The sequence below is a fragment of the Canis lupus genome, chromosome 34, assembly GCF_011100685.1.
Source record: "Canis lupus familiaris isolate Mischka breed German Shepherd chromosome 34, alternate assembly UU_Cfam_GSD_1.0, whole genome shotgun sequence".
Lineage (NCBI taxonomy): Eukaryota > Metazoa > Chordata > Mammalia > Carnivora > Canidae > Canis > Canis lupus.
This window is the reverse complement of record NC_049255.1, coordinates 8,704,860-8,849,038: the sequence shown is the minus strand read 5'-3', so window position 1 is coordinate 8,849,038 and position 144,179 is coordinate 8,704,860. Positions and strand designations below refer to the sequence as shown.

Here is a 144,179-nt window from a genome sequence, read left to right as displayed (position 1 = left end):
ATTTTAAACTATGGAAGGAAGCTGTTACTAGACTGAGACTTGGTAATGTCGATATTTTTTAAGAGAAGAGCCTAAGTGGTTCTGAAATCTGGTCTCAGCAGGCAGCAGCGAGCCTTTCATTTTCAGATTTCTTGAGCATCCTCTTGTGCCCGGGACACAATGGAGTTATGTGTAAATAAATAATAGTGGAAGCAGCACATTGGAACACTCACTTAACCTGTGAATCGCAAGGTTATTTTTGTAGCTGTGTCCTGTCTTCCTGTGTGGAGGGTGATTTATGGTTTTCCGCCGAGCTTCATCATCATTGTGCTCACCTTTGTTTCCATCATAGTTAATTAAAGGGAAGGTCATTGTCACCTTATGTTTTAAACCTTCTTAACATAATATATCACCCTTGGTACACTTTAATAAGGGGATTTGTGAAGGAATGGTGTAATAGGAAAAAAGTTTACGGCATAATCCATCCTGTTCACAATTACACTTTAGCTCTTGCACATAATGAAAGTTAATAAGTAGACAAAATGAAAGGTCTATCTTGGGATTCATTCAAGTGTTGATTAATTGGCTGGGTGATATAGTGGAAAAGAAGATACCTAGCTTTTCTAAACTGCACGCAAATGTGGCCAAAACAAACTCCATTAAAGGACAATCTCTCCTTCCCTTTTTTCCTTGCAAATTGTCACCCCTAAACAATACGAAATTAATTAAACAACTGTTTATTGAATGCCTTCCATGTGCCAGGCAGAGTATGAAACCTGGAACATAAAGGGTGAAGCAAGATACTGTCCCTTTCCCCGAGGGGGACGTAGACTAGTGTTGGTTGAGATACAAAGGAAGGACAAATTATTTATTCTAAATGGTTACTCCTGGGGATACCAGAATTAGTTAAGATTCATAAGAATGACTGAAATAATATTAAGTACGCCAAGCACATCTGCCAAGAAAATGTTAAACCCTTTCTCCAAAGCCATTTATTTTATTTAACAAACACTTATAAAGCACTTACTAAAAGACAGCCATTGTTCTAAGTGTTCTCTAAATATTAAGTCATTTAATACCAACAACGTCCCTAATGAAGAAGGTACCATTATCATTCCTCTTTTATAAATGAGAAGACGAGGCACAGAGTGATCAAGTAATTTACCCAAGGTGGTATAGTTCTTCAGACTCTGAGCTCGGATCCACTAAGCTACACTACCCATAAATAAGATTCTTTTGACAGTTTCAGAAAATAATGACTTTTTACAAAATGTTCAGTTAAAGGGGACGGTGTTGCATAAAGATCTTTTAGGATTCTATATCTCTAACAGTAATTCTATGTCTAACAGGAATTACTGGTCTTGTGAAATAATACAACTCACCTAATGTAAAGAAACGATTAGCCCAGTAAAAGTAAATTGCTGACCCAGTTAAAATTTAGGAGAACATGAGGCAAGATGAGAAAAATGTGTTTTGAAGCATATCCTCTTATGCACTTGCAAAAAAGAAAGGGGATATGTCAAATCTAGGATGAGGAATATGTGAAGTGAAGCTTCACACATCAAGAAAAGTGTCATGGTGATTAAGGTAGAAGGGGTTCATCAATGACACGATTCACTGTTTGAGTTATCAACAGGCCCATCTTTGATCTGTGTTCCCCTAGGATAAAGATGGATGCAGGTTTGCATAATGCAAAAGATGAATGCAAACTAAAATAAATCACAAATGGCCAAGTGAGAATTGAGAGGAACAGTGTGGTGGGCAGTTTCCAAGATGACGGCACTGATCCTGCCTCCTGGTGTTCACACCCTTGCATCAGTCCCCCACCTTTGCGTGCAGGCTGGACCTAGTTATGTTACAGAGAGAGCAGATTCTGTCCTGGCCACTGTTCCTCCCATGTATTCACTCTGACAGTGCTCTAGAAAGGCTCATGAGACAAGGAAGTGAGGGTGGCTTTGGACAAAATCCAGCAAGGAAATGAGGCCTCGGGCCAAGAGGTTGCAAGGAACCAAATCCTGCTACACCCACAGGCATGGGAGTGGAAGTGGATCCTTCCCCAGGCAAGATTTCAGATGAGACCACAGCCCTGCTGGACACCCTTACTGCAACTTCAAGACAGACCCTATGTCAGAGGTACCCCGAGAGGCTGCACCCACATTTTTGACTCGCAGAAACTCAGACATAATATGTATTTCTTGCTTGAAACCACTAAGGATTTATGTGATTTATTATGCAGCATACATAGTAAAAGCACTTTTCTTTCAATACGTGTTTATTTTCTGCTAACTGCCAAGAAACAGAAGGGAAACTGCAGAAAGGATGAGGTGCAGCCTCTGCCCTCGGGGAGGCTGCAGTCTAGTAGAGGAAAGGCGAGTCCATGCTCCCCAAAATTGTCCAATAAAATGTCATGCTCCTTGGGCAACAAGGAGCAAAGGGGCCTCTGTAATGATGTGTGTCAAACACCAGACACAAAGTCCTCAATGATGAAAGGTGGGGATTGGGTGGTTTTCAGTATATTTATGCTTTGTTTTGTGTCAATAGAACACAGAAGTTTAGGGGGACTGTTAGCAGATGATTTTCTTCATTTTGTAGGTGGAGATAGGCCCTAGGAGATCTGGGTGGGTTGCCTAGAAATGGGGAAACTCTGGCATATGGCTGCTCCTTTGTTTATCTCCACTCCTTGATTCTCCCTGTGGTTGTAGTAAAACAGCAAAAGAACTGGAATGAGAAAGGATAATACAGTGGGTGATGTGCCTGCTTTTCTTCCAATAAACACGTGTTCAGCAGCTCTATGTGCCAGGTCTGGTGTTTTGCTGAGAGATACACATACCCTATATGTCTCCATATGGTAATATGGAGATGAAAAGAAATAATTTTCAATTCAAAATATATTTTATACAAGATGCCTAACGTGGTCTACCTGTTGCTTGTGTAGATGTCCTTAAGAATACTAAGTGGACTTCACATGTGTAACTCAAGCTCTGACGTTCCTTCATGTAGTTAAACTGATACTTTGTCTTCCAACATGAGCATCTGTGTTTGAAAGAAAACCAATAATTCTATAATGTGTATCGCCAATACCTCCTCTTTATAACAATCCTAAAAAGGAATAAGATATTGGGTAGATGTCAGTTCATTTCATAGGGAAGCAGTTCTCTTTCCAATAATAGAAAATAAATATTTTCAGATATATTTTGAAATATCAGTTCAGTTCCATGGGAGTCTCTCTTACTGGTGTAAAGTGCAAGACATTCATGACAAAGGTGCATGGATTTCACCCACCAGAGACCACCAATTAGCTTTATTTGATCTTGTACAAGTCGCTTCCCTGCTGGCAGACCATTTCATGGCCTTTGGGGAGGGAGACAGAAAGACGGCCCACAGGGCCCCTTGAGGCAGTACCACCTCTCTGGAGTTTGTACTGAGATGTACCCTTCACTACTTATCAGTCACATGGGCACGGGTAAGTGACCATCATTTTGAACCTGTTTCATTATCTTGAAACTCACCTTACACTCATCTCATAAGATGAGGAAATCAAAAAGAGATAACCTTTACAAAGTACAAAGCCGAACAACTGTCACAGGGTAGGTATTTGATTTATAGTGATCATTAGTATTTCTGTTTCTTTAATTCCATGATTGTTATTTATATCGCTGTTATATAAGGTGGCAATTTCTGAGTCTCTACACCAAAGGGAAAACTCTCTACCTGAGACACTGGGAAATAAGAATATATGACTCAGCTTTGAAACCCTTTTTGCAATAAGCTTATGAAATCAAAATGGTGCCCATTAGCTCCACTTATCTATGGAAGGATTGAGAAACACTTCCAGGCTGAAGCTGTGTTCATTTATTATCCTCTCTGTCCCTTGGTGCCATGGCTGACACAAGTCAGCACTTAATACCTGCCAAATGACTGGATTCCTTAATGGCTTTTAAAATATTAGAAATTTCATCCCCTTTAATTACTTATGGGAATGTTTCAAGGTGATGGAATTCCCCTGAATTCCTGGATGGAATGATCATCTTCATCTGAGAAAGTCTCATCCCTTCCTCTTCCTTGGCTTATGTTGAGGAACACAGGACTTATTGTAGATGGGCTGGGTTTCAACACTATTCCTTTTTTTTTTTTTTATGGCAGATTCTTCTGAGCAACACTTCTTATTCAACAAGTATGACACATAGATTAGTATGACTTACTGTGGTCTCACTCCTTGAAAAATCCGGGCTTTAAGAGCCTGAGAATGCATGCTCATATCATGACTGGATTCATCCTTTCCTGGCAAGTCTAGAAGAATCACTGAATCGGAGCCCCAGGAAGTAGAAACGAGGCTTGCAGGTGATTGCCGTGTGTCCATGCCAATGGGCAGCCATCACACTCCTCTGGCCAACTCAGTACTTTGTCCAGAGCTTTATTTTAGCTCTGTGAGCATATTTAGGTCAGGTGATTTAACATCTGGTAGGACTTCTTCACTGATAGTTTCTGTTTATTTTTTTTTATCTTGTGATCTGGTCACACTGTCTTGTTTTTTTCTGTATGCTTCTTTTTTCTTTCCTGAAAACTGGACATTTGAATATTATAATGTAGCAACTCTGGGAAGCCGAGACCCCTTCCCCTCCCAGTGGCCCCAACTGCTATGGGCTCCTGTTTGCCTGTGTGGAGGCTTCTTTAGACCAAAGCCCTAGCTCTCATGACTGAAATGAAGGCAAATTAAATTCAGTCTTTTTCTAAATATCTTTCAGTCTTCCCCTAAAAGAGGCCATAATGGACTCTTCTTTCCCAGACTCCCAGCAAGAATAAGTCAAGTCTCAAGTGGACTCCACTGCTCACTGCAAACTATTTTCCTTTAAATCTGGTCACAAAACCAGCAGAATGTGCTGTGCAGCCCAAGCCTTCTTATCCCTTTGCCAAATGAGGCCTCAGTGACCAGGGCAAGCAGGCTAGTAGAGCAACTATCTTCTGGTGGACAAAGCGACAAACTGAATAGTCATGTTCTGTGGAATACGTATCCAACTGTTGCGACGGATCTATCTCTTCCTGCCAGACCTTCCTTTCCTGGCTAATGCTCCACTTCCTGGGCCCCTGACAGAGAACCACCTGGCCTGATCTGCTTCTTAGAGATGCTCCTCCAACTCAGCTCTGGGGACGCTACAGGAAGGTAGCTTTCTGAAGTGCATGTGAACTTCTCCATCCAGAGAGGTGCATTTGGTGAACGGCTTTTAGGATCCAAGTAAAGAGGTTAGGCACTTTTTGCCTATTTCTAAAAGAAGCAAACACACACGAGGCAGGGCCTCCCACAAACTCCCTTAGGAGGAGAATGTTGCTTTTAAATATACTTTAATGAGGACTTGTCCCCTTTATGTCTTGTGGAAGTTAAATAATTCTGCAAAAGGAAGGTTCTCCAAGGGTTCCAGACTGCTTCAGAGACATGCCCATATCTGCTGGCCCCTGGCCTCCAACTACTCACACTTGCCTTCTCTGAGCCACAGTCTTGCTGCCCAGGGTCTATTGGGGTCTCCAAAGTCTTCATGACTCCATTCCTCCAATTGTGTCATTCAGAAAAGGCAGGCATGATTTGACAACAATCCAAACCTTTCATGTAACCTTTTTCATACAACTTTCGGATAATTTAGTGACTTTTTCTAGATATCATAGTGCAAATTATTTAATAAAAATGTTTGTTCCAGGATTAGCAAACTACTTTAAGCAATGACTTACAGACTGCTCTCTCTTTTGCAATCTTTAGCTCATTCTAATGAGCCAAACTTCTCTCTGGTGTTGATCTTTGATTTAGAGCTTCAACTGGGACATGCTTTGCCAAGTTCACACTAATCAAAACAACTGGCACACTAGGTGATTCATCAGGACAAGCATCTACTTTGTGTTCTGTTAGAATACTGACCAGCAGAGCATAAGGTGCTACTTTCTGAGATTCCTGACCCTCCTGGGCTCTAGTGCTTGGCCTCTAGGCCTTTCCTGGTGCAGATAGACACATTTCAGGGTATTTTCACACAAATATGACACCTACGTCTTCATCTCCAATGACCAAATTGGTCCCTATACTACTATCCTTGTTTGAAATACATGATAAATTTTCTTCTTGGTTGAATAAATGACTTTACAAAATAAGGGTTTATGTCATGAAGTAGGATTATTCTATCAATCTAAGGGTTTCAGTGGTGTTGCCTGGTGTTAGTTCATATTTCCCACTTGGCAACACAGTTCCCATTTGATGACATAGAGTCTCTTTCCTTGTGTACATATTTGGTGATCGTGGCTTTGAGTGTCTTCATCCTTCTAAGAGTGTAGTATCAGGTTGAGTATCTGAAGTTTTCTGCTCCATTTCAAAGATTATGCAACATCACTGTAGCTACCGGGTTAGATTAAAAACACCATCATGTTTATCTGCTGCCTGTATATGTATCATCAGTTAACTAGTATTTAAATGATGTTTCCAAATGGTTTACATTTAGAAAACAAGCTACCACCTAAATTAATTATCTATCACTATGCACTAAATTTTTGTGATAAGGTTATGTCTTTATTAATGAGTAAAAATCATAACTTCTCATCTGTCAGAAATCCTATTGAAAAACATTTGGCTTGTTGGCTATTGTATAAAATACTTAAAGCTTTGAACATACAGCTTTCAGCCTAATTTTTAAACACAAATGAGCCAAAGAGCATTGGAAATGCAATGTCTCAAATGTCTGCAAATGTCTCATCCTGATTTTGAGGCCTGACATGGCTCTCATCGAACTAAAATCAAGATGCCTACAGGGCAGTATTTCTATCTGGAAATTCCCAGGGACAACCTTCCCCTGGCCCTTTCCAGCCTCCAGAGGCTGCCTGCATGCCTTGGCTCAGGAGCCCTTCCATCTTCAAAGCTGGGAATGGTGGGCTGAGTTTGTCTAATTCACACTCCCGCCTCCTCTTGCGCATACAATCCAGGACTCCTGGGATTACACTGGGTCACCTGGAGAGCAAGTCTCAGTCTTACAGTCCTTAACTCAAACATATCTGCAAAATCCCTTTTGTCATTTAATTCATAGTCCGGGACTCTTGTACTTAGGACATGGACACATTTGGGGTTTGTTATTCTGTCTACCATAATGTATTTAATTTGAGACTTCATTTCTTAATTCTTTCAAAGAGACAGGATATCACAAGCAAGAAGTCCAGGCAGGGGAAGGCCCTACAGCCACAGTGGAGACACATGGGAAAGTGGAGGCTATGTTTGGTTAGGTCACAGAGTCATCGGGCATCACTTCCCTGGAATGAAATTTCTGAATCATGACTAGTAAGTGCAAAAGTATGGCACTGCTCATGCTTGGATCTTGAGGGTAGCTGGCTGAGACACGGTAAAGGGGAGGATATGTCCAGGTAGGGAGAGTCCAGCTCACGAAGGAAACCATAGGATATCCTGGCCAAGCTAAATTTTATACAGACCAACGGGACACTTAAGAGGCCCTGAGGACATGAGAGTATGACCATATTTTCATTTTGAGTAGACAACTCAGGTACCTATTTGAGGCTGAGTTGGAGCAGTGTTCTGTGGGGCATCAGGAATCCAGGAGAGAGACAGAGGATCTTCGTCCTCTGGGGGAGACAGAGAGGACCCAGAGCAGACCTTAGGCTTTAGGCAAAGGTTAAAATCCAGAACTTAACAACAGTTGTGGGAGCTTTGAGGAGAGGAGGCAGGCCAGCCCATGCTCAGACAGTGGTCTTGGATGGCTGCAGGACAGGTACTGCGACCACAGATGGGCCAGAGTGGAGGGTCAGATTTAAGGGCACAGCCCAGAGTTGGTTTGTCATCTATATCTGAGGTCCCTAGTGCAATCGGGGTTATGTTGGGGGCCTAATGTAACTAGTGCATTGAATTAAGAACATGCGGATTATGGCCTCCTGAATGAAGAGGCACGGGCCACCCACACAGGGTGACAGCTAGCTCCCTCAGCATCCAGGCTCCTACTTTGGGGAAGTGAAACTCAGGATCATTCTGGTTGAAGGCGCAGTTTCAATACGCCCACACAAAGAAAGTAAAGCCATAGGTTTATTACTGACAAATCTCAGAGCAGGGGTGCAGAGCCCAGGGAAGGGCAGTCCTCCATCCCAGGTCACAAGCGAGAAGCAGACAGAGGGCAGGGCGGCAGCACCTATTACTTTAAAGAGGTCGAGGTGGAGGTCACCAACTTTTGCAGACTCAGCTCTAAGTGATTTTATTGAAAGGTTTCCTGGGCAAAACAAAGTGGGAACTTCTGTCAGGAATCCTATGCTCGGGTTCTGCTCTAAATGTGAAGATTCTGGGAGCACCTGGGTGGCTCAGTGGTTGTCTGCTTTTGGCTCAGTCGTGATCCCAGAGTCCTAGGATCGAGTTCCACATTGGGCTCCCCGCAGAAGCTTGCTTCTCCCTCTGCCTACATCTCTGCCTCTCTGTGTGTGTGTCTCTCATGAATAAATAAATAAAATCTTTCAAAATAAATAAATAAATGTGAAGACTCTGGGCTGAGAATCTTCTACCGTAAATGCCCAGGCAGTGCCTCAGAGTGGCTATCCTCTCATCACAAATTTGAAGCCGACCACAGGGCTGCCCCATGCAGGGTCTGATGGGGTAGTCAGGCAGAGAGGAGAATAGAGGCCCTGGACATCTAAGAGGCCCCGGACATCTAAGAGGCCCCGGACACTCAAGTGAGGCCTGTGCATGCTAACCCCAGGGGAAATGCACTGGAAACATTCCTCACCCTCTAAAAGCCTGAACAGGATGAGAATCCTCACATGGTAGCTACTTTGACTTGTCATCTGGACTGGCTCATAGGACACCCAGCAATTATGTTGAACATTATTCTGGTGTGGCTGTGAGGGTGTTTCTGGATCTGCAGACTGAGTCAGGCAGGTGGTCCTTGCCCAGGTGAGTGGGCCGCATCCAGTCTTTCCAAGGCCTGAGTAGAATAAAAAATTGAGTAAGAAATAAATCTCTCCCTACCAAATGTGGCCTTGGACTGGAGCTATACCACTGGCAGTCCTGAGTCTAGGTTTCTCAGCTTCCGTAACTGTGCGGACCAATTCCTTGTAATCCGCAAATCAATAAGCCAATAAGTCAATCAATCAATATCACACACACACACGCGCACACACACGCACACCTCGCTATGAGTTCTGTACCTCTGGAGAACCCTGACCTAAATATCCTGTTTAAAATTTGAAAACAATGGTGCCCGGGTGGCTCAGTCGGTGAGGCATCTGCCTTCGGCTCAGGTCATGATCCTGCAGTCCCAGGATCAAGCCTGGCATCAGGCTCCCTGCTCAGTAGGGAGTCTGCTTCTCCCTCTCCTTCTACCCCTCTCCCTGCTCATGCTCTCTCTCTCTCTCGCTCTCGCTCTCTCGCTCTCTTGCTCTCTCAAATAAATAAATAAAATTCTTAAAAAAAATAAAATTAGAAAAAATAAATAAAATAAAATAAAATAAAATAAAATAAAATAAAATTAGAAAATAATCAAATTCATGTGAAGCCTGATTTACTTGAGATGAATTGGCATAGCTCAAGCTGTGACGGGCTAGAACACATGAAGGCTGGTTGCTGGAGTGGGGAATGGCCCTGCACCCATATCACCCCCACCCCACATCTCGGGTCCCTGCTGTGTGTGTGGCTCCCATTGCCATGGGCAGAACAGGAAGAAAGACATCTCTCACCAGGTCTGCTCACTCCCACACTGCAGTCATGATCATTAACAAATGGACATTTAAATAAACAACGACATTCAGGAAAGCAAGGAATAAAACAGTTTGCCGAGTCTTATCTTCACCTGCTAGCCTTCTCACCTCTCTACATATCTCCATCTGACCATCACACTCGTTTCTGTCTTGTTTTCCTGTGTTGCACAGGTACTTCCTGTGTCTCACGACCAGTGAGGAATGACTGTGCGCTCCAGTCACACGTCTACCTGGCTGCACCCTCGCACGTCCTTCGCCAGTGACCGATCCATCACACCAGTCACACCAGGGCCCCGATGCAGCGGGCAAGCCCTCTATCCACTTGGCCGCCTCCGCTCCTTTTTCTTGGGCTACCCAAGGATTTCAAGACGACACCCTAAAGCTTGACCACCAGGGTATAGAACTCTCATCCGTAAAAAATGCTTTGAAGTTTTAAAAGTCATTGAGAGAAACTAACTTCCATTCTCTCTTAGCTGCAATAAGCCTCCCTCAGAGAAACACATTCTAGCACTGAAATGAGAAAAAAAATAATAAGGTGCTTACCCAATCCATTTTTAAATGTGGAATCAATAAAACCTACTAACTTATTGTTTCGAGGTTACCTTTAAAATGGTACTGAGGGAAGGGTCTGTGTACATTAATGCATGCAAATAATTCAGGATTTAACAAGAGCCTGAAGATTTTCTCAAAGGAAGAAACATACACACCTGCTTTCTCACATGCTCTCCAATTCATCATTGTGTTCTCTTAAACTCTGGGGTGTTGCATTTTAGGGTCCTATTAAATAAATCACAAGAGCATATTATCTGAAATTAGGAACCAGACAGGACAGCAGCTAAAATTAATTCACCATAGTAATCTCCTCCTAAGAAACTCCCCTGGGGGAAAACGTTATATGCCCATTTCCATGGGCAAAGATTTCAATATATCTCTCCTATTAGCTTTACATGCCTAAATCCCTATGCATTAAAATAAAATATATCTATCCTCTCAGAAGAGAAAACTGGAAATCTGTACCGCCCTCTAAATGAGTCCAATTAAATTTAATCAAGTTGCACATCTACATTTTAGAAACCACACCGAAAGGTGGCGGGAAAACGGGTCTAAAGATAGCTGTGCCCGTGTACATTTCCAAACATTTCAACCCCGGCCTCTGCCAAAGAAAAGAAAACCCAAACTGAGAGCTATCAACACAGACACATGCACGTGGAAATCCAATCATCCTAACCCCTTCATCTCGGAGCTACACATGCAAAAATAATAACTGTGTTCAGCGGAAGTGTTGTTAAACACCAGTACCCAAATTCCATTTCATTTCACCTCCAGTGTGTTTAGGGTGGGGGGCACGAAGCGCGCTTGGGTTCGTTGAAGATAATATGATACGGGGCTCGAAGCCCTCCTTGGATTTCAAACAGGTCAACTTGTCAAAGCTTTATGTGGGAGCCAATTACATTAATTTTCCACAGCAGCCAAATACATATTTCATTTCCATCTCCCACAAGAGATGGGGTCCAGGGATCCTGTTTCGAAAGGCTCTTATCACTAAGTAACATTCATACCCCCAAAGGAACCCTTGGCAGCCGGTGGCCCGTGGATGTGATTGAGCGAGGCCGGGCTGCCTGACGCTGCCGCCGAGCCTCTCACAGCCGCACGCGCGCGGGGACAATGGGCTTCCACGTCGGCCACATTGTCAATAAATTTCAATTACACTAATTGCCAAGAGTTCAATGAGTGCACTTTGAAAAGAGGGAGAAAGGAGTATAAAAAAAAAAAAAAGGAGCTTATGCCTCGTAGGGCTAAAGAAAAGGAAGTAATAAATAGTCTGTGTTTTCTAATGGGGGCATTCAAGTATTTTTCAACATGGCTTAACCAGATTTTACAAGCTGTTCCCAGCTTCGGGGGATCCTGTTTTACATTTCTTTGTTACTGTCTCCAAACAACATACACAGAAACTCAATTATGTGGTGTTATATTTCAAGGGAGATTTAATTTCTTAGTTTTTTTTTTTTTTTTTTTAAACTCATCAATCTGCTCTTGCTTGGATTTGGATGGATAATGTGCTGAGTGCATTTGGGGAGGCCGTTTTCTGTATGAATGGGGCGGTTTTAAACACTCACCCCCAGGATGGCACAGGATGCAGGGTGGGTGTCCCCATGACCTGCACCCAAGGAGTGTGCGACATGGAGAAAGGGAGCCCCGTGCCATTCTGGGGGTCACACACCCACGGAGTCGGGCACTCTGACCGGTCTCTGGAAGGTTGGTGGGACTCTGAGCAGTTCTTCACCATTGGACACATCCTCAGCACCATTCACCCTCTTCGGTCTTCATAAGCGAAGAGACAAGAGAAAGCAAGAATGGCCTCACAACCTGTAGGACGATCGGGGTGGCTCCCCGACGCCGGCCTGGGGCCACAGCACCCACTGCGTGCGGTGCCAGAGCACCAGGTGTGGAGGGATGCTCGCTCTGCAGGAGGCTGCTGGCTGGAGGATCCAAACACCGCTTGCGGGTATGTGGTCAGGCCCCCTCTCTGACACCCTCCCTGAGAACCTCGGCGTCCAGGGCACAATGAGGCCAGGAAAAGTAATGAGACAACACACCTGCCGGTTGCTCTTGCGACTGAGTACCAGGAGCTACGTTAGGCTCCCTCCCCGCCAGGTGTGGTCCATCACAGCCCCGTCCAGCAGGAGCCTGGGCGCGGAGGCTCCTTGGTTCGCACCAGGGCCGTCAACCTGCGCAGGCCCCTCTTCCTTTGTAAACTGGAGATAATAGCAACCCCGCGACTTGGCGGGTGCTCTGCAGCAGGCACTGTACTAAGCCCTTTATACGTATTAGCTCATTTCATCCTCAAATTGAATCCTCAGGGTCATCTTTTCTCATCTTCCAACACAAAACCTGAACACCAGAGAAATGTGGTGTTAGTAAATTACGCCTCGGTAATACTTTTAAGTCATTGTATTGCCTCTTGCAAGGATATTTTCATTTTAAACAGTATCTCTCCTTATTGAATGAAAAGCTTTGTGCTCTGTAAAGGGGTTTTCAGCATCAAGGAGCAGATGGGGGAAATTGTAATAGCTTGATCTTTGGAAACATGGTGCTAATTACACCCTGGGAGGATTAACAAGAACGAGGAAGGAGCATAACAGCACTTCTGAACACATCCAAAGGAAGCAGTCGTTGGGCTGCCCTCAATGGAGGCTTGTGTCCTGGTGAACAAAATATTCAACAGTGTGGTACGTGATTCTGTGAATGCCTCGTGCAAAGGAGCTGTCGCCGCCGAGGATGAAGCCAGGGCTATTTGTAATATGGCTTCCCGACTTGTCAGGCTCTGATGTGCCTTGAGTCTGTCATTTGGTTACATGACTCAACCTCCCGGGCATTTTGGATCTTTTAGGGCAGAAGGTTGACCCCTGAAGGTAAACAATTTAAAAAGAATAAACAAGAATAGAATGGGGAAGAAATAAAGAGGAGGTTTAGGGCCACTAGGCCGTTCCTCAGAGGGCATGGAACAAAGTTCAGAGGACGCATGCATGAGTGCATCTCAGGAACTCAAAATACTCTTATCTTGTACATGCCTATAAAATATTTATAAAAATTATGAGTTCAAAAAATGAGTCAATTTGTAAAAAAAAAAAAAAAATTCGAATGAGACGTGCACGGTCCCTCAAAAACCTGCTTATCTTAACCCTGGAGCTTCACTGCCCAGTACGGTGGAACAGAAGGAGGCTGTCTTTGCTCCCAGAGAGCATGCACTCTTTTGGGGGAGGGCTCTGGTCCCCAAAACACCATGGCTGCTGCTGGTATGGATGATCTTGGAAGGCCTTCCTTCCAGAGATCTCTGGCTACCTGTCCAGGTCTCAGGTATTGTGCAAATAAAACACCTTGTCATTTATTTATAGACTTGAGATTAGTTCCAAGGCAACACACCATAGAGTCTACCTTAGGAAGGAATCCAGACAGTCCTTTTGAGGAGACAGGGAGAAAAGAAGTCATGTTTGCATTTTAGCAGCAAATACAGACAAGTGGCAATGGGTCTCCAGGAGCCCGGAGTTGATTGCACACTTCCAGGTGACATGAAGTTCTCTCTCCAGAGATGGTTGGTTAGACAGGAGAGAGAGAACTCCCACATCAGGACACAGAAACTCAGGGATGGAAACAGAGAGAAAGGGTGTGTGAGCTGCTCTATGGCTTAGGAAGCAGGGGGGACACAATCCAGCTCGGCCTGGGGCAAAGTCATCCACGAAATTGATGAGGCCATAATCCCACGTGAGAAACAGAAAGTGGGGGAAATTCGGGCAAAGCAGGAGAGGGCCACTGCAGGGTGAAATGTAGCACGTTCATGTTTCAAGAGGTTAAAAATCATCTTATCTTGATAGAGAAATCATTTACTTCTGCAAGTTGACTTTTCTTAGGTATTTTCTCTTATAACAGGGCATACTTGGCACATAATTGTTTATTTGATGTAGCATATGCTGGTGTCTTTGGCTCCCGAGTGTGACGGCATTCTGATCGATGTCCTCAGGGAGATCCAGGAGGGTAGAATGAAAAACTCTTGTCGCAGCCCTTGACGGGTGTGCAGTATTAATTCCACTCAAAAGGCCCCACGCTTTACTCGGGATGCAAAATCCATCCTCTGGGAGCATTTACCCACAGGCATTAAGCAATGGCAGTTAAGAATATTGCTGCCTCGGCCTTCGGAAAGGTTAAATGCCCCGTGAGGACTGTTGTCTTGTGTTATTTTAGGACAAAGAGCAGGTATGAATTATTACTTCCCAATCTTGACCTTGCCTTGTTTTAGAGAAAGCCATCTCTCTGCTTCTCCCAGAGTGGCCACTGATAAGATTATCACGATGATATTTTAGTATTAACGATGAGGACGGTAATGACAGCGGCCTCACCCTGCGATGCTTACCGAGCTCTTTCTGTGCGCCAGGTTTGGGACTATGTATTTTTCACGAATGATCACATTCAATGCTCTGAAACAGGCTATGCTGTAGGTATTGCTGCAGACTTCACTTTGTAGGGAGGAGGGAGAAACTCAGATTGCCTACGTAACTTCCCCGTAGTAGCACAACGAGTGAAGAGCCATGCCACATGACCCATCCGTCCAAGCCTAAGTTCTTAACCACTCAACACTGAGCTTCTTCATGACTTATAAACGCATCACCCTCAGAGCAAGACAAAGCCATCCTGTGGCTGCTGCGAGGTGGAGAATACAAGCATGGAGGGCACATCTGTCAGCATGTTGAGGCTCATTCTGAACTCCCATGAATGTGGTGGACTAACACCACCATAGACGTTTAATGTGATGGCCCAGGATGCATGAGGGGGTCCGGGTCTCCCGTTACTAGGCACACCTGTGATTCCAAGGACACCTGCCCTCCTCCGCTCCATGAGCTCCTGGGCTCCTCTACCAGCCTTGTCTGCTCCTCAGTTTTGCTTGGTTTTTCTCCTGAAGAATCACAAGCATGTGGACCATGCACTGAGACATCATTTTGATGATGACAGGAAGGGAAAGCCAGAGTGAAAGCAGCGAGTGACTCACCTGGGATCTCATGCGATACAATTGACACTCAAAATCCCAATACGCACGTTTGAGGTCCCGTCACCCTGCCTCAAGCTCCAGAGACAGCCAGGCCTCCGAGCACTAGGATTAATGACTTTATACAGTGCAAATTCTATTACTTCCATTTAGAGGGAATAAAAAAAAAAAGAGCCTTAAGTGTCAGTCTTATCCTGTGATCTGATCTCTTGCCCTGTCCTAGACATTTTCTCATTAGAGCTTTTAAGATGTCTGTTCATCAGGCTGAAGGGGACAGAACATCCTCTCTGGCTTCAGTTCTCAGCACACACAGGCTTGTGAGCCCTGGCTTCTAGACCATCTCGCAACAGCATTGTGCTTCTTTTCTCTCAAATGGGAAATAACCATTCTCTACACCTATGACCTTTAAAATGAGGAATCTTGTAAAAATTGAAACCATGTTAATTGGGTTTTATTTCCTTTTCAGCTTTAGTTCCCCACCCACCCACCCACCCCCACCTTGAAACTTCCAGTAAATGCTCAAGGTGTTTTTAAACTCTGGGAAGCAGTGACTACAGCACACCAGCGACACAAACTCCAGAGTGTGATGTATTGAACCTGGCAGGAGCCGCTCATTCATCTTTGAGGTATAGCTGGAGCATCAGTAATTCCAAAAAGCATTACATTAAAATGAAAAGCCCTGATGGCAATTGAAGGTGGTTTTTTGTTTCTTGTCATCATCCATTTGTATCTGCCAATAGCCTCTAGTTAAATCAATGTTCCTGATAAATATTGCTTGACTGAGGAAATAGAGCCAATCATCATTTCTTAGTAATGGATATTTATCTCTTTTGTGATAACATTTATTTTTCAGAGATGCACATGCACAACCTGTCCCAATTTCATAATCAATTAACACAGTTTTGTGGGCAACTGAAAATTAAAGCTACTGAATGTGTAATTATTTGCTTTCTCATCTGTTCTTTTTTTTTTTTTTTCCAACAGAGTGAATATAACTGATTGATACTGGATGCATAAGGAAGAGCGAGGACAGAAGCTTCTGATGCCCTGCCATTTAACCCTGGGTGCCCTGATCCCTCTACTTTCAGCATCCTCTCCATGTGCATCCACTGAACGCCAATCCCTAGTCTGTGCCAGGCCTTGGGCCAGCTTGGGGATGGCCTTGGCCCTCACAATCATGGGAGAAGGCAGTAACTTAAAAGTCAGACCAATAAATGGAAATTTGAAGCATAAGGAGTGCTGCCCAGGGAGGCTGGAGCCGGAGCTCTTGCAGGGTGGGGGTGGAGGGGGAGATGGGAGCATCTGAGGCACCAGAGAAGGCATTCCCACACAAGCGGCTCTGTAGCTGCTGTTCAAATTACCCATACAGGTCACTAAACAGGTGTTGGAAGGAAGCACATTCCAGGAAGACAGAACAATTTGTGCCAAGGTTGCTGGGAGGTAGCAACTTTGCAGGGTGCAGGGACGAGCAGTGGTGGCAACATGTAGTGACAAGAGGATCCTGCTGCAGAGGAGGAAGTCCACCAGAGCCAGCTGTGTGGTGCCTGTGTCTCCATCTCAGGGCAATGGGAAGCTACAGATAACTACTGACAGCAAAGCTACTGACAGTAAAATGTGGGTACGAGGGAAAAGGGGTGTTTATGTCCATACCTGTCAATTGCAATGATTACTCCAGGTGGATCATGGACACTGGCTGGAGGAAAGATGAGGAAGGGTCAGAGACCATGCTGTAGCTCATTTACAGGTGACTGCAGCGCAGCAGAGAGGTGGTGGTGGGGGTGGTTATGAAGGTGGGTCACAGTGGATGATTGGAAGGGGGCTTGGGAGGTGAAACCAACAGGGTCTGATGTCGGTTGGGTATACAAAATGAGAGCAGGGTGTGAGGGATTGTGTCCCAGGCTTGCGGCCAGCTGCCCAAGGTGAACATTGCACCATGACCTAATGCAGCCATATGAGAGAGGGCCCTGCTTGTGAGGAGACCGAGTCTAATTCACACCAATATGAGGAATCTCATTTGTAAAGAGATTCTTTCTGTATGTAATACATTTGTTTGTGTAACCATGTGGTGCTCACTCTATTCTGAGCCCTGGTCTAAATTCCTCACTCTATGAGCATCATCACTGCTTGTCATAACCCTACAAGGGGGCTCCTGCAATTGTCACCACAGAGGTCAAGAGAGTTTACTGCATGTGCATGAGCACTCACAACCCACCTGTGGGTGTCTGGGCATCTGATCGGCCAGGGCCTTGGGCTCTCAGCAGGATACAAGGCTGCCTCCCTCGGTACACACAGCCCAGCTGGCTTGCTTGGGGTTTTCACAGTTAGGATTACTGCATTTCTGGGATTTAATGAAACTGACACCAGTCCTTTTCCTTCAAAACAGTAGTTCCTTGGCCAGGTTCCACAACTTCTCAACATGGCAAGCTAACAGCCCTGCGTCATTCAAACATTCAAGGTTGCAGTCCTTCTGTGCCTGGGGTCCCTGCTCAGCTCTGGCACAGCATGGCTGGTGCCCTCGAGCATCCGCTTTCCTGTCCAACACTGCTCAGGTCCCAGGGAAACCTTCCTCCCAGACCTTGCTAGCTTTATGCCCTTGCCCCAAAGGTCACTTGTATGTGAAGGCCATGGAGGTGATGGGGTAGGCACGACCAGTGTCAGAGACCGATGGTCTCCAGGATGCAAGCAGGTTTGAGTGGAAGAACCATCAGGTAAAAGGAAAGACAAATTAATGAACTCGCCCATCCCAGAGACAGCATAAAAACAACAAATTATTTCAGAATGAAATACTGTCTCTGAGTGCCTAACACCTACTTCTTCCTTCTTCTTGGGCCTCAATTCCCAATTCTAGAAGTATTCCCAAATTAGCATAGTTGTGCATGGTGGCTGCAGACAAGCTTGCAAAAAAAAATCATATTACTCTTAAATTTGTGCATATAAAAATCTACACCAAACATTTGTGAACTGTGACACCAATTCTTTAATCGACAACAATATTCTCCTCATGTCTATATAGACACGTTCCCAGGGGACATCTGGCAAAGTCTTATTTAAGAATATGACATGGAGTTGTTGTAACTTAATCTCAGAAGTGAATTCATTTTGTATTTTGAGTTTATTGTGGTCTCCTTGGGTCTTCCTGCCTAGTCCGGCCCCACCCCCACATGCTGGCACACACAATTTCTTCCAGGGAGTGTGCCATCGGTCATCATGCAGGGCCAAGAAAGCTCTTGCAGTCAGTATATGACCATAATCACAGGTTCCTAATCACTAAGGGGTTTCAAAAAGTCTTTAAGGAATGCAGAAGATCACATGTAAATGCAAGTGACAATGGGAAATTAAACAAAAGCAGAATTTTATCGTGTTTGAGATTTGCCTTATAAGTAATTCATGTAGATACTGGTAAACACCAAGTGTTCATCAATGGTTTGGACTTATGATCAATGTGAAGCCACACTGGCAACAGTGTGAAAGTTGACATTGGAAATCAAAATAGTTAATCTCACCATGTTCCAGTTTCAGACCTGTATACAATTTTTTGATATTTTACATCGGCAATGGTCAGTTGAGGCAAATTTTCTCCTTAGGGGACATTTGGCAAAGTCTGGAGATACTTTTGATTGTCACAATTGGGGAAAGGGAATGCTGTTGCCATTGAATGTGTAGAAACCAAAAATGCTCCTCAGCCTCTTACAAAGCAGAGGATAGCACCCACACACACAACAAAGCATCACCTGGCCCTAAATATCCGTAGTGCTGACATTGGACATAACACAGAAATAGTGAGACTATTGGAAAAATAGCTGAGAGTTACCTTGAAATATTTGGAGGAATGATAACCAGGGAAAATCAGGTACTAGTTCAAAGCTATGTGTAAAGCTCATGCTCATTGCCAGATATATAAAATGAACACGTGTCAGTTGTGTTAAGACAAAGTCTCTGAGATTTCTAGCAGTTGTCATGCTGAGTTGAGAGGAAGAGGTGGGTAAGATGGGGGGCAGATGGTGCAAGCTTTCACAACAAGGTGGGGCGGGGAGGGAGAGGAAGAGGAGGCAGGCGGGATGGTGCTGCCTTCCCTGAGGGTCTAAAGAAACTGGCAAAGAGTCTGGAATGAGGCCTGCCTCGTAAGCACAGCAGCTTAGAAAATGCAATTCCGTGATCTGTTCCTCATGTTGATTATTACTATGACTACGCTTTATCAGCGCTTAAAGATTTGTGAAAGAAAAAGCCATAGGTTATTTAAAAGCAATTGAAATAATTCAACAAGCACCTAGGAGTGATGCCATTCTCTTTCTGGGGCATGAAAGAAGTGCTTGACATTTAGAGAATAAGAAAAACAGGTTGTGATACTTGTCGACAGCAGCAACACAAAAATGCAGGCCCTGGAATTGCCTACATGCTAAATGTACAGTCACCAAATAAATACGACCTGTGGGGCACCTGAGTGGTGCAGGCAGTTAAGCAATCCACACTTGATTTCCGCTCAGGTCATGATCTCAGGGTCATGAGATAGAGCCCAGGTCGGGCTCTGCACTGAGCATGGAGTCTGCCTGAGATTTTCTCCCTCTCCCTTTACCCATCCCTCACTCCGGCTTGCACATGCACTTGCTCTCTCTTGCTCTCTCTCTGTCTCTATCAAATAGATAAATAAATAAATAAATAAATAAATAAATAAATACTACCCTTGCTGCCACCAAGAGGGACCTCTCCCTCAGAAGTCAAAAACAGTAGCTATGTATGGTTCCTGGATGGAGGCCTCTGTGCTGCATTGATCATTTCTCCGACGTTCACCAAGGATTTTTCACTCTGACCATCAGACGCACTGCCCCTGGGGCTCCCCCAGTATCTGCACCTGAAGTGGATGCATGACTCTGTCTGGCCACCACCTTTTATCAGAGTGCAGAGCTGGGCAGAGAGCTTCAGGCACACCCCAAAGGTGGCTGCAGCCTTACCACATCCTCCTTGCTCTCCTTCCCTAGAATCGAGACAGTGCTTTTACAGTCAACTTCACCAAAGTGCAACCCTCTTGGAGGTGACATGTCCCAGCCCATATACCTGACCTTTGACTTGGTCTGGGTCACAAAGCAAACCACCAGGGCCATTATGAACTGTGCACATCAGCAGAACGTCCTCAGCCTGAAACATTGGCACATTCTAGAACTTGGCCCATATAGTAACACGGTTAAGTCTAACTGGGCAATTAGTTTGGCTAAGTAGAGTGCATATAAAAAAATCAGAGTTTGTTTCTTCTTGCTTTTCAAGCTTTTCTGATTTTATCACTTGATGCAGGTTTAGATAAAAAGCATTAGTGAGTAAGAAAATTAAAAGTTGAGTTGATTTTAGTGATTCTAGAATTAATTAAGAATATCAAAAGGAGGTCATGAGAGAAGTATAAAGAAATGGCTGCGGTGAAGGAGAATGATGTTGGCCCAAAGTTGACATTCCTTGGGCTTAGAAGACACAGATTCCGGCTCCTCATCTTCCTTCTGAGAATGCCCTGCTCTTAATATGTTAACTCTACACAGAACTGGAAAACAAGGAGGGAAAATTGAGTAAATGTGCTAATACTTAATGACATAGTAAAATATGATAACAGTGAATTTCAATGATCAGATCCATAAAAACTCTAGGCTATGTGTTTCCAGGAGGGGAAGAGGCTGGTATGGGCAAAACTGAGTTCGCCTCATCATAAAATTTTGACATTAAAGAATCAGAGCTCAAACTATTGATTTGTTGATGTGCATGTTTATTCAACTGGCATACAACTAGTGTCTATTATCTACCAGGAGGAGGACTAGAGAAGAAATAGGGCCCCTGGCATAAGAGACACCTGGCCCACAGAGAGAGCACGTGAAGGTCAGGATCAACAACAAAATAGACAGAGTAGAAAGTTCTTTCTGGCATGTATTGGAGGGACCCTGTGCTGACCGCAGAGTTCAAAACCACTTTCCTCTGAGGGAAAAAGACATTTCTGAAAGTTGCCGATGCAAGAGGCGGCTTCTTTCCTGGTGTGATGGGCAGGCCCTGTTAGGAGGGCCGGCAGCAACTCCAGCGAGTAGCATCAGAGAGAACCTCAAGCAAGGCCAAGAGTTTGCCTGCATTTCCAGGGAAAGCTGCAGATCTGGGCAGGAGACCATGGGAGATGCACCTGGGTCCCACCCGCTGTCAGCCCTGGGCTTCATACTGACACTGCCTACAGCCCTGGACCTTGACCTCTACAGACCCAAAAGTCTTCTTCCACAGCCTGGGCATGATGGAAGCCAGGGTTTCTTAGGGCTTCCCAGGGGTTTCAGATCATGTTCGATGACCTTCATGTGCCAAAGCAGATGAGCTCCATAACCAGGAAAAGAAAGGCCTCAGCACAGACCCAGAGTCATCTGTCATGGTACTAAGACTATGCATATTGGCCCTAAGGCTCAGTTAAACATTGACTTCAACCTGAAGGCACAAACGCTGTCCTAGCCAATCCAGGCAGCATCATTTTGGCTCTCACATTGATTAGCATGACTGGGCAAGCATATCTTTACCAAAATCACTTCGCCATATGTTCATTAATGAAATGATATTAAGCTTTTGAATGTAAAGAGATTCACCTCTTACTTCGCTTATAAAACTGTACTGAAATCGGTGTGGGAGGGCAAAAAAGACAAAATCTATGATTAATTTCCTTTATGTCATATTGAAAAGGGATTCACATGCTAAATAAATTATTAGACTATTTTATCTCCTCATGCAAAGTCTTTAGAGAATTGTAGAGGAGAAGTATATTTTTCTCATAAATGGTTGGTCAGTATATGAATATGAAACTGCCTTATTTATATAGAACACAGTTGCAATTTTTACATATTGCTACAGACTACATGACTTTGTTATTCTGTGTCAACTAGGCAGTGAGACCTTTTTCTTCAGAGTTAAGAACTAGAATAAATTTGCTTTTCTTCATTGAATAGCATATTTCTTTAAGTAAATGATGAGATCCAAAATAGTGAACCGTCAGGCAGCCTGGGTGGCTCAATGGTTAAGCGCCGCCTTCAGCCCAGGTATGGTTCTGGGGTCCCGGGATCATAGGGCTCCCTGCATGGAGCCTGCTTCTCCCTCTGCCTGTGTCTCTGCCTCTCTCTCTCTGTGTCTCTCATGAATAAATAAATAAAAATCTTTTAAAAAATGGTGAACCGTGTAACTGTTTTTTTTTTCTCCATAATAGAAGAGTTTGGGCCTTACATCAATACTAATAACCCATGTTTGCCAATGCTGGTTTAATTGGAACCAGATCAAACTCTAGACCCGAAATCTGGTTTGCATGGTATAGAAGGATAGAAAAACAAGGTTCACAAATCCATAAAGAAATAACCACACAAACCCAAAATGTGTTATCAAGAGACAACTGACCCAGATGATCAAGGTCATGAAGGACAAAACGAAAGTTGCTTAGTTGAGAGAGAGAGAGAGAGATAACAACCATGTAATTCTAGTTTAAAACAAAGCAAAACCAACCAAACAAACAAACAAAAAACTTGTCACAACTGGAACATGTGGGCAAGTGGAAAAATTTAACAAGATTGGGATATCAGATAGATGGTGGATATTGGCTAATTACCCAAGACGGGACAATGCCATTTTGGTTATATGGCACACCTATGCTTGGGTGAAACCCGCTGACATTTTGACAAAATGACAAAGTGTCATTACTTTCTGAACATTTTCAGACTTGTTCCAACTGTTTCAGCAAAGACATGTCTGTGTGCATGCTTGCAGAGCTGTGTGGGTGTGTGAGTTTTCTGGAGAGAAATAAAGCAAAAACACAAATGTTAAACCATGAACTCTAGGAAAGGATTGAATGACTAGAATCATGTCCAAAGGAATGACAATTACTTCTTTCCAACAAGATTCTATCTCTTTATATCATTAGAATTACAGCCAGCCTAGCAGTGTTAAATATGATTACAGGATGACACAGTTGTGACTGATGCTAAATATTTGAAGCCACATAGCAGGCCAGGCCAGGCCAGTTCTCTACCAGGCCCCATACCCCAATCTCTGCTTCCTCAGCATAACATCTGAGACTAGACACTTAGATTGTGCAGAATCCTATTTTTTTTCTTTTTTTAAAGATTTTATTTATTTATTTGAGAAAGAGCACACAAGCGGGGGTGAGAAGGATCAGAGGGAGAGGGAGAAGCAGACTCCCTGCTGAGCAGGGAGCCCAACACTGGCTGGATCCCAGGACCCTGAGATCTCGACCTGAACTAAAGGCAGATGCCTGACCAACTGAGCCACCCAGGAGCCCCTTGCAGAGTCCTATTTAATGAAATGCAATGTCTTTGTCTCTCAGATGCTCTCCCTACTGCTGACCCTGCCAGGGCTTGACCTACGGGGTCATGACCCTGGAAAGCCACACCACTGATCGCAAGTCAAGAGGTCTGTAGAGGCAGGAGACCAACACTAGGAAGCCCTGCAGAGATGAGTGCCCATATCTGCTAAGCCTGAGCTCTGACAGTGGAAGGAACAGAAGCATGGCACATGAAGACAAAATGGGTTGGGGTCCTGTTGGCTAGGGCACAAACAGTGAAATAAAAGACCTTTCCTCTTAATGTTGTTCCATATAGGAATTCCCTTTGGGGGAGTTGGGCAGTAAAGTTCAGGAAGTCCACCTTGGCACTTAGGCTTTTAGCCTGAAGCCCCAAAGACTGCTCTGCACGAGAATGATGGAAACTGTTGTGGTTGTAAAGAGTCTCTGGGAAGCTCTGTCTCTGAGCAATGACACTGATGCTGAAAATGCTCTGGAGAGCCACCATGAACACGCATTGGCCCACTCATCCAGCTGCCACTGCCAGCAGAGAACACAGCCATTACCTTCTCCATGACCTGGCAAACCTCAGGGTGGTGCTTCTCACTTCAATGACATGCTGACAAACACTGTCCCTGTACTGCAGAAGAGCCCTCAGAAGGGGCAGGGATGATGCTTAACTGAAAACTGGTGTTCATGTATAATTTGCCATTTTGTCACATAAGTGTCCATATACCCACTCTGTTCCTATCTAATGTCCAAATAAAACAATAAGAACACATAACTCTTATATATACAATTGAAGACATACTCACCCCCTTTCCAAAACGGAGATACATGTGCTAAGTACTCCATTTCCATCTCCAAAGATTTTCCAATCTTGTTTTTCTTAATTTCCCTTTGAGATATATAACAAGTATTTAACTAGCATAAGATAAAAGTGGGGTGCAAGGGGGAAGCAGTTAATACAAGCACTGATATACACAGAAATACAAAGGAATACAGAGGGATTTCCCCTGGGATTATTGACCTATTGATTGGTTGATTCATTGATTTGTGTTTTTCTAAGAGACATTCTCCAAAATCCTGCCTGGAAAGTCATACCTGCATTTTAGGAGCCTGGTACATTTTTGCTTATTTCCCCTTTTCTTATCCATACTTTATCCTCACCATCCACTGGGTTAATCACTGACAAGCCTGGAGTTCAGGCATTTAATTGCTCTCTGGAATAAGCCCATAGGACCTGGAAGAGTAGGGTGAGATCAGTTGATGGGTGGAGGAGGCAGGCATGCAGTCTGAAGACTTCAGAATGTCCTCTCTTTCTTCCGTGCCCCTCCCCCCCACTACTGTTCATCATACGATCCTGTGCAATACTCACAGACGTGTCACTGGTTCATGTCCAGCAGTGTCTGATTTCCTTGGTTCTTATGGGACTTACACATTTGTATTCTTTCCTGTAGTTTAATTGAGTTTCATGAAAGAGAGAGAATAAATCATGCAATCAGTCTGTAGACACCTAAACACCACCAGGTATTTGAGGGAAACCTCTCACATGAGAGAGACCAAAATGAGACAAAAACAGAATGGGAAGAAAGCCACAGCAATATAAAAATACTGAGGCCACTCAAGAACAAAATGTAATTAATATCCAACAATGATAAGAAAAATACTGTGTCCACAAAACAAAAAGTGCCAGTCTTAAGAAAAGATATAATTCATGAAATTTAAAGATATTAAAGGCAAAATTTAAAATACAGAGCATTAAAAAAAATCAAGGAAAGCTGTAGAAAAGTGAAATGGAAAGAATGAAATAGGACACAAAAAACAGGTAAGAACATCATGAAATGAGGCCAAACAGTCTAAAATAAAACAAAGAGGGTATTTGGAAAAAAAAACTACCAACGTGGAAAGAAGCACTGGGTGTGTATGTAAGTGATGAGTTGCTGAATTCCACTCCAGAAGCCAATATTGCACTGTATGTTAACTAACAAATTTTAAATTATAAAAGAAAAAGTATCAAAAAACGAAAGAAGAAATGTCCTAAGGATTCACCAGATCAGAGGATATAAAAGGCCGAGCACAGTGAGGGAGCAGACACACACCAAAGCAGACCATCACAGCATCCTGGAATCTCAGAACTAGAGAGAAAATACCAAGAAATCCAGAAAAAAAAATAGGTCACATGCAAAGTAACAAATGAGAGGAGTCAAAAGTCTTAGAGGCATCAATGGGTGTCAGATTTTGCACAAATTAAGACTGCAAATCTCAAATAATTTAGTTTCAGAATCCTACACTCTTAAAACTTACTGAAAATAAAGGAGTTATTTATGTGAATTATTTATATTTATATTTGCTATATTGGAAATTAAAACTGATATGTTTAATTCTATTAATTTATTTAATCAGCACAATGCATGTTTATGTACATAATGTATTTTTGTAAAATAAATTAATAATTTTATGGGGTACCTGGTGGCACAGTCAGTTAAGTGCCTGACTCTTGGTTTTGGCTCAGGTCATGATCTCAGGGTCATGGGACTGAGCACCACATGGGGCTCCCCACTTAGCACTGAGTCTGCTAAAGTTTCTCTCTCCTTCTCTCTGCTCCTCTTTCCATAATCTCTCTCTTCTCTCTAAAATAAATAAATACTTTTTAAAAATAATAATAATTTTATTTTTAAAAAAGGCAGGGAGAAGAGTTGCATTGCTTTAAAATTTTTGCAAATCTATTGAATGCCAAACTTCTTATTAGATAACTGGGTCCTCATATCTGCTTCTTGATTTAATCCCTTGTGATGAGCTGTTTGAGTTTGAATGTATGAGGAAATTCTTGGCCTCACAGAAATAAGTGGTGGGGGAAAAAAAAGAGAAATACTTAAATGTGTAATTGTGGACATTCTTCCAGGATACTACTGAAACCAAGCAAGTAGTAGTTAGTTTCTTGCAATATAGGGTCAAAACAAACAAACAAACAAAATAATGGTCTTTTTATGTTCTTTTACATTGAAATCCTCTAGTCTATCTTGTATCTTGAATGGAGAATCTATCCGTGATGCTGTCACAGCCCTCATTGGTCATTTGGAAAGCACTGGTTCACTGAATTTTGTAGATCTTCTGATTAACACAGTTCATTTCAAAATATCAAAACTTTGTCTTTATTAATAATATCCCAATCTCATCAGAAAAAATCTAAGTATTGAGAAGCTGTCAAGCTCATGCTTAAAAACTCAAATTTTATCCGTAGCAACAAAGACTGTCAGTCATTTTCCTTGAAGTGTCAGGCTCACTTGATTTGTTTTCAAGGAAAGGTCTACAAAATGTCTACCAAAGTCTGAAAAATTATAGTTCATCTGTCAGATGTTGTTTCAATTAAACATGGTGTACATGTGGAACATAGCGAGTTGGGCTTCCAAGCCAGTCGCAGAAGGCCTCTTCCTGGAAACATTTGTCATACTTTTGTGTGCAGCAGAAATGCATCATGGGACTCGCCGTGTCATCGCTTGGGGTCCTGAAGAGCCAGGGTCTCCAGGTGCACTAAGCGAGGATAGTGCATGCTGGGATGTCTGCAGCACTGGTGTCCCCTGCCTGGGGAGGCAGCACTACGGAGCCCAAGGGACTACCATCCAACATCACTCTGGGCTTTCTCTTTAGAGATTCTTGTTTAAGAGCATCCAGCATGCATCTTTTAAAGATCTTAATATATTTGTAGTCAGTTTTTAGACAGTATTAAAATACTTTTAAGAACTCAGTTTATGAATTCATGAGTTTAATTTTTAAGATTTGCAAGATCTTATTGTTTTGGAGTATTTTACTCTTGGGGTTGTATGTTTGCCCTGGGAAGAGCCTGAGTACACAAAAACATAATCTAATACAGTAGTTTTGAGTAAGATAATTTACTCAAATAAGTAATTGAATGGCCTTTATTGTTGTAAAGGGAATCTTATCAGTCAGTTTAATACATATTGATCAATTAAATGTTAATTTTAAAATGACAAACAATTGCTAGATTAATAAACAACAATGATATTTATAAAGTTAATTTAAATACTTAAATGGAGCTATGGTTATGGAGTTTTGATATTCACACATTATACATTACTATAAAACCGAAATATCTAATTATTCCTTCCTGGTCTCCCCTTGGGCCTAAACACACAACACACAACACACACACACACACACACACACACACACACACACATGCATACATGCAACTCTCTCCCAATTTAGAATCACAAGCACTTGAAAGAACAGAATAATGAGGCAGAGGCTTTAAATAATTAAAAATTTAAGAAATCAAATAAAAGAAACAAAATATCAACAAAATAAAATATATTAAGACTGTAAAAATAATGTAATATTTGGAATAAGCAACCCAGACGATGGATAATATCATAGGTGAGTCAATAACCAATATTTTGCTTAAGGAAGAGATAATTAGTAAAGGGGAATACAGAATTAAGGAAATCACCAGTGCAGGGTGAAGAGATCACAGCAGGTAACAGGGATGAGGCAGCAGGAAAACGAGAGAAAATCACATGAAAAGGTGCAACTCAGATCTAAAACGAAGGAAACAACAGAAAAACACATTTAAAAAGTCAAAAAGAAACATTTTTGCAAAACTCTTGATGGACAATAAGCACAGTATGTCACAGGGTAGATGAGGTGAAATCCACACCCAGACATGAGTCAGTGGAACAGCAGGACTCTTTGCACAAGGGAAGATGGAATGTGTCCAAATAAAAAAAAGAGCTCATCTGTAAAGGGTCAATACTTAGAATTATAGTCTGAAAGCAACTATATCATCCAGAAAAAAAATAATAAACCCAATTCATATATTAAGACATAGATAACTAAAGAAGAAAAATTGAAGCAGATCAAAGAATCAATAAAACTCAGTTCTGGTTTTTAAAAGAAATTAAGTAAATAATAGCTGCCAAAATATATCAAGAAAATAGGGAAGGCAAAAATAAACCAATATTAGATCTGAAACTTATGACATATCAAATAATAGAAACAATATATAAAAATTATGGCATCATAAGATATGTTATGCTGACAAATTTGAAAACTTAGATAAATATACAATTCCTGTAAAAATATCGATTATGAAAATTAAGTCAAGAAAGCTCAGAATACCTGAGTAGACCTGGAACCATTAATAAATCAAATTATGAGTAAGCTCTTCTCTTCCTTTTCACAACAGAAAAGAGATACTGACTGTTTTACAAATGGGATTACAAAATATCAGAGAATATATTATCTCTGTGCTATATACTCTCTCAGAGAGCAAAATATGAAGCAGGGTTCCATAACTCATTCATAAGGTTAATATAATCTAGTGTATACTGGGGAAATATTGAAAAGAAAAAAATTCTAGAACAACCTCACTTGTCATGATAGATGAAAGGATTGTAAGTGAAATAGTAGCAAAGCAAATTCCTTGGGGTATGGAAAACACACATTGCTATTAAATCATGCCATATACATAGACAAGAATTAGTGGAATTTACTGAATGAAGATAAGAAAATATGTCTCAACTGACTCAGAAAAATGATTTCATAAATTTCAGCCAACTCTCAGTCCTCATCAAAAATTATATGATGACTCAAATTTGGAATAGAAAGGATTTTCCTTAACTTATCAGATATTTCTTTTATAATACTATAGTATAAGCCCATCCTTAGTGACAAAACGTCAAATGCTTTCCCCTTGATGTCAGGAAAAATGCAAGGATGCCAGTTATAACTCATCCTGTTTTGCTTTGTGTTGGTCCTAGCCAAGCAGAAAGTCAGGAAATAATTTATGAGAAATATAAAGAAAGAAACACAACTGTCTACATGTAAGACTATGTATAAAACATACACATATATGAGTGTATACACAACATACATTATGGTATATACAACATATATGATATTCTATTATATAATGCATTCTATTTAAATATTAATAGTATTGCTGAATAATAATGATTGTGAAATTTAATAGAAATAAAGTAAGATCTCGTTTATAGTAGAAATAAAAACCACTGAGCTACCTAGGAAAATGGCCAACAAAGCATGTTAATAAAAGACATAAAAAAGGCCCAAATAAAATGAGAACCCTGTCATGTTCATGTATAGGAAGAAAAACTGTTAATTCTTCCCTAATTAGTCAACAAATGCAATAGATTTTTAATGTACACATTTTATGCAATTCAATAAAATTATATGGAAATCAACAAGTTGATCATTACAGTCCCATATAAAAATGAAACAAGAAAGTCAGCCAGGAGAAGTGAAGAAGCATTCCCACCTAATCAGAATTAAAGGGTAAATTTTTAGTCTTCAAGAGCACGCATGTATGCATGGACACAGAAATAGAGCATGTAACCAAGTATAGATGCTCAACAGTCCATGTATATGTGAATATTTTGTGTGAAAGATGAAATAAAAATGAATGAGACTAGCAGAATATTTTTTTGAAAACAACTTTTCATATGTGAAAAAATATAAAATTAATACTCCGATTACATCAAAAAGTAAGTCCCGGGTGGATTAAAGATATGATTAAAATGCAAAGGTATCAACTTTCAGAAGATGACACACAAAAAAATATTCATTCAACATCAGTGTAGGGTGAGACTTCTTAAGGAGATCTTAAAAGACCAACATTATCCTCTCAAGTCATTGTTCATTTTGACTACATTAACATTAAAACGTCTTTGTTACAAAAGACATTTCCATTATCCATTAATAATAAGGATAACAAACATTTATATAGTGCTTATTATTTGTCTGTCCTTGCTCTCATTGCTGCATATATATATTAACCCACTTAATTGTCAAGATATCTATTAGGTAGATACTATTATCATCATAAATTTTCCAATGAGGATATTGAGCTATAGCATATTATGTAACTTCTTCAAGTTCAAATACTAGAAACATTAGAAGCATACCAAAGACTTGGAAGAGTTATTTAAACAAACAAAGAACAAACAGCACAAGAAGCAAACCAAGAAAATAGCTTCCAGAATATGCTGAAATCCAGACAGAGTAATAAGAAAAATTTTAAAATTGATACATTAGAGAAATAGGCAGAGGTATGTTTTTATCATCATATGATGGATATGAGCATGCATCAGAAACAGGATGTGATGTCTCATTGGGAAAGGACTAGAAACACCCACTCAGAGTGGAACAGAAGGAGGGAAGGCAGCACCAAGGCAGCTAGGCTTCCTCAAGGGACACACAACTAAGGTAGCTGGGACCAGCTGACAATCTGGCTGCTTTCAGAAAGCTGGACGTGCTGTTCTCACGGAGAACTGTGTGCTCTCCTGTTCATCAGCCTCTCCCCACATGCTCTGGAGACCCTGGCTCCATGTCTCATGGGTTTAAGCAATCAGAAAAACAAAAACAAAAACAAAAGAGAAGAAACAAGTGCAATATGTTCATATATGTTTCCCAAAGAAGAGATGAACGATAACTTGCCTCTGCCATCATCCCCTAGGACACACCGGAATCTAGGTTTGCTCCAGCCCCTTCCTGCACACAAGAGCAGGTCATTCATAAAAGAGTAAACTTGAGTCTTCAACAAACATAGAAACATGCTCAGCTCTGCCTTAAAAAAGGAACTGTAAATTGGCACTACAAGGAGATGGCATTGGTGAAAAATTAAGGAGTCTGATGAGGGCATATGTGGGATGGGGTTACGGAAATATGCATTGCTGTGGGGAGGCCATATGGACCCAGCCACTTTGGAAAACACCTGGGCAATATCCAGCAAGTGTGAAAATGCTCACACCTAAGTATGCAGCCTATTCTAAATACACATTCTACATCAGACAGAGAAAGATGCGCACCGTGTGTTCTCACCTGTGGAATCCAAACAGGCCAAACTCATAGAAACAGAGCGGAATGGCGGTTGCCAGGGGCTGGGAGGTGGGAGAAATGGGGAGATGTTGGTCAAAGTATACAGACTTCTGTTACAGGATGAATACCTTTTGAGGATCTAATGCACAGCATCGGAATTATAGACAATAACACTGTACTATAGAGTTGAAAGTGGCTGGGAGACTAGATCCTAGAGGTTCTTACCTCAAAGAGGAAATGATAATAGTGTGATCTGAGAGATGTGTTAGCAGACACTATGTTGGTAATCCTATTGCAGTATGTAAGTGTAGCAAATCAACAGGTCATACACTAGGCTCATGCAATATTATATATGTCAATTATACCTCAATAGATCTGGAGAGATTATCGAATATATATATATTATAGACTAGAGATATATGCTCACAAGGCCATAAGTATAAGAATACTTATTGCAGCATTTTTGTAATAATAAAAAAAGCAAAGTAAGATCTTGTGACTTTCATTTAGATAAGGATGTTTTAGATATGACACTAGAATCCCAGTCTATAAAGCAGAAAAACTTGAACTTGAACTTTAAAACAGCAAATCGGGATCCCTGGGTGGCCCAGCGGTTTGGCGCCTGCCTTTGGCCCAGGGCGCGATCCTGGAGACCCGGGATCGAATCCCGCGTCGGGCTCCCTGCATGGAGCCTGCTTCTCCCTCTGCCTGTGTCTCTGCCTCTCTCTCTCTCTCTCTCTCTGTGACTATCATAAATAAATAAAAATTTTAAAAAAATAAAAAATAAAACAGCAAATCATACTTCATAAAAATTGAAAACTTCTTCAAAATATACTTTTAAAGAGAATGAAAACACAATGATAGGCTGAGTAAAATGCTTGCCAATACCATATCAATAAGAATTTTAACCAATATATAAACCCAGAAACGCAATAAATAATAAGAAAACAAAAAGACAAGTTTTAAAATGAGCAAATGGAAAAAAATAATGAAATAAAAATGAGCAAATGATGTGAGCAAACACATCACCAAAGAAAACATACAGATGGCAAATAAGCACACTAAAAATACTCAACACCATTTATCATCAGGGAAATGCAAAATGAAACCATGGTGAGATAATACCCTATCCCTGATAGAATGATTAACATGTGAAAGAAAGAAAGAAAGAAAGAAAGAAAGAAAGAAAGAAAGAAAGAAAGAAAGAAAGAAAGAAAGAAAAGAAAGAGAGAGAGAGAAAGAAAGAAAGAAAGAAAGAAAGAAAGAAAGAAAGAAAGAAAGAAAGAAAGAAAGAAAGAAAAGAGAGAGAGACATGAAAAGAAAAAGACTAACCTTATAAATTTACAACGTGTTAGAGAAGATTTGGAGGAAGTAGACGTTCATGGACAGAGACGTTCATAGACTATGTGAGTAGGAATGTAAAATGTCATGATAACTTTGGAAAACAGTCTGGGTTTCTTCAAAAATTAAATCTACTCCTCCCATCTGCTCTAGCCACCCTGCTCCTAGATATTTACCCTGCAGAAATGAAGGTATATGTCCACAAAATACCCCCAAGGTATGTTTAAACAGCCTCATTAGTATTAGCCGACAACTAAAATAACCCAAATGTTTACCAAGAGGTGATGGATAAACTATGGTACATCCCTATGATGGAATATCACTCAGCAAGAAAATAAATGAATCATTTATATAGGCTTCCACACGGATGCATATCACGAGAAGCATCCTGAGTGGGAGGAGTCAGAAAAAAGTACATAGGGTATGATTCATATTTCGGTAAAATGTGAACTTCATTTCCAGCAAGAGAAAGTAGATGAGCAGTCGGCTCCGGAAGAGACTGGGAGTGGGGGGCGGGTTATGACAAAATTTGGGAGTGAATGATGCGTGCATTATCTCCACTGTGGTGATGGTTTCCTGGGGAAGAATTTATAGATCAAAGCTTATAAAATTGAACACTGTAGATATGCACAGTCAATTCTATGTCAAATATACCTCAACAGAGCTGATTTTCAAAAACATCCTACTAAGACTCTCACATCAGTGAGCTTACCCCCCCACCCCCAGCTGCTGTGTTACGTATATATGGAATGCAGGTTTTTCTTTTAATTCTCTCCAGCATGCAAGTCTGTGGGAGGCTACTGAATCCGTGGTTTTGACCTGGGTTCTTTCTTTTCAACTGGCACAGGGGGATCCCTGGGTGGCGCAGCGGTTTGGCGCCTGCCTTTGGCCCAGGGCGTGATCCTGGAGACCCGGGATCGAATCCCACATCGGGCTGCCGGTGCATGGGGCCTGCTTCTCCCTCTGCCTATGTCTCTGCCTCTCTCTCTCTGTGACTATCATAAATTAAAAAAAAAAAATCAACTGGCACAGGGAAGCCCACCACCGAGGAGTATTTCCCCGGGCCCGCGGAGCACTGTTGACAGCTTACCCTTGATGTGAAGGTGCAAGCAGATCTAGGGCACCTGCACACTCTATGTGGGTGTGCATTACTTACAATCCTGTATGTGTGGTCATTTGATTAACACAGGGAAAGAGGCTGGTGGTAGTCTAGCAGTGTCAATCTCCAAATGGAAGCTAGGCAGTATTTCTCAAGAGTGGACATGCAGTGATAAAGCAGGTTCACTTCCGAAATATGCAAAAGAATAAAAAATAAAAATACACAGAAAATACTCCTATGGGGGTATTTTTTTCCCCCAGTCATTTGAATGTCTCTTACACATCAACTCACCTTTATATTTTTTGCATGTTTCCAATGTGGGGAGCATCCGCATCCCTTGGCTGAGTTCAGCCGGGCCTCTCCTGCAGGACTCCCTCTTCCCGTCCGTGACCTTGGCCCACTTTGCAGCCCCGCTGATTGCACTTAGCCACAGCACTTAAACGCCTGGAACTTTCCCGCTGGTAAATGCTTGCCCCTCGCGCGTGAGGGTGAGATCCGAGGACTCGCATCCTGCTTGGCAGTACAGGGACCGGGATTAATTGGGTAAGTGTGTGTTTTCACCTCCCCTGCCTCCCCGCCCCCCCACCTACCCCGGGGTCAAGACCGCTTTGAGAGTTACAAGAGTAGCAAAGGGGGTTGCTGGGGGGTGCTGAGCTGCCGTGCCCACATCATTAAAATTGTGGGTGTCCGTGCCACAGTGTCGCTGCAATGCTTAGGTGGGATCTCCCTTGTGTGTGTGTGTGTGTGTGTGTGTGTGTGTGCGCGCGCGCGCGCGCGTGCAAATATTCCGTGCAGCGCTCGGGGAATTTCTGGCTCTCCAGAAGTGTTAGTCGCCGGCTCAATAATCAGCCTTACCATCTGACTGCTAGATCAGAAGGTATTCACTTAGCAGTAATTAAGAGGAAAAGCTGATTTTTATCGGTGGCAATTGTTAAGGAAGATTTGATTCGCACACAGGCAGCTGCCCAGCTCGCTGACGGTGCAAATGTTGTCTTATACCCCCACCCACTGGCTGGTCCTGGGAAGCAGAGGCTGCGCGTCTGCAGACCCACGCCCGCCGCCTGCCCCGGAGCCTCCTTCATCCCCTGATGGTGATTGTGGAATTCATGCAGCTCGCAGAGAAAATGATTCCTCTAAAAGATGGGATGCTTCTGAAAGTCTCTGGCCGAGAGCCAAGTCGGATTTATAAAGGCAACACAGGCGAGGGAAGAAAAGGAATGTTCCTCGTGCTTCTGTGTGCGTCATTATCAGATACATTTCAGAAGATACGTTTTAATTAAACCCCTGAGCAGGGAGGAGCGGACAGTTTTTTTGTTTTTAATTCTGTGCATTGATAAAAGTTAAGTGTAAATATGTTTCAAGGAACTAGTAAATCACAAGAATATCGGAGGGTTAGTTTCTCTTCAATTACAACGGCTAAAAAAAAAAGCAGTAAAAGAACTGCGTTGGAAATTTTCATTTTATCGTGTTAGTTCCACTTTCTCCATTGAAATACAGGAATATCATGCCACTCAAAGGAAAATTTAAAAAAAAGAAGAAGAAAAGATACACTAGGAAAAACCCTTCAAAATATTCTGAAACACCTAATAAAACCAAAGAAATTGCTCTTTAATAGGCCATGGAAAATGTTGCAATTATTACCCAGTGAACCACATAAATTCTTTCAAGTTACATTTTAACTGTAGAGTTTCATTTCCATCCCCTAGCAATAGGGAAGGCAAACAATCCAGCATAATGGTTAAATTGAAAGGGAAAAAATGTTTTCCTTGATTCAGCTGCCTCACATAACTGCACCGGCGAAAAGATTCTGAATTCAACATAACCCGTGTGTGCCTCATCCTGAAACAGGAGTTTGGAGAAAACCTCCACCTTCTGTGTTTCCTGCTGAAGAACACAGCGGCTCAGGAGCTCATGGTGCACCCAGGCACGTTATGCCGCTGGGTGGTGAAGAGACCCAGGCCCCGAGTCCAGTGGTCTTTCTCCTTTACCAAACTCCTCTCAAAGAAATACTAATATTTGTATGCTCATTTGCATGAGCATGTTATAATTTGTACAAAGTAAAACACACTCTTTGTAAGAATATTTGGAGAAAATCAATGCTCTGATGAAATCAAAGGCAAATAAAATAGTTGGCCCTTCGGTTTCCATCACTGTACAAATGCTATTTTTCTAAAATCTTTTGAAAATGCCAGGGACTTCTTGTCTCTGACTGATGGATTTCAAAGTCCTGGCACTCGGAGGTTTAGCACTATTGTTCGTGAAAGGAATTATGGGTAACCACAGGCTACTAGAAAAGTGCATTAACACAAATGATTAATTGATTCCTGTTCTCATGATGATAGCAATATCTGCTTACTGAATTTTTTTTAGTAGGTAAAAATACTAAAAAGAGTAAAAAAAAATAACAAAAGCAATCTATAATTCTGTTATTGAGCATATCCAAACGAACCATAATTCCATTTTTAGAGTACTTCCCTCTGTCTCTAGAGAGATGACACATGGATAGATAGATACACAGATGGATAGACACATAGATGATAAATAGAAAGCTCAATAGGTAGTTCGATCTCCATATCACTCATACTGCTTTTCTCATGGCAAAAATAATAATAATAATAAACTTATGGTGACAGCTCCTGAAAACCTTATTTCAGAGTTTCTCCGATCTTAACATAGGACCATTAAAAGCAAATGGACGCAATTTCCAAACAAAAGGTCGGGGATAGGGGACAGTTTCACACATTTCCTGGTCAGGCACAGACTGTGGATATGAAGGGAGTGGGATTCTCAGAGTCTCTTGGGGTCAATAATCTCAAGAGCAAGAGAGATGTTTACTGGAATGGTGTGTGTGTGTGTGTGTGTGTGTGTGTGTGTGTGTGTATGTGTGTATGCACTCATGTGCACAAGTGTGTGGTAGGGGGTATCAGATCCCAGGAGTCAGGATTTACTAAAGTCTTTAACAATAGATTCTTTGCATTTTACTTTTCAGTTTGCACAATAGCTTATATAATACTGACTTTCTTAGTCTCTGATTTATTCTTTTGTGCAAATATTGATGCTTTTTTTTCTATGATGTCTTTTTTGAGGTTCAGAAACTAAGAACTGCATAAACAAATCTAACAAAATATTTTCACCTTTTTTCCCTTTGGCTTTTGAATTAGCAAATTCCTCCTGACCCTCATGGTTGTTTACGTTCATGCATTTGTCTTTATGGCTCATTAATAGTTTTATTAAATATATATTCCCGCTGAAACTTATTTTTGTGTATTATAAAAAACAAATCATCTAAACTTATTTTTTCTAAGTAGTTAACCTGTGTTTTAGTGCAGATTGTTAGAAATCCATAAACAAACATAAAAATCAATTTGATAGTATTAAAATGGTAAGAAAATATATTTTTTATTTTGTTCTACTAATTTCTTCTGTTCCATCCACCGTTATTTCTTTTATCAGTAACATACTGTTTGATAACTACTATACTGCCAAGAGCTCTTGATGGTTATTTTTATTTTATTTTTAAGAATTTTTTTTTTAGTATAGTTGGCACACAATGGCACATTAGTTTCAGGCACACCACATGGTTGATTGTTATTTTTAAAATGTTGCTTTCTCACAGTCCATTTTACAGATGTCTTATATAGTCATATCTGAATGGACATCACTAAAAAAAGATTTTGATGGAAATTAAACTTTAAAAATTTAAAAATTATACCTGTATACACATCTATATAACATTGTGAGACATTTTTTTTTGTGAGACATATTTTTAATGTCTTAAATCATGTCATGCCTATCTATTTAAACCATATGTAGCCTTCAGGTAAGATTTGAAATTGTCTTCAGGCAGACCTTATGCATTTTTTGCTTAAATATATTTATGAGTTTTTTTTTAATTTATGGCTCTTTTCCACATTTGTGGTTATTGCCACTGTTATACTGGCATAAATTGTAATGTCTAGTATTAAAGAGTTCAAAATTCTGTCAAATTATTTTGCATAATAGATAATCTGATTGAATTTCACATTATTTTAAGTTTTGCTTATTCTTTTTTTTTTTTTTTTTGGTAGGTTTGTAGAATCTGAAGGTACCTGCATACACTGACATTCTCTTTTCATCTTTTTGGAAAGTTGTGCTTTATTTGCTTTTCTTATTTTATATGATTATCTAAAAAATCAGAAAAGTGATCAGTGCTAAACAGGACAGTTGACATTCTTTCTTGAAATTTTTTGCTTTAATAGAAATTAACTGAATTCTTCAGTTAGATGTTGGTTCTTTGCATAAATAGAGGTGATTTATAATTGTAAGTAACTTCTTGTTTCCTAAATGACTTCCATTTGGTTTTGTTTGCTTCTTTTAATCATGAAAGAATACTGGATATGATCAGCTGTCTTCCTGAACTCTATTGAGATCATCCTAGGCAAGTAAGCCATCATAGAAGAGGTTTTTCTGACTATTGACTCATCTCATTGCTAGTACTGTGTCTGCATGGCCAGAATGCCTTTCTTCTATTTTTATACATATGTTCTAATTTGTTGACTTTACAATATAACTGTTTTAGTTGAGCATTTTAAATAAATATTGTAAATCTGTTATTATTTATATTTTACTTTACTTTTTCCTGAAGTTGGCATCATTAAATTTATCTCAACTTCTTTAGATTTTCTTCTTCAATAGAGATCCTTAGTACATTTCATTTAATTATTTCTTGTTTAATCATGAAACTAATAGAAACTTTAATCTTGCCCCTAATACAACAACAAATTTGAGTTCGGTTTTTAAAGACATTGTGTATGAAAAAATTTTGCCTAAGTACTATATTAACCACATCTTAAAAAGATGTTTTGTAGATAGAATTTTTCCTGTTTTAAATGTAATTAGTAAATATTATATAAGTTTTAGAAAATGGATAATTCGGGTGATTCCAGCATTTGTTTTACCTAAGAGTCCCAGCAATAAAATTATTTGCATTTGGGTTGTCTGATGCTAATAAGAGAGTTAGTGACTTAATCACTACAATATGCTGTTCTCAGGGTTGAGAGCTTGGCTACATGGTTTTCTGCTCCATGTGATGTTGGCTGGAGTTAGAATCATCAAGAAAAGCACTTGGCACTGCCTTGTATATTTACACTCCCTACCACAATAGATTATCACTGCTTGTTTCTAGAGAAACATTTCACATAAGGACCAGGAAATATGCACAAAAATGTTTATATAGGAGCAATATCTGACTTACATGATCAATTACAGAGAATAGTAACAGTATGTTTTCACCATGAAAAATCAAAGAACAGCACAATGAATGAATTACAATTACATGCAAAAATATGCCTGGATCTTAGCAATGTAATTTGAGTGAAAAACAAGTCCCATGGCATAATATCTAAAATATATTTCCATTAAGCCCAAAAATGAGGCATAGAGTAATCTGTAATAGAACTTTTTCAAAGTAAGGGGATGATGAACACAAATAATCAGGCCAGAGGTTGATTTGACTAGTTGAGGAACTGGAGTGGGATAGATGGTAGATGGGGAACACCTCAAGAATTGCCATGTTATTGGTGATGGTCTAGTGTTGGAGGTGAGCAGTGGCCTCATGATATTATTAAATCAATTGATTACTTAATTAATTTCAAAGAGAGTCAGGAATCGTGAGCCAAGGATGACTGTGCCACCTTCTTGGATATTTGTCAAGCTCCTCACATACTCTCCATCTGACTTTTCACTGCAACTGTACCTGCAACAGCCAGGTGCACATACTCATACAACCCCTTCCAACAGGTGCATGTCTGCCCTTCCTCCATGGGACTCTGTCCACTCACTCAGCTACTCTGATGCATGCACAACCTGGAAGAGCAAGGGAGCTGGCACCTTAGAGAGAATTCCTGGACCAAAAGAGGATGGGAGCCAGTGGAAAAATGTGGAGTTCCCCATGTGTCCCTTGCACATGGTGCTCACATTGGAACTGAGCTCCTGTCTCTATTGTCTGGTCAGCTCCTTAACACATCCTTGATTTAACTTCCCTTGCCTCTCCCCTCCGTTTCTTGCTTTTTGGTATCCAGCATACAGGTTCTTCTTTGGAGAGAAAAATAGATAAACCAGTTAAAGATAAAATTATTAATTCCATCATGAACACATGAGGGACACTATTTTTTCTACACCTTCTCAGTTTATAGTATATATATATTTCCACATATTTGATGCACAATAAACTGCACACAAAGTACGTGGTCTAATGAGAGGTATGTAATCACAACCAAGAGTGTGAACCCCCAAATTTTCACCTTCCTTCACTTCTACCCAGAACACTGATCTTCTTTATGTTGTTATAAATTAGTTTACATTTTCTATAATTTTTATGTCAGTGAATTTGTACGATATATACTCTTTTGGGGGTTCTGGCTTCTTTCACTCAGTATAATTATTTAGAAATTGATCCAATTGATCTCTATTCTCTTTATCAATATCATACTGTGTTAATTACTGCAGTTTTGTAGTAGATCTTGAAACCAAGTTAAATGAGTCATCCAATTCTGTATTTCTTTTTCAAAATTGTTTGGCTTTTCTAATCTTTCACATTCCGAGACAAATTTTAGAATAAGCTTGGTCATTTCAACAAAAAGAAGTTTCCTAGAATTTCAGTTGGGATTTTATTGAACTTATATATCAATTTGATAAGAATGGAAATCCTAATATTAGTCAGTGCATGAATACAGCATATATCTCCATTTATGTCTTTTCTGATGTATTTCAACACTCTATTTTTACTTTCAACATAAAGCTCTTGCACATAATTTTTAAGGTTTATATCTACATATTTAAGATTTTTGTAAATAATGCAGATGTCACTTTTAAATTTAAATTTGGCTTTTTTTAGTATATTGATCTTATACTCTTTGACCTTATAAAACAAATTATTAATTTCATTAGTGTTTTATATTCTTTGTAATTGTCTACATAGATGATCATATCATCTGTGAATAGATATAGGTTAATTACTTATTTCACAATATTTGTACCTTTTTCTTCCTTACCTTACTTTGCTGGCTTGGACTGTAATTAGGATATTAAACAAGATGGTGAGAATAGACACCATTGTTTTGTCCAGTCTTAGGAGAAAATATTTCGTCTTGTACTTTAAATAAAAATTTAATTGTAGGTTTTAAATGAATGCTTGTTAATTGGTTTAAGGAAATTCCTTTATATCCCAGTTTTCTAAGAGACTTAGCATGAAGAGAATTTAATTTAGTCAGTTTGGGGTGGGGGGGGTTGCATTAATTGAGATGTTTATATTGTTTGAATTCTTTAGTTTGATAATATGCAGTCAGTGACTGATTTTCAAATGTTGAATAGGCTGTGTGTTCTTAGGGTAAAGCAACATGTATGTGCTATATTATCCTTCCTATATATTTCTAGCTTCAATTTGTCAATATTTTGTTGAAGATTTTTGCATCTATGTTCATGAGAGATACTGGTTTGTATCTTGTTCTTTTGCAATGTCTTTGATTTACATATTAGGATGATATTGTCATAAATCATTTTGGAAATGTTTCTTCTTCTTCTTCTTCTTCTTCTTCTTCTTCTTCTTCTTCTTCAGCATTGATATTATTTTTTTCATTAAATTGTAGAATTTTCCAATGAAGCCACTTGGCCCTAGAGTTCTCATGCTGGAGGTTTGTAAAATGCAAATTCCATTTCTTTAAAAAAATTGTGACTACCATTTATCTATTTCTTTTTTTTTTTTTTTTTTACTGAGCATGGTGATTTATTTCTTGAAGATAATTTATTTAATCTAAGCTTGCCAATTCTTAAGCATAAACTTGCCTGTGATGCTTCCTTGCTACCATCTTACTCCCCATAGTGTCTATGACAGCTTTTCATTTCCAATCTTGGTGGTTCGTGGTTCTTCTCTTATTTCCCTAATCAGTCCACCTGGAGAGTTCTCCAAGAACCAGACTTTTGCTTCACTGATTGCCTTTATGGCTTTTCTTTTTGCAATTTAGCTGACTTCTCTTCTTTATTATTTTTTTCCTTTAGCTGGTTTTGGCTTTAATTTCCACTACTTTGTCTGGTTCTTAGGGCAGAAGAGGCTCTTATGGTGAGACCAGCAAGGAGTGAATAGTGTCACATGTTCCCAGGTGGCTGACAAAAGATTCTCCTGCCATCCATTTAGCCAAGGCTTAGGATTTAATGAGCTCAAGTTTTTGGAAGAGTACTTTATTCTAAGAGAGAACTGCATTACCATTTCTCTTATTTTTCCTTTGTCTGTGGAATTTTTGTGTTCCCTTCTTTTTATGGTTGAAATAATACAAATCCTTTTACATTCTTGCTTTCTTTTTCCCCATCTGATTCCAAAATATGTATTTCATGAATTGAACAACTTACTTGATGTCTTTCCTGCCCATCTGAGTCAATTTCATGTTATCCTTGAAATTATAACATAAACTTCTGCTGCTAACAATATAACAATACATCCATATACATTGGCATTTATAAATCCTCCATCGTTCTGGGTATTTGGCAAGGGCTTTTCATCTGCAGGTTAGCTCTGTCTTCAAATGGAGAAACCAGTATGTGTAACTTTATATTTTTAACTTTATTTGAATATCATCTGTAAAGAAACCAATCTGTCATTCATGGATCTGCATCCCTACCTTCCCACTACAAACCTCTCCTCCATCATGGTTTCCTGCACTCTTCTACCTAACATATGTGTCACCAGTTAAAATGCTCTGCAACGTGGATTCTACTCTTCCCGACACCTGTTTTAATTCCATCACTTAATTTTAGTCTAGTCTCTTTTCATACTCACATGTTCTCTGTGCTTCTTGCCTTCTTTTCAGCTAGGTTACCTTACTCTTGGTCTTCTATTTTCTTATCCACTGAGCCAATATGTCCACATATTTGCTAGCTCTTGGTATTTCCAGTTGTGTTTTTTATTCTTAAAAAATTCTTCTTTTGAAATTGTTAAATTGAAGGAGTAATGCCTGTTTGTTGTACAGATGGGATAATATGAATATATATAAAGGAAAAACAAAACATTCTTTTTTTCTCCTTGTCTAAGGAAAATCAGGTTAACAAGCTGGTATGTTTGTGTGTGGCAGACTATATTTTCCCCTCAAGCAATCACAGCAACACATCTGGTCCTTTATGCCCTTCCAGAATCTTGTAGATCTCCATAGAGATGGCTTCTGCTTTAATATTTTTTTTAATTGACCAGTGTTTGTGATTGCTTCAATTACTAGAATGTGGTAGAAGGAATGAAACTTGACTTTCAGGTTTAGGTCATGGGGCAATATGATTTCCACATGGTATTCTCTCTCTCTCTCTCTCTCTCTCTCTCTCTCTCTCACCTTTGGAACCCACCCACATAAAGAAAAAGTGAAAAGTGAGCCCCTAGGCAATAGCCAGAAGCCATCATGAACCACCAGACATGTGAACAAATGACACTTTAGATGATTCTAGAATCTAGACTTCAAGTCTCCAGCTGAGACTCCAATCATTTTGTAACAGAGATGAGACATCCAGTTTTGTCATATCTTCATTCCCCAATCCATGCATCTGTGAGAGTAATAAATGGTTGTTATGTTACTATTTGGGGAGAATGGAGGGAGATTTGTGATTTTAGTTTAGTCTTTTTCTTTTAACTAAAGCCATACTAACTAGATTTCTCTAGGGTTTACCTTTTTTCCTGAACAGTCTCAAAGTTACCATATGTTAATATTATATAAACATTATATAAAATATTATTCTTTCGCCAGGAAAAATATTAGGTTTGGGAAAAGTCAAGCCAAGGGTTGACCACAGACACCTAGGTTTGTCCCTCTGGTGAGCCAAGATGCCTCATACCCTACAGCAAATCTCTGTCTGCTATATTCACACGTGTTGTTGACAAGGACTTGGCCAGAAATCTCCAACATGGTGCTTTCAATGTTGTATAAAAATAGTGAACTTCATCAAAGTGAGGACTTCAACCTGTCACTTTTTGAAGACACTTAGAGAATGGAACATCCTAGAGAACATTTTCAAGTGTTTGACTAAAATTCTAAGCAATAAAAAGAACAGGGGAAAAATTTTATTAACTATCGAATAGGCAAGAGGCCATCCACAAACTGAGATACTTGAAGTATTTCTGGAGGTATGAATAAGGCAAAAACTTAGATCCAAAGTCTTTTCAGGCTAATAATGTACACACTGGCTTAGATGACAATTTAGGAGAAGTCTGGAAGCAGATCACCATGTGAACTCTTTAGGCTTCAGGGCAATCCTGCTTGAAAAAGGAAAGATTTGATCATTTTTCTGGTGGTGGAAATCTTCAGCCTCTTTGAAACTATGAAGAATTATTTTCTAAATTTGTCTCCTTGTAGAAGAGTTTTGATTGAAATGTGAGTCTGCATGAAAGGAAAAATATCACTGAAGGTAAATGAATGAAGTTGAGGACAAAAGAAATGACATCACATGGCTTACTCCAGAGTCTTAGAAAATTCAAATATTGCTTGAATTAGCCTACCACATTCTGGCCAAGAAACTTGGATAATTTATAACTTCATAAAATATGACTTTAGGAATTTACCTATTTGTTAACCATCAAAAAGAAAACTTGAAATTTACTAGATGACAAAGAGAATGCTCAGAGATTTTTCTAAAAGGATTGCTACAATTTTAATTTCTTATTTAACCTAAACATTAACATTATTCTTATTTATTTGGATATAACTTTATGCAAAAGTAAATTTCATTTCTTTTTTGGGAGGACACAATCTGTAATTCTTTAATTCAGGAAGACCTCCTCACATTTTCTCATGAGAAAGCAACACCTCATTTATATAGTTACTTTTTTTTTTCACTTCAGGACTCAATACTGTTCAAGGGAGTTGAGAATAGAAACATTCTGTATTTTCCCACAGTTTCTATACATATGTACATATAATAAGTTTATCATAGCTTGTTGCAGAATCTGAGCTCAGTTCTGTTCAGGAATTTGTTTTATTATTCCTACAAAGAACAGAGTGTAAATGTCCTTTTTACATATTGTTGAAAAAAGGTATCTTACCCAGAGGAATTTAGTGAATGTTCAATTAGTGAAAAATCTCCATGCCAAATGTTGCATATGCTAGATACTGTGAAGCAAGCTTCAGTGAAAAATGCTATTCTAATTTATATGCACCATCCCATGTACAGTGAAGCTTGGGACTTCTGGTTAATGAGTCAGATGCACTCATTAGCAACTATGTTCCAAGCACTGCTTTAGATCAACTAAATTCTGTTTAAGAATCTAGGTCTAAAATTTTCACTGTGAGCTGAGCTTTCCCTTTGCATTTGCATCAGACCATCACCCAGCCACGTGCAAAACAGGTAGACAGTAACAGAGGAAGGTCATTGTGATTGTTTTTTCCCACTTAAGCATTTTCTCATCTGTTGGTTCTTTTGAGTTTGAAGTCCATGCTGAGGGAGGACTTAAGGCACAAGCAATCTCATGCCTTTGCACCATCAGACAACAGTCCTACTTCTGAGCCCTACGGAAAAGCAGTACTTAATGAAAAAAAAATACTGAAAAAAATATAAAGAACCCATTGGAAAATATAAAGAAAATACGTGCAAATACTGGTGATAAAAATGCGTTAAAGAACAGAAAGTAGATGTGTGTGTTTTTCGGTACCTGACTGAAAGTACAGATGAGTCAGAGGCTAGCAGGAAGCAGAGACTGGATGATATTCATCACAGAAAAAAATGAGTTTCTTTTAAGGCTGTGCTCAGCAGGGAAAACACAAATTACACATTTAGGTCAGTCTTAAGGGACTCCTGAGATTGTTTCAGGCTTAATATTTCTCCCTCTAACTCAACATTATACTCAATTAATCTGCCCTTGTCCAGAAGTAGAGAGAGATCTTAAACAGTCTCATTCTTTCTTGCTGTGAGGACCTTTCTCCTTGGAGAATACGGCACACAAATTGCAAGATTAAACCTTCTTTTTTGGCTTTGAAACCTAAGCTAATATAGTAAGACTTTGCAATGTGTTACAGTGGAAAATAGGTAGGGTGAGATCAGGGAACATAAATTATAGTGATTGAAAGGGCATTCGCAGCCGATCTACAGAGCTGGCTGAGATGTTTCTTACTTAAGAGAACTTACCAAAATGAATGATATCTGGCGAATTCAGTGCTAGCATGGTCTAGGAAAAGAATAGCAAGTGTGAGGATGGTTAAAATATTGACAATTCCAAACACCACCGGCCTTAGAAGTCATCATCAGAATTCCCCAGTGTCCCAGACAACTTCTCTTTCTTTGGACTTTGACCACTAAGGGCAAGGGCATTGGGCAAAAGACTCTAGGTAACAACAGTCATCAGGGTGAGCATTTTGAAAACCATACAGCTGTGGGAACACGCTGTTGTTCCCCTGAAACCAACACAGAATTGCATGTCAATTACACTTCCATAAAAATAAACAACTTTTTAAAAATTCAAATATGAAAAGGAAAGCAACAGAAAACACAGTATTGAAAAAAAATAGCCAATTAAAAAATACAGAGGTAAAAATTCCCCTGGGATGTGGATGCATGCTCAGAAGAGATGGATACAGGAGTCAATGCAGAAGGAAATATCAAGAATAAATAGCAACATTTAAAAAGAAAGTGCAAGCCTTCACCAGCAATCAAAAATGAAAATGTAAACAAGTTGGAAATGCTTTCATGTGCCCAGGAAACTGGCAGAAACAAATTTGAAATAAAGATACATGTGAGTCTGGGTACTGACCTTTGACAATAGCAAACTGCAAGGGAAATTTTTGCTGGGCTTAGTAGCCTTTATCTGCACCAGTACTTTCCACCAACGGTGACCTTCAATGTATCAAATGTGCGGTGCCACATAATGTCAGATGTTCGAGATTCTCAGGGTTTGTAGCAGCAGGAAACAAGAATTCTGCAGAGGCTCTTGACTGTTTGATTCAACATTAATAAAAGAAAAAGAAGTGAATTCTATTGTTCCATGCTCCTACTCATAAACAGTCTTGGATTTTGCAAATGCACCATGCCCTTCACTGGTCATTCACTGTTAATTTGCCATGGATTTCCCCCCATAGTCAATATTAGAGTTTAGATCACTGAAATGATCCACTTTCGTTCTGTGTTCCAGGATTCCAAACCCCTGCCCCTGATATCACTCAATAAAGGTGGGCTTGCTTTCTCATTACTGGCTGCTAGCAAGGTTTGTAAGTAGAGGGAGCCGGGAATTATGACCTAGTGCAGGTGGGAGACAGACACGTGCTCACAGAGTGATGTGCGGCGCTTGGGGTGGTTTCAGCTCCCACAGTGATGTCTGTGGCACACGACTCTGAGTTTTTAGTCAAAAATTCAAAAACTGAATAAAGCTTAAATGGTTGCCAAATTGCTAACACATTTCTCCAAATGTAACAAAAAATGTGAGTGTACTGAATAATAGAATATCTGTGTTTGAAATCCACATATTTCTCATGCAAAATAATCACATAGGAAACTCATATTTGTAGTTGCCATGCAGAAAAATACTAGCAAGCTTAAATAAATTATTATTTAAAAAGTTGGTAGGCTTGACAGCAAGAAAGGTCAGGGTTTTTCTTTATCCTTTTCTTCCTCAATGAAATTGAATAAAAACCAGATCCTCACCATTGCAATCACATTATTAGTGGTAATAGGAGCAATAAGCTTATAAGTTGATAATACTGATAAATCACATTTGGAGCAGATGGGGATAATTCTGATAGCTTAAAAGTTTTGTCTGAGAATTTTATTCAGTGTAAGCTTTTAAATAAAGATCTTGTTCGAGTAAATATTCATAGGGTCCTATCAGAAAGATACCTGGGAGTTCCAGGAGTTTAGATAGTTAAGTTCCGTTTACAAAAAAAAAAGGCAAGAAAAGAATACATGTGCGATCCTAATACATACCTGAGATCACACCCATCTTCAGAAGATTATAACTGGGGATGGGGATCCCTGGGTGGCTCAGCGGTTTAGCGCCTGCCTTTGGCCCAGGGCGCGATCCTGGAGTCCCGGGATCCAGTCCCACGTTGGGCTCTCAGCATGGAGCCTGCTTCTCCCTCTGCCTGTGTCTCTGCCTCTCTGTCTCTATCATAAATAAATAAATAAATCTTTAAAAAAAAAACAACTGGGGATATTTTGCTCCCCTAAATATTTTATTATTTATATTTATAACTTAATCTAGGAATGGCCACCCTTAATTACTCTTATGATGTTCTGAAATATGTATTTTGATCATATTTAAACTGGAGAGGGGGGCGGGTTACTTCTTTTTCAAGCCACTTCACCAACATACCCAAGCTTATCATGTGTGTGTATGTTTCTGTGCCTTTCTTATGTGTTTATTTATGCTGTTTTAATTTCCTGCTTAATTATCTCAAATTTCATCTCAAACCAGTAACTTGAAGAGTGTTTATCTTTTCCAATAGGTTGTTCTTACTGATTTTCAACAACCAAGTAAAGTGGTTTTTAAAAATTCTTTGATCATCCTCATGGAGTCCTCTTGGAGCTCATAATAATTTACCACTGTTGGTGAACTCAGGCATGGCTCTCTGGGGAGTTAAGGAGAGGAGACAGCATTCTCTTCTGACAAAACACAAAGCACCTGTCCTATGGATGTAGGAAGTCTTGTGGACACAGTGGGGCTGGGGCCCAGGTGAATGTTCCCCCTCCCAGCCCTCACCACTGTGCAGCAGGTACATCAAGCACAGTGACTTTATTTCTTCTGCGTTTTAAAGAGTCAATAAAATAAGCCAACATATTGGGAAGTATTAGAATTGGAGTACTGAAAAAAAGCCAATATATTAAATTTATAAAATATAAACTAAAATATTTAAACTATGACATTGAATACATTCCAGGCAACAGCAATAATTGTTGGGGTCAGTAGTCCATCCAATGGTAACATGAATGAGTTGATATAAAACACTGCTCAATATGAAATCATGTGCCCAGTGAATTCAAGCAAAAGAGGGCATTGTTTAAACAAAGAAAATATCCAGGCAACAAATTTTTTCTGTAAGAATTTCGAAGGATGAATTTTAAGGAAATCGAATAAAGATAGAAAAGTAAGAATATGAGAAAGGAAAATAAACAAAGACCTCTTTTTTACCCCCCATAAATCCAAGTAACCATGATCTTGGAAAAAAAAAACAACACAATAATAACATTAAACTTTTTCCCAATACTTTTTTAAAAGGTGAAAACAAAGTACTATACAGCAATGACACCAAAACTGGGGCGGTTATTCAGAATGACATCTACGTATCTCTCACCAATTATCAGTTAGAGGTAGATTTGCTATTTTTATTTATTGCATTGATTAATTTTAGACATAGTCACATTAGCATGATTTACGATTACTTAAAATATAGATAATTTATAGTTTCAAACTTATGTCTGGAAAAAACAAGTACATGGTAAATAGAAGACAGATAGCTAAATAGATGATAGATAAATGGATCCAACAGATATGAACAAATAGAGGGAAGAAAACAAAACACTAGGAAATAGAGTATACATAACACAGTGGAAGATCATATCATGTGCCTAAAAATGTGAGATGCATGCCCATAGTCTGACAGATTCTCTTAGGAATTGTAGCCCTGCCACCTGCAGCCCACACCCCATCTCTCCCACTGAGAGCTGCCCTTTTGCAGAGAAAAGGATGTGCTTCAGGTGACCTCGTTGTCCTGTCACTAAAAGGCAGCCCTTCACCAGTGAGGAACAGACTTGTAAAGATACAGAGCTCCAGCTCCAGCCTCCTGATCAGATGGGTCCGAGCTGCTATTCTGGGCTCTCCAGAAGTCTCTGGAAGAACTGTGCTAAACTGACCTTACAACCAGTTTATCCCCACCCACCACCCCTCCAGGGGCTGCTACTGATTATCCACCCTAAGACAATTAGTGAGAACAATACACTTAATGGGTCACATTTCCTGTTAAAACAAGAGGACTTCTCAATAAAAATTAAAACATTAAAAATAGATAAAATGAACAAAAACAGAATCCCTCCCAAAGCCCTGACCTCATATCAGGCAAGCCATGACCAAATGCAAGTTGGTAAATCTACACTAGACAAAGCAACAGAGCCCGACATCATTATATCACGATAAAAGATGTGATACAGGTAAAAGATAAAGGTAAAAGATACAGCTTTCCTGGATCTGCATTATACCTAACAAACTATAAAAAGCACGGTAGTAAAGAAAAGTTACAAGAAATGGATAAATTCACTATCACAGTGCAGATTTTAACACAACTTTCTCAGAAACTGATGCACTGAATGAACTCACAAAATAGCAGATATAGAAATTCTGAGTAACGAATTAACGCTTATATCATAATGGAATATAGAAAGTTCTGTGGTCAATCTTTAACCTTTGAAATAATTACAAATTGATACTGAAATAATAACCAAAACATCTTATATTTTGTTAATATGAAAAAAAGTTTCTAAATTTCTAAACATTTATCAAGGACAAACTGATGCTGTAATAGTGAAAATTCAAAAAAATGGGATTTCTACTACAATTTAGTCCATGTAAATATTATGATTCCGTTTCAAAGCCAAAACAGCTGACAATTAGAGACAATGCTTTGCCTATGGACTGATTGCTAAGGGAACACTCAAACCAGAGAATGAAGCCTGATCTTCTGATGTAAGAAACTATTCCTTTTAATGCCATTGTAAGTCATAAAATGACTTTATTTTATGTGATGAAGTTCAGTCTTGTGAACTGTGTATATGTGTGTGGAATATCCTGGGATTTGGTATAGCAAACATATGCCAGCCTAAAATAACGTAACTCTCACCTTTGGGTTCCTAAGAGCTTGTGCTCACGTTTGCTGTGTTGATTTATGTTTAAACATGTGAAACATAGCAATCATCATCCCAAATATACCATTTGCTTGGTAGATTCCTTATTACATACAAATACGACTGATGTTGTGGGAAATGTGGTTAGATTTGAGATTTCAAAGATACTTTGCAGTATTCACATACTTTTACACTTCTTTCCATGGAGACCTCACCCTTTCTGTTGGCGCTAAATGTGCCTCTACACTCAGGACACCCAACTGCTGCCTGCTGAAATCTGCCCCTGAACCCCAGACAGCCCAGTGCCCGCTCCTGTCCCGATGTCTGACAGACATCTCATTCAAGAAGCAAAAGACCAAGTCTGAGCTTCTGAGTCCCTGCCCTGGTCCCCATGCCCAGGCCTATTCTATGGCCCTTCTTTCAGCAAATGGCACTCCCAGCTTTGAGGCTGCTCTCACCAGAAAGCTTGATGGCATCCCCACCCCTCTTTCTTTGCACTCTACAACTGTAGATGAGGAAGCCTTTTTGACTTGAGTCATACCATATGGTATCCTCAGAATCTGATACATGGTCACCACCCGGAGCTCTCCCCCATGTGTGACTCAGGTGTGGGCCATGACCCCCTGCAGCAGCTCCCAAGTGGCCTCCCTGCTTCTATGCTTGACCTTCAGCAGCCAAAGCTCTGTGTTTCACTCCGTGGATGTTGGGAGTCCCTGAAGTGGCCTTCCATGTGGCTCCAAAATGCCCTCGGTGCAGCCTACCATTCTGACTCCTTTCCTACTGTTTTCCTTCTTGCAGTCAGCGCCCACACTGGTCCCCAGCAACCTTGACCTGACCTCACACGCTCCCACCCCAGGTCTTTGCCATGGTCATCTTTTCCTGAAACTCTCCCCCAGCCATCATCCCCGTTGCTGACATTTTACCTGCTTGAAGGTTTTGCTCAAATGTCTCCCTTCCTCCCACAGGTCTTCACCTGACCACACCAAATTATGTTGCCTCCTGCCTGCCACCACCCCAGGCTCTCCCCAGCACCCTGACTGGGTCTCAGGTATTCTTCAGCTTCCATTACTTACCATGCTTCAATAACCATTAAGGTCTATTCAGTCATCTCTGCCTGTATTTTACTTTCTGTCTCTCCTTTCTGAAAGGCGGAAGACAGTGTTTAGTCTTGAAAAAAAAAAACAAAACAAAACAGTACGTATCTACGTATCTAAGATTCTCAAACACAGGCCTAGACCCTACACAATTACTCCAGCTTTTGGCTACAACAAAGCGACTTTCCTCATATGAACTGCAATCTTTATAATCAATAATCAATGTTGTCTTGACGTCCTGAGCCTCTACCAGAGCCTGCCTCATCCTATGAAAAACACATCTGATGAAAAGATGTATAGGCATCATTCTTTCACTCAGTACTGTCATTCATGTATCAGTTACCATTTTCATTTTGTTCATAAAATATTTCACATTAGTATCCTTTTTAGACTAAATCAAAAACAACGTGTGTGTGTTTTTAAATCTATTTCCACTGTGAGGTTTTAATAGAACATACCCCACAAATATATTAATCTACACCTCTTTTGTTTAAGCAAAGGTCTATCCAGACAGGCATTTTCAGAAAGCAATTATTAAATGGAATAACTTAATTATTGCAGCCTCTTGGAAGAAACAGCCCTGCTGTACTAAGTGCTGTATCAGTAGCTACAATGTGGGCTGTGGTACACACAGATTGAATCACAATAGGAGGTCAGGAGGAAGCAGAAAGAGACAGCTATATATCTTCCATGCTTCTCTTTAAATATCTATTTTTCATTTCAGAGTTTCTCATTCCCTTAGGTGTAGTATGAACTTAAAAGCAACCTAGATTCTTCATAGGACTTTTAGAGTATATGATAGATCAATAATTTGTTGGTTTGTTTATGAAATATGCCAACTTACTAGGACAGAGTCATTTTTAAGAGGAAGCCAAGATCAATATATATGTGCATAGATTTATGGGTGTTTTTGTTACAATCAGAATAAGTCTGTTTAAAGAACTCGAAACGGCAAGCCTGGCTGTTTCAGTGTGATCTATTGGCTCATGGGTGCCACTTTAATTCCAGAGACTAAAACTATCACGTCTGAGACTTTTATTCTGATAAACTCTCCTTGAATGTAATTAATTTTAACAGCCAGGATTTAAAATTGCAGACAAATAACAATCCAGCTGTAGCTTAACGGCATAATCTCTAGGATTCGCTCTCTTTCTTGGGAATGTCAAATATTTGTTCATGCCAATGAATTTTAGAGCTACAGCCTTCTGAATTTTCATCCTGCATTTTTCCCTTCGGAGAATTAAGGAAAGGAAACAGAGTTATGACCTTAAGTCTGTGTGATTACTTAAATACCAAACCAAAAATTTGTTACCATCTGGCCCGGTGTGTCCACCTTTCTATCTCTAGCTGGTTGTATGGACTCAGCCATCCTACTCTGAGCAATGCATTTTGGACAGAGGCAGAACTCCTGAATGAATAATCTTAATTCTGTTGGTTAATTTTGGTGATACTTTCTGGTTGTGGATCTGCTGAACTCAACTAGGTGGTCTCCCCAATATTGTAGAGTTAGCCCAACAACACTAATGGACATCAGATAGTTGAAGCAATAGGATAAGAAACATTTCAATGGGGCAGGTGCATTTCTAGTAACCACAACCTGCTATTCCTGGGCATTTTCATAAGGCACTCCTAACTGTGACTCTCACCTGACACGTAAATATAATTTAGCTTCTCTCACATGTCCCCATCCTCAATGTCCCATAGATTGCTCAACAATAAGGTAAACAGAGCTTCATTTCACTTTTCAAGTGTTAATCACGAATCAAAGGAGAAATATTGTTGTCTTTAATGCCTAAAACCTATTATGACTAATTAAAATTGTGAACACATACAGGGAATATGGAATCAAGGTCATTTTAGCCATAATGATACTAAATAAGTGATTAAATTATTTCTTTCCTTTCTTTTTATTCCTGCTGTTGTGATAAAAGGCTGATTTGCCAATTAGACCAGCCCCTTTGGGTGCCAGCAAACAGATTGATGCCCTTTTTTATTTATGTGAGGGAAGATGTGCAGAGCCTCCTCACTCTGGCTGTTCGTCTGAGCCCCTGCCACGTCCCCTGGGTCAGAGATGCTTATGCACCTGCGTTTCTTCTTCCAAAAGCAAGCCAAGCTAAAGCAGGAACTTGCTCAGCTAATATCTATTAGACCGAGGTGTAAACATACAACTGTCATTAGGAAGCAGTCTCCACTGCGTAGAAAAATAAATACACAGCACATAGTTGGCTTCCTCCTCACCTGGTCCCTTCTTACTGACCCCTCCTCATCCTCTCCCACTTCCAATGGGATGTGACCTGTCATATCTCACCTGCTCCCGATTGCTTGCCTAAGTCCATCCTACCCTGCTGAATGCCTGTCTCCCTGACAGCTGCAGTCAACATCAATCCCAGCTTCACTGGGCACCCGTAACATGGATTTTAGTGCAAAATGTCATGAGATATATTCTTCCCTGCTTCATTCATTAAATGCTTCAAATTTTGAATCCCCCTCTGGATCGAAACTCCTTTAACAGAAGAGTTCTATTTTGAGAGTTTAAGTTCAAGAAGCAAAAACATAAAGCAATTCCATTATTTACTTATTCAGTCACTTAATTATATCAGTGTGGACTTATGGATATTTAACTTATACTTTGCATTATAACCCAATACTGACCATCTTTGTTTTGTTGGTAAATCTTTCCAGGTTAGGTCAGATGGCTCCTTTGTCCCTTTCACATAGTCTCATCGAGGCTGCTTTTTTCCACCGCTTTTTGAACATTTTCCTAATTTCTGGCACTTTGTGATGCTTCAGGCTCGTCAGGTATATGTATTGCTCCAGTTCTGGAACCAGCCAGGCATTTCTCCAAGAAGCCTTGATTCCTTTCAGTGGAGAATGGGAATTAGAAACAAAGATCTGAATGCTGGTGGGCTTGTGGCTGCTGGGGCAGGATTTGGCTTTTAGCCACCTGTTTACCTTTGAGTATATTCTACTTAACCTCTCTGAGCTCTGTTTTCTTTATTTTCAAAATGAGGGCTATACTGCAATGAAATAGCTCTCTTGCCCAGTTTTTTAAAGTTAGTCTGCATGCTCAACGTGGGGCTTGAACTCAGGACCCTGATATCAGGAGTCCCATGCTCTACTGGCTGAGCCAGCCAGATGCCACTCTCTTAACCAATTTTGACCTAACAAACTGACTAAATTAACCCTATTCTCCATTCCTCCTGTAAGCCATATGACTGATGACCATACAAATGGAAAATTTGATGAAAGCACATCACTTTTAAAAATCCTATAAAATGAGGGATTCAAGAAATGCACACTTACAAGGCAGATTAAACAAATGGAAGAATTCCAGATTCAAAGTACTTTACAAAGTGTAGGCAAGGTTTCACTCCTGTACAAAAAACACACCCAGGGAAATCCTACATTAAAGCGTTAAGTGTACATTCCAAGGAGAACTTGGAATTTCAACCCACAGATTATATTCAAAGAAATGACCTCCCTTTTCAAAAGACTGGAAAATAAATGGGCATTTATGGTTTTAATTTTTAAAAAAAAAATGTGGTCTGGTAGGTCATGGTAGGGAACGGCTATAACCACATAGGTGGGTTCTGCCCAGACTTGGACAGTGTGAAAGTGCTGTGTGGGCAGAAGAGGGTCTCAGGGCATGACACACAGTACAGCGCTGGGTCAGGCATTAATCCTGGAGTTGCTAGAGTTGGGGAACCTCCAGGGACCCACAGAGGAGCATTGTATAGAAGGGACTGAGGGAATATCAAGGAATATCCACATCTTTACTGGATGGTGGACATGGTAGGTAGGTAACAGGAACACAGAAATACACTGTAGTGAGTGTCTCAAACAGAGGGATGTGTACGGTGCTCTGGGACTAAATAACAGTGAAATTCATCCCTGTCCATGTGTCAGGAATCAGCCAGGATGGCTTTACTGGTGGTTCTCAGCACAACGTGGCAAAGCTGCCTCATTTGTGCTCAGAACTTGGGCAGAAAACGATGTCCCTTGCCTGGGCCATCCCTCCCCCATGTGGCAACTGAAATGAGAACTGAAGGACTGACCCCAGGCCTGTTTGCCCTGGAGAACTGAACATAGAAGCAGGGCTCCATGAAGCACAAGTAACAACTGTCTTTGTGGGAAGAGCAAGAACCTGTCAAAGGAAGGGGAAAGGACCACCAGGACAGAGTTACTGCTATGACACTGGTGTTCCACATGGTCAGAGCACTCTCCTGGGGGGTGGCTGTTTTGGAGGGCTCTTCCTGGGACTGATGTGCCTGGAGGAAATAAGCAGTGGCTAGGTATTACCATTAATGAATCTGTGTGCACTTCATCAAACATCTTCCTTGTGGCAAAAATAAATTCACCAGGTACTACAAATTGTGGTTCTTCTGAAGACTTTGAGGGGGGAGAAGGAAAGGTCCCATGGGTATATAATTGAGCATCTACTTGGTTTTTCTCTGAAAACCATGAAAAGATCCCAAAAGGTGAGTAGTATGGACACTCTATGAGGAGGTAAGAATGGACATTTGATAGAATTTGCTAACAGAGAACCCAGTTTGCTAGGGTTTCAGCAGGAAAATACCACATTTGAGGGGCGCTTAAGTAACAGAAAGTTATATTTCTCCCAGTTCTGGAGGCTGGAAGTGCAAGATCAAGGATCAACAGGGCTGGTTTCTTCTGAGGTCCTGAGCATGAATCTGATGCATCTCTCTACTCTGGCTTTTGGGGACTGTGGCAGTTCCTGAGACTCTTTGGCCTGTATACATGCACTGCCCCATCTCTGCCTTCATGTTCACAAGGCCATTCTCCTGGTATGCATCTCTGTCCACAAATTTCCCCTTTTGGTAAGGACACCAGTGAAATTGGATTAGGGCCCATTCAATCATTTCATTTGTAATTTGCTCACCTTTATAAAGATTCCCTTTCCATTATGGTCACATTCTGGGGCGCTGTTAGTTAGGACTTCAACATATGAATTTGGGGACATGATTCCACCCGGAACAGCAAGAATAGTTAAGATCACCTACCAACTATGAATTAGAACAGTGAAATAGTTCCTATTTTTTTTATTTAAAATATATGTGAAAGTCATATACAAAAAAATTCAGGTGAGTAGTTCAAACTTCAAACAGTTATATTCTTTTGAATGTTATTTCTCTCAATATAAAGATCATCTAAATATTTTTATATTAATCAAAGAATAACACCACTTAAACCTGTATTCGTCATTCAGAGTGTGACTATGATATATTAGAGTTGTTTTCTATGGTCTTTTCATTCATGGGGTAGTGAATATATTTTTAGTGTGACATTCTCAATGTACACAAGAAATAAAGTCATATCAGAAATGCATTTCACTTTAGTTGGAAGTTGAAGGAATAAGGTTTATTCTTATGTCAAAGTAATTTTGCACAGCTCTTCACTGTAAGGTTCTGAGTAAAATCATGTTTATTTTGAATAACCTAAGATCACCATTTTTATTTAACACATTCATGATAGGAAAAAGTCTATTTTACAGGGCAGAAGAACAAAGAAATATTGTAAAAATAAACTTTTAAAAATGGATATTTCCCCCAAAGAGAAACTATTCCAAATCCACCAATGGGTGTCATTTAGAGCAACTGTTCACAAATTGTTCTGGGATGTGCGTTGGTCCCTGAGGTCCCTCTGGGTGACCCCCAGGCTAATCTCATGTAGTATTGATGCTTATAATATGAAAATGTCTATATTTTAGTTTCCAGAATGGATGGTTTATGAATAATGTATAATATTTAATAAAACCAGACATTGCCTCATTAATGTCTCATCAAAAGTAAAATGGATCATTCCCTTAAATCTGGCATTTTTGGGTCATGTACGGCATAAGATTGGGTAGATAGATATCCATCCTTTTACCCTACTAAACATATTTATAATCCAGTGAATCTCAGGATTAGTTTCTGGAAGGTTTTAATCACTAATCAGATTAAACTCAACATAAGAAATCTATTGTGTTTATTAATCCCTTCACTTTGCAAAGAATGCTTTTGTTTGCTTGTTATGTGCAATGCTTACGAAGAAAAGAAAGCTAAGCCTGCAGGTAGGAAAGGACTTTTGCAAAAGGCACACCATAAATTAGGATGTTAAGGCTGCTGCTTAGCACATACTTGTTAAATCGCGTTGTTTGAGGCTCATCACAATATTTTGGGGGATAATGATCATTTGGTATGAGAAATAATTCCAGAAGAAAACCTCCACGGGCCTGTGAGACTGGGTGTCGATCTCATTCAGATCTGAAATCACCTAGTGAATGATTCCCAATAGTCATTATCTAGTAAATTATTTCTATTCTTAACAATTACAAAAGCTATGGTGAACTTGCAACCTCCCTAAGTGACCACAAGAAATTATTCGTTTTGTTTAATGTTGGCATTGTATTCCTGCAGAAATGACAGTGGTCTTAAAATTCTGTCACTGAATTTTAAAAACCACGATCACTTGGTCTTTTTCCAAGATGGCATATGTATCTTTTTAGACCTGAGTGTGACTTGCGTTTCCCATGCATGCATTATATGCACGCTCCTCCTCTTTCTGCATTTTCTGTGGGATATGGTGGGGCCCCATGGGGGAAGGAAGCAGACTGGTGAGAGATGGGCTCAGAGGGGGAGGGGCCTGAGTTGGGCCACGCTGGCATGAAGGGAAGTGGTTGGAGGGGTTTGTCCTTGGTATATAGGCTGGTGTGGGGAGAGGCTGACAAAACACCCCTTACGAACAATTTCTCCTGGAAATGGGGCCAATATGTTGTCTGAGTCAAGTAGCTGACACCCTGAATTATATTAGCTGCAGTCTGAGTGATCTGAAAAGTCAGCTTCCAGAGGCTGCCAGCAGCCCCCAATGATCCCCACAACCTCTAACCAATTGCAATCTCCACCTGAAACAATTTGCTGAAATAAGTTGAATCATCTGAGAGAAGCTATGCCTGCTCCCTGTCCCCCAGCGGGATCCTAAAAATGACCTTCCATGAAGTGACTCCACCTATCTCTATCCATCTTCATCCCCAGCTCACAGGTCAGCCTTCCCCTTGAGGATGCCCATGTGTCTTGGACCTCAGGCCCACCCCTACCTCTGTTCTCTGCACTGAGGCCAGCACATTGTCTGCGGGGGCTCTCCAGGGTGCTCTAGGTGAGCCCCTCCACCACCATTTCCTGGAGCTTGGGGGATTGATGACAAATTTCATCTGGATTAGAAAGATACACCATCCACAGCAGATGCTCCAGAAAGGTTGGATGACTGGCTGAATGAAGCTATCAGGGAGGCAGAAGGTAGGGCAGTTGGAGTAGATTAGACACAGGTGGTGAAGGGGCTTGGGAGGCAAGTCACTCAGCAAATAGATATTTTCTGGGCATAGTGCTGCAAAGGGAGAAAAGCCACATTGCTTGCCTCCAGGGAAATTACCAGACTATAAAGGAGATTATGGACTTCATCCTCAATCACAGAATTCTTGCTGATGTTAATATTTAAATTTACTTAGTTTTTAAAACCCAGGGCAATGACATAATTCAATCTTTTATGAAGGAAATTACTCTGATAATGAGGTGGGGAGAGAAGTGGGCCTGTGGTGGCAGGGAGGACAACTCTGAAAGAGAGTGAGGAAAGTTAGAGATGGGTTTTGGCAGTTCTTGCACGTGGGCTCGAGCAAGATGGGGTAGGATGGAGAGGAAACTATATTGGCCAATGAAAGAGGTTAGCGTTTTCATGAAAAATTCCTAACTAAGCCCCTTGTTACATATTACAGGGACCCCATTTTTCCAAATGCATCTTTGTTTTATAATCCAAATCGCAAAGCACTGTAGAATACCTACCGAGGAGACATTGATTCCCTTAATTAAGGTGTATCTAAACCAGAGTTATTTTTGACTCTCTTCTAATTTGCTGATTCTCTTATCTCCTACTCTGATTTCCCTCTGGCTCATTCTCTCCCATTGCATTTTTCCACCAAATTCTATTTGTGAATCAATTTGTCCCTAAGAATAGAGCAGCCCTTGCAAAAATGTTTTCAGTACACAAAGAATGGAGAGTACAAGCAAGTAAATCAAAGGTGATCCAATTAGTGATTTTTTTTCTGGGACAGAGATATTGAGTCTTCATTTATTGTGCGAAAAAAATAGAGCACCAAAATAAAAACAGTTTGGTATCCTTTTTAAGTAAAGAAAAGTGCAGATGCACTTAGAAAGTTATTTCTTAATCAGCTAACAGTGAGGGACTCAGAAGCAGGTGTCTACTGAGGAGGGTATTTATAGCAGGCCTAATACTGCAGATTCTGAGATACTCTCTCAATAACCAAATCCACTGAGCAAAGTGAAGGTGAACATCACCAAAGCTGCATAAACATCATTAACATCCTGGAGGGTATGAAAATAAGAGGGGCTAGTTTGATCCTGCTCTGTGGTCTGCCCTCCTCCAAATCCCCATGAGTGAAGGGGACCTCTAGTTACTAAGAGCCGGGAGATTTCTGCACTGCCCTTCCACCATGCGGACATTCCTATCATTAGCCATCTGTGCTCTAAGCACAATCCAGAGCTTTACAGAGCTGAAGTGATGAAGTCTTTCCCTTTTTGTTTCCATTGACCCTAGCCTCTCACCAAGGTGATTCCAACTACCTCCTTCACTGGTAACCTACCAGGAAGCCCACTATACCTCGCCATATCCCATGTCAGCCTGCATGAAGGCTATTCATCTTTGGGTTGAAAAGGTTCCAGTTCATTCCTAACCTGGCCCTAGACATCTCTGGATTAAACAATGAGAGAAAACATGCTAGGAGATCTCAAAAGACACAAAAAGATTCATTGATTGAATCAAATCATCTATGCATCAAGGCAGAAACATCTTTGAAACAGGGTTCTTCTAATAACACTTTGCATGGAATGAATGAGTCAAGGTTTTGAAATGATTGGTTGCCACTGTGCAGACTGGGACATGGGATGGACTATGTGGCTGACTTCATTTTCATTTTTGTTGCCATTTAAAAAAACAACTTTCCAAGTGAGTACATTTTGTCAATTGTCACAATTAACAAAATAGCTATTAAACTCTACAACATTATTGTGGCATGTGGAGATTAAGGTTATAAAATAGCTGAAGTTAATATCACAGCTTTGAGGGGCTCCTGGGTGGCTCAGCAGTTGAGCATCTGCCTTCAGCTCAGGTGTGATCCCGTGGTCCTGGGATCTAGTCCCACATTGGGCTCCCCGCAGGAAGCCTGCTTCTTCCTCCACCTGTGTCTCTGCCTCTCTCTCTGTGTTTCTCCTGAATAAATAAATAAAATCTTTAAAAAAGTTTAAAAAATAATAAAATCATAACTTTGGTCATAGATTTGGTATTGGTTATCTATTTTCCTCTTCACACATACAACAAGAAAATTGCCCACAGATTAAGGAAGATAGGTGATAAATATATGTAATTCCTTGATATGTGCATCATTCTTTTAATTTTTTTTATATTTTTCTGCTCCAGTGCTATAGTATATATGGAAATACAAAACTTCTATGGAGCAGGATGGTTGTCTGAGATAAAAGAAGCCGGTACAGAAGTACATGTGAAAACAAGGGCCCCCAAAATGTCTGGAGAAGAGAGCAATGAGGTTAAGTTTGGGGCATAAGATTCATGTCCAGAAATAATTAAAGTGAACAACAAAAAGGAAGCCCTTTGAGGATTAAAAACAGCTGGGTGGCTGTAGTAGCCTGGAAAGGGAAGATGCCAAGGTGCCCACCCTGTAAGGCCAGAGAAGGAGTAGAACCCACTTATAGCAGCAGAGAAAGCCCAGTTTACACACACCCATCAATCCCACCATCCAAGTGCCTGCTTTCCACATGGGTAGAAACAGCAACACTATTTTTAGCATTAAGATCACCGCAGGGATCCCTGGGTGGCGCAGCGGTTTGGCGCTTGCCTTTGGCTCAGGGCGCATCCTGGAGACCCGGGATCGAATCCCACGTCGGGCTCCCGGTGCATGGAGCCTGCTTCTCCCTCTGCCTATGTCTCTGCCTCTCTCTCGCTCTCTCTCTCTCTCTGTGACTATCGTAAATCAATAATTAAAAAAAAAAAAAGATCACCGCATATTAGAAACGATACCACATTTAACACTATAGTGAATTGAAAGACACAATGTCATAATGATACTTTTAGAATAAATATCAGTTATATATGACTTTAAGAACATAAGCAAAATTGTAGTTTTATTGGTCCCTATAGACATAGAGATGAAGACAAAGTGAGTTCAGCTACTTTTGTGCAAGTTAATATTCCACAAAAGCTGCTTAGCATTTCACACTATGTAGTTTCTATCACTTAAAAACCAGAGTCTGAAAGAACCACATGGCTCATGCCTGAAATCCTCACTGGAGGACATCTAAATCACTGAGTAGAACGATTATTGTTTATGAGGAAGTCCATAGAAAAAGCAGAGGGACTCCGTGACAAGCATGAAACCACAAATCTGACCTTTCTCTAGCTCTGCAGCTTGTGCCCTGAGACTCCTGTCCCTGTAGCAAGGTGATTTGGGGAAAGTTAAAATGATTTATTGAGTATGATCTTTAATCAAGGATTCCACAAGACTGAAATAACACAAAATAATGGGATGATAACAGAGGGACCGGATGTTGTAGTTATTTACGGCTGCGTAAGAAATTACACCAACACATAAGAACTTACAACAGGGGTCACCATTTATTATCTCACACACCTGCTGCATATCAGGACGTTGGTGGCTCTGGCTGGGGTCAGTCATGAGGCTGCAGTCGTGACGCTGACCGGGGCTCAGTCATCTGGAGTCCACTTCTAGTGCTGTTCCCCCACAAGGTTGGCAAACTGCCACTGACGAGGGACAGAAGGCTTTAGATCCTCGCCATACAGATTCCCTGGGTGCCCCCGTGACACAGCAGCTGGCTTTCCTCAAGGTAACTGATTCAAGAGAGAGTAAATCCAAAGCCACAGTACCTGGGATGGTGTGGAGGCTTCCCTCCATCAGATATTTAGTTTACCCCTGAATACGAGGTCAGTCTTACTGATTATGGGTGGGCTGCTGTGGGCCAGGGGCACCAGGAGAGGATTCTTGGGGCCGTTCTTATAGGTTGGCTTACCCCACTGGGTGACATTCCTCCAAAGACATGCACTATCTGGCAACACCCACATTAAACTCTCCAGTAGAAGAGTCAAACCCATGACTCTGAAGTCACTGTCGTCGGAGCTACCCACTCCTCACACCTTCCTCATCCAGCTCCTCACCCTCTAACATCCAGTTCCTTCCATCACTGTTTTGCTAAGAATAATATTGTCTCGAAGGCTTTTGTGACTTTGACACAACACCAGAGGCCCCTGATTTTCCCGTGCCTATCCAAATGCTGAATCCAGACTCCAGCTCTTGAATCTTATATCCATTCCACATTACCTATGCACCGAGGCATCTAGTTTTCCTGAATGTCCTCCCATCTCTTTATCACGGTACCTTGGTGTTTGCATTATTCCTTTTTTCCTTGAGATATCCTTGAAATTTCTTCAAGTGCCTTTCTTTAAACTCACCCCTGCCTTCAGTGATTACTCTGGCAACAGGCTCTGTCTCAGTGATCACATCTATTCTCCTGGAATCACAAGTGACTTCTGTTAAAAAAAAAAAATCAGTATCCTTGCCTCTAACACAGACCTCTGGGACCTCAGCTGAGCCCAGACCCACAATCCACATTCCTGTTACACACCTCCTTTTACTATCTCCCAGGCTCCTGAAGAGCACAGTGTCCCCAACACTGCTCCTTGCCTCTCCTGCCTGTCAACTGAATAAACGTCTACTCCATCTGACACCTGTGACTTCTAGATGTCTTTGCTTTTGGTATTTCCCACAAAAATCTGGTTTCGACTTCATTTTAATTCAAAACCCACTGGAAATCCACCTCATCTTTTTCATTTGCATTGATAAAAATGTCTTATCAAGAAGATTCCATACCCCTCTACTGACAATCAATTTAGAGATTGGTCCACCTAAATTCCTCTTCCAAAATGCTACCAGAAATGCTTTTTCTGAGAATCCGTGTTTAATTGGTAGTGTCTTCATAAAGTTTGTCAATATTCCAATATTTTGCCATCAGAATAGCATTAAAACCTATACCAGGATTCAGGTTGGCCATGACCAGGGTCCCACTTACCCAAATTACCTTTCTATACTTATTTCCTCATAGCTTGACCAGCCTTTGTGGACATTCTCAGCTCCAGAACCTCAATCACTCTTGTGCGCGCACACACACACACACACACACACACACACACACACATCCGTCCACACACAAACAATGTAAATACTGATGCCCAGTTCAAGGCACTGGGGCCCAGGAGAGAACTGTTCCTAGATACCTGGCTCAGCTAGAATGGAGCCCAGAAACAGGAGTCCAGAAGGATAATATATTTCTGTCTCTAGTAAAAAGCCAATGGTATGACTTTCATTTCTGGTTCTAAAGCAACCCCCCTGAGCTTTGGGACTTCTCATTTTAAAGGCTTATGACACTTTGTCATAATTGAAACTGTTTGGCCAGTATGTGTTCAAATCTATTTTTTCTCCATTCTGTCTTTCTTTTTCTCTGGGTTTCCCGTTGCATGTGTGTTAGACCTCTTGACATTGCCCCAAGAACACCTGAGCTTTATTTTTTTTTCAATTTGTTTATTCTGTGTTCTTCAGATTGGATAATTTATATTTACCTAACTTCTGTCTTATTGTTTCTTCTGGTATCTTCATTCTGCTGGAGGACTTCATTGGGCTGGAGGATTCATCTACTGATTTTTTTTTTTTTTAAATTTCAAATACACCATTATTCATTTCAGGTGTTTTCACTTCATTATATTTTGTAGCTTCTATTTTTCTGCTGATATTTTATGACTCCGGTCTCTGTACTTTGTTATCCTTCACATCTCTGTCTTTGAGACTGGTCATAATAGCTCTGTAAAATTGTCTGCTAATCCCAACATCTAAGTCATCTTGGAGTTACTTCTACATTGATTGATGTTTGCCTGTGTATTTTTATTTTGCATGTCTACTAATTTTTTATTTCATTATAGACATTATAAAATTATGTTGTAGAGACTATGGATTCTGTTATATTCCTTCCAGAGAGCATTAATTTTTCGTATTAGTGGATGACTTTCTCAACAAAAAGCAAATTCATAACTCTGCCTTCCCTGCACAGGTAGTGACTGTTACCTGTCTTGCAAACTTGGCTGAGCTACTCACATTGCACCTCCCGTGTATGCCATGTAGCAGTTGCATAGGTTTGTGCTGTGTTTTATAAGCAGATCTGGATCACACCCTCTGCAGTTCTTTCTCTTTAGGGACACATCTCTCCTCATTTTCCTCTGGTCATGGTATCCCTGAAATCTGTCATCTGATTTTTTAAACCAGTGTTATTATCGTTTTCTATCCAATTTCTAGTTTTTCCATAAGGTGGCTTTAATGGGGGACATGGAGAGGGGAGGGTGATCTTTGGGTGAAAAACAGTTTAAAAGGAAAAAAAAAGGTGGCACTCACAATCATTTACCTCTTTCATATCACTCCAGTCCAGTTTCTTCCTTGATTGTGATCACTCTGGTGACTTCAGACAATTTCTGTATTTTCTCCTGGAGTTTATTTTCCATGTGAAAGGGTTGTCCCACATGAGATGACCTACCATTTCTGACAGTAGAAGTGCCTTCACTCTGTATGTTTCTTGAGGATCGCTTCAGAAGTGAAATATCAAGTGCTATGTTACACAGAACAACATTTATTTTATAGTGCAAACAATTTACCAGTTTTGATGCAGAGAGTTTGCATCCAATGGAAGCAAAATGAAGCACTTAGAGAATATTAATGCTTGGCGTCTACATTTTAGTCCCACCCACTTTCCACCTCAGCTCCACCCTTCCTGAACATCACCAGGGCTTTACTCCCTCCCCTCTCTTCTTTCTTGTTATGGATAGTTAGGATGGGATGGCTTCAAGAATTGAAAGGTATGCTGTGTCCACCTTCTGAGTTCACTAGACAGCTTTCAGAAAACCTTACATTTTTTACCCCAGGCATTTCCAAAAGGGGGGGGGGAAGGAATAGACAAGAAAAAGAAATTGGTTACTAAGAGCATGTCCAACAAGGAAAGGATAAAATTGTCGCACATTTATTACCCTCCCTTTTCCTCAACACCCTCTCAGGATGGGTGGCTCACTGCAGAGGAGCTGCAGGTCCTGGAGCTCCTCCAGGCCAGAGGAAAATGAAGAGAGATGTGTCCCTGAGGAGAAAGAACTACAGAGGCTGTGGTCAGTTCTGCTCACTGAAATTCATGCCTCATACTCAGATGCACCTAGTCTCCAATTCCCAACCAGGAAAGAGAAGGAAAGGAGGGGGGAAGAGGAGTGTCTCAGGACGTGACAAGAGCCACAGACTTGCTCTGAGCCCAACTAGCACTCCCGGGACCCCTCTCCGACGATCTGTGCCCAGGAGTGAAGGGCTGTTGTGTTCCTCAGGGCTGTTTATCCTGCCAGTCTGAGGGAAAGAGACTTTGCAAGTAACTTCCCTCTAGGACTGGACAGAAGAGGCCAGAACCCATGACTTCTTCAAGTTATAGGGAAAGACACATAACTATTTTGTCTGATTGTATTAGCCAGCACAAAATATTTTTACTCATGATATCTTTTGTACTAAACACGTCTGTAGTCTCTCTCTAGACATTATTGTGGTGGTCTTGCTTCTGTTTTTATTCTGAAGACTTAAATCATCCACAGAGGAACTTAATACCTATGGGCAGAAATCTGCCTCATTTTTTCCATATTAAAACCTCTCTGCAAAAAATAAATAAATAAATAAATAAATAAATAAATAAATAAATAATAAAACCTCTCTGCGTCAATCACTGCCCTGGCTAAAGCCAAGTCTCCTTCGGTGTCACCAAAGCCAAGAGTCCTACAGATTTCATTGAAATTCTCTCCGGGGCAAGTGGGGGTGGCATTAAATTCACTCCCTCGGTTTCTTTTCTTTTTCTTTGGCACACGAGGAGTTAAGCACCAGGTAACTTCAGAAAGTCAATTAAGAAGGGATAGTGTTAGCTTCATCACAAGGCTTTTCCTATCTATTTTTGCCAGTAGTTACTTTCAAACTGCTAACTCCAAATCACAGTCCTGCGCTGTCTTCAGAAGTTCACTCAATCAAAAGCCAAGTGCTGAGTAATCAAAGATCTTAAATCACTGGAAGTTCTAACCCTGACCACAAGAGGATTAAAAATCCAGTAGCCAGAACTCCGTTCTTCGATCCAGCAACTGCCCGTGCATAATGAGAAATCCCTAAAACCCCAGATCACAGCCGTGGCCTTGCCCACCGCAGAACTAAGTGGAAAACCTCTCTAATTCCTTAAGAGATCCTATCTGCCTGATGAAAATAGATATTGGCTTCTGTGTAGCCTGATTAGAAGAATAGGAGAGGATTAGCAAAGATGCGAGAGAGAAACCGAGCCCTGCTCATTTACATGGCACTGCCCGCTGACAGGTGATGCTAACAGAAGGGAGGAGCTCAGAGGCAAGCTGCCCTGAATTAAAGCAGGCATTTATTTACTCAAGTTATAGAGAGATTAAGAGCCATTTATTTTGCCGTATCCAATTTTTAAAATCTATTAAGCACTTTGATGCTTACTAATTTTCTTTTCTGTAGCAAACAGCCACGCTGTTTGGAGAGATGTTTATTTTCCTTCACAACAACCTACAACTGATGGTAACTGAAGGTAAGTGGTTGTAGCAATAGCCTCTTCCTACGTGTTGGGATGAATGAAAATTATTCCTATCTATTTAGAGTATAAATATTTAAAAGCCCACATTCTTTAACACTGTGCCATTGCTTACTTATTGCCATATAATGTGTATATACAGTATACTATCATACACACGCCCATATACCATGTGTATGCTAAATATGCATACTGGATACAGTGTAGCATAGCAATATTTGATATTAGAGAATTTACTGAAATGATTGCCTATTTTGAAATAACATGCCTTGAGTAAGCCTATATACGTTTTAGCATTACAATTTGAAGTTAAAATTCTCCGGAAATAATAAACCTTCAGAAAGATCTTAGATTCTAATTTCTTCAGTAAAATTTGGGATTCTGTGATGCCTTTGCCACCTGCGGGGCTCCTGTCATTGGCTCCTTTTGAAAAAGTTTTTTAGAATGTGTCAATTATTTGAATAATTTAATAATTATAAATTATTGTAATAACTATAAAGTGCAAAATTACTTTGAACTAGTAAAAAAATGACATGTCCTTGCTGAAACATTACTTGTTCAGCATTAGTATACTAGCAAAATGCTATCTATATACTTGGGATTTCTTTTTCAACTCTATCATTTTAAGCAAAACTGATTTCTTTAGCCAGACTGCTAGCTCTAAATTCAGAGTATTTCAATATAGTATGAGAAGATCAGTCTATATATGAAGGTTCTGAGATATAGTGGATTTGAAGGCATATCTTTAAAAAATGTCTTTGTTAATTCAAGATCACAGATCTTTCTCCTGTTTTCTGCTGAACACATTATACTTTATTATTTTACATTTGAATCTGTGATCCCTTTAGAATTAATTATTGTAGATGGTATGAGGTGGATTGAGAGATTTTTGTTTGGTTTTTGTTTCGATTTTTTTATTTTTTATTTTTTATTTTTTTGCCTATTAATATCTGTATTCGTTTGCTAGTGCTACTAGAGCAAAATAACAGACTGGCGGGCTTAAACAACAGAAATGTATGTTCTTACAGTTCTGGAGGCTGGAAGTTCAAGGTCAATGTGTCCAAAGGTTTTGTTTCTTCCAGGACCTCTCTCCTTGGATGCAAACAGCTGTCTCCTTGCTATTTCCTCACATGCTCACCTCTTGGTCTGTATTGTCTTGATCACCTCTCCTTATAATGACACTGGTCACAGGCTTAGGGCCCACCCATATGACCTCACTTTACCTTAATTACCTCTTTAAAGACCTTCTCTCCAAATGCAGTCACATGCATTCATAAGGGGTGAACCCTATAGGATCTAGGGTTAAGACTTCGACATAAGAATTTGCAGGCAACACAATTCACCCCAGAACAGTATCTAGTAGCATTAGCAGTATTTTTTGCAACACTGTCTTTCTTTGTTGAATCCCTGTACAGCTTTTCTGAAAATCAGTGTCCATCTACATATGGTCTTAATTCTGCATTCTCCATTCTGTCCCCTTGAACTACCAGTCTATATTAACACCCATGAATTAGGTAGCATGTGTTCTCCAACTTTCTTTCCCTTTTGAATATTACTGTGGCCAATTTGTAAATTTCAGAATTCATTTGTCAATTTACACAAAATACTGTGCTGGATTCTCTTGTTTTTCATTTTAGTTTTAAAGATTTTATTTATTTATTCATGAGGGACACACACACACAGAGAAGCAGAGACACAGGCAGAGGGAGAAGCAGGCTCCATGCAGGAAGCCTGATGTGGGACTCGATCCCGGGACTCCAGGATCACACCCTGGGCCAAAGGCAGGCGCTAAACCGCTAAGCCTCCCAGGGATCCCCAGTGTGCTGGATTCTTGATGGGAATCACACTAAATCTATACATTCTTGTGGGAAAATTTGATATTTTAATATGACCCATGACATTTGAGCAATATTAAAATATCCTAGGGTTTCCAAGTCTATGAGTAAGGTGTATCTTTTATCTTATTAGGTCTTCCTTAATTTCTCTCACCATAGTTTGGTAGTTTTCAGTATACATGACTTGCAAATCTGTTAATTGTGTCCCAAATATTTAATATTTTATAATGCCACAAATACTATTTTTAATTTTTTAAATTTCTGATGGTTTGGGGCTAGAGTATAGAAATACAAAAGCTTCTTGTATGTTATCTGTGCATGTAATTACCTTGATGAAATACCAGCTGTATTACATTTTTGTAGATTCCATCAGATTTCTACATTGACAATTCTGATCCTGAGAATAAAAATGGCTTACTTTTGCTTTTCCATTCTTATTTATTTATTCATTTATTTATTTATTTATTTATTCCTTTCTTTTTATTATTGCACTAGCTAAACCTATCAGTACAAATTTGAACAGAAGTGGTGAGAACAGGCGTTCTTTTCTTATTGCTGATTATTACTGTAATAAGTTATTTCTAGCATTAATTTTCCCAATGTGAAGTATGTTAGTTATAATATTTCTGTAGATGGCAATTCAAATCCAGGATATTGTCTTCTCTTTCTAGTTGTGGGGAGTATTTATCGGTAATGAATATTAAATATTGTCAAAGGATTTTTCTGTTTCCATTGAGATGACATGGTTTCTCTAATTTAGCTTTTTAATATGATAGTTACCAATTGATTTTAAATGTTGAAGAATCTTTGAATCCCTGCAATAAACCCCACATAGTCATAATGTATTATCATTTAATATATTGCTCATTTGATTTACCAATAATGCATTGATTTATGTATCGATTCTCTTGAGAGATATTAATATGTAGTTTTGCATTTTTATACTATTTTTGTCGACTTTTATAATCTGAGCAATACTGACTTCACAGAATGAATTGAGAAATATTACCTCATCTTCATTTAGGGGGAATATTTTGCATTAGATTAGTATTATAAATACCACATATTTAAGGAAGACTGATATTCAATGAAGCCATGTAGCTCTAGGATTTTCTTCATAGAAAGATTTTTAAGTTAAGATTAAATTTTTTTTAATTTATTTTTTATTGGTGTTCAATTTACTAACATACAGAATAACACCCAGTGCCCGTCACCCATTCACTCCCACCCCCCGCCCTCCTCCCCTTCTACCACCCCTAGTTCGTTTCCCAGAGTTAGCAGTCTTTACGTTCTGTCTCCCTTTCTGATATTTCCCACACATTTCTTCTCCATTCCCTTATATTCCCTTTCACTATTATTTATATTCCCCAAATGAATGAGAACATATAATGTTTGTCCTTCTCCGACTGACTTACTTCACTCAGCATAATACCCTCCAGTTCCATCCACGTTGAAGCAAATGGTGGGTATTTGTCATTTCTAATAGCTGAGTAATATTCCATTGTATACATAAACCACATCTTCTTTATCCATTCATCTTTCGTTGGACACCGAGGCTCCTTCCACAGTTTGGCTATCGTGGCCATTGCTGCTAGAAACATCGGGGTGCAGGTGTCTCGGCGTTTCATTGCATTTGTATCTTTGGGGTAAATCCCCAACAGTGCAATTGCTGGGTCGTAGGGCAGGTATATTTTTAACTGTTTGAGGAACCTCCACACAGTTTTCCAGAGTGGCTGCACCAGTTCACATTCCCACCAACAGTGTAAGAGGGTTCCCTTTTCTCCGCATCCTCTCCAACATTTGTTGTTTCCTGCCTTGTTAATTTTCCCCATTCTCACTGGTGTGAGGTGGTATCTCATTGTAGTTTTGATTTGTATTTCCCTGATGGCAAGTGATGCAGAACATTTTATCATATGCATGTTGGCCACGTCTATGTCTTCCTCTGTGAGATTTCTGTTCATGTCTTTTGCCCATTTCATGATTGGATTGTTTGTTTCTTTGGTGTTGAGTTTAATAAGTTCTTTATAGATCTTGGAAACTAGCCCTTTATCTGATATGTCATTTGCAAATATCTTCTCCCATTCTGTAGGTTGTCTTTGAGTTTTGTTGACTGTATCCTTTGCTGTGCAAAAGCTTCTTATCTTGATGAAGTCCCAATAGTTCATTTTTGCTTTTGTTTCTTTTGCCTTCGTGGATGTATCTTGCAAGAAGTTACTATGGCCGAGTTCAAAAAGGGTGTTGCCTGTGTTCTTCTCTAGGATTTTGATGGAATCTTGTCTCACATTTAGATCTTTCATCCATTTTGAGTTTATCTTTGTGTATGGTGAAAGAGAGTGGTCTAGTTTCATTCTTCTGCATGTGGATGTCCAATTTTCCCAGCACCATTTATTGAAGAGACTGTCTTTCTTCCAATGGATAGTCTTTCCTTCTTTATCGAATATTAGTTGCCCATAAAGTTCAGGGTCCACTTCTGGATTCTCTATTCTGTTCCACTGATCTATGTGTCTGTTTTTGTGCCAGTACCACACTGTCTTGATGACCACAGCTTTGTAGTACAACCTGAAATCTGGCATTGTGATGCCCCCAGATATGGTTTTCTTTTTTAAAATTCCCCTGGCTATTCGGGGTCTTTTCTGATTCCACACAAATCTTAAAATAATTTGTTCTAACTCTCTGAAGAAAGTCCATGGTATTTTGATAGGGATTGCATTAAACGTGTATATTGCCCTGGGTAACATTGACATTTTCACAATATTAATTCTGCCAATCCATGAGCATGGAATATTTTTCCATCTCTTTGTGTCTTCCTCAATTTCTTTCAGAAGTGTTCTATAGTTTTGAGGGTATAGATCCTTTACATCTTTGGTTAGGTTTATTCCTAGGTATCTTATGCTTTTGGGTGCAATTGTAAATGGGATTGACTCCTTAATTTCTCTTTCTTCAGTCTCATTGTTAGTGTATAGAAATGCCACTGACTTCTGGGCATTGATTTTTGTATCCTGCCACGCTACCGAATTGCTGTATGAGTTCTAGCAATCTTGGGGTGGAGACTTTTGGGTTTTCTATGTGGAGTATCATGTCATCGGCGAAGAGGGAGAGTTTGACTTCTTCTTTGCCAATTTGAATGCCTTTAATGTCTTTTTGTTGTCTGATTGCTGAGGCTAGGACTTCCAGTACTATGTTGAACAGCAGTGGTGAGAGTGGACATCCCTGTCTTGTTCCTGATCTTAGGGGAAAGGCTCCTAGTGCTTCCCCATTGAGAATGATATTTGCTGTGGGCTTTTCATAGATGGCTTTTAAGATGTCGAGGAATGTTCCCTCTATCCCTACACTCTGAAGAGTTTTGATCAGGAATGGATGCTGTATTTTGTCAAATGCTTTCTCTGCATCCAATGAGAGGATCATATGGTTCTTGGTTTTTCTCTTGCTGATATGATGAATCACATTGATTGTTTTACGGGTGTTGAACCAGCCTTGTGTCCCAGGGATAAATCCTACTTGGTCATGGTGAATAATTTTCTTAATGTACTGTTGGATCCTATTGGCCAGTATCTTGTTGAGAATTTTTGCATCCATGTTCATCAGGGATATTGGTCTGTAATTCTCCTTTTTGGTGGGGTCTTTGTCTGGCTTTGGAATTAAGGTGATGCTGGCTTCATAGAACGAATTTGGAAGTACTCCATCTCTTTCTATCTTTCCAAACAGCTTTAGGAGAATAGGTATGATTTCTTCTTTAAACGTTTGATAAAATTCCCCTGGGAAGCCATCTGGCCCTGGACTCTTGTGTCTTGGGAGGTTTTTGATGACTGCTTCAATTTCCTCCCTGGTTATTGGCCTGTTCAGGTTTTCTATTTCTTCCTGTTCCAGTTTTGGTAGTTTGTGGCTTTCCAGGAATGCGTCCATTTCTTCTAGATTGCCTAATTTATTGGCGTATAGCTGTTCATAATATGTTTTTAAAATCGTTTGTATTTCCTTGGTGTTGGTAGTGATCTCTCCTTTCTCATTCATGATTTTATTAATTTGAGTCTTCTCTCTCTTCTTTTTAATAAGGCTGGCTAATGGTTTATCTATCTTATTAATTCTTTCAAAGAACCAACTCCTGGTTCTGTTGATCTGTTCCACAGTTCTTCTGGTCTCGATTTCGTTGAGTTCTGCTCGAATCTTTATTAACTCCCTTCTTCTCTTGGGTGTAGGATCTATTTGCTGTTTTTTCTCTAGCTCCTTTATGTGTAAGGTTAGCTTTTGTATTTGAGTTCTTTCCAGTTTTTGAATGGATGTTTGTATTGCGATGTATTTCCCCCTTAGGACTGCTTTTGCTACATCCCAAAGATTTTGAACGGTTGTATCTTCATTCTCATTAGTTTCCATGAATCTTTTTAATTCTTCCTTAATTTCCTGGTTGACCCTTTTATCTTTTAGCAGGATGGTCCTTAACCTCCACGTGTTTGAGGTCCTTCCAAACTTCTTGTTGTGATTTAGTTCTAATTTCAAGGCATTATGGTCCGAGAATATGCAGGGGACAATCCCAATCTTTTGGTATCGGTTCAGACCCGATTTGTGTCCCAATATGTGGTCTATTCTGGAGAAAGTTCCATGTGCGCTTGAGAAGAATGTGTATTCAGTTGAGTTTGGATGTAAAGTTCTGTAGATATCTGTGAAATCCATCTGGTCCAGTGTATCATTTAAAGCTCTCATTTCTTTGGAGATGTTGTGCTTAGAAGACCTATCGAGTATAGAAAGAGCTAGATTGAAGTCACCAAGTATAAGTGTATTATTATCTAAGTATTTCTTCACTTTGGTTAATAATTGATTTATATATTTGGCAGCTCCCATATTCGGAGCATATATATTGAGGATTGTTAAGTCCTCTTGTTGAATAGATCCTTTAAGTATGATATAGTGTCCCTCTTCATCTCTCACTACAGTCTTTGGGGTAAATTTTAGTTTATCTGATATAAGGATGGCTACCCCTGCTTTCTTTTGAGGACCATTCAAATGGTAAATGGTTCTCCAACCTTTTATTTTCAGGCTGTAGGTGTCCTTCTGTCTAAAATGAGTCTCTTGTAGACAGCAAATAGATGGGTCCTGCTTTTTTATCCAGTCTGAAACCCTGCGCCTTTTGATGGGGTCATTAAGCCCGTTCACATTCAGAGTTACTATTGAGAGATATGAGTTTAGTGTCATCATGATATCTATTCAGTCTTTGTTTTTGTGGACTATTCCACTGAACTTCTTAAAGGGGAATTTTAAGAGTCCCCCTTAAAATTTCTTGCAGAGCTGGTATGGAGGTCACATATTCTTTTAGTTGCTGCCTGTCTTGGAAGCTCTTTATCTCTCCTTCCATTTTGAATGAGAGCCTTGCTGGATAAAGTATTCTTGGTTGCATGTTCTTCTCATTTAGGACCCTGAATATATCCTGCCAGCCCTTTCTGGCCTGCCAGGTCTCTGTGGAGAGGTCTGCTGTTACCCTAATACTCCTCCCCATAAAAGTCAGGGATTTCTTGTCTCTTGCTGCTTTAAGGATCTTCTCCTTATCTTTGGAATTTGCAAGCTTCACAATTAAATGTCGAGGTGTTGAACGGTTTTTATTGATTTTAGGGGGGGATCTCTCTATTTCCTGGATCTGAATGCCTGTTTCCCTTCCCAGATTAGGAAAGTTTTCAGCTAGAATTTGTTCAAATACATATCCTGGCCCTCTGTCCCTTTCGGCGCCCTCGGGAACCCCAATTAAACGTAGGTTTTTCTTCCTCAGGCTGTCGTTTATTTCCCTTAATCTATCTTCATGGTCTTTTAATTGTTTGTCTCTTTTTTCCTCAGTTTCCCTCTTTGCTATCAACTTGTCTTCTAGGTCACTCACTCGTTCTTCCACCTCGTTAACCCTCGTCGTTAGGACTTCTAGTTTGGATTGCATCTCATTCAATTGATTTTTAATTTCTGCCTGATTAGCTCTAAATTCTGCAGTCATGAAGTCTCTTGAGTCCTTTATACTTTTTTCTAGAGCCACCAGTAGCTGTATAATAGTGCTTCTGAATTGGCTTTCTGACATTGAATTGTAATCCAGATTTTGTAACTCTGTGGGAGAGAGGACTGTTTCTGATTCTTTCTTTTGAGGTGAGGTTTTCCTTCTAGTCATTTTGCTCAGTGCAGAGTGGCCAAAAGCAAGTTGTATTGGGAAAAAGAGAAAAAGAGAGGAGAGAAAGAAGGAAAGAAAAGAGAAAGAGAAAAAAAAGGGAAGAGAAAAAAAAAACGAAAGAAAAAAAAAAGAAGAAAAAGAGAAAGAAAAAGAAAGGAGAAGAAAAAAAAGGGGGGTGGGGGAAGGAAACAAATCAAAAAGCAAAACAAAACAAAACAAAAAAAACAAAAAAACAAAAACAAAACAAACAAAAAAAAACCAAAAAAAAAAAAAAAAAAAAAAAAGAACCACAGGGGAGTATCTTCTGATTCTGTGTTCTTTAAGTCCCTTGGCTTCTCCTGGAAGTTGTCCGTCTAGCTGGTGTTCTGGGGGAGGGGCCTGTTGTGCTGATTTTCAGGTGTTAGCAGTTGGGGGAGCTGCTGTGCCCCTGCCTGGTGCAGGGCTCGGTGGGGTTGTTTACCCCGTGAGGCCGCAGGAGGAACAGCCCCAGTGGCGGGGCAGCTCTGGAAACCTGGATTCAGCTCCGGCAGGAACTCCGTCTGCAGGGCCTGGAGGCTCCGGGGCGGGGCCGCTGATCTGCTCAGCTGGGGCAGGAGCGTCCTCGCTGTCCTGGGCCCTCCCGGCCTCTGCCTGTCCCGGGGGAGGCGGGATCCTGGGCTGTGTCCCGGCGCCCTGTGCTCCGGGGCCTGCGCTGTTGGATTCGCGCTCCCGGGCCGCGCAGCCCCCTCCGCGGAGCCGCCCCCGAGCCCCTCCGAGCTGCTCCTGGAACCGCGCAGGCCCCTCTGCACGGAGCCTCTTCCTCTGCCCGAGCCCCTCCGAGCTGCTCCCGGGGCCGCGCAGCCCCCTCCGCGGAGCCGCCGCCCGAGCCCCTCCAGCTGCTCCGGGTCCCGCCGGGTCCCGCCGTGCGCGCTGCAGCCCTTAGGGAGCTCGGCGCACTCTCCTGGGCGCGCAGTTGCTGTTACTGTCCCGGGGAGCCCGAGGGCATCCCCGCCCTCCTGGGTCCTGCTCCACCTCCCCGCGAGCCCCTTTCCGCCCGGGAAGGTCGGTGCAGCTCCTGCGTCTCCGGGACGGGGCTCTCCTGTCCTGGGGACACTCGCCCCGGCCTCAGCCCGGCTCCTCGCGGGGCCCCTCCCCCTCGGAGGCCTTTGTTTCTTTATTTCTTTTTCCCCGTCTTCCTACCTTGATAGAAGCGCGAACTCTTCTCACTGTAGCATTCCAGCTGGTCTCTCTTTAAATCTCAGGCCGAATTCATAGATTTTCAGGATAATTTGAAGGTTTTCTAGGTAGTTTGGTGGAGACAGGTGATTTGGGGACCCTACTCTTCCGCCATCTTGCTCCTCCCCATCCAAGATTAAATTTTTTAATAGGCCTATTTAGTTTACCTTCTACCTCGAGTTGGTTTGGTGGTTTGTATCTTCCAATAGATTTTTCCATTTTATCTAAGTTGTGAAAATGAATGGTATAAAATTTGTTCATGCTGAATTTTTATCTCTGCAGATTCTTCTTATGTTGATTTATTATCTATAGATATTTTTAAAATCTATAGATTTTTTTTAATTTGAAGAGAGAGAGCGGGAGAGCAAGTAGGGGTGAGAGGCAGAGGGAGAGGGGGAGAGAGAATCTCCAGAGGATTTCTCACTGAGCACAGAACCCAACACAGGGCTAGATCTCACCACCCTGAGGTCATGACCTGAGCCAAAATCAAGAGTTGGGTGCTTAACCAACTGAGTTACCCAGGTGCTCCTCTATAGATCTTAAATATACTCTTATTTTTTTAAAGACGTTATGTATTCATGAGAGACACAGAGAGAGAGAGAGGCAGAAATACAGGGAGAGGGAGAAGCAGGCTCCATGCAGGGAGCCCAATGTGGGACTTGCTCCCAGGACCCCGGGATCATGACCTGAGCCAGAGGCAGATGCTCAACCACTGAGCCACCCAGGTGCCCCTTAGATATACTCTTAATATCTCTAAAGTCTAGAATGATGTTCTCTTGTTCCTAATAATGGTATTTTGTGTCTTCTCTTTTTTCCTTAAAAATCAGCTATGTATTAGCTCATACTGAAGTCTCAGCACTAATCCCTTCTAACCATCTCCCTGCTCACTGTGAGGGGGCCCACTCCAACAGTGAACATCTAGGCATTCACCATCCATCACTAATTTGTTTAATTAGGCAATTGCAGTATTGATAGCAATATCAGAATTGCTAACCCTCATCCATAGGAAATAATTCCATCAACCAGACTACAGTGCTCACGTACAGTTCCTTTAGCTTTTGGTTTTACAGGCTCCACTCATTTCCAAATTAACTAGGTCAGTATTTCAGTGAAGGTTTTTTGTATATTTGTCATATGGTCAGATTACTTTGTCACATTGTGTATTCTATTCTGGGATTCCTTGATCCAAATGATTTCTTATAAATTTTTATATATTGGGGTTCGCTCTTTGTCTGTGAAGACCTGAGTTTCAACAAATACATAGTATCATTTATTTGCCATCACAGTACCATACGGAATAGTTTTAATGCCCTAAAATAGCCTCGGTATTTCATTTATTCAACTGTCACTCCCTCTTTCTCCCAGTGACAATTGATCTTTCTACTATCTCAAAATATTTGCCTTTCCTGATTGCATAGAATTGGAATCACAGTGTATATAGCCTTTCCAGACTGTTCCTTTCTTTCCCTCATACATTTAAGACACCTTCATGTATTTTTCGTGGTTCAAAAACTCATTTTGTCTTATTGCTGAATAATATTTTACAATTTGTTTATCCATTATATGGAAAATCCTCTTGGTTGCTTCTAGTTTTTAGTGATAATGAATAAAGATGCTACAAGTGTTCACATGGAAGTCATTGTGTTGGTATAGATTCCAGAATAATTGAGTAAATACCTAGAAGTGTAATTACTAGATTGAATGGGAAGACGGTGTGTAACTTTGTAAGAAACCACCAAACTGTCTTCCGAAGTGGCCGTATGGTTTTGTTGCCTGACCAGCATGAATGAGAGTTCCCATTGCTCTACATTCTTGCCAGCTGTTGACACTATCAGATGTTGTTTGTTTTGTTTTGGTTTAAGCCCATTCTAATAGGTGTGGAGTGGTGTCTCCAACATATAATATAACATGCAGTGCTCATCACATCAATGATATAATGCCGTCACCCAGTTACCCCATCCCCCTCCTATCTCCCCTTCTGCAACCCTTCATTTGTTTCCCAGAGTCAGGAGTCTCTCCTGGTTTGTCTTCCTCTCTGATTTTTCCCCACTCAGTTTCCCCTCTTTCTCTTATGGTCCCTTGCACTATTCCTTATATTCCACGTATGAATGAAATATTTTGCTTTTTGTTGACACCTGAGAGTTCTTTGAAAAAAAATGGTAAAATGTATAAATCTCAATCCTGTCCAGGCCAGCCACACACAATCTAAAGGTGACACAATTACAAATACCAGAAATGAAAGAGTAGTTACCACAGCTTCACTTCACATTTCACAAAAATTAACTCCTAATGGATCAGAGACCTACATGAAAAATGGAAAACTATAATCCTTTCAGAACAAAACATCTCAGGAAAAAATATTTTGACCTTAGTGTGGTAATGAGATTTTAGATATAACATAAAAGCATAATCCATGAAATAAGATATTAATAAATTGTAGTTTATTAAAATTTTATTTTCTCTTGGGCAAATGACATTGTAAAAGTAATGAAACAACAGGTCATGGATGTAGAATATGTTTGTGAAATGCATTTCTGATAAAGAATATGTATCCTTGGATTTTTTTCCAGCTCTTGCTTTCAAGATGTGCTGGGATGGCCCAGAACAGTATTGAGTACAGGGCTAACTTTTCTCCACTACAAAGGCACCATCCCTCTAGTGCCCTCTAATGTGATGTCCTTTGAATGATGGGATTTGATGGTCTGGCTGTGGGAACAGGTATTATTCCTTACTCTGGGTGTCTGGTACTTTTCCTTTGAAACCTGGCATGTGGTTCTTTCCCTCTCTCCTGTGGGTTCTTGACACCCAGGAATGGCTATGTGTGGCTGCCACTTGCAGATCACCAAACTTCCCCCGGATGCTCTCCTCTCAGGACTCTGAATACAAATTCTATGTGTCTTGGTTTTCCTAGGTTTCCAGGTCTATCTGTTCACCCCAGGGGCCCACCAGGTTCTTCTGGGTCCCCCTTCCCTGCACTGTACTCTGGAAACTCTTACCCCATTCTCTGTATTTGCCTTCTTTACTTCTGGCCCTCAGGAATCACTATTCTTTGTTGCCTGTGACTTAAAGATGGTTGCTTCAGGGGTACCTGGGTGGCTCAGTCAGTGAAGTATTGGCCTTCCATTCAGGTCGTGATCCTGGGGTCCTGGGATCGAGTCCCGCATCAGGCTCCCTGCTCAGTGGGGAGTCTGCTTCTCCCTCTGCCTGTACCCCTCCCCGCACTTGCACGCATTCGCTCTCTCTCTCTTTCTCTCACTCTCTCCCAAATAAATAAATAAAATCTTTTAAGAAAATGGTTGCTTTAGGGGCGCCTGGATGGCTCAGTGGTTGGGTGTGTCTGCCTTTGGCTCAGGTTGTAATCCTGGAGTCCCGAGATTGAGTCCCACATCAAGCTCCCTGCATGGAGCCTGCTTCTCCCTCTGCCTATGTCTCTGCCTCTGTGTGTGTGTGTCTCATGAATAAATAAATACAATCCTTAAAAAAATGGTTGCTTTATATATTTTGTCCATTTATTGTTGTTTTGGAAAAGGTTAAATCCAGTTACTCTATCTGGGGTGGAAGCATGCACTGACACTTGTATGCATTTTTATCTAATTTTGGATAACACAAAAGTCCCCTTTACTTGTAACTTAAGAATAAATACTAAGGAACAAGGAATTTTTGTCTCTTTTGTTCCAGAGTCTCAGCATTTGAAATAGTGGCATTCAGGAAAGACTTGATGAATAAATTTGGTATTTGAAGTTGAGAGGGCTTAGCAATGTCCCCATATTTCTCTTCAAGGTCTTCACATGAACTAATCAACTTTATACATCTAACTTGATAATGAGTGGACTACTTTGACTACATATGTAATTTTTAAAAAGCTGAGTCATTACAGAGACAAATTTCACAAGCTGGCTTCATCACTTGCTCTATCTTTAAATGTGATCAGATATCCGAGATACCAGTCTGGCACCTACTTGTGTTGAAATTAAAGTTAACTACTTTATGTCATGGCCTGAGTTGTGTCCCCTGAGTTCATGGGTGGGAGCCTAACTCCCAGTGTGATGGGTTAGAGGGTGGAATCTGAGGAAGATAACTAGGGCTCTTTGAGGTCAGGAGGGTGGGGCCCCACGATGGGTTGGTGCCCTCATGATATCTTGCTTTCTCTCTCTCTGCTGTGTGAGGACACTAAGAACAGGTGGCCCTCGGTGAGCCAGGAGGAGGGCTCTCACCAGAACTTGACTGTACTGGCATTCTGGTCTCGGCTTCCAGCCTCCATGGCTGTGATAGAATAAATCTCTGTTGTGGCATTTGCCCTGTCTGCAGTATTTGGTTACGACAGCCTTTACCAACTAACGCACTTTATTTTTGCAACCCAGTACATCGTGCTTCCAGGACAAAATGATAAGATGGGCTCCCCAGCTCATCTGTATTCTTCTAGAGGATGCCATCCTCTGCCAGGTTAATGGAAGGAGCTGCAGGAATAGATAATTTCCACATTCCTGGGAGTAGTCTCTGGGTGGTGTTCTGTGGGCAGTGTTTCAGAGGGAAAGGTCGGTACACAGGAGGCCCCATCTTTAGACTCACCCCCAGAAGGCTGTTGGATGGCACCGTGTACCCAGGAGCTGAGGTCCAGCAGGCTGGACGAAGTAGCCACTTTTCGGTTCCGTCTCCAGTAGCACGAATAATTTGAGAGGATGAAGTGTGAATGCACGGACAGGAGCAGCTGGAATTCTCTTCCACTCTGTAGTGAACCTTGTCTCCATGGACAGCTGTGACCTTGAAACCACCGGGTTGCTGCATTCCCATCGCCCCCTTCCTCTCGCACTTCCTACACCTGGGAGCATGGACTTGCCGTCAACTGGATCTGACATGCCTTTCTGTTCTCCTTTTCCTCAAGGCCGCTCTCGAGTTTCTAAAAATGTCTATAGTTTTCTCCTCTTCCCCAGACCCAACTCACATGAAAGGTTAAATGTTCTTCAAAAACTCACAGCCGTGGTGCTTTCATTTCCAGGTTATAGACTCTCCAACATGATCATAGACAAACAACGCTTCTAAAGATGCCATTAAATATTGATTCACTTACTTGACTGAGAAAATGTCCCTGCCGATCTATGAATTTTTGAAAGCACTTTTTCCCACAAAGCCCAGTGTTAACAACAACAACAACAACAACAACAACAACAACAAAACAGTAAACAAGCAAACATCTCCACTTTGGGGAGATGGGAATACAGGCGTGCACGGTGCCCCTCCCCAGTCTGAGACCAGCTGCTGGCTGGGGCACGGGGCCTAGGTCTCCTCTGCGTGACAAAAGTGGCATGGAGGGGCTGGGGCTGTGCGGTCCCTGCCTGCGTGGGTTGAGTGGGGAGGAAGGAGTTTGTAGTAGGAATTCCACAGCAAACAAAGCCCACATTACTCTCTAAACAAGTCGTTCCCCTGAGGAAGTTCTAAGACATCTGGTGCTACTAACACAGCAGTGGAAGTGTTTGGTAGGCTTGGAGGTAGAGGGACTACAACTTTTGAATTTTTTGTGCTTCTGTTCACATCCTCTTTTCCTTATGCAGTTTTAGCAATATGATAATGTCTCTATTCTGCTCCTACAGAGATACAGACATGATTAAAACATGCTCCCTACGTTGAGGGCATTAATTTTATGTGTGTAAGTGATTTTATGTGTGTAAGTGGACAGACGGAATCAAATCATCCTAAGTGTTAGACCAGCCATGAAGTCCAACTGCTGGTCTAATAAACATGCAGCAGAGGGGAGGGCAGGGCAGGAAAGCTTTCAAAAGAGGAGATTTGGGCAGGAGGGTCTCAGTAGATGCTCCAGGTAGAGAAGAAGGTGAGGATCTCCCATGCAGAGGGAAGAGCAGATGCAGGATTACCAAGGTCTGAAACATAACTCAGAGGGAGGTGTGCGAACAGACCCTAGATTTTGTCTGGGGCAGTGACAGTATAAATGAGTATAAAGAGAGAGCTTCAGAATCAATTACTGTTAAACCAGATTTTATATAGTGGTTCATTGGGTTTTCAAACGTTCTTTTTTTTGTTTTGTTTTCTTTTTTTGGTTGAGCACTAGGGCCCTTTTAAGAAGACTTCACTTTTATTTGTTCAGAGCAATTTTAGGTGGACAACAAAATTAAGGGGAAGGCTCAGAGTTTTCCCATAGGCCTCCTGCCCCCACAGACGCACAGCCTCCCCATGAGTAGCAGCCCCACCAGGGTGGGACATTTGTCGCAGTTGTTGAACCAACAGTGAGGCAATGTTATCATCCACAGCGCGTAGTTGCCATGACTCTTCCCTCTTGCTGTTGTGCATTACATGGGTTTGGACAACTGTGTAATGAGGTATATTGATCATACGTATCACACGGAGTATTTTCACTGCCCTAAACATCCTCTGCTCTGCCTAATGATCTCTTCCCCACTACCCCACCCTGGCAACCACTGATCTTTTTGCTGTCTCCATAGCTTTGCCTTTTCCGGAATACAGTTGGAATCGCACAGGATGTAATCTTTTCACATTGGCTCTTTCACTTAATGATATGCATTATAAGGCTCCTCCATGTCCTTCCATGGCTTGACAGCGCATTTCTTTTTAGTGCTGAATAATATTCCACTGTCTGGATGGACCACAGTTGATTTATCCATTCACCTACTGAAGATATCTTGTTTTTTTTTTTTTTCCAAATTTTAGAATCTATGAAAAAAACTTGCTGTAAATATCCATGTACAGGTTTTTGTGTGGACAGAAGTGTTTGACTCATTTGGGCAAATACCAAGACACATGATTGCTGGATTGTATAGTCTGGAGCATGCTATTAGCATGCAGTGGTAACTCATTGCTTTACTTTGCATTTCCTAGTGACACATGAGAGGGAGCACCTCTTCTTTTTTTAAAGATTTTATTTATTTATCAGAGAGAGGGAGAGAGAATAAGCACAAGCAGGGGGAGCGGCAGGCAGAGGGAGAAGCAGTATTTCCACTGAGCAGGGAGCCTGATGTGGGATTTGATCCCAGGACCCTGTGATCATGACCTGAGCTGAAGGCAGATGTTTAACTGACTGAACCAACCAGGTGCCCGTTGGGAGAATCTTTTCAAATGCCCAATCACTATCTGTGTTTCTTTTTGGGTGAGGTAACTGTTAGGATCTTTGACCCATGCTTTGATTGGGCTGCTTGTTTTCCTACAATCGAATTTTCTGAGTTCTTCGTATATTTTGGATAACAATCCTGTATCAGATGTGTCTTTCACACATATTTTCCCCTAGTCAGTGGCATGATTTTCATTCTCTTGACATTGTCTTTCACAGAGCAGAATTTTTTTTTAAATTTTAATTTAATTTTTATTTTATTTTATTTCTATTCATCCATCATTTCTTTCGTGGAGTCTGACTTTGGTGTTATGTCTAAAATGGCATCACCATGCCCAGCAGCATGTGGGTCTCACTTTTCAGGGGAAAAATGATATTTGTAACTTTTCCAGGACTATGGGCATGATCTAGATTTTAGGATCATGATGTCTACAGCCAGATTTCAAGGTCTTTTCATATAAGGACTTTAAATAGCAAGTCCTTGAACACATACAGGGTCCTGCTGTGTTGTGTACTTGCACACAACATAACCCATAGTTAATGCTTCATATCGATTCATTATCAGGATACCCTGCCCACGAAGAACCCCAAACAGGCCAGATGATGTAAAAAGGTTCCCCTGACAGTATTAGCAAACAGCACTTGCAAGCATGGGTTGGTGCCAGATAGCTGGCGGATCATACAAATTTAATTCTTTACTTGATTCTAGGGTAATTTCCCCATCAGCAGCAGAAGGTGTAGAAGAAAAACCTCTCGTTCAACAGTTCATGCTCCTCTTGTCTCGGTATTGATATTAATGCCAACAAAATTAGTAATTTGACAATTAGTTCCCCACTTACCTGAGAAGACATGAAAGGGAGAAAGAAAGTATTTTAACTAGATTATAATGTGGCTCTGACAAGTCAGGATCCTGTCATGTTATAGCCTCCCAACGTTAACATTTTCATGTCTGCTTGGCAGGTTATTAAAATAAATGAGGGTGCATTGGGCTGCTGCTGTGCTTGCGTCTAATGGGAGTTGAGGAATTTGCAAGCCACCGATGTAAATTGACCGATCTCAGAGACTGAAAGGATTTGGCTAAAGTGGACAATTAGGATCATTTCTGCACAGCTGAGTGAAATATTCCTTGTTATTTTAATAATTCAGGCCCAGGGTAATTTTCGGAGGCTGAGTTTGTCAAGATAATGTGCCTGTGCTTGTCTGCTTGTCATTTTTAACTCAATCCCACATGTTACAGGTACAGCCTAGCTTACAAAACAGGAAAATCATTCACTGGAGAATTTGCATATGGAATACAGATACGCCGCATTTAGGGAAAGCAGACCGGGAGATTGACAGGGAGCCGTGGTGTGAATGCCTCACCACCATGCAAGTCTGAAGGGCTGAGAGGGGCTGTATTGCTTTGTTGATACAATTACAAGTGTTATTGGACAATATGCATATGCAGGCGTGGACCACAGCCATTTACCTCGTGTAACCTGCACTGTTTTGGCAAAGAAGCGTGTGCAGCTTGGGTCCTCCCTCGCAGAAGATGCAAATACTTGCTTTTGGCTCGATTTTAGTACATGGGCTGGTAGAAGAATATCTTTTAACTTTTAATAGCAAGACACATTTAGAGAATTATACATGAGTTCAAGATAGAGAAATTCTGATGCTAGAGAGTTCATCAGCACGTTTCTGCAAGCAGGAGCTTGTTTGGCCAGATGATATGGTCTCAACAGATTAAAACATCACTTGTGATTACTATGATTGGTATAAAAACTAGAAGTGACCCTCTTCTGTGTGTAGGCTTAGTGCTACATGGAGACAGTCACGTTAATTTGAAATCAAGAAGTTCTTAAAATAAAATTCTGATTGTAAGTCCACTTTCTGCCGGCCATGCTTGGGGGGCCTGTGATCAATGGGTGGTGAATGCAGTCAGCTCAGGAAGATCCTCATAATCTCTCCAGCCCCCCACACAGAGTCACTGAGGCAGCTCTTCTATCTGGTTTATTTTTCAGACCTCCATGCAGTAACTTATTTAAAGATAGAATTTACAGAAGGGTATCATCTTGGACAATGAAAGTATTAAACCATTGCTTTTAGAAAAAGAGAGACTTTGCAAAGCAAGTGAAACTAAGCAGGAAAACAGAACTGGCATTATTAGGTAACCATTCTTTAGCGTGGATTTCTTTTTCTTTTTAAAGATTTTATTTATTTGTTTATGAGATACATAGAGAGAGAGAGAGGCAGAGACACAGGCAGAGGGAGAAGCAGGCTCTCTGCTAGGAGCCCAATGTGGGACTTGATCCCAGGACCCTGGGATCACGACCTGAGCTGAAGGCAGATGCTCAACCACTGAGACACACAGGCATCCCTAGCATGCATTTCTTCAGCATATTCAGTAACATGGCCCTACGTCTTCTCGAGTGGATTTATCAATAAATTTGAAAGGATGTGTAGGGGTAGGACTTAATACGTCATAAAGCAGAGATATCTAAAACAAGTGGGTTATGCCAAATAAATAAGTGTTGTATGAAAAAAACAAAACTTTCATCCATTCCAACATTGTTACAACATCAATGGCTTTTGACCCTAAATTCTGATGGAAGATGGTTTTGTGTCTCAGAAACCTTGTAGATTAAGTCCACCATCCCCAATCAAATCTCCTTTTAATCTTGATACATCTGAACCCTCAGGTTGAGTTTTTCTTGTGCCACCTAGCATGAAGGACTTGTGTGTTGAAATGCTGAACTGCCTGGCTCAAGAGGAATACATCCACATGGGTCTCACCACCCATCACAACTCAGCTGAGCTGCTGAAGCTGGAAGAGAAACCATGTTTCCAAACAGTGGTGTTTCTAAATGATCTCCCGTAGGACTTTTTCTAACCCAGTGACTGAACTGTGGGAGAGGCCCATTGTTCTTTGGAATTCTGGGCCAACCGGAGGGGAACTCCATAAGTTGAATCATGAACAAATCATGGTTTCAGCAACAGAGGGGACCCAGAACAAACCTGCCATCTCTCCCCGTGTCACACCATCCCTGCAGAAGATCGACCCAGCCTCCCAGACCCCAGTCGCTACCTCTCCCCTTACAACTGAGCACACATAGCTGAGAACCATGCTATAAGACATGCCAATTTCTGGGTGAGTTGGGTAATGGCAATAACTTAATGAATGAGCTTCACAAATAAAGCTTTACTTCTCATTCAGAACCTGGGCAGCTTGAACGGCTTCCCTGGCTAACCTTTATAGTGACTGATCATCCTATAAACTAGTAGAATCTAGGCCCCACATGGCACAAACTACCCACAGCCTGTTGGCACTGTGTCCCATGGCCCTACACTGAAAAGGTATCAGAGAAACAAAGCATCCTTGTGGGTCCAGGAGGCTAGTGAGCAGCTAACTGGTCCCTGTCACACAGGCTAACAAACTAAAAGCAGTGATATTTCTGAATTGAACACAAGCCCCAAACATAAAAAAAAAAAAAAAAAATTGAATGCAAGCACAAGAGACAAGAATGTGAAGTTATGCATCAAAAGGTGCATGATACAGGAAGACAATACAAGAGGACTCCGGCCGCTGGCCCATGAAAATCCTCAACAGATGGTCTGTTGAGAGGCACCTCCCTGGCAGTTCAGAAACAAGCATTATTTTTAAAAGTAGACATTAAGGAAGAGTTTTGGAATTTTAAGGATTTACTTCGATCATCCCTTCTTGTTTTTTCCCTCACCAGCCAGACCATGATATCTCTCCTTGTGATGACTTTTTTTTTTTTAGTTTTTATTTATTTATTCATGAAAGACACACACACACACAGAGAGAGAGAGAGAGAGAGAGAGAGAGAGAAGAGAGGCAGAGACACACCAGAGGGAGAAGCAGGCTCCATGCAGGAAGCCCGATGCGGGACTCCATTCCAGGACTTCAGGATGACACCCTGGGCTGAAGGCAGGCACCAATCTGCTGAGCCACCCAGGAATCCCTTTGTGATGACCCTCTTGTTGCACATTTCTCCACGTCACTGTTCCTTCCTGGTATGGGACTTGCATGTCAGCTGTCTCACGTGTTGTGTCTTTGGGTCTCCCACAGTCCATAGCATCCAATGAGACTAGTAGTGTACTAGATGCTCAGTATTAGAGTGTATTAGGTTGGAGCATTAGGCTGTAATAGATGATCAATAAGTGAGTAAAAGTGAGTTACAATTGATTAGCATGAGTTTTACACAAGTGCCTCCACAAGCTTAATAATTAAAACTTGCCACTCTACTTTAATTTGGCCAACTATGACCCAGACAAGGGAGCTAGTGGAGCTAAGTATGCTTTGCAGGATTCTCAGGATTGAACAAAATTACCCCAATTATAGGTAATCAATTCTGTGACTATTATGTTATGACTCTGTTCGATCAAACAAATTCCCACTGGGAAAGTCTTCTCTTTTTAATTTGATTGAGAGAAACAAATATCACTTCTGATTTGAAAATCCATAACAAATTGGAGACATCAGCTGTCAATGCTAAAATATCTAGGAAGGGGGCCTGGCATTTCAATGAGAAGAAGGAAATTAAGGGAACCGGTCCATGATCAGGAATCGTTTTAGAACCTAATTTAATCATCTCTCATTGGCCTCATTTTGTCTCTGGTGTCCCAGAAAAGACATCAACTTATGGCTGAGAAGTGCAGTGTGTTACACAAAAGAATCTGCGTGTGTGGAGACACACTTGAGCCGAGGCAGAGTGCCTCCTCGTGGGTACCACTGCTTCCAGCGACACTCCCTGAAGCGTGAGCCCCAACACATGGGAGACTTAACGTCATGATGGTGCATGGCCTTGTTTCACCATATATCACAGAAATACATTCTATGCTGGCAAATTAAAGTCTTGCAACCTTACAGAAATTGCCAAAACTGACTCTGAAGTGTGTCTTAAATTTTCTTAGGTGAAAATCCCAATCTGGTCTCTAATAGCAACTTTGAAGGCATTAGACTATCCAATTCCTACGTATTTTACAAGCTGCATTTGACATTTGTTGAGACTTACCCACCATTCCACTAAGCAGGCTTTTCCTTTTCACACCACACTGACATAAATGTAGGGAAAACATCACAAACAACAATGGCTTAGGGATGGATGTCCCTGTTAATCAGTTTTCTCCTCTCGTTTCAGTTTGCGGTCTTCACTTTGTGTTGATTTAAGGGAGGAGACTTGGTATTCAAGGCAAATAGTTATCGAAGCACAATTTATTCAGAACAGCTTTCAAACGCAGGTTTGGAATATTTGCCTGAATAATCACTCGAGCTCAAATACGGGGGAGCTCAAATGTTTTCTTGGCTGATGACTAACTCAATGCTGGTCTTTGAATGTACATTTTAACTAAGATTGTATCTGGTGTGTTTTAGCTGTGCATCTGGCTCCTTGTGCATTATATATCTTATTTAAAACTTAGCCTTTTTAGCTTGTGCAGCACAGTTCCCACCCATCCGGCTCTGACATTCAGTCTCACAGCTCCTTTCAGCTGTTTTCCATATTGGAGCTGTTCAAAGGCACTCACTATAAACACTCGCATTCAGATTAACCCTCTGAAGCCAAGACAGGAACCCACAAATGAAACAATGCATCGGATTCCTCGGTTGCCTTAGGTTACATTGAATAAAAGTATGGATTGGGACATGCAGTAGAGATACACTCTCCTCTTTACCTTCAATCTCTTAAAAATAAGAGATATTTCTAATCTTTCTAATTATTCTTTCTTCCATGTGAAGCGTATGGGGTGGGTGAGGGGGACGCAGGAGCACAGAGGCAGAGAGAAGCATCATATGTATGTCCGGGTGGCTCATATGTACACTGAAATGATAACACTCACAAGGAATGGGATATCTACGCTCTGTCAAGAGCTGAAGTGCTCCTGGAAGATGGCGTTGGACCTGGTTTTGCACAATGTGCAGGATTTAGATGGAAACGAGCTGAAGGTGCAAGGGGGATAGGAGCCCGTAGGCCAGGTTTGGGGAATGGCAGATAATATCACTTGAGCTGAAAGTAGGATTAATAAGGGGGACTGGGAATAGCAGGTGTCATTTTGGGAAGTGTAAGTAGAAGAAAATCATGAAGAGTATAGACGACCAGGATAAAGGGTTTAGAACCATCTGGTGGGCAGTAAGCTCTCATTGCCTGCAAATTGGCTGGGCTATAAGGTCAAGGGGAGAGGAATTTGGACAATGTGGAAAGCAGTCACATTATCTATGCTATCTTTATTATTTTTGTAAAGATAGATTTATTTATTTATTTATTTATTTAGTTAGTTAGTTAGTTAGTTAGTTAGTTACAGAGAGAGAGCTTGAGCAGGGGGGCAGGGCCAGGGGCGAGGCAGAGAGAGAAAGAGAAGCAGACTGTGCTGAGCCTGGAGCCTGCCATGAGGCTCGATCCCATGACCTGGAGCTCATGACCTGAGCCAAAATCAAGAGTTCAGCACCTCACCAACTAAGCCACCCAGGCGCCCCAATGCTGTCTTTATTATTAATGTTATAATTAATGGAGTCAGCATTTCCTGCACTCTGGGGAGAATGACCACATAGGACAATGAGTCAACCAGGGAGACCCATCTATCAGGCCAGAGACATAGAGGCTGGAGTTCAGAGAGAGGAGAGGTCAGAAGCCAGAGCTTCTGGATTTGGACACACTTCCTGTGTGTATATGTTGTGCGCATTCACATTCTGCACACAGCATCCGCTATCCAGACTACCTGAGGACAAGCACGTTCTTTCCTCTTTTGAGAAGGAAGTAATCAAGACATCGTGGCTTTTTTTTTTAAAGTGTGAGAATGTTACTCTCTCTGCCTCCATCCTTGCCTCTGGTCACAGAGACCCCACCTTCTCAAGAATAAATTGGAAACCTATGCAATATCCTGGATCACCTTTTCCAGCATGTGGATAGTAACAATGAATGAACAAAGGAGCCACTATTTGCCTCAGAGAATTTTCCGACTGTCCAGTGGGCCAAGTGCACAAGGTTTGGCCATTCTCTCCGCAGCCAGACAGCCAGGACACCATCACGGGCTTTTTTCCATCCATTAGCCCAGCCTGTGAAAGCTAATATCGGAATAAGGTAATTTGAATAATTCTGAATAATTCTGAAGTGAGAAGGAGAGAGCAAGAGGAAAGATAACTTAAAAAAATTACTTTTAAAATACTAACAAGACTGTCTGTATTGCCAGCCATCAGGGGAAAGATCAACTAATACATCAAAACCTCCAAGATACGGATGCCTCAGAAATGTCGCCTTCTTCATAGAAATCCTGTCTTGTCAACTGGTCAGAAGGTTTCAGTGTTTAAACAACCTCGCAGCTAATCTGACATTGATATAAAACTTGCCATTTACATGAAAATGCCAGCCCTCACCCAGGGCCTGATGTGGCTTCTTGGTGAGGCGGAAGAATCTGCACGTATCCTGTGGATATGGAAAGGGTAGCACACAGTGCATTTTATTTCAGATAGCTGTAAAATACAGAGTGAGTTGGTGGTGAGGGTTAAGATGCTAATATGTGACTAAATATATTTACGTTGATGAAGCTGATCACCAGATGACCAGGAAGTGTCAGATAAGGGCCTTTTAGCAAATAAAATGTAGTTTGACTACATTGATTCAGTGACTGCTAATGAACCCAAAATACAACTTGATCGGCCCCTTTAAATCCGTTAGAGCAGGGATCTATTCAGAGTGAGGTAGTGGCAAGAGTTGAGCTCTGATGTACATAACGGGCCAATCTGAGTCTTTACCCTCCTAGATGATTACTTGCTCACCAAGCCCATGGGCTTCTAGGATATGGTCTTTATTAAAGTGGAAGATAAAGGGAATCTGGGTGGCTCAGTTGCTCAAGTGTCTGACTCTAGGTTTTGGCTCAGGTCATGAACTCAAGGTCATAGGATCCAGCCCCATGTGGTATTTTGCGCTCAGTGAGGAGTCTGCTTGAGATCTCCCTCTCTCTCAGCCCTCTCCGCTCAAATACATACATACATACATACATACATACATACTTACATACATACATACATACTTACATACATACATACATACATACATACAGAAAGAAAGATCTTTTTTTAAAAAAATGATGAAAAATAAAGTGGAAGATAAGATAGAAAGGGAGATGGACCACAAAAAAAAAAAAAAGGGGGATAATGGGAACCCCCAGCAATTTGCCATGGACCACAGCAAGACCACAATGGCTCTGAGAGAGTGCATTCTGCAGAGTAAGCACCCAAGACTGAGTCACCTGGATGAAGCCTGATTTGGATACACAAGGTGACTTTTATGGTCACTGTCACCATGTGGGTGTTTTTCTGACATCATAAGTGTGTATAACAGTTATCTTCCAGCTTTCCTTTTCATAATTTCTGACCCTACTTCAGTTTATCCAGAAGCATTCCTATGGCCCCCAGAATAATTAGACTGGTAGGGCAGAAATGTAACGAGGTCACAGAAGGCAATGCTGTTTCATTTTCTTTCTGACATGGCTGTGGGGAATCCAAAGAGATGGACCTCAGGAAGGTAGGGTGAGGTGAATATAAGGCACATAAGATCAGGGCATATCATCACTGGGTTCAGATAGAACACAACACTGAGGGATGGGTCTGCTGACCCAAGAGCAAGGATCCTTAAGCTCTAAGACTGTGGATCACAACAAGAACTTTGTATTTCCAACAGACTCAGGTAAGAACACCCAGGGCTCTCAGTGGGTGGAGCTCATGGGGCTCTCACCTCTGGGGCCTCTCACTCCAACCATGTATCCAAGGAAAGCCTCTGAGCAGCCAGACGAGGTTGCAAAGAAGAAGGTCAGGAGAGAAAAGGGCCACCTCTGCAGACTCGATGCTCAACTCTACTTCTCTGTCTCCAGCTTCATAAGACTCAGACCTCACATTGGTCCATTGCACAGATGACACCATACAGATTGGACAGTTAGCAGGATATTCCTATTACAAAAAGAAGCACCATGCATGGAGATTTTTGTGGGTTCTGCAGACAATGCCTTCCACAACCAGGAATGTTATGTGGCCCATATGTCGGGTGTCATAGAAGGACGACTATTTGAATGGTGCCAGATTAAAAATGGTATCTTTAGAAGGTCAGTCTGTAGTCCAGGCAGCCCTTTCATTTAGACCCTATGACACAGCATGCACTGTGGTTGGAGACATCAGAAGTCGGGAAAGATGCAGGTGATGTTTATGGAAAGCTCCAGGGGAAGAATCACAACATAGGACCCTGAGATTCTGAAGCCATAACACCTGCACCAGAGAATTATATGCCTCTTGATAAAGCTCTTAATATATTAATGGGCCCTGGTAGATGGAACACTTGACCATGGGGCTGAAACAGACTGTGAATCCAGGTTGCACCTTATGAGCAGGTTTTTTCACCCCTGTCACATTACAAATTTATATGGATATCACAACAATTTGTTGTAAAATGTGAATGTAACATCCTGGATGAAGCCATGCAGGACCAGAAGGCATGTGTGAGTTACATAACCAGTTAACCAAGAACCAGTGGCCACCTACTTCCATGGTTTTGGGAGCGCCCTTACCCCAGTACTTCTATAACTCTACAGTGGTCCCATATGACCAGCTGAGGGTAGGATGGCTTAGGATATGGATGCAGGCTGACAATGCATGGCAGCCACTACCCTGACATTTTGGGATGTCCAAAATAGATAGTAGAGAAAAAAAATCTTTGCAATGGGCAGAAATGACTTTGTGTGGAAGGGAAGTAAAGTGACATGAGAATGTATACTTATTTCTGAATAGTTGCCAGTAGCCTGGCTGTTGGTTGGGGACATGGAAAAAAAAGAATTGAAATATAACATGCAAAGTGTTCTGATTAAGTCAAATGGATGAATGCATATACAAGAGCGAGCACAATATGTGAAGATATTTGTATCACTTGCTCATGCCCAGTGGAAGGTATCTATCATGGAAGAGACGTTGAATACCCCAGTAGACATAATAACTCAGAGTCAACATGAACAGCCATCATCATTAGCCAACATAGACTTTGCAAAATAGGCATGTGAATAGACTTCATGATTGTAGAGATGAAGGTTACGTGGACCAAGGTTGGCCCAACCTTGAGTTTCTTGCCTGAAGGTTACATGGACCTGGCACTTTCCAAAACTGATTTAGCTACTATCCAACATGCAAGGCACAAAGACCAGCACTGATCCCCTACTATGGCACTATTCCTTGAGGACAGCAACCAGCCAGGATATGGTCTGGTAAAGAGACTACACTGGACCTCTTCCATTCTGCAATGGCCAGAGGTTTGTCTTCATAGAGATGACTACCTATTATGGGGGAATGTTTGTCTTTCCAACCAGTAGATTCTCAGTTAACCCCATTCTCCAGGGTATTATGGATTGTCTGATCCCACACAGCACAGAATCTGATCAAGAAACCCACTTCACAACACGGAGGTATGGAAAGGGCCATGGACCAGAGAATCCAGGGGTTGTTTCATGCATTGCACTTCCCAGGAGCATCCAGCTTCAGGGAATTCTGGAATGGCTCGGTTTCTTAGCTCATACTGTTGTTACATACTACTCTGTAGAAGGTCACTTGCTGGCTAAGGGGTGATCACTATCACAAGGATTAGGGTTATACTTCTTTGTTCTTCAATATTGAGAAAAATTATTCAATTATTTTCTCTTCTTAGTTTATTGGAAAATAAAATGTAGTATGGTAGAGGCAGGGTCACAAAGTCAAAAGTGTCTTCTGGAAAATGGGTTCTCAAATTGACCATGTATGCAGATCATCATAAGGGCTGGTTTGGGCCCAACCTTGAGTTTCTTATCTAGTAGGTCTGGGGTAGGGCTCTAGAATTTGCATTTGTAACACATGCCCAGGTGGCACTGGAGCAGCTGATACTGTTTGGAGAGCATGCTTTGAGAACCACTGGTCTAAGTGCTATTGTAGAGCCTGGTTCACCCTAATGCATGGGAGTAGACCCTCTCGTGTCACTTGTGTCTGTGTCATGTAACTCCACTCTACCCCTGCCGCCCCAGGCAATGTTGAGCTACTCAGGGTGCACAGCTGGCACATGCTCTCTGATCAGTTGGTCTCCTAAGAATGTGAAGTTAAAAAGGGAGAGAGGCAGGACTGAGAATTGTCTAAAGAGCCACAGTGATACCTTAGTGCTCTAACAGGCTGCCAAACTTCAGCAGCAGAGATACCAGATCTACCCTAGTTCCACTACAAGTCTAGGTGCTTTCATTGAATATAACTGGTCACAAGTAAAATCTATTTTATTGTAGAAAAGAGATGTTTCAGGCTTCATCAGTAGGAATGGCATTGAGACTATTTAGCAGAGATGTTGGGAAGAAGACAAAGAGGCCGTGATCACATTCTCACAACCAAAAGGAAGGCAGAATAAAGAACACAGTTGACGCTAACATGTATAAAGGAGAGAAAAGCCTGAGCCTGCACCAAGCAGACATTGCTCCCGATTGCTCTACGCAGAGATTTTGTTTTGTGTATTGGTTAGGGACACCAATAGCCCCAGTTTGCCCAGAACTGAGGGGTTTCTTTGGACATGGAGCTCTCAGTGGTAAAACCAGGACAGGAAAATAAATTGAGAGAGTTGTTCATCATGCTCATGGAATTGATATTAAGGTGATGCCACTGGGGACACCTGGCTGGCTCAGTCAGTACAGCATGTGACTTTTCATCTTGGGGTTGTGAGTTTAGTACGCACATTGGGTATAGGGTATACTTAAAAAAAAGAGAGAGAGAGAAATTTAAAAAGATAATGCCATCAAGTTGAGAAAAGCTACATGCTGGCTTCTACTTGCTAATAATGTACTAGGTAATTTGGCCCCAACTTCCTGCTGAAGACAAATCAAAAGCTAGACAACATAACAAAGATAAAAACCTTTTTAAAAGGATCAAGTGTTTAATAAAGTAGTAAGATATCATTGGACCATACATGATTGTTCAAAGTAACAGTGGAAATGTACTGGGTAACAGTAGCATATGAATGAGTGTAATACATGACAACAATGTTATTTTCTTATAACACTGAGGAGGAATTTTGAATATTCGTATGTAAGTTACCTGTGAACCAAAGTGTTATTTGAAAGTACACTTAGATATAAATGTATAATGAAAAATCTGAAGCAACTACTAAAATTTTAATGATTAAACAATATGCATCTAAATAACATATGGGTAAAAAGTCTCAAGAGGAATATAAAAATATTTTATCTAAATGAAAAAGGAAAGGCAACTTACCAAAATGTGTGCAATGCAGTGAAAGCAGTATTTAGAGGACAATTTATAGCATTACATGATTATTTTAGGGGAAAATGCACAAAATAAGTAAGAATATCTTCCATCTTAGTAAACCAAAGGAAGAAGAACAATTTAAGTCTAAAGCAAGTAGAAGAAAGAAATATTAAAAATTAAAGTAGAGATAAATGAAATTATAAATAGGAAAACAATAGGGTAAGTCAATTAAACCAAAACTGATTTTGAAAAGATGGATAAAATTGATGGCATTCTTCCCAGGATAACAAAGAAAACAACTGATGAATATTTTATTAATATCAACATTAAAGAGGGATCATCACTAGTGATTTGATGGATGATGAAAGAATAATAAATTAATATTAGAAAAAAATCTGTACCTATAAATTTGATAATATAGATGTGCCCATTAATTAAATTACATAAATCATAAAAATTACATAAAATCATAAAATTCACACAGGATAAATAATATAAATAGGCCTTCTCTATTAAAAAAAATTAAAAAAGAAAGAAAAGAAAGCACCAGGCTTTGAGTGTTTCAGTTGTGAATCCATTAAATTTAAAGTAGGAATCATATGAATTCTTCAAAATGCCATCCAAAAATAGGAACAAAGGAGAAAATTCACAACTCATTATATGAAGGCACCATTGCTCTAATACCAAAACAATATAAAGAAGTACAAAAAGAAAACTACAGACCAATATTTCTAATAGATACAAATCTTAGCAAATTAAGTCCACCAACCTATAGAAATAACTATACAGGATGACAAAGAAGAATTTATTTCAAGTATATAAGACTGGTTCAACATTTCAAAATCAATCATTGTAATGAACCAACAAGGTAAGAAAGTAAAATTATATGATTACATTAATTTATATGGAAAAAGCAATGGACAAAATCCAATACCCACTCATGATAAAAACACTCAGGAAAAGAGAAATCAAGGGAAATTTCCTCAATATGGTAAAGAACATTCAAAAAACAAACAAAAAGAATATAGGTTACATCACACTTAATGGAAAGCAACTAGATGCTTTTCTCTTAAGATCAGGAACAAGGCAAAATTGTCTCCTCCAACTATTCTTACTTAACAGTGTACTAGAACTCTTAACTAATATAATTAAGAAGAGGAAATAAAAGATATACAGATTGGGAAGGAATAAAACTTTTTGTCTTCATGTGTTTATGTAAAGAATTCCAGAAAGTCAACATCTGCAACAACAATTAAACTCCTGTTACTAATAAGCAACTATCACAAGAGCTGCAGGATACCAGGTTGATATACAAACTCAATTGTTTTCCTATCTACCAAAAATAAACAATTGAAAGTTGAAATCAAAATTAATTATTCATTTATGTTATTACCACAAAAATATAAAACTTATAAATACATCTAATAAAATGTCTACATAATTTATATTCAGAAAAACACAACATTCTGATTAATGAAACCAAAGAAAACCAATGATCTAAATTGCACAGTAAAGATAATTATCAACAAAATAAAAAGTCAACCAACTGAGTGGGAAAAGATATTTACAAATGGCATATCCAATAAGGGGTTAATATCCAAGCTATATAAAGAACTTATATGACTCAACACTGAAATTTTTTTTTAATTAAAAATGGGCAGGGGATCTGGACAGACATTTTTCTAAAGAAGATACTCAGATGGAAAACATGATAAGGTGCTTAATATCACTAATCATCGGGGAAATGAAAATTAAAACCATGAGATATCACTTTACACTTGTCAGAATGACTAAAACCAAAAACAAAGAATAACAAGTGTTGACGAGGATGTGGAGAAAAGGGAACCCCAGTGAATTGTTGGTGGGAATTCAAATTGGTCTAGCTACCATGGAAAACACTATGGAGTTTTCACTAAAATTAAAAATAGAATTATCATATGATCCAGTGTTTCCACTACTTGGTATTTATCCAAAGTATAAAAAAATGCTAATTTTAAAAGATATATGCAACCCTATGTTTATTGCAGCATCGTTTAAAGTAGCCAAAATATGGAAACAAATCAAATGTCCATCAGTAAGTGATCAGATAAAGAAGATGCTGAACATATATTTGATGGACTATTACTCAGCCATAACAAAGAATGAAATCTTGCCATTCACAACAACATGGATGGATGTAGAGGGGGTAATGTTAAGTGAAATAACTCAGTCAGAGAAAGATAAATACTATATGATTTCACTCATGTGTGGAAATTAAGAAACAAAACAAAGCAAACAGACAAACAGAAAACTGGACTCTTGACTACAGAGAATAAACTGGTGGTTACCAAAGGGGAGATGGAGGGGGGATGGGTAAAATAGGGTATGTGAAGTAAAAGTACACTTATCTTGATGAGCACTGAGAAATATATAGAATGTTGAATCATTATTTTGTACCCCTGAAACTAATGTAATACTGTATGTTAATTATACTTGGGATGAAACACAAAATAAGTCAATGATGAAATATTCTATATTCATAGATAGGGAGACTAGACATTGTTTCATTGTCAATTCTTCCCAACTTGATAGATGGATCACAATTCCAAATAAAATAAAACCATGGCTGTCCAGTTCATGGTATTTTATGCTAAACAATTCTAAAGTTTATATCAAAAAGCAAAACACCCAGAAGAGCCAGTACAGTAATGAAGAAGAATAGAGTTGAGGGATTGACACTATACGGCTTCCAGACTTACCAAAAAAGCTATAGTAACCAAGGCAGTTTGGTATTGGTAAAAGCTGAGATATAGATCAATGAATCCCAGAAACAGACTTTTTTAAAAAGATTTTATTTATTTACTCATGAGAGACACAGAGAGAAAGAGAGAGGCAGAAACACAGGCAGAGGGAGAAGCAGGCTCCATGCAGGGAGCCTGACGTGGGACTCCATCCCAGGTCTCCAGGATCACGCCGGGCTGAAGGCGGCACTAAACCGCTGAGCCACCCAGGCTGCCCCCAGAAATAGACTTATACCAATGTCTGATTTTCAAAAAGTAATGAAGGCAACTCAATTAAAAAAACAATAGTCTTTCCAAAAAATGATGCCAGAAATATTGGACATCTCTATGGAAAAAAGAAGAAAAGAAAAGAAAAGAAAAGAAAAGAAAAGAAAAGAAAAGAAAAGAAAAGAAAAGAAAAGAAAAGAAAAGGAAAGAAAAGAAAAGAAAAGAAAAAAGAGGAGGAGAGGAGAGGAGAAGAGAGGAGAGAAAAAGAAGAAAAGAGGGAGAACACAGAACTCACACTTTTCAAAAAACTTAACTCAAGATGTATCATAGACTTAAATGTAAAATGAAAAACTGTAAAACTTCCAGAAGCAAACATAGGAGAAAACCCAGGTGGCCTTCAGTTTGGTGCTTAAGTGTTTAAATACAGGATCAAAAGCATGAATCTGTGAAAAGAAAAATGGAAAAGTTGTTATTTTTACAAAAAATAAGTTTTGTACTATGAAACGTAACTGCTAAGAGGTTGACAAAAATAATACATAGACTGAGAAGAGATATTTTGCAAAATTCATATTTGACAAAGAATTCTATCTAAAATATACAAAGAAGTCTTATACTCAACAATAAGAAGACACACAATCCAGGAGCACCTGCGGGGCTCAAGGGCTCGATCATCTGACTCTTGATTTCGGCTCAGGTCATGATCTCAGGATCATGGGATCGAGCCCTTCATTGGGCTCTGTGCTCAGTGGGAAGTCTGTTCTCTCTCATCCTCTCCTTCTGTCCCTCCCCTCACCTCATGTGCATGCGCTCAAATAGATAAATAAATATTTTTTAAAAAATGACACACAGCCCAATTACAAATGTGCAAATGATCTGAAGAGATACCTTGGCAATGAAGATTCACATATGGCAGACAATCATATGAAAAGACATAGGTCATTAAGGAAGTGAAAACTGAAACAATGATGAACTGCCATTGCACACACACTAAAATGGCTAAAATCAAACAAAACAAAACTGACAATACCAATTGCCAGCAAGGATGCAGAGTAAGAGGCACTCTCACCATTTATAAAATAGTACACAATGGTATAGCCACCTTGGAAACAGTTTCACAGATTTTTCTAAAGCTAGATGTCACCCTACCACATATTTCAAAAATTGTGAGCCTATAGGTATTTACCCAATGGAGCTATAAATTCACATACGCACAACACCTGCAAAGAAAGTTTTGTAGCAACTTTATTCATAATCTTCAAAACCTGGAAGCAGCCAAGGAATCCTACAATCAGGGAATGGAGAAACAGGGTGGGATGCACCCATGCAATGTGATATTATTCAACAATAAGATTAAATGAGCCATCAAGGCGTGAAGAAACATGTGGGCACTTAAAGTTCCTATTGCTAAGTGGAAGAAGCCAGACTGTGTGATTCCAACCATATGACATTCTGGAAAGGGCAAAACTATAACTGATTTTTTTTTTAGATTTTATTTATTTATTTTAGAGAGAAAGAGATAGAGCATGAACTGGGGGAGGAGCAGAGGTAGAGAAACAAGCAGACTCTGTGCTGAGCATGGAGGCCAAAGTGGGGTTTCACTCGGGGCTTAATTCCACGACCCTGAGATCATGACCTGAGCTGAAATCAAGAGCTGGACACTTAACCAACTGGACCACCCAGGTGCCCCTATAATTGATCTTTAAGAAGATCACCAGTTGCTTTGGGTCGTGGGTAGGATGAATAGGTGAAGCAGAGAGGATTTTTAGAGCAGTGAAACTCTTCTGAATGCTACTCAAATGATGAGTCCATTCCCACTGGTCCTTTCAGATTTCTTTTCCTATAAATGTCAGGTTCACAGCCATTATAAGGGTTTGCATCCGGTCTTCTAAATATTGCATTATAGGAAAGCTACCTTATGGGGCACCTGGGTGGCTCAGCGGTTGAGCGTCTGCCTTCAGCTCAGGTCCTGGGATCCTCAGGTCCTGGGGTCAAGTCCCGCATTGGGCTCCTCCAAGGGAGCCTGCTTCTCCCTCAGCCTACGTCTCTGCCTCTTTCTCTCCCTGTGTCTTTCATGAATAAACTAAAATCTTGGGAAAAAAAGGGAAGCTACCTATTATGGAAGCTTATTTTTGTTTGTCATATGCATGGGGATGGTCTTTCCATAGCCTGTAGCCACTCTGTGACTTTTCAGTATAATCAGTTTAGAGAATGTTTGTTATACAGAAATTTTCAACTTATTTTAATATAGTGAAAACCTATTTTTCCCCTCTTTCCTTTCTTGATGCCTTATAGAAAAACCCTGCCACATGTGGAGGACACATTGTATCTCCCTATTCAACTTGAAGTTTGGTTTTGCTCTTTTAGGTCTTTAATATAACTATAATTCAATTAATTTTAATTTTCCATTTGGATAGCCAATTATCCCACTGATTTGCAGGGTCCTATCTGCCATATGTTCATTTCATATATGAATATATAAATGTGTGTTTGTGTTTCTGTTCCTGCACCTTCTATTCTGTCCAAGCAGCTCATTTGTTCATTTCAATTCCTACATGGCATTAAATAGCACAGCACTACAATTATTCTTGCTGTTTGATGAGGCGAGATACTCCCTTTATGATTCCTCAGAGTTATCTTAGCCACTGTTCGACTATTACTAAATTTTAGGATGCAATCATCCAGTTTTGCAGCAAAATATGAAGTAGTTGATGTGAATTTCATTACACATGTTGAATAGATTGGAGAAAAAATGATATACTGGTCCCATCCACTAATTTAAGATGTCTATTTATGTGTCTTCCTTTATGTCTTTCAATAAATTTTCAGTCTTTAAAATGAAGCTTTTATGTGTATTTAAGTTACATTTATTCATATGTATATTTGTTGCTATTTTGAGTGAGATTTTTTAAATCACATTTTACAACTGGTTGCTGCTTATATTTAAGAGTATAGTTGATTTTTTGTATATTAATAGTTTATCCAACAATTTTCTGAGCTCTCCAGTTATTTCTTACAGTTACCTTCAGATTTTGCTGCATTTGCCATGAAGACAATCATATCACCTGAGAACAAGGACTGGTTTATATCTCACCTTCAATTGTTTTGCTTCATATTTAAAATTAGAGGATCTATTAATATAATAATCTATTAATATAATGTAATATTAATATTCATTTTAAGAGAAAGCTGCTCAACATCTGCAAAACAAAATAAAACAAAACCCTGCCATCCACCCCTGAGGCTCCCTGGATAGCATATCTTGACAGTCACTTTGAACACTTGGCAGCTGGGCCCGAGGACTTCAGACACAGGGGTCATGTCTGCAAACAAATTTACTATTTGTACAAAAATGCGGACAATGAATTTAAGTCCTGCCATGCCATTTTGCCCAAAGGCACAGCTAGCAAGTTGCAGAAACACACTGATGTTTGAATATGAATACAGGCGAGTTCCATCCCACAGAATTGGGAAGAAGTCCACTGGACCAGAGTCTGCAGCCACAGCCCTGGTACCCCAACAATACCCAGAGGGCCACTGACAGGCCCACACTGGCCAAGGCTGTCTTTCCCTCACCAGTTTTCAGTGAAGAGCCTTACTTTTTATCCCCCGTTGTAAATGTCAAAAGAATGCATAGTGCCCATTTGAAAATGTTGGCCATGACTTTGCTCCTGGAGCAAAAAGCTTACATCATGACCTGCACGGAGATCCAGCTGTGCGAGGCTTGGCTTCCCAGCCCCACGCTGGCTCTGTCCCTGGGCCGGGGGCACAGACAGTGCCCAGAATAGACCATGAGCCTATTCTGAGGCTTTGCCCAATGCTGCTCTGACTGTGCTGGCCTGATTAAGTGTTTTGAAAAGACTGACATAGATTTATATTTTATCTGAGATCTTCTTGGTTTCATTAAAAATATCTAGTTTCTGTTAAATTATTTGATATCTACAGAAAAAAAATTATTTGCATAAAGGAGTAGGAGCAACCCCCAGCCTAGGAAAAGATAGAAGAGCAAGTTGCTGGTTTTCCCCTCATGTCAATCTTCTCCTATCCCTGACAATGGACATCCCAATCTCTAGCTGGGCACATGATCACACAGAACAAAAATCCCATTTCTCCTCTCTTCTCATAGCCAGGAGTGGCCATTTGCCTGAGTTCTGGATCACGGCATAACCAAAAGCTGTGCTGCTGGCACAGCCTTCCTCCCCCTTCAGGTGCAATGGCCAGAGCTCGAGCAGCCTTCTGGAAGCACACAGGTTTTGGCACCAGTGGTGGAGCAGAGGTAGAATGCCCCTTGCTTACCAAAGACCATGGATCCCAGGGATGTCTACCTCCAAACTCCTTTGTCATGTAGAAGAATGAAACATCTTATCAAAATCACTAGCATTTTGTGTTTTCTGTCGGTCAGAGCCACACTTAGTTCTAACCACTACAGGTGTCGGCTGACGTGGGCACCACCATTTGCAATTGCAAAACATCAAGGACTTTCCCTTTAAAGATGGGGTAAGTGTGGGAAGAGAGTGTGTATCTCTTCTCTGAAACTGAATGCAGCTGTGGAAAGGTGTGAGGCCAATCACATATTGTCTCCTGTGGGTGCAGAGGAGTTTTCTGGATAGATGATTTCTTCGTCTACCTGTCTCAAATTTAACATGTTCCAAACTTCCAAAACTGCTCATGCTTCTTTTAAAATCTTTCTTTTGGGCAGCCCTGGTGGCTTAGCAGTTTAGTGCCACCTTCAGCCCAGGGCATGATCCTGGAGACCGGAGATCGAGTCCCACGTCAGGCTCCCTGCATGGAGCCTGCTTGTGTCTCTGCCTCTCTCTCTCCCTCTCCATGAATAAATAAATACAATCTTTAAAAAAAAATAAAAATAAAATAAAATATTTTTTTGATGAATAGAGTCAAATTCCCCAGGGCTATTTGGGTACTTTGCTTCCTGGTCCGACTGCCCTGACCTCATCTCCTTCAGTCTCTGTGCATTGGGATGTCTACCATGGGATAGCTTAACCAAGACGGCCTCTTCGCCTTCACACCTCACTCTAAACTCATCATAGATTTTTACCCCCTTCAGGAAAAATTATGATCCCAGTTCCACGAGATGATAGACCATCCTCACCCATGATATTTCCCCTCATGAACTATACAGCAATATCGAGCTGGAAGACACATTTTCTTATGCTTCCATGGCTTTGCACAAACTGCTCTAACTGCACGAAATAATCAATCCCAGTTTGCCTCTTTCTAAGGCTCTGGACTTAGTAAAGTTTTAACATGGGTCATCCCACACTTGAGTCAAGCTGCAATTCTTCTGCAGTCAGTAAGCCTTCTGCACCTTCTAGAAAGTACTGAGCACCCGAAGCAACCCTTTCTCTTCCAAGCTTCTGCATCTACACAGAATGCTGTTGTTTCCTCTGTGGTGATAAAAAAAAAAAAAAAAAAAGTAATAACAGAATTCTTCAGCCTCTGCGTCTCCAGGATGTGCAAATTCTAATAATCCTTCTGAAGATCCAGAGTCTGAGGACTACGTGGGATGGTCATGGAGAAGGGTCACTTGGAGGATACATGACCTTTTGCTTCTCTCTTGTCCTGTCCTTCTTGTCTTATTATCTCGTGTCATTTGTTTGCTGCTTCTCCCGCAGATCTTTGCTGCCAAAAGTCACGTCTCTTGATGTCATCTTGACAAGAATGGTTCTTTTTCAAAGAATTCTTTGAAAAAGAACCATCACAGTGAATACCATGTTTCGCATCTCACTGTGTGTATCTGGCTCCTCCAAGGGAGTAAAAGTCCTCAAGGAAGTTCAGTGTGTTTTATGTCTTCCACAGAGTGTGATGCCTGGTATGGGCACATAGAAGGTGATCAATCAACATTTATTGGCTGAATACATAAATAACTCTTTTTAGTGGAATTAATTCTGAATTCTTTTCTGATGTAATGGAACACTTGGTTTTGTTTTTATTCTTTCATCATTGTCTCATGAATCTTGTGAACCCAACAGAAACGTACATACTTGAAAATATTTCTTACTAAATAATCAATAAATGCTCACGTTCTTTTTGACTAAATTGCAATCAACACAGTTCTTCATATACTTAGTATGCATTTTGTGTAAGCTAAGGTCCCATAGAATGGACTCTCATTATGACTGCGCTGAAACTAAAATTGCTTTATAATGAGAGGAGGGCATGAGAAAAAGCAAAAGGAAAGTAGAGAGAAGGAACAGAAGGAAGATGAGAGGAGAATTCTTGCTGCTGCTAATTTTAATTTCAGTTTTCTACTTGAAGAATGTCCTTTACCTGGATATGTGTTTTTTTTTTCTTTTAGGATAAATTGGGTACCTACCATGAGCAATGCAATATGCTAGGTGTTAATCCCTCAAAAAGATTGGGTTGGTGGATAATCTTTCTTCTCACAATTTCAAGTTATTTTATAGGACAGATGTGATAAACACTCGATTTTCCAGTTTAGTCCTCAATCTTAAATTTATTGACACATTCTTAAGTGTCTTCAGGTCAGCTCTGGTTTCCCTTTCTCCCCATCTTTATTAAAGCATAACTTCCAAACACCCACATAAGCTACAGACAGACACAGAGATGAAGGCCAGGATGGTGGTCTACTTAGAAAAATAGATTGAAAATGGTTTTGTGTGTCCTGAGAGGATGGGGATGATGAAGCAAACCTCTGATTGGAAGATTGTAGGACTAGAGAAAGAAAAGACATTTGCTCAGGAATATAGAGATTTCTTTATTTGTTTTCTCTTATTTTCAAACCCATTGTGTATATTAAGGCTTGCCTTGGAGACCCTTAACCTGTCAGGATTATAAATGATTATTGAGTTTGCCTATCAAATATACAGTGCTGATTGGCTCGTCTGAATAACCACACAGATTTGGAGTTATGGTCGGAACCAGCTATAAACTGATAGCTCCCAAATTGCCATCCCTAGAGCCCTGACTCTCACATCTCATCTCAGCCTGCTCTGATCTCAGCAGCACACTCTGGAAGGGGAGACACCGTCCTCTCTGTGAGGAGGCCAGCGCAGGCAGCGATTTGAGCTCCCTCCCTGGCTTTCTCTAACAGCTCCTGTAATTTGATGCATCACATCGGGTTAACTCACGCTCAGGGCGTGGAGGACACCAAATGACACCTTTGCCTTTGTGTGGCACTGGGATGGGGTGTCAAAAATGCAGCTCTTACATCTTTTAGGATTCTGATTTGCTAATAAATTAAACAAGTTAAGAAAGTGGCTCATGCTGTTTACCAGCTTTCTACCATCTTCCCCTGTCTACCCAACACAGAAGCATATGTTCCATTTGAAAGCCTTACTTACCTTTAACATTTTTTGTGATTGAAAATGATGTACCAACATTGTACAGCATTGTGTACGCCTCAGCCCTGTATCTACGCGGACGCCCAAGTCTATAGCTGTATCTGAATCCATATCTGTATCCATATGTGTACCTATGTCTGGGTGTACATCTCTATCTGTAAGTGAATCTTTGCTTGTGTCTACATCTGTATCCCTATGTGCATCTCTATCTGCACGTACATCTGTGTCCAGATGTGCATCTATATCTGTGACCACATCTGTATCCTTATGTGCATCCGTGTCTGTGACCACATCTGTATCCCTATGTGCATCTCTATCTGCATCTACATCTGTATCCTTATGTGCATCCATATCTGTGTCTACATCTGTATCCCTGTGTGTACCTCTATCGGTATCTGCATCTGTATCCATATCTGCATTTATATTATCATCCATGCCCAAGCACTTTGCTGCACTAATTATGCCAAACTGGGGGACTCTCTCCTCAGTGCAAATATTCAGGAGATGTGATGGTAGCTCTGAAAGAAAATTGTCTGCTAGAATACGGCAAAGAGAAAAAGACGTAGGACACGTATTCGTATTATTACATTTAAAATTTTAGCCAAATTTTCATCATTCTCTATTTTTTTTCAAAGAGGAACCCGCCCTCCTGCCTTAATATGGTTTCTCATCAGCATCTGCTTCCACTTCTTTTACCTTTCTTACATTCCTCTTCAAATTCTCTTTATGTGCCCTTTTTTATTGGTTTGTTTAAATCCTGTGTATAAGTCCATTTAAATAAAAATAGGGCAGCCTGACTAGCATTTGCGTGGCGTGCAATTACAAGCAGGTGAGAGTTGAACAATTAATACTTCTTTTTTTCTCAGTGGTGGTATGAGCAGTGCCAATTTAATGCTGTTTAAGCTTATTATCTAATTGCATGCTTGTGCTAGCTTCAGAAACGGCATGACATGAAGGCAGACGTGGGCTCTGTTCCCTCCGCAGTAGAATATTCAATTATTTGTTCTGACTCATGTAATTCCCTGTATTCCAAGCTTGTTAATGTCATTACAGAGCTGAAATAAAGTGATTACTCTTAATGAGTATTTATCCAATAGGTAATGCACTTCCTGCACCCTCCAGCTGACAGTGGACGAGCCTGGGTCCCTCACCCCTTGGCTCCCCTGCTCTGGAGGTGCCATCCCCCATCTCTTGACTTTCCTGTCAGGGAGGCAACATCGCATTGCGGTGTTCTGTGAAATACTGTCAGATGATGGGGAAAAAATAAAAATCTTAAAAAAAAAGAGGAAAGGGAAGAATTGCAACGTCCCCCGGCAGAGTTCCAGCTAATGACCACTGCTTCCACTCGCTGGCAGTGATGACAGCTTGCGCTAAATGATAATGGCGTGCCTGCTGTTGAGTTCGCCCACTTATGTTATTTCTCTTGACATGGTTCTGGGGAAGGCCTAATTTTTTTGACATTTGACCATGCAAATTTGAGTCCTGATACATTATTCTGCATTTACAGCCTCCCAGTGTTGCTGTTTAAAGTGTGCTACAAGCTGCAGGAGCTCAGCTAATAAAGGCCACCGAATGAAAGAAAGTTAAATATGAATGCAAGAGGGGGTCTAATGAAGAGCTGGCTTGTACATCTCAAAGATGACCTTCTGGAGATGAACGAGTGGAAAATCCTTTTTAAAGCAAATGGTAAAGAATGTAACATCCATTTTTTTTTCTAGAATATTTTTAAAGGTTTTCAAATATATACCAATGAGAGAGGAAAAAGAGCCCATTATATATTACATGGATGTTTTTAGACTCAGCTTATCAGTTAGTGTACTCTTCACCAATTTCATGGTGGTGTTGCTTTCCAAACACTGAAATGTGTGATCCTGCAAGAAGCATCTTGATTGCTGGACCTACACTGTCTCTAAATTCACTGAATGCTTCCAGGCCATCAAACGCCATGCCTGTCGGGTCTCAGTCAGAGACCCTTCCCTATTACAGATTTCTGTGGGTTTTGGAGCAAACCAAACAATATACTACAATGTCCTAAACTCCAGGCCAAAATTGGGGTATGATTTAACAAAAGTGGAAGAAAAAAGAATTAGTAGATAATAATAGCAGCTATATGAAACAGACTTTAGAATTACTAAAAATAAAAAAGAACTACTAAAAATAAGCATGTAATCTTAATAATGATAAAATACCAGTATTCACAGGTTTTACTATGTCCATCAATATTTGTAGGTATTTTTAAATACCGTCCTACTCTATAATGTTTGCAAAAAAGGAAAGTCACTGCTTATTACTTGCCTATCTCTATTTTTATTTAGGAATCATTCACTTCACTAAATTGGTATTTCTTCACACATTTTGAAATGCTTTAGTGTACCTAGTGTCTCTTGTGGTTAAATATATTAAAAGATATCATTAATAAGCAGTAGTTGAGATTTGGTAAATGTTAAGAATATTCCAGAAAATTCTGTTTGTAATTATGGAATATATTTTTCTCCTTTTCTTCCTTCCTCTTGCCCTCCCCTTACCTTCTTTCTGTTCTCCTTTCTCTTTCCTTCCTCTTTCTCTCTTTTTTTCCCATTTCTGAGCACTCATGATATTTTTGAGCATCCACTCTATTTATCTATATCCAACAACAAATGATCCTGGGAAGTTTACAAAGATAAATAAAATACAGTTTCTGAACATGAGAATCTTGGAACAAGAAGCGACTAAGCAAATATAGTAAGATACCAAAAAAAAAAAAAAAAAAAAAAAAAAAAAAAAAAGCTTTGCATTAAAAGAAAAAAAAATGTTCTTATTACCAGGGAGTTAAACCAGCTCCCTGAGATCAAAGTTAAAAAAAAATGTAGCTGTCAATCTGATTTCTATGAAGGGGCTATTTTCCTGCAAGCTTTCAAACATGCGTGTGCTCCGACATCTGATTCTGCTCGAGTTGTTACCACTGGCTGGCCAACACACTGCTAATCCCTTACTGTCTCCCTGCCTTCGTCCTCTGGAAAGCACCAGAACAGAGACTGACCCTCAGTCGCCGTAGCAGCTGTGCGCTCTGCAGGCTCTTGGACCTGGGGGACAATCGGGTAGCAAGCTCCACATTCCACCACCAGGCCATCCCACACATCCTGTCAACAGCAGCTGCAGGCTCTCCAAGGCCCACGTTTGTTATGAGACACGGACTAAAAAGTGTGCTGAATGCAGACCTGACCCAGAGGAGGAAGTGGATACGCACTGCTGAGAAGCCTTCCTATCACTCTCGGAGTCATGGAGACATAGCCGAAGCCTTGAATTGTGGTCAGCGTATATTTTGTTCTTTCGCAAAACTCCTAAGACAGAATTTAGAATTGAGTTTGAAATATGCACTTTGCGTTTATGTTATTTGATTCATGTTTTCCAAAATTAATAAGTTAATGAATGACATTTTAATAATAAGAGTCGTTTTCCCTCCACTCCCCCAAAAAAGCTGTCAAAGGAGGTCAAAAATTAGTTTTCCATTCCAGGGAAAGGTACATGAAATGGCCTTTCTCCTACCACAGTTAGGATGAGGTCCTTTTGGAGAGCACTTATGGAGACAATACATCAAATTCTCCTTCCCGTCTTCCAGAGGCATCACACCTGGTTCTTATAAAGCTATCTAGGTTTGTATGGCATCAAGCCAGCCCTCACTGATGGTCTGAATGGTCTACAGGATTAAGCTAGAAAGCCAGCAGTGTTGTTAGCCAGAACAGCCCTCATGGCCTCCAGGGAATGCTGCAGACATCTCTGTAAGGTCTCCAGTAAGTCAGTGTGCTTGTCACTACCGCTGCATACAGGAAGGCCCCAGCCACAGTGGCTTACACTGCTTTCTTAGCTCACGGCTTCTGTGGATCTGAAGTCTGGGTAGAGATTAGCTGGCAGTCCTGTCTCAGGGTCTCAAGGAGCTGCAGTCCAGGTGTGGGCCTCACCTCAGATCTCATCAAAGACTCAACTGGGGAAGTAACCACATCCAAGCTCTCTCAAGTCATTGTAGGATGTGGTTTCCTGGCACCTGTAGGACCGAGGGCTTCGGGCTATTTACTATCTAGAGGTCACCCAGAGTCTTAGAGGCCAACCACAGTACCTTGCCAGGTCTCCCCCAGGCAGCTTTCTTCTTCCCAGACAGCAAGGGAGAGAGACAGGCTCAAGCCGGGTGGCCCCAAAATATTGGGTGATCTCGTCATGTAATTATGTATACGTAGTCATGCACGCCTCTGCACCTTTGCCATATTCTGTTACTTAAGACGTAATTCCCAGGCTCTGCCCAGACTCAAAGGAAGGGAATTACACAAAGGAAGGAATATGTACAGATCATGGGGTCCACCTTGGATTCAGTCCCACCTGTATTCACATATTCACTGAATCTCAGCATGAGGCTATTAGGTATCAGCAGACAACGTTCAAGGTGAGGAAGACATGCCAATGAACAGAACAGTCACAGGGCTTATATTAAAGGAGAGAAAAGACAATAAAGGAATAAACTATATCTCATTAATAACTGCTATGAAGCAAAGAAGAAGGAGAAGAAGAAGGAGGAAGAAATGAGGTAGGAGAGGAGGGAACACATAGCACAAGAGAAAACCCAGGGACAGGTACTTACGTTGGGCTGTTGGAGAAGGTGTCTGAGATGGTGACACGATCTATGTCTTACATGATTATAAGGGGAAACAATCTTGCAAAGACCTGTGCTAGAGCTTTCCAGTTGGAGTAATAGCAAACACAAAGGCCCTGTGGCAGGAGCAAGAAATATAGAATGCGTTGGGAGCCTTTTGAGCAAGAGTGATACGGACAGCCATGAAAGAGGCAGGCGGGTACCGGGAGGGTACCGAAGCCATGGTGAGGGGGTTGGACTTCATTCTAAGGGCAACAACAAGCCAGTGGGGGGATTGGCCTTGCCTGGGCACACAATGAAGTGTATATAAAGACACTTCATTAGTCTTTATATACACACATACATATATAGAGAGAGTTTCTTTAACTGATTGTTAAAGAAACTTAGCTCAATGTTCTGTAGAAAGAGCCACTGCTACAATTTGTTTCTGCTTCCTCCCAGGGTCAATTAATTTGTTCTTCATTCCCATATTTTCATGAAATGAAAATTAAATCTAAATGTTTAATGTTACATAATGGTTTTTACACGACAAAACATAGGTGATGTTGAATTGCTGATGTCGAATCACATCGGAAGACACATCCTACTCATGCTAGCCACTGCGTTAGGGTGGTGACAGCCTCATCCCTTCATTGTACACTCTTCCTATGGGGTGGGGGGAGGAAGCATCACACAGAAGCCCAGTGTCTTCATCTGCTTGGGCAGTCAGTCTGGGTGGCCTCCACAGCAGAAATTTACTCTCTCACAGTTCTAGAGACTGGACATCCAGGATCAAAGTTCTGGCTGATATTTCTTCTTCTGAGGACAAAAATCTTATCAGATCAGGGCCCATCCCTATGACCTCCCTCATTTGACCTCAGTGACTTCCTTAGAAGATTTAGTGCCAGGTCCAGCCACACTGGAGGTTAGGCTCTAACATGAATTTCGAAGGTGGGGGGTGGGTGGGAGTGGGGCAAAAATTCAGTCTATAGCATGAAGTTACCATCAACCATTCACCCAAACATTTTGTCAATGATTCATAATCATTGTCTCCAATCAGTACTTAAATCAGCACTTTTATATTACTTTTAAATTCTGTCATTCTTTCCATGTTTATTTGTTGGAGATTTTTAAAGAACACTTAACTTTTAAAAAGTCATTGGTGTTCATGAGAGACCACGGAGTTGGGCTGCAGGTAGAAATACTGTATAAAGCAGGAGGGAAGGATGCCGTCCTTCCCCACTGCTGCCAGGCCATCCGCCATCCTGGTGCTGTGGTGTCACAACCAGGTCAGCTGGGCCAGTGACTCATATCCCATCTGGTGACACCCTTGCCACCTCTGCCCTTCGATTTGGGGCCATCTGCCTTCAGGCTCAGAACTTGCTCTGGAGTGTCCAACATCGCAGGTACACTGGCAGATTGGTCTGGGAAGCTTCCATCGCCCTGTCCGCTGGAGAGGAAGGAAATCTGCTGGGTGTGGAATCACAGGTTGACAGTTTTCTGTTTCTTTTCCTGCAGGATTTTTAAGTCGTTCTGTTGTCTTCTGGATTCCATTACTGATCTTCACAAATCAGCCCTGGGTCTCATTGCTGTGTCGTTGAAGGACATGTATCACATTTCTTCTGCCTGCTTTCAAGCTGTCTCTTTAGCCAAGAGTTTTATGTTTCACTGGTACGGCCTCGGTGACACTTTCTTTCTATTCATTCAGCTTACTGTTTCCTGAGCTTCTAGACTCTGTGGGTTGACATCTGTAAGACAACTTAAAAATGTTTTAGGTGTCTTTGTTTTCTTTCTTTCTTTTTTTCTTAATTTGAGTAGACTTGACACACAGTGTTACATGGGTTTCAGGTGGACAGCCTAGTGATTTGACAACTTTTAGACATTAGGTATCTGTTTTCAAATGGTTCTTATTTTCCATTCTCTTTCTTCTCTCATTCTGGGAACCTGACTACATGTTTGCCAGGCCAGTTGTTTATATGCCACATCTCTTTTCTATTCTCCACTTTTGAAATTCAGTTTTATCTCTGTAATTTGATTTGAGACTCTTCTATTGAACTCTCTCCAAGTATCTAATCTGTCTGTATATTTTTTGTATATTTTTTATTGGAGTTCGATTTGCCAACATATAGTACGACACCCAGCGCTCATCCCGTCCAGTGCCCCCCTCAGTGCCCGTCACCCAGTTACCCCATCCCCCCGCCCACTAATCTGTCTTTATTGAGTGCAGTGTACTTTCCATTCATCAATGAGTTATTAATTTAGTTCCTACAAGAATGTTTCTTAAATTTTTATACATTCTGATCATTGTTAAATTATATCTAATTATACACATATGTGTGTATGTAATTAGCTTCATTATTAAATTAAATATATGTTTTGATTTTTGATTATTGGATACATCAATTAAATTCTTCAAATATTTTATTTTCCTTAATTCATATTTGCATTTCTTGCAATTGTCTTTTTGCATGTGATAAGGATGGTGCATAAAGGACTATATAAATTATGTCTGTAATATATATTTTTAGTTGTATAACCATTTTTTCTCATTCAAAAATTTGGGCTTCGAAATGTGATTTAATTATTATTAATGCTGACACTATACTTTCTTCTGTTTGATATTTTTTAATCAATTTGTTCCAAGGTTTTTTTTGTTTTAATCTTCCTCTCTTCTTCTTTGTGGGGGTAAAGGGTCTGCTTATTTCTGCTAATTTGCCTGGATTTTTAAAATCCAAGATGACAATCTGTATGACTGCATAATAATGTATCACTTGCATGTTTATTGTTTACCTACTTTAATATCTAACACCTATTTTATATATGTTGCTTCTTTTTAAATTTTCCCCTTTTTTTCTGGCATATTTTAGGTTCACCTCTATTCCCCTCTTCTTCTTCCCCATACATTAATTGGGAAACCAGTTACAATGTTTTCCTCCATGCTTTTCTAAGATAAATCATTCAACTGATAATTCCTTTATAAAGTATACAAAATCATAACTGTTCCTTCCCACTGAGATGTTTCTCCCATCTGCTTATTCATTATTCTGAGATGGAACCTTGAGAGAACCTATAATGACTCTTCCTCCAGAGTCAAGGATATGCCACCTTTGTTTTCTAATGGTTTAGAATTTCAAGTTCTGGGAATTTATCCTTTACTTTTAGGAACCTTGACTTATTACTGAAATTAAAATTCCTAGTTATGTTCTCATTATTAAGATTTCTATTTTATATGGTGCACATGTTTTCTCATTATTGGATCTTTCCCATCCAATCTTGCTCTGTCTTCTTTTTCTCCTGATTCAATGCTTTTGGGTAGACTACTTCCTGGACAAAAAATCATTCATATAGAGAACATGAGCTTCCTACTTCCTAAATCTCTGCATATCTTAAAAATGTCAAAAATTCTTTGCTCCTCATCAAAAGACAGAATGATGGTACATACCATTTATTAAAATTTTGGTAAAAAACATTCATTTCCTCACAAGAACTGCATACAGTGCAAATATCTCGAGCTTCTACTATAGGATGTGAATGTCTACAATCTGTGGATCATTTTTATTTTGAAAATAAGTTATTTAAAAATAACAATAGAAAAAAATTAAAAATAAGACTAGCAGTAGGAAAAACTTTGACATTTTATCCCTCTCACTGGAGTGTAGGAATATCTATAGGGTCATATAAATGTTATAGTTCTTCATTTGTATTTCATTGTAATCAGAATGATTTCTTGATCAGAGAATAAAATTTCTGTTTGTTAAATTAAGCATTTTATATTATTATTCTGTCACCACTTGTTTTTTCTCATTTTTTCTCTAGAACTCCCAATAGATTAAATTTTCATCAGTTGCCCTGCCAATGTTTCAACATTATATCAGGGATTCTAATTCCTTTTCATGTTTACTTTTTTCATTGATAAATATTTTCTGTTTGCTATTCCTACTATTGGTTATTTCTAGAAAATTGTGTGTATGCCTCACAGATTTCAAAGCAGTTTTGGCTGATATTGGGACAGGGATAATATCCATATACGGCACCCAATGAAGGAGTTAGTGTAAATGGCAGGTGAAAGATATAAAATAATAATAATAATAATAATAATAATAATAATAATAAAGTATCAGTACATTTAGTTATAATCAAAAATCAAGGCAGGCTTAGCATAGCTTTCAGATCTCCTTGCAAGTACATTTCTTCAAATAGGCCATGTTAGAATCCAATCTCTATCAGGGACATTGATAAACAATTTCACAATACAATGTATATTCATCTATAGCTCTCACCATAACTGCTATTGAAACATTATTTTGTGATTGTGGAATATCTTCCCAGTGTAATGCAGGTTTTTTGGAACCAGGGGTAGTAGTTTGTGCATCCAGCATTGTGTCTCTTGGCCTAAGCATAACTGACTCAACATAAATGTTTGTTGAATGAATGAATGATTATAACCAACATAGGCAATTGATCACCTCCATGGAAACTTTGTGTTTATATAGGAATTGAAGCAAGTCTTGAACTTCTCCCCTGACACAGACCTCTTTTGGCTATTGACCACAGGCCTGATAAAGTGCTCTGATGTCAGAGACATCTAGTGCTGATGCCTTGACCTGGAGTGAGGGGTGGGAGGACACTTCAGCACAGGGAAGTCTGAGAACTCTTAATTTTTCCTTCAGAGAAAAAGCCCAGATGTATTTTTTTGTTGGAGGGAGTGGAATCCCTAGATGGCTGGCCTGCCATTCTGATTGCTGTCACCGTCCCAGCCACAGAATATGAAAACTGGTTGGACATTCCTTTCAGGCCTGATGAGCAGAGACATCTGGGAAGTATGTTCAGGAAGGACTGGATGCAGCAAACCCCAGCCAGTAGGAGCTTGGTCTGGAAAACGTCCACACTCCTTGCTGGGAAAAAGTCAGATTAACACTCCTCACCCTACCTAAGTACACATAACTGTAGCTCAGATGGTCCCCTTTCTCTGCATAGCCTCAGCAAAGAGCAACAGAGCCTTTAGGTAGTCGGTTTTCACAATACCAAGTTGAAGTCAAATAAGTTATTACATTAATTTATCCAAGAAATGGGAATTTCAGCAGAAATATGGAAAATGACGTATCAGATAAAGGGCTAGTTCTAAGATCTATAAAGAACTTATTAAACTCAACAGCAAAGAAACAATCCAATCATGAAATGGGCAAAAGACATGAACAGAAATCTCACAGAGGAAGACATAGACATGGCCAACAAGCACATGAGAAAATGCTCTGCATCACTGGCCATCAGGTAAATACAAATCAAAACCACGATGAGATACCACCTCACACCAGGGAGAATGGGGAAAATTAACAAGGCAGGAAACCACAAATGTTGGAGAGGATGTGGAGAAAGGGGAACCCTCCTGCACTGTTGGTGGGAATGTGAACCGGTGCAGCTACTCTGGAAAACTGTGTGGAGGTTCCTCAAAGAGTTAAAAATAGACCTGCCCTACAACCCAGCAATTGCACTACTGGGGATTTACCCCAAAGATTCAGGTGCAATGAAATGCCGGGACACCTGCACCCCGATGTTTCTAGCAGCAATGTCCACATTAGCCAAACTGTGGAAGGAGCCTCGGTGTCCATCGAAAGATGAATGGATAAAGAAGATGTGGTCTATGTATACAATGGAATATTCCTCAGCCATTAGAAACGACAAATACCCACCATTTGCTTCGACGTGGATGGAACTGGAGGGTATTATGCTGAGTGAAATAAGTCAATCGGAGAAGGACAAACATTATATGGTCTCATTCATTTGGGGAATATAAAAAATAATGAAAGGGAATAAAGGGGAAAGGAGAAAAAAATGAGTGGGAAATATCAGAAATGGAGGAGATATCAGAAATGGAGACAGAACATGAGAGACTCCTAACTCTGGGAAACGAACTGGGGATATTGGAAGGGGAGGTGGGCGGGGGTGGGGGTGAATGGGTGATGGGCACTGAGGGGGGCACTTGACAGGATGAGCACTGGGTGTTATTCTATATGTTGACAAATTGAATACTAATAAAAAATAAATTTATAAAAAAAGAAATATGCATGGAAAATTATAGGAGAAAGAATATTTTATGTATAAAGAAGAGAAAATGCGAAGGCAGCAAGAAAGGGTGATGTTGGCCATGTTGGAGGAATCACAAGCCGGCCAGCATGGTGGGAGATGTGTAGCTTCTAACAAAAATTTTATTGTTAATTTTTTCCTCTATGCCTTGCAAAGCTCCCAGACTTAAGAAATGCGCAGAGCTCCTTGGAGGAGATTTATAAGTCTACAGGGATGTGTGGCAGCTATGACAGGGCCACACTTCCCTACTGAAGCTTGAGGGGGAAAAGACAGAGTGAGTAGAAATCAGCAACTCAACATTCAGTGTGGAAATGTTTATGACTTTCTTAAAAGTAGCTCATGCTCCCTAAAACCTGCCAAATGCAAGATCACAAAGGCAGGCAGAGGTAGAGCATCTGAGCTAGTTCTAAAAGTAGCAAGGAGTGAATTTTTATTTTCATAGCTGTTGATTCATATTTAGCACATAGTTAGTCCAAAACTGGTCATGAAGTTGTTCGCGCTCTCAAATCTTTGAATAAGACTGGGAACCACAAACACTCAAGACATACTAAGAGGAGGGGATTTCTAATAACTCCATAAAGAAACTTTTATAAGGGCACAACATCCATCATGTTGTCACCAATTTTATAGTTAACCCAGAGTTTGAAAAGATCTTCAATAAAATTTGAAATCTAAAATGTGGTTCTCAAAACACATTTCAATACATCAACATTCTTCAGGATTTTATCAGTGGTTATTACAACTCTGTCTGCGACAGGGAAATCTGTTTAAGTCTATGTGACTGCGGTGAATTCACACAAGTTCTGAACACTGTGTGGCAGAAACCTGGTTTGATGAAGGATTATAGAGATGTATGTTAAAGGAGTTATTCATAAAGTGAAATGGATAATTATAAAATTATATAAAATACTTATATAATAATAGTGCTATTTTTGTATAGATTATATTAAGTAATAAAAGTGATGGATATGAAGGCCAGGTTTTCAGCAGATGTTTGAGTCAAATCTTCTTGATGAGAAAATAAGCAGTGAATTTTTTCACCTTGGAAAATCAGAAAAAATATGTCTAGGTCAATGTCAGGATTTAAATTAAAAAGTAGAGGAATGCCTGGGTGGCTCAGCAGTTGAGCATCTGCCTTTGGCTCAGGGCATGATCCTGGAGTCCCGGGATCGAGTCCCACATTGGGCTTTCTGCATAAAGCCTGCTTCTCCTTCTGCCTATGTCTCTGCCTCTCTCTCTGTGTTTCTCGTGAATAAATAAATAAAATCTTTAAAAGATTAATTAATTTAAAAGAATAATAACTAGTGATAATAACATAGTTTTAGAAAAATATCATGGGATTGACCTGAAAATTTTTAAATCAGATGAAGTCTTTGATATTCAATATTTCCAGGCTGATGGCAAATAAGAGATGATGGCTTTTACACCACAAGGCTCAGCAAAGTCTCAACACACTCAGTTTCCCCAATGGCTTGACTACCATATCTGGTGATATTGGTTCTGGATTTCTTGAGAGATGGGGTGCTAGAGATCTACCACTTTGCACCCCAGATCACTTGTCCTAAAATGCATCTTTGAATCAAAACACAGAGTGATTCACAGATTACATGCTCAAGGTGTCTAATCAGAAAGCATGAAAGATGAGATGCACAAGTGAATCGAACACTTCTTCTGGCTGATGTGAAGAGCAGTGGTCTGCCATAGCCTCGTGTGTCGGTGGGTATAGATAAAATCTGCTCACTAGTAGCACTATTATAAAACCACAGAGACAGTCACTAGAAGAACTCCAGGTGTGGCAGTCAATGAGACAAAATTTGGACTGCAGTCACTTTGGTTTCCTAGAACTTATACATAAAGGGATGGAGAGCCAACTGGTCAACTGGTCTGTGTGGAGATGACTCACAGCCCTAAAGAAAGAGTCAGAAGAAGGTGCATCTACTTTTGGCAAGTTGATTAATAGATCACACTTCAGCACCATGGCTAGGGAAATGTAAGTGGATCAGAACAATTCTGACACATTTCATGTCCGGAAGGTTTGAGTGGAGACTGACTTTGGAACAACTGGAACATATAAGGAGAAATGTGCCCATGAGGAGTTGAGGGAGCTGAACCATGCAGGGTGAACATGAACCTATGTTGGTAAAACACTCAGTCACAGGACACAGGCAGGATTGTGGCACCCCAACTGTGCACTGGCCTGATTCACAAAGCACATCTCTCCACATCTCACCAAATCCCAGGCTTTTTTTTTTTTTTTTTAATTTCAATGGATTAAAGGACAGGATTAAGACAGACAGACATTTTAAATTTTCTTATATGTGAGCAATTGCTTTTTCTTATTCCTATGCACTTTATAAAATAACAAACCTTGAATTTTCTTACTGTATTTATAGTAGATACATCCTTAATTCACTTATTACAATTTACATTTTTATGGATAAAATGTGTTATATTACTTTTTTATTTAAACTCAATTTGCCAACATATCGTACATCATTCGTTCCAGATGTAATGCTCAATAATTCACCAATTGCATATAACATCCAGTGCTCATCCCATCACCTACCCTCCTTCATGCCCATCACCCTGTTACCCCATCCACCCACCCACCACCCCTCCAGCAACCCTCAGTGTGTTTCCCAGAGTTAAGAGTCTCTCATGGTTTGTCTCCCTCTCTGATTTTTCCCCACTCGGTTTCCCCTCCTTCTCTTACGGTCCCTTGTACTATTTCTTATATTCCACATATGAGTGAAACCATATGATAATTGCCTTTCTATGATTGACTTATTTCACTTAATAGCTGCATTGAGATATAAGTCACAAACCATTCAAATCACTCACATAAAATGCACGTTTAATCTTTTTCAGTATGTTCACAGAGGTGTATAACCATCACCAAAATCTGACTTCATCCACCTAACATTATATCCTCATGTCCTTCATTTTGTAACATGTATCCCAACTGCATTCCTCTTCCTGCTAAATGAAATTCCACTGGATGCTTATTTCTCTTTGGTTAATCCCCTCACCAGTTGATGGACACTCAGGTTGTTTCTACTTTTTGGACACTACCAATAATGCTGCTATGGAAATTTGAGTACAAGGGTTTTTATTTTTATGTTTTGTATGTAGGTTTTATCTCTCAGGAATAAACACCTGGGTCATGTGTTAACTATGAGGTTGATATTTTGCTAAGTGTCTTCACTATTTTGTATTGCCACAATCAAATTATGAAGACTAATGTTTCCTTCTGCCCTCAACATCATATGCTATTGTCTGCCTTCTCACTACATTCATGAGAGTGAGTGTGAATGGTACTTTAGTGTGATTTTGTTTTATATGGCTCTACTTAATGAGACATGTCAACATCCCTTTCTTAAATTATTTAAATATTGTTTCTTTTAATTCTTTGAACATAACTTATGACAGCTTTATTGAAGTCTTTGTCTGCAAAGTCCAACATCTGAACCCTCTCAAAGGCAGTCTCCATTTGCTCTTGTCTTCTTATTCTCTGTTTATAGATCACATCTTCATGTATCTTTGCATATCTCATGATTTTGGTTGTTGAAATCTGGACAACTGATATAATCTATTATTTTTAAGATTTTATTTATTTATTCATGAGAAACATAGATGGAGGAATAGGGACATAGGCAGAGGGAGAAGCAGGCTCCCTTCGGGGAGCGTGTTGCAGGACTTGATCCTAGGACCTTGGTATTACGTCCTGAGCCAAAGGCAGATGCTCAACCACTGAGCCACCCAGATGCTCCCGTGATATAATCTATTGTAGCAACTCTGGGTAAGGATTGCTCCTTGGGATTTTCACTATTGCCATTGTTTACTTTCTTGTTTGTTTGTCTAGTGGACGGCCAGACTGATTCAGAACCATCTTTCTCCCAGCCTCTGATATTGCTCCTCAGAGTGTGCAACCTTGAGCAAATGTAGGGTTTTTCTTACCACCAAGGATAACTAGGGTTTTAGCTGAGCTCTCTGGAGTGCTTCTTCCTGTGATTTTTCTCATTAAGGTTCAGGCTCATCTCCCTTTATGGATATCACACTTAGCTGTTAGCCTTCACTAATTGCTAGGCACCTGCTGGCTGTTTTTGACAATGCTCTGCGACATAAATTTCTCCACAGACCAGATCAATCATATCTGAGGTCTGTTAAAAGGCAGGATCTACCCTTGACTCTTAAGCCCTCAGAGGGCTTTTCTTAACCATTGCTTTTCTTATTCTCTTTTAAACTTCTAGCAGGTTTACTGTTTCTACTGTTGCTAATGGTGTCTTAGTAGCACATTACCAAGATCTCTATTGTTTTCAACAAAACCTTTAGACACAAAACTCACAACCTGCCAAATAGTCATTCAACTTGAGGAGACCAGAAACAGTTCTCTTTTCTCATGGCCCTATCACCCCCTACACAGAATCTCTGTATCACTGCTCTGGGGTTGGGGACTCTTCCAAAATAAACACCCTGCTCTACAACCTGAGGGCTAGGCAGGAATGGTAGCCCCAGACTCATGGTTTGTACCTTCTGGCACTGAACCTAAGGGGAGAGGTTTGTTAGGGCCCCACGTTCATGGTGTGCCACATCCAAGTTAGAGCTCCTACCCTACAAGGAGAAGCTGGTTGAAGAGAAGACTCTCCAATCCATTTGGCTGCACTTTCCTGAAATATGGCTTCTGCATCACGAAGCTGTGCAGAATGAGCCATGACAGTGGTCTTCCCCTTTCAGAATGGAACTGTAGCTCCAGCCTGGGATCTAGGGGAGAACAGCTCCATTTTCTTGGCCATAAGCACTTGGGATACAGCTCCCCTTACACCCGGATGGGAAGGACTATTGGAAGAGGGCCATGACTCACACATCACAGACTCTTATTGTTCTTACTGCGATATAGTAGACTTTTTTTCTTAAGATTTTATGTATTTATTCATGAGTGACAGAGAGAGACAGAGACACAGGCAGAAGGAGAAACAGACTCCCCACAGGGAGCCTGATCCACGAGTCGATCCCAGGATCCTGGGATCACAACCTGAGCCAAAAGCAGATGCTCAACCACTGAGCCACCCAGGTGCTCTATTGTAGACTCTCTTAAATAAATGTTTCCCATTTGCTATATGTCCTCAGGACAATCTCCAGATACTTTAATTTTTGTTTTCATGTTTGTCACCAGTTAAATAGATGTTTCACCTGGTAAGAGAGTCCACTGAGTTTCTCTCACTGCCATTCCAGAAATCCCTCACCTCATGTGTGTTTTTTTTTTTTGAAAGAGGGATTGAATTTTAAAAACTCACACGAGAACAGCTTTGTATAATTCCAGCATTGGTGTGGTAAAACTATTATGAAAACCTGAGTTGTTCCATTTGTGATAGAAAACTGTCACAAAATATACTTAGCAAATACAGCAAAATATATTTAGGAGTTTCTCTTTACACCCCAAAGTAATAGTCATATATGGCATTAGCCCCAAGAAATGCTGTAATGTTTTTGATACCATGATAATGCCAACCATACTGTGTTATTAATATGGAGCATCATCATGGGATGCCTGGGTGACTCAGTGGTTGAGCATCTGCCTTTGGCTCAGGTCATGATCCCGGGGTCCTGGGATTGAGTCCCACATCAGGTTCCCCACAAGGAGCTTGCTTCTCCCTCTACCTCTGTCTCTGCCTCTCTCTGTGTGTTTCTTGTGAATATATAAATTAAAAATCTTTAAAAAAAAATGGAGCATCATCACCCCCAGAAATCAATCATTCCCCACTTTCCCTAACAACCAGGCATCATCTTCCAAGTGAACCTCAGAAACCATGGTATTGCTTAAAAAATAAGTATGGCTCCTTTTGTGAAAAATTCTCTGGATCCAGTGACATATTGGACATCTTGCTCTGGTCCAGAGATTGTCCATGTGCTCTTGGAGATACTGAGAGCTGCAGCTAGGCCCACTGGCCACTTCAGAATTAGAGTCTGCCAACTGTCTACACAGCCTTTCATGACATTTTTTTCTGTTAGCCTGAGAGCTTATCTTTACAAATAAGTGGTTCCACCTGTAATAGCCCCAAATTGTGATGTGGAATGTGTCCAGAGTGTTGTGCAGCGGGACCAGATCACCAGGCTGTCTATCACCACGCACATAATATAACCATTGAAGCCTGTTGTTAGGACCCCAAGGCCAGCTAGGGGAACTTACCCCATATGAATTGATGATCACATCCAAGAGTCCTGTACCTCTCTGCATCTTCCACTGCACTTCCTTTTCTGAAAGAAACAAATCCCCAGCAGGCCAAGGTGCACCCAGATGCCCTGCTTCTGAAATCTGTGCCTGGTTACCGCACACTTTTCTTAATATTCTCAAAGATCTAGTGAATCATGAACTAGTTTGGAATTTCCAAAACCCTGCTGTAGTTGGTAGTCTCGTGAGCATCTGGCTTATTGGACAAGGGGACCAGATGTTAGACTGAGGATGTAGGAGGTATGACAGGATCATGTTACTATCCTCTGGAAGCCCCAGCTCATCTGAGCAAGTCTGTTTGGAGGAAGTACAGTAGGTAACTACATATGATCATGGCTCCATTTCTGTTTTTGTATGCTTGTTTTTAAATCACGTTTTTTTCCTACTCTTTTTTCTTAGAGGTTTTCAGAAACATTTTAAGGAATTATTTTATCTAAAAAAGCAAACTAAATAAATGAGGTTAGATAATCTTGATATCTTTATATATATAATATATATTATATATATAAAGCAAAATAAATATTATCTGCACCAATTCACAGAGTATTTCTTTAAAAAAAAAGACATATATATGGGTCTTGAATAATGATGATGCTTGATGGTGTTTATCTTTGTGGTATGATGGAGGATGTTGTTGGGACCAGAGTTTGTAGGTAAAGTTGGTGCTAAGGTTTCATCCTGGAGCTGGGGGTTGGAGGGTGGGATTAAGGTTGAGGGGTCATTGGATCAGATGCTGATTTGGAAATAGGATGCCATGTATAAGTGAAGTGGACTGATTGGATTGGGGACCACATCTCCTTAAAAGCTGTGCTGTTTCCTTACCACCTTCCTCAAAATGCTCCTCTCTTGGGAATTCCCAAGGCCAGGGAATCCTCAGACCAGGCATTTGGTTCATTCTGGTGGCTCATGTGCCTCTTTTGTCTGCCATAAAAAATAAATCTCTTTCCCCTTACTTCTGGTGGTCACTGTATCTCATGCTTATTGAAGGGGTCCAACTGTTCTGTGTCTCATTGTCGTTTCTACTCTACCCAGGATAACAGGGACATTTACTTGGTGATTTTACTTATGGTGTACTATTTGATTCTTACTTAAATACTACGAGCGAGGTGATTATTTCCCTCCTTTATCAGAAGTAAAACTTATGGCTTAGATAAGCCAGGGACTTGGAGCAGGTGGAGGGTACTCAGTGGCCATTTTGTAAATAAATGTGTGCATGTACATACACATATATGACTTAGAGTCAGAAGGAAGGAAGAAAGGAAGGAAAGGGGGAAGAAAGGAATTATAAATAACACCAGGTCTTCGGAGACCAGTATCTATCATTATTCAGTAGTTCCTGCAGCCTAATGACCCCATACTTCACCTTGCTAGCCACCGCTCAGTAAGAACTGAGGCAAATTGGTCCCTATTATCTCAAACACCACCACCTACCATGCACACGTTTGTAAATGCATATGGGAAACGCAGAGAGTTAAATATGATATGTTAGAAACATTAAACCAGTGTATGAATGGAGAGTGGGAAAGTAAGATTTAACTTTAAAAGGAAATTTTAAATCTGGCTATATTATTATCTACTTTAGGGCTCTTTAAAAATACGTTGGCAGGAGCCCTGAGAAGTATATCCACATTACCGTAAATTCCACTTAGATCGTGATGGGGATTAGTGTGAATCAAAAACCAAGCCCTCATCCCGTGTGGAGTGGCAAACACTCACTGCAGCCTCATTTCCACTAATCTGGGGCTGCTGAGTGATCTTTGATCACACCAAGTATTACAGATGGAAAAGTACTCTTTTCAAATCCCCAACGTGTTTCCAACTGTCAATAAAATCCTTTTTAAGTGTCAAAAGCAATTGCTCTGGTTTACACTTACACTGCTAACCATAGCAGCACATTTCAGTAGTTCTAAAGCAAAACAACAACCAAATGGCATAACTGCGGGCCAGTATTCTGACAGCCACATTCACCCCCAGCTTTAAAGGCATTAGGAATTCATTTCTAAAAATTGCCATTTATGTTAACTGTGCTTTAAAGATTAGGTATTTCACTCAGAAATATCTTATCTGGGAGGCAAAACAACCCCCACTTCAACCCTCGAATTAAACAAACAAATCACACAGGTTACATGTCTAGCCAGATGTTTAAATCCACACAGAATATGAAACGGCCCTGGTTCCTAGAACATGTGATAAAAATTTTAATATTTGGAAGCAAGTGAACAAAGGATGTCTTACATTTAAAAGATGATCTCAATGAAATTGGATTCTTCCCCATAAATTATACAAGGAGATGGTTTGCAGTAATTGATGTAATAAAGTAGCTGCTAGAAAGAGACACAGCCCCCTAACCTAGATGAAGTAAGCAATCACACTTTCCATCGGAAAGCTCCGTCGGTGGGAAAGCTGTCGGCGTCAGAACAGAACCTACAAACCCTGTTGCGTTTAAGCATCAGAGGCCTTAGTCTTATTATCTTTCCAGGATGTGCATGTATAATAAGCTTCTCCAACAAATGAAGGGGGGATGTTTCTGGCAAAATGAAAAATGGTGATAAACTATGTCCAGATGATTAATTCACAGAAACTCTCCATCACACAGCGACGACATATGCCCATCTCCTCTGTTGTCCCCTTGGAGATTTTCCTACTAAACGTATGTGCATATTTTTCATGGCCACTGATACTTGAATTGCAGCCTGCTCCCATGCAGAACATGAAACACTTCAAACTGCATAATGCTGACTAAATTATCAAGTCTCCAGTGGCCTGGGGAAGCAATAGCCATAATAATGAGTGTGCTTAAGTGGTTTGTGTAGATCTCCCCACCCCGTAACTTTAATGCCCTGACTTATCAGGTTGGTTTTTTCCCTCCTTTCCCTGCTAGAGATTGTCTCACATAATATTACTGGCCATTTTGTGTTGAGGAAATGCACTGATCTATCACTGTAAATGAATGTGAAGTAAGAGGAAGAGTAGTGATGACCCATTTATAATCACGGTTTAATCAAATGAAATTGTCGCTAGGCATGTTTTCATCTGTGGTTAGTTCACCTTGTTTAATGGTAAATAATACAAGGATCAGTGCACATGACATTTGAAACATAGGTTTTACTTTAAATGATATCATCCATCGGTACATCTAAAATTGGCACATCAACCCTCAGTAATGTCTCATAATTTGATATCTTTCCCATTAATCATTTTCTGAAGAAGTGAAACACTATCAAATCTGAACATACGTATTTGCTAGTTTAGTAGTTAAAAGGATACTGCAAAAATCCAGTAGTGCTCTAGTTTGGTTGCATGGTTGTGCCAGTGTAGGCACAGTATTCAGCGTTCAGAAAACCTAGGTCAGGGATCCCTGGGTGGCACAGCGGTTTGGCGCCTGCCTTTGGCCCAGGGCGCGATCCTGGAGACCCGGGATCGAATCCCACATAAGGCTCCCAGTGCATGGAGCCTGCTTCTCCCTCTGCCTGTGTCTCTGCCTCTCTCTCTCTGTGTGACTATCATAAATAAAAAAAAAGAAAAGAAAAGAAAACCTAGGTCGATGTTGTAATGTTGTTTATCATTTTATGTGACTACTATGTGCCCAGGATTGATGAAATAATTGTTTTACAGTTTCTGTAATTCAGTTACTAGACTACTAGCAACAACAACTAAAGCACCACCTTGTGGCCAGGATCCAAACTAAAGCACCTCCCTGTCAGGGAAAAGCCCCAGCTGAGGAAGGTCAGCTGTGAGCTAGATGAGAGGTGCTTCTTAAGTGGATTTGCCCAGGTTTGTTTCTTTGTTTTGTCCAATGCTCCTCTGAAAACCATACTCCCCTCCTCTCAGTCTCTGATTTGGGAATGATAAAGCCAGCCAACATCTCAAGGCAGGGCACAAGGCTACGTCTTAGCCAATGGCATCCATCCCTCACCTGGTCGCAGGTGACTGCCAGATGGGGCACTTGAGAGCATTGGGTCAGTAGAATTCTGTTCAGGAAAGTGGTGTGCTCTTCTGCTTGCTGTGGCCAGGAGGATGAAAGATAAGCCTGAGGCAATGGGATCCACCTTTGCCTCCGAGCATGAAGATCCTGCTTGGGACTCAGCAACCCAGAGGCAAATGACCCAGGGGAAGGGAGCAAGAATCACAGCTGCGTCTGGATCTTGTATGTACATCATGACACAATACATTAACTTTTGTGCTTTAACCAGTTTGAGTTGATTTTCTGACTTGCAACCAAAATCACTCTGACTACTGTAGTCCCTGACCCTTGAATTCAATCCCATGGGAGCAAGTGCTTTTGGAGGGATCTCAGTGTCATAACAAGATGATAAAGATGCCATAGTCCCCAGAGAGCAGATAAATGAGAAAAATTAATCTCTCCTGGTGCAAAGGGAGGAAGCAGCTCTGGCTCAGGCCTGTCTAACCTTAGGATGCCACATGGGAAGCTTTGATGAATTAGTGAGATGTGAGAAATGTTTCCAATGATAGTATCAGATAGAAAAAAAAATCCGATCCTTCCACAAAAAAACAAAAACAAAAACAAAAACAAAAAACCTGAAGGATTTCTGCTTTTCATCTAGTTATCCCCACATGGTTCATTTCAAGGGGCTCACACAGAATGGGGTTTACATTTATTCTTGGGGTATCAAAAAAGCCTTGCACATTGCTGTTGGAGAGGTGAGGCTAGAGGGAGGATAGGAATAATTTTGTGAAGACTGTGACAAGGAAAAGGGGGCTCTTGTTGCCCCCAGTCAGCGAGGTCAACACGGTAGAGACTGCTCTACACAGAGCTGTCCCTCTGCGGTGACTGCAGTTCCCTTTAGATAATACAGCAGCCACCCTCAGAGGAGCCCAGCCCTCAGGCTCTGATCACAGCTCAGCTAACAAAGAGGGATTCGCCCAGAGAATAGTAGGACTAGGTGCACTGAGAATACTCGCCAGCTTCACTTTCATAATGCTCAGAATCGGGACACAAAGTAACCAAAGGAGAGAGGCAGTGATAAAGAACAGGTGGACCCTGGGAGGGCCCCGGTTCTCCAACCACCCACCTCCACAAGGAATCATTTTGCTTCTCCAGATCTTTTGAAGAAGGGCCATTTAGCCAATCACTCAGCTAATGGGTCCTTCTGACATCTAACCCAAGGGTGGTGCTTCACCTGCCTTCTGCTGATGCTGGGGATCTTTAGGAGGTTCCTATTTATTTGATCAACTCAGCAGATAATTGGCACAGGAAAGCATCCATTGTTCATCAACTGCAGCCCTGTCTCTCCCACCACCTGCACCCCAGAATTCTGTTCTTCATTTTGCCTACCCTTTGCTGTGCACACATTCAAGTGATTTCTGTGTAGGAGTTAATAACCAGGTTTGTGGAAACAACAGGGGGATATTTACTTCTTTTCTTTTCCTTACAAATAATTTCTTTTGAATAGGTAATATATGAACAGTTTTCAAAAATCAAATAACTCTAGGGGCACCTGGGTGGCTCAGTCCATTGAGCGTCTGACTCTTGATTTTGGCTCAGATTATGATTTCAGGGTCGTGAGATTGATGGAGCCTCATGCAGGGCTCCATGTCAGTGCAGAGTCTGCTTGAGATTCTCTCTCCCTTTTCCTTTGCCCCTCTTCCCCACTCAAAAATAAATAAATAAATAAACAAATAAACAAATAAATAAATAAATCTATCTTTAAAAGAAAATGATCAAATGGCTCTAAAGAGTGGGCAGTTAAGATCTAACCTTCCACCACCCACCTGGCACTACCCGGAGCTTTCCTCCAGGGGAGTATCCAGAGTCGCCAGTCTCAAGTCCAAGGATATTTCTCAGGTAGAGTCCTAGGAATTTACCATCCTGGGTAAAAGAGCATGTGCATTTTAAATTTAGAGATGTGCTGACAAATCACCTTCCATAAATTGCATCAATTGATAGATCAAATAAATGTGAAAGAGTACTTGCTTCTCCATGGTCACCAAGAAATTGGACTTTCAAACTCAAATCTTTACCAATCTGGTCAGGTAAGGACAAATATTTTATTTTAATTTCAACTCCCATTTATTTTTAATTATAATGTCAGTATTGTTTCACTTATTAAAATGTTTTTGTTGGGCAGCCACAGTGGCTCAGCACTTTAGCACTGCCTTCATCCCAGGGCATCATCCTGGAGACCCGGGATGGAGTCCCATGATGGGCTCCCTGCATGAAGCCTGCTTCTCCCTCTGCCTGTGTCTCTGCCTCTCTCTCTCTCTCTCTCTCTCTCTCCGGGCCTCTCATGAATAAATAAATAAAATCTTTTTTTAAAAGTTTATGTTTCTTTTTCTAAAACTTTATTTTTGATAATTTTTCCTTTGTGTTGGTCTTTATCCTACTGATTTATAGAAATGTCTTACATACTAGACCTTTGATATTTAGCTGTCAATATTTTCCTTCATTTGCCATTTGACTTTGACTTTGTTTATGGTGGTTTTAACTATACATATTTTAATATAGTAAAATTGACTAATGCTTGTCTTTTATGGCTTCTGAGTTTTGTTTTATATCTAAAAGTGGCTTTCTTATTTTGAGATGATATTTTAAAAATCTACCTAGTTTTTCTAGCATTCTTATTGTTGCATGTTATTTTCTTTAAAACAAAAGATTTTATTCATTTATTCATGAGAGACACACACACAGAGAGAGAGAGAGAGAGGCAGAGAGAGACACACGCAGAGGGAGAAGCAGGCTCCATGCAGGGAGTCTGGTGTGGGACTCGATCCCGGGACTCTAGGATCACGCCCTGGGCCAGAGGCAGACGCTAAACCGGTGAGCCACCCAGGGATCCCCATATTTTCAAAATAAGTACATATTTCTACTTTACTTTGGCAAAGATTATGGGGCAGATATCCCACTTCATTTTTCAGTTGTTATCCAAACAGAACATTTACTGAGTAATCTATATTTTCTCCCATTGACATATAATGCCACCTTTGTCAATGTTGACAAAATCCATTTTACAGATGAGGAAAGTGAAACACAGTGATTTGAAGTAGTTTGCTAAAGCTTTCATCAGAGCCAAGTATTCACCCAGGCAGTCTGTCTTTAGAGTAGGCTTGTATCTGTATTTCTCACCTTATGCTCTCCTTATATTTATTTTATTTTTTCTATTTTACTAATTACATAGGCTTTAAACTTTTGCATTTATTTTCCATCAGGGACTGACAGAGCTGAACCAATGTCTCTCATCATTGCTAAATTTCTACTTTCACCTTGGGGTATACAAATTTTACTTTTTGATATCAATTGCACATTATACAGGACATAAAGACTGACAATCTTCTGTTTTAGATAATATATAATTAACTATAGATAATTACTTTACCACACTGAAGCCTTATTGGTTTCCATGGGGCTTTAATATTAATAGTGAAAAATCTTTCTTTATTGTAGTAAACAGTATCTTTTTAATTTTTAAAAAGATTTTATCTGTTAATTAGAGAGAAAGTAACAGCGATCTTTTAAACTGAAACTTTTCCTTCATGTAGTTTCAGTATTATACTTCATTTTTTCTTTCTTTTAAAGATTTTATTTATTTATTCATAAGAGACACAAAGAGAGAGGCAGAGACACAGGCAGAGGGAGAAGCAGGATCCCTGACGGAACCCCAGTGCAGGACTCTATCCCAGGACCCCGGGATCACACCCTGATCCAAAGGCAGATGTTCAACCACTAAGCCACCCAGGTACCCCTGTACTTCTCAGTTATATTTTAGTACAATTTCAGCTCTAGATTCAATCATTATCCTTTTCTGTTTCTTTTTTTTTTTTAAGATTTTTTTATTTATTTATTCATGAGAGACACAGACTGAGAGAGAGGCAGAGACACAGGCAGAGGGAGAAGCAGGCTGCTTGCAGGGAGCCCGATGTGGGACTCCATCCTGGGACTCCGAGATTACACCCTGAGATGAAGGCAGGCACCAACTGCTGAGCCACCCAGGTGTCCCTCCTTTTCTGTTTCTGAAACAATAACATACCAATGAAAATGAAACTAAATCATGTTGCATAAGGAATAACTTTTCACACCTTATTTTATTTTGAAACCCACCCTTGCAAGTTTCCAAGAATGAGGGGTGCTTATGTATTATTATGGGCTATATATTAAAGCCCCAACCCCCAAAGCAATAGTACTAGGAGATGGCCCTTTGGGAAATAGTTAGGCCTATATGGGGTAATGAAGCTGGGGCCCCTATAATTGGGTTAGAATCTCTTGTAAGAAGAGGACAATAGAATTCTTTCTCTCCATGTAAGCACAAACAAGAGATCACAACCTAAGGACACAGGAAGGTGGTGACCATCTACAAGCCATGAAGACAGCCCTCATCAAGCACCAAATCACTCAGCACCTTGACCTTAGATTTCCAGTCTCCAGTACTGTGAGAAAACAAAGTTTTATTTAGGCCATTTGGTTTAGGGTATTTTGCTATAGCAGACCAAGCCAAGACACATACAGTATTTATTATTTTAAAGCATGATGCAGGGGCACCTGGGTGGCTCAGTCTGTTAAACGTTCCAGTCTTGGTTTCAGCTTAAGTCATGATCTCAGGGTCATAAGACCAAACCCCAAGTGGCCTTGGCACTCTGCTCCAGATTGTCTCTCCCTCTTCCTCTGCCCTTCCTCCCATTCTCACTCTCTCTTGCTATCTCTCTCTAAAATAAATGAATAAATCTTCAAAAAAAAATAGTACAAATCACATTTTTGACAATTCTTTCATATCAACTGAGGTCATTAGAAATGATTTGAAGTTTGAGATACACTTATTTTGTTATTTAATACATTAATTTTTATTTTAGGTTGGAAGGGTAAAAAAGAATCATTTCTTTATGAAACATAAATAACATTTGGGTGTCCTGCACCTTATCATTTTGGAGCCAGGACCCAGAATCATGGTCTTCTGACATATCTTTATGGCCTGAAACATTGTCAAAGAAAATTAAAGTATTATACATATCAGCAAGTTGAAGGAATGAAATTTCAACCTTCAGCGGAATACACTCAAAGATGAATTCTCATTCTTAAAGAACATTAAGTACTTATGTGGCTCTCGTGTTAGCCAGATTGCTGCATATCTCAAACACAAGACTGTGAATTAATACTTGAGAGATTGACAGAATGTCATCCAGACCCACAGCTGGACAAAAAGACAGCCCATATTTGTAAAAAGAACCAAACATGATTCTGGTGGCCAAAACTGATGCTTTAATTTAAAAAACTAAACAATAAACACAAACCAAAAATCATTAAACCAGTAGGGATTTGATGTTACATCTAGTAAATGTAGAATTAACACAAAATGTTACCTGAGTTTCAGGTGCACAATACGGTGATGGGACAACATGGTGACTGATCGGACAACTTTATATACTCAGCTATGCTCACCACAAGTGTCACCGTCATTTACATTGAACTGAAGTTTAAGATCTTTACTTCAGAAGGATCTCCATGTTTGGCCCCAATTTTTCATAATATAAAGCAAATGGTAAACTAAAATTTAATTTGCAGAAATGATCTTTCTTTAGGCTTAATCCTTTTTTCATTCCCAGTCCTTGATTCTGGCTGACTAAATCATGTGTTTGGAGAGTGTTGCTGGAAACTGGCAGTCTTACTCATCCAGGGAGGCTGAAAGTACACCTGAGGAAGCCTGCCACTTCCTCACAGGGGTGAGCACGAAACCTCTTCTCTGAGAGATTACAAAGAAAGCCCTGGAGAATAGAAGGATGACGTTCCACCTCCAATGGGGCACTATCCCTAATTCCCTTGTTTCTGGACCTTTCTACTTGCATCATTCCTCTAGCCACCCAGCCCCTCCCCTGCCATTGGAGGTGTAACTAATAAGCAGATAATGGCAATTAAAATGAAACCACTCAAGTATTCCAACAAAATGGCAGAAGAAAGGGGAAAGAAAAGCAAAGAACCAATAAAAAACAAATGGCAAAATTGTACATTTAAATAGAAGTAATCTTAAGCACATTAAATGTAAATGATCTATTGACAAATAGAAGTCAGAGACTGGTGTGAAAAAATAAATCCACTTTAAGAAAAAGAAAAAAAAAGATAGCTTAAAGGAGATGAGATAATCTATACCCCCCAAACCTAAGAAAAAACGTCTGGAGTGTCTGTTGTGTCAAACACAGTGGACTTAAAACAGGGACTATTGCTAAGGATAAAAGAGGCATTCTATAATTATAGAAGAGTATATTGATAAAGACAACATAACAATCCTAAATGTGTAAGAGTATCAGAGCTTCAAAATGATAAAAGAAAAATGGATAGAGCTGAAAGAAGTAGAAAACACTATAATTATACTTGTTGACTTCAATACTCCTTATTAGTGCAGACCTCATGTAGACAGGAAGTTGATAAGGATCCAAAAGACACATTAAACACAACCAACTTGACCCAGCTGGTATTTATAGGGAACGGAGAACACTCCACTCACAATAGCAAAAGATACATTCTGCTCAAGCATATGTGGAACTTTAGATGATATTCCAGATTATAAAACAAATCTCAATAAGCTAAAAAGAAGTGAAACCGCAGTAACTCTGATCACAATGGAATTAAATTTGAAATAAATTACAGAATAATACATGAAAAACCTCCAAATACTTGCAAATTAAATAAGCCACACTTCTCTCCATCCCCCTCATCAAAGAAGCAAACAAAAGTGAAATTAGGAAATGTTTTTGACTGAATGGCAATGCATTAAAAAAAAAAGTCACATATCAAAATGTGTGTGGCACACAGCTAAAGTAGTATTGAGAGGAAAATTTATAGTATTAAAATTCCTACATCAAAAACAAGAAATATTTCCAATCATACGGTACACATTTATCTTAGAAAGTAGAAAAAGAATCCAGAAAATTAAATCCAGAATGAACCCAAATAATGAGAAAATAATGATAAATGCAAGAATCAACAAAATTGATAACAGAAAAACAAGGCAGAAAATCAGTGAAATTTAAACTCCTTCCTGGGGTAGCAGCGATTTAAGCTGACCAGGAGCTGGTACAGGGAAAGTCCCTCCTGGGAGTCAGGAGGAAGGCGATGGTGTGCCTGTCCTGTGATCCACAAACGGGAAGGGTGGGAGGCCTCAGGAATTCTGGCGATGGGCAGGGATGGGTGGTTGAGTGGTTGATGAGATCTGGGTCTGTTTTTAACGTTTTGCTTAAATGCTTGCTTGAAAACCAAATCCTCTAAATACTGGCTGTGTCAGCCTCTGATCTCAAATCAAATGAAACCAAATCGATGACAACGTACCTGAATGCCTATCAAAATTAGGAAAGATTTAAAACGAGAGCAGGATCCTGGGAAGGCGACAACATGCATGTAGAGAGTAATTTATTCATGCGCATCCAATGCTTTCTAACTGGTTCAGGCCTTTAGAAGCTGTGGTAAGCCTTCTTTTCTTCTGTTTATTGCTCTCAGAAATAATCAGTATACCAGCTAAGATTGGTAGGCACAGTACTGTTTATAGAAGCATTATTTAAATCGGGCAAAGTATATGCCCTCGGTAGTGGACATTTAGAGACTGACTCTTACGTCAGACCCCTGTGATTAAAACCACCAATAAAATGAAAGAGCATCATGTTACAATTTCAAGAACACTCTTGAGCATCCAGGTGGTTCAGTCAGTGAAGTGTCTGCCTCGGGCTCAGGTCATGATCCTGGGGTCCTGGGATCTGGAGTCCTGTGTTGAACTTCCTGCTCAGCAGGGAGTCTGCTTCTCCCTCTGCCCTCCATACCCCACCACTCATGCTCTATCTCTCTCTCAAACAAATAAATAAAATCTCTTTTAAAAATCTTAAAAAATATATTGGAAGACAATCATATGTAGTATGAACTCAAGATGTATAAAAATAACAGGTAGAAAAAAAGATGTAGCAGAAATCCCTCAAAATATTAAATGGAAGAACCATGTAGTCAGCTTAAGGCTGTTCTAAATGCATCTTCAACATTTATTCTGAAATTTTTCTACATTTACATGAGAAGGTTATTTAGAAATTCACTAAAATAACACCAAAGTCAGTGAGGAATCCAAGTGAAAAGAGTTACCCGTCCATCAAAGATGTATTTATTACTTAGTGATTGTTGGTGTTTACTTGTATATTTATTACTTTTTCACCTTGAGAATCCACATAATGTGAGTAAATCAAACTTAGAAGGAAAAGCTGAATGATCTGAGGCACAGACCGGGCCATCTTTAGCAAGTCCATCAGTTTCCAAAGAGGAAGCAATATTTCAGAAAATGATGAGTACAACATTTCCCTCTGCAGTTTATAAGGTATTTTCAGAAGTGTGAGAGCAGGCTCCCCAGCTTCAGGTGGGCCACTTTTCTCCCCACCTTGCCCAGAATGCTCCAGATGCCTGGCTCGGAGGCTGAGGAGTGAATGCTTAGAGCCCGCTCCAGGCTGAAGGGCTGGATGTAAATCCCAGTCCTTCTCCTACCAGGTTTGTGTCCTTGCTTGGGTTACCATAGTTATTTCTCTCTGCACTCACTTTGCACATATGTAAAATGGATATAATAATCTCAATCTCAGGTGTTTGCTGTGAAAATTCAAGAAAAATACTTTGCACAATGTTCATAGATGCACATATGTGTGCATGTGCAAACATACACAATGCCCATACATGCATATATATACACACACCACCCATTATATACACATAGATGCACACATACAAAACGCCCATTTATGCATGATGTACATGCATATACGATACCCATACATGCACGTCCATGCACATACAGTGCCCGTGCATACACATATGTGCACATGGATAATGCACATACATGCACATAATTGCACACACATCTATGCATGCATATGTGTGCACACACAATGCCCATACATGCAAACGTGTGTGTTTGCACATGCAAACATACACACAATTTCCTTAATTAATTATAAAGTTTAATTACACATTACTCAGAAGACTATTTTCATATCATTTGAAATGATAAAAGTAACACAAGCCAGTGTGCATCATGTGTGCACTTGTGTGTCAGACATTGTGCTCTATTATTTCACTTACTTTCAACCACGTTCAATTTCCAGCAGAGGGAACCAAGGTCCTAAGAAAATGAATGAAGAACTAGCACCTACCAAAATAACTATCTGTGAGATACAAGGCAGTGAAACACAGCTGTTTTAAGTTCTCCTTCTTCTTACCACCTTCTTTTACTTTTTTTTTTCTTTTTTTTTTCTTTTACTTTGAAATCATTGTTTTTATGATCAGTTTTGGATAAAACGATATTTCCTAGAAACACAAATGTGATATAATAATGAGGGAAGTTGGGAGGCGAAGAGGAAGAGAGAGTGTGATTTCTCAACAACAAAGAGGACACAAATAATCGTTTCAAGCTCCATAAGAAGTGAAAGCTTTATTCCATAATGCATTTTATTTAGAATCACAAAAGGAAAGTCTAAATACTGTATCAATTAAATCAATTATCCCTGTCTAATGATTATTTTGGCTTAGAAGAAAAATATGAAACTTAAGCAACCATATGAATGGACTCTGATTATACAGAAGCATTTTATATACACTGAAATTGTAAGAAGATAAGACTTAATCAGGTTCTTACCTAGAGGAATTAATAAAATTCACACTGATGACCTAGATCTTTTCTTATATATAAAGGTGGTCTCTGACCTAAACTTGGAGTATTGTAAAAACATTTGCATTACGTGCATTTCATGAAAACAAAACAAATGACATATTTTTTTTGTCAGCAGTGGAAATAATTTCGTTCTCACTACTACATGCCATATGCTGGTCATGTTTTCAGATGATCACTGGCACTGAATTAGTTTTGTAAACTCTTGAAGTCACATCTTGCTATGGAATAACTTGAAAGTTGCTTTCCAGGGTCACTGCTTGGATCTTTGATTGCAATGGTCTCCTCGTAGTTGGTAAATGTTGCTTGTAGAGCTGAATAGGTTTACATGGAAAAGGCCTACTAATGGCTATATTTGTTAAAAGCAAACAAAAACAAATGTGTTCCATCCCATTTACTAATTATGCTGATTTTTGCTAAACTTGGTGAGTAATTTTTCTTATTTTCCTACCTTCCTACTTTCGTAATACTAAGTTATTAGTTCCAAGAAATAGAAAATTCTTATAAAATTAGATATTACCGGAAGGTTCTCAATTGCTCCAAGTTCATTTTCAAACAGATTTGATTTTTTTCGAGGTGAATTTTTTTGATTGTGTGAATTTACAGGTGATACATTTACATTATTTATTATAACAAAATTGCATAATAATGAAGACTAACATAAAATCTATTGTTTCAGTATTTTTATATCTTCATTGGTAAAATTTCTCTTTAAAATTAGCTGCTGCCTTGCTTACTAAAATTTCATTTTAAAAGATGGCATTGAACATATTTAAAAATAACTGCATAAAGCATCCACACTAGCAGAGTCATCTCATTCAAAAGCAATTAGTTAGCAAAGTTTAATAGTTGTCTTTCTGTAGAAGAACACCTATCCCTCACCTACGTATTTAACACCCTCAGTTAAGAAACCTGCGTTTTTTTTTGTTTTTTTTTTTTGAAACCTGCGTTTTTTAAGCAGCATAATTCCTCTGTGCCAAGCAAGATTTTCACTCCGGCTTTTCCTCTAACTGAAAATTTTATAAAGAGCTTTTTATAAAACAAATTAACCATTTGACTACAGCCATTTGCATTTGGGGCTTTTCTGGTTTCAGTTTCTTTGTTAGTCTAAGCTGGCTTTCAAATGACCCAGCAGGTGAATCCTGTGTTTGGTGTTATCTGGATAATATTGACCTGGAAAATTCACTTTTCTCCTCTTTTCTTGTTATGTATTTTTTTCCTAATTTCAGGCAAGAAAGCCATTTCAAGGATTGCATTTGTGTGTTTTTTATTCAGTGTCATGTTTGGGTGAAATAACATCTGTGCTATCGAGTATAAAGTGTTGAGTTTTTTGAGGTATACACACAGGCAGACACACCTGAAAAAAATCTTAAATTATTTCATCCTTGAAACATTACATATGGCAACCTAAAATATATTTAAGATATTCTCCTACATTCTCTCCAATATGAGAGAAATTATTCCATGGTTTAGAATTCATTGTTGCTGCAAAGACAATGATATGGTAACTTAGTTTGTCCTCTTGCCCTGGGCACACAATCTACACCCTCCAGGCTAATAAACCTTTGTCAAGTGCTGGGTGAAGTAATACATACCTATAGACATGCTGAACATTGGAAGAAGTGGGCCATCACAATCTAGATGCTTAATTTTGAATTGGTGTGGTTTTCAGTGGTCCGTAGCTTACTTCTCATGGCATAATATTTACAGAGGGTAAGAAATATTGTTAAAAGTACTGGCTATAATAGCCATATTTCAAATTATCTTTTTTGATAAATTCATGTCCTTTTGGGGTCACCTTCCTGACAGTCATAATTAGGTCATCATTTGGTACTAATGTGGTTGACAAAGGACATTTTTGTGTGTGTGGCTTTCCCATGAATACTTTATCAGGAATATCTTTAATTTCAATTTTTGCAGGACTACATAAACCAGTTTCCCTCATAAGTGAGCACACCTGGACTGCACCATAAATTCAAAACTAAAGCAGCTGATCATATGTCACCATATAACCTTTACAAAGGATGGGCTCAAGGGTCAGTCCATGCAATAAATATCAGTAAAGCTCAAATTGTATACATCTTTTTGATTAAAATAAATGTAAATGGAAGTTCTAGTAGTTTTTTCTTGCATCCTGGTGGATTGTTCAGTTCTAGGGATGTTCACATCCTCATTTGAAACCATTGATCTAAAGCTCCCCATATTAAACCCAAAGTCTTAGATTTTTTAATCTTCACAGTTAAAAACCCCATATCCATGAGTTTTGTCTAGAAATTTTGGAATCAACAGAAATGAAGAGGGAGATATTCTGAGATTAGGTAAAGCAGGGGTGGCATACCACCTGAAGAAAATTGGGGCATTTTTCAAGTGTTTTCTGAATTCTAAAGTCCCAACAAAGAGATGACCTTTTTAAATTATCGATCTCTTAGCCTCTTTCTTTGTGTACTACTTTGGAGAAACAGGTTATACTTATCCTTACATTTTCCCACTAAAACATTCTTAAATCTGAACTACAAATTATTATTACCAGGTTTGAGGTTGTAAAGAAAAAGAGAGATACTTCTAAATCTTAGATTATTGTTGGTGAAACTTTAGTGGAAGATAAAAGAACCAAGAGAAAACTACCAGATGGACTGATACCTACCGTTAAGGATGCAAATAAAATAAGAGCCCATAAGACAGAAGAAAAATTCTCAGCAGGGTCAAATCCATAGGAGATTCTCATTACTGCTAGATCAAGCTGTCCTCCAGAGACAGCCAGCTTAGATCAGCTTCCAGTAGTTTATGTACTTTATAAACTGAGCAAGACAAATAGTGTGTTAAGGCTTTATGGACTTGTTATGACAGCTAATTTCATATCGCCTGACATAGTATCTGAGCAAATGTACAGATGTTCATTCATTTTCACTCCACTCTAGATACTGTAAATTGAGTACCTCTGGAAGTCCACTCATAATAGCTGACAAACATCCCCGCTACCCACAAGAATGAAAGTTGTAAGTCACTGAGCTTCGATGTGGAAAGTTAGCAGAGGACTCAGGGGCCCATGCATCTTTTTAATGACCTTATTGCAGAAGTCTTGTGTGGGTTTACTATGACAGTCTACCAGGGGACTCAGAGGACATCTAATGAATTAGCTATAACTTTAATTTAAATGACATAATACCTGATAAATGGGGGACTTCTGACATGCCTTTGAGTTTATCACCCTCTCCATGAAATCGCCATTGTGACCTAAGCCTTGTCTTCGTTTTCTCCTTTACCATGATTTGTTCCTGATTTTAAAAGCATGGAAACCTGTTACTGAACATGGTAGCATACAGTCTTTCCCAAAAGTGCACCCCTTCACGCAACCCCAGCTCTCTCCCCGGCAGCGGAAGCCAGCCCGACATTCCGAGCTGGTCCCTTTCCACATGCTTTAATCTGAAAAAAAAAAAAAAAAAAAGTGCCACTATTTATTTGATTTTTATTCACAGGATAATATTTAAAGCACCTCATCTGTGGCTTGAGGCAGATTAAAACATAAAACCTCAAGATAGAATACAAAGTTTAAATCTTGTGGATTTATTAAAGGGAATGTGGAATTCTCTCATAGCCTATACATCAAAAAATCACGTGGCTATTTTAACTACCTATGGTTCTCTATCCACCATGACATGATGTTTGGCTTGCTTGAGGAACATTTTTGAACAGCCTTGAAAATAAAATACTTTTAAGAAAGTTAAATATAGAATTGACCACATTTGATATCTATAGGCAGGTAGACATTTTTCCTTTGAACGTAAAACTTGAAATAGTTATATCCCATTAAAGAGTAAAATGAATCAATATTCTTCTGAACGTTCATCACCAACTCTCACCAGATTCTCTTGCAAAGCTCTCCATCTCCCTGGAATGTTTGCTACCTCCAGAAAGATCCTGCAGCAAAATTTTAGGTTGAGCCAGTTGGTTGTTTTAGATCATATTAATAATATGAATCACCCTACAGTTTGTTCGATTAATGTTTCAAGGTTCTCATTTTGTTATAAAACACGGTGAATATGTTAGTGCTAGAATGAATAGTTTGGTTCATTGTCTTTCCTCAGTCTGTTCTGCACATTTTCATATTCAATATTTCTGTGAAAATTATAAATGGAAGGCTTTCAATCTCTCTGGGCAATTTTCTCACTAAGTAGGAAAGCACAGAGTACTGAGAAAGGTCACACTGATGACTGAGAAACTCACCTTTTATTTCCCACCAATAGGACTTGTGGAGTAATGGATAATGTGTCCAAGCACTGAATAAAAATGTTTCAGATGAATTATTTTGGATATAATTCCACATTAGCTGTGTTATTTTGTTTCTGGAGCTATTTCATATGGCATAGTTGTGTAACTAGAAGTGATCTCAGCAGATGAATTTCAGAAAATGATAAGTAGAGCTTATCATTGGTTGATAAACACGCTTCCAACTCCTTTCGAGGCCATTAGTTGTTCAACATTTTGTGTCTTTGGTGGGGGTGACCTCCTTTTGCTTTGGCTCTACCCCAGGAGGTGGCTTGAAGGTAAAAGCAGTTTTTTAGGGAAAAGTTGTTACTGTTATTTAATGGCAGATGGTAGAGGACAGAGTATAGTAGGGATGTCGAGATTATAACTGGTATCTAACACACATCATTGTAAGTAAAGCACAAGTAAAGAAAATTCCTTATTGTTAGGGCCTTCTCTTTACTGGAAAGACAGGCACGATACATCACCTAGATGCTAAAATGTCAGCTATGAACAAACAAAGCAAAGCAAAGTGATGAAAGGTGACTTTTTCATAAGACAGCAGGGCTTATGCACAAAAATGGGAAAGAAAATAAAATGTTTTTTTTAAATGCAAAAAATCATCTGAAGCACCAGAATTTAAGAGACAGTATTTAAGTTTCAAGTGCAGAGATTCCTTTACCCTCTAATTTTATGTCAATAGACAATGAAGTAGCATTTTGCGTGTCTCACTTTCTTCATTTCTAGGATGGGCTATATTTGTTGGAGTGCCTTCCTTGTGGACACAACCATGGCAAAGGGATACACACCTCAGCTGGTTTCTCCTCCATGCCATTCCATTTTTTATAGTCCTGAGGGAATATCTTTACAGGGAAAGTTGGAAGGAATTGCACATTTTTGGTGAGAGTTGCTGGGGATGTTGAAGTGGGACTTTTTTAATGGAGAAGAGCATTAAAGGCCATGATTTTGAGAAGTGCTGACAGATGATGACAGTGACACCTGTGGCAGTGGTAGTGACATAGTGATGATGGTGGTGGTGGCAATGACACTAGTGTGACAATGGTAGTGGTGATGGTAGGGGTGGTGGTGGTGATGGTGGGAGTGATGATGATGGTAGTGAAGATGGTGGTGGTAATGGTGAGGGTGATGGTGGTGATGATGGTGATGGTGATGATGATGATGGAGGTGATGATAGAAGTGATGGTGGTGATGGCAGTGGTTTTGGTAGAGGTGTTGGTGGTGATGATGATGATGGCAGTGGATATGGTGGTCATGGTCATGATAATGGTGATGGTGGTGATGGTGGTATTGATAGTGATGGTGGAAGTGATGATGATGATGATGATAATGATTATTATAGTGGTGATGAGTTTCGCAAAGTCAACATATGATGGCACTGAAATAAACCAACAAAAAATAGAATATTATGCAACATCAAAACATGGGAGTAGCATCAGTCTTGGAATCAAGGGTTGAGTTCTAGCATTTGCTTTCCATTCTTAGCCAAATGTCTCTGGCTTCCTCCTTAAAATTATCTGAGAATTTGACTTGCCTTATGTGGGCAAATAGATAACATAGAGGCCATGTTTGCTCCTTCCACAGGTCAGTGGGAGATTCTATGATTTCCTGTCAGCACTTTTTGCTAAGCCCAAATTCCATTCCAGACAACAATATATATGCCACCAATAGATGTGAATTAGTCATAAAGATAAAAGCAAAGCCAAGATCTTTCAGGGTAGTAGGAAGAGGGAGCAGTAAAATGTGAAGTAGAAAGTATCCTAAGGCCCAAGTCTTTTTAAAGGTTCTCACACGTGCCTCAGTGAAAATCACAAAAGCGGGTGATTTTAGTGTCTGGGAGAAAGAATTTGCACAATATTTCTAAGGAACATTTACTTTAAAAATGAAAATGCATATATTATTAAATCATATATATATATATATGTTTTGTTAAGTTTAGAAGCACCATTTGGAAAGATTGACAACAATTTTATTTATAATTAATCCATAATTGATTCCATTCATATATTAAATAACTAAAACCTTTTAATGATCACTAAGAGAACTCTCTCCCCACCCTACATTTCTTGACCTTTATTATGTATGATATTTCTCTATTGTCATATTTAGTATGTTTTGTATTTTGTATTTATATTGTGTTTTGTATTTATATTTCCTATTGTGTTCTTCCCTACTTTCTATGTTTACCTTTTTGCTTCAAATTTTCCATTTGTTTATTGGCTGGTGGAATTTATCTTTCAAATATGATTTTGATTTAAAAGGGCTTTTGCACACTATGCTCCCTGAGTTCTCACATACTGCATCTGTCCTCCGTGTATTTGAGTAACCATTAGCCACATGTGTTCCTCCTTAAACGCATTGTTTTTCCTGAGGAATTACTTGGTGCCATTACACTGCCTTCTTCAGCTGAAAACTATGGTGAAGAAGTTTGAAATCAGATGGACCACCCCCTAAAGGTGGCAGAGGTAATTTGGCTCTTTTGCTTATCTAAAAAAAATAATAAATTTCTTTTTTCTTTCTAGTCTACCATCTTTCCTAGGTACTCTCTTAGCGCTGAAGAATCAGGATTGTACCATTCTTCCAAACCAGAAGAAGATATTTTATTTTAGGACACTGTTCCTAAATTGTATCTTGAAAACTTCTTTTTCCCTTCTAATTCTCTTCATCAAGAATACCATGTTGAATTTTCTTTGTCTTTCAGTGCATCTGTCTAGCCTTTTAAAAATCTTCACTCTGGGCACCTGGGTAGCTCAATGGTTGAGCATCTATCTACCTTTGACTCAGGGCGTGATCCTTGGATTCTGGGATCTAGTCCCGCATCGAGACTCTCCTCTCTCTCTGTCTTCCATGAATAAATAAATAAAATCTTAAAAAGAAAAAGCTTCTCTCCGCTTTTTTGCATGCTTTTCTGTGACTTGGTCCATCAGCTTCCTCTGAGACGTCTCCAAGGCATGCTTCCTTCTTGGAGTTGTCTCACTTATCACATGCATTTTGTTCCTCAACTTCAAATCCTCCATCCACATCTTCCTTCATCATTTCTTTTTCTTTTTCTGTTTCATCATTTCTTTCTTGAAC

General features: G+C 40.1%; 1 long non-coding RNA gene across 1 annotated transcript; it reads left to right on the top strand.

Annotated features, from left to right (window-relative positions):
* The first annotated feature begins 34,224 nt into the window (after positions 1 to 34,224).
* Positions 34,225 to 113,284, top strand: LOC111093909. Its single transcript, XR_005383689.1, has 4 exons — positions 34,225 to 34,356; positions 51,606 to 51,688; positions 107,805 to 107,983; positions 112,416 to 113,284. It is a non-coding gene; the product is annotated as an uncharacterized LOC111093909 (long non-coding RNA).
* The last annotated feature ends 30,895 nt before the right edge of the window (positions 113,285 to 144,179 follow it).